Source organism: Anser anser, assembly GCF_964211835.1.
Source record: "Anser anser genome assembly, chromosome: 6".
NCBI lineage: Eukaryota > Metazoa > Chordata > Aves > Anseriformes > Anatidae > Anser > Anser anser.
The window spans coordinates 34,155,991-34,281,198 of NC_139726.1; the positions used below are offsets into that span (position 1 = coordinate 34,155,991).

At 40.3% G+C, this 125,208-nt stretch overlaps 4 protein-coding genes and 2 long non-coding RNA genes across 13 annotated transcripts in view; 4 read left to right on the plus strand and 2 right to left on the minus strand.

Annotated features, from left to right (window-relative positions):
• The first annotated feature begins 4,474 nt into the window (after positions 1–4,474).
• Positions 4,475–8,276, plus strand: LOC310901791. Its single transcript, XR_014586162.1, has 2 exons — positions 4,475–4,575; positions 6,075–8,276. It is a non-coding gene; the product is annotated as an uncharacterized lncRNA (long non-coding RNA).
• Positions 8,079–25,162, minus strand: FRZB (frizzled related protein). The gene is made up of 6 exons (XM_083842181.1): positions 24,591–25,162; positions 17,948–17,995; positions 13,256–13,321; positions 10,961–11,165; positions 10,660–10,723; positions 8,079–9,026 (listed from the first exon to the last, which is right to left on the minus strand). The coding sequence occupies exons 1-6, from the start codon at positions 25,042–25,044 to the stop codon at positions 8,916–8,918; spliced, it is 948 nt and encodes a 315-aa protein (XP_083698307.1). The 5' UTR covers positions 25,045–25,162; the 3' UTR covers positions 8,079–8,915.
• A 130-nt stretch (positions 25,163–25,292) lies between these two features.
• LOC310901792 lies at positions 25,293–34,270 on the plus strand. Its single transcript, XR_014586163.1, has 2 exons — positions 25,293–25,692; positions 28,096–34,270. It is a non-coding gene; the product is annotated as an uncharacterized lncRNA (long non-coding RNA).
• Positions 34,271–35,692: 1,422 nt separating this feature from the next.
• NCKAP1 (NCK associated protein 1) lies at positions 35,693–95,955 on the minus strand. 8 transcript variants are annotated; one of them, XM_083842163.1, is made up of 32 exons: positions 95,668–95,909; positions 85,195–85,212; positions 83,970–84,080; positions 74,102–74,194; positions 73,859–73,915; positions 72,769–72,911; positions 72,592–72,682; positions 70,564–70,701; positions 69,745–69,793; positions 69,089–69,245; positions 68,394–68,450; positions 67,791–67,887; positions 67,460–67,566; positions 65,695–65,827; positions 62,839–62,920; positions 62,319–62,377; positions 61,376–61,521; positions 59,832–59,964; positions 58,364–58,483; positions 57,929–58,068; positions 56,638–56,769; positions 55,817–56,035; positions 55,329–55,459; positions 54,825–54,922; positions 51,045–51,138; positions 50,215–50,297; positions 49,685–49,765; positions 46,147–46,240; positions 44,429–44,545; positions 40,219–40,328; positions 37,453–37,542; positions 35,693–36,848 (listed from the first exon to the last, which is right to left on the minus strand). In XM_083842163.1, the coding sequence occupies exons 1-32, from the start codon at positions 95,773–95,775 to the stop codon at positions 36,732–36,734; spliced, it is 3,405 nt and encodes a 1,134-aa protein (XP_083698289.1). In that variant the 5' UTR covers positions 95,776–95,909; the 3' UTR covers positions 35,693–36,731. The 8 variants fall into 8 exon arrangements, with proteins under 8 accessions (XP_083698289.1, XP_083698290.1, XP_083698296.1 ...); XM_083842164.1 differs by having other exon boundaries at positions 74,102–74,188; positions 95,668–95,903; XM_083842170.1 differs by lacking the exon at positions 85,195–85,212 and adding an exon at positions 94,373–94,519 and having other exon boundaries at positions 74,102–74,188; positions 95,668–95,788.
• A 16,662-nt stretch (positions 95,956–112,617) lies between these two features.
• DUSP19 (dual specificity phosphatase 19) lies at positions 112,618–119,199 on the plus strand. Its single transcript, XM_083842951.1, has 4 exons — positions 112,618–112,918; positions 112,999–113,045; positions 114,472–114,624; positions 117,953–119,199. The coding sequence occupies exons 1-4, from the start codon at positions 112,699–112,701 to the stop codon at positions 118,172–118,174; spliced, it is 642 nt and encodes a 213-aa protein (XP_083699077.1). The 5' UTR covers positions 112,618–112,698; the 3' UTR covers positions 118,175–119,199.
• Positions 119,200–119,240: 41 nt separating this feature from the next.
• Positions 119,241–125,208, plus strand: part of NUP35 (nucleoporin 35) — an 8,689-nt gene continuing 2,721 nt past the window's right edge. The window contains exons 1-7 of the mRNA XM_083842948.1: positions 119,241–119,399; positions 119,829–119,999; positions 121,833–121,960; positions 123,582–123,642; positions 124,248–124,389; positions 124,767–124,836; positions 124,924–125,052. Of these exons, the coding sequence (XP_083699074.1) occupies positions 119,381–119,399; positions 119,829–119,999; positions 121,833–121,960; positions 123,582–123,642; positions 124,248–124,389; positions 124,767–124,836; positions 124,924–125,052 (720 nt within the window). The 5' untranslated portion in view covers positions 119,241–119,380. The remainder of the gene's footprint in view (positions 119,400–119,828; positions 120,000–121,832; positions 121,961–123,581; positions 123,643–124,247; positions 124,390–124,766; positions 124,837–124,923; positions 125,053–125,208) is intronic.

Consider the following 125,208-nt stretch of genomic DNA (forward strand, 5'->3'; position numbering starts at 1 on the left):
ATTAATCCAAACCACATAATTCACAACAGCATGAAACCTACCTACATCATTTTCGTTTATAGGTAGAAATAGGTCTGTAGGTCACACAACCATCTTCCACATACCACCGAAGCATATCATGTAACAAGACTCCTGATATGAAACAGTTTTGGAATCAGTCACAGTCCAAACAAACACTCTTAGAATATGATCAGATTAAGTTGTTTAAAGTAGGGGGCATGTGGAAGTCATCACAAGCTGACATCAGATGTAAATCAGGCCTCTACTCTGAAGGGGCTGAACACAGGGTAGGTTGTAGTGTAAGCTCAGCAACTTTCCTGGACTATTTCCTGTTCTCAAATGTTTTAGCAAAATGCTTTCTAAAATGTGATAGAGATCCAGAAGGGTTTTACAAAGTGCTGTTAAATGATATCTATCATTTTACTAGATGCTGGGGTTGCTACTTTAGAAAGCAGAATGCAAGTAGGAAAAAACAAACAAACTGCAGTGTTTTCCGTCGAGCAGGAATCAGACCTCAAACATACTTCAGATTCGACAAAGTATGTCAGCATGGAAAGCCTACCCGAAGCATGCCAGGAGACCCAAGAGGACCTTCAACATTTTGCTGAATCAATTTTCCAGTGAAAGCATGCCCTTGACAAGGAGGCATGTTTAGCTTCCTACAGAAAGTCCAGGAGATCCATTACCCGTAGGTGACAATGGCATTTTTGAAGATATCTGTGGATAACGATACTAGAAGAAGCAGTTACCTTCTATAGGCATGCCTGTCTTAGGTGCCATAAGAGACATTCAGAAACACCTCAGAGGTAAAAATATAACTATAATAACTATAATAAACTAGTTTAAGTTGTTTGGGAAAATAACAGCAATGACCTCGCCTACCATGTCTGATGGATGTGACACACAAGGAGACAATTCCTTTGACGTACCTTTGCAAAATGCGCAGTGTGATGATCAGAAGAGTGAAAGCAGCACACACAAACCCTCAGCCAAGTTGAAGGGAAGGCATCACTCACTGTTGCTGTCTGCTGGACAAGAGAGGAAGCTGCTGGACTCTTCCTCCGAGCCCTTGCTGACTTCCCCAGCCTGCGGAAGGGCCCGCTCCTGCCTCCCCACCCCGTTTGCTCCCCGCTCTGCACAGCACCACAACTAGGCTGAGCAGCCCCATAAAGACTGGACTTGGTGGCCTTTGGTCAGGGCAGGGAGCATGGACTGAGAGCAGTGAAGGGGAAAGCTGGTTGTTAAACAGATTTTCCAAGAACATGCTGGCAAAGGAAGAAATACCCTGACATTTACCTTTTCCTTGCAACCTTCCAGGAACAAAACACTCTAAAAGGCAGCTGAATGCAAAGACATGTCTCCTGGCTCTTTTGGAAACTGTCCTTGGCAAATTTGTCAGCAACTGCCTGTACCATTCTGCTAGTGTGTGGAAGGTATGAATTAATTCCCCATGGTTGATCCAACCCTCTAACCCTGCACAAATGTCTGCACTGAAACCAAGAATTTCCTTGCTCCCAGGCAGGAAAGGTTAACTCCTTCCTTGCTGAAACTGCAGCTTTCAAACACACACTGAGTTTCAGAGCCATTCAGCCAGCAGGAGCACAAAGAGACTTCAAACAGTCTTCAGGGTCTGCATCCAGTTTGATTTTTGGAATGAGGGAGTTCTTCAAACAAAATACCACAGGTCTGGTATCACTCGTAAAATATTGTGCAGCAGTGGGGGAAGTGCAGGGCTTCCTCTGTAGGTTGAGGCAAGAGGGTGATTTACAGACATGCCCAAGTGGTGTTTGGGATGAGCAATGAAGCCCAGCCTTCATTTCTTGTCACTAAAAGGCCTGAAAGCACATTGCATCCCCATCAGCCTCATGCAGCTGATGCTCAGAGACTTCCCGTTATTTCTATTCATCTCATTCAAGGACCGCTGGAGAAACACTACCCCAAACAAGCAGTGTCTGAGGAAGACAAACGAGCTCTCCTGGAGCTAAACATCTGGCAGACTGCAGAGGGATGGGGATGCAGAGAACCCCTACCTCCAAGCATATGGGCAGGTACAGATTTGTGGCAAAATCCTGCGAAACCTATTTCCCATTGGCTCCATCACGCATAGCCCATGGGAGCGAACCAGCAGGACTCACAAAGCATTATTTGCAAATGTAAATCAAGCTCCAGAGGCATCTAAATACTTAAGAAGACAAAGATGTAAATCATTAGGAAGGACATCAAAAGCTAAAAAGAGTTTTAGCTGAAGGCAGTCAATCAGTGCTCTGGGAATTAACAGCCTTTACAATGGCTAAGAGAGGGTTACCAGGGGTTCGGCATGAAAATTCAAGGATTAGAGACCTTTGAGCTAACCTGTTCTCAGGATAATGATGACAGGAATGTGGGCATCAGCATTTGCTTACGCTTTGCTATGTGATTTTAAGCAGGGGCAGGCCCAAAAGTCCGACTGATCTTCAGGGCCATTTAAGGTAAAACGCACATATTGGCTTTCCCAGTTGCTCCCAGAAATATCTGGAATGCACAAGAACATTTTGGGATCCAGCTGATAATGAGTGGTTTTCACAGCAGCCACGTGCTGCTGGATTGATGGGAATTTCTCTGCAACAGGGCTGTTAGCCCAAGGAGCCTCCCTAGTGTTTCTCAGAGCTGGCCCTCCTTCCAGCTGCATACACATGCTGACATTGAGCAAGAATAAATGTGCTAAAGCCCACTGAAATTCAACTGGCAAACTCTTTAACATCTTTTTTTTCCCCCTGAAGTAGCGTGTTAAGAACAGCCCGTGCCAGACTTTTGCGCTCAGGAAGCTGGGCAATGTGCTGCTCAGGATTTAGGAGTCACCTGGGGGGCCCTGCACACCACAGTGCTGATGGGTGCCCAGAATTCCTCCAGCCTTCCTCCTGAGCTGAAATATTTAGCACTGCATATTTGCACAGCCTGAAATATTAAATAGCAGCTGGCTAGGGGCTGGGGTTTTGTTGTTGTTTGTTTGTTTGTTATGCTCTGGTTTTCAGATTCAGTCATTTCCAGGGGCAAAGCTAGGGAAGAAAGCTTCACCCACCCACACAGGCAAGGAGAAGCCAGTCCTTCCATGCAGCAGCTCCAGCACATTCATCTCTGGGCGATTTGGGAGGGGAGGAATTTGACATTAAATCGTGAGTGTCAACAACGTACCAAGAGCTCTTTGACATTTCAGTTCCATTCCCCAGATGGGTCTGGTTGTTAAATTCCCAGAAGATGGAGCACATTCCCCTGTAAGTGATACCCGCAGACCACCTTGAAACTGGATGCAGGCTGCAGGGAGGGAGCGGACGTCCCCAGAGCCCAAAAGTCAGCGGTGGGAGGCTGGCTGCAGCTGCAGGAATGGGGCTGCAGCAGACAATGAGCGGAAGAAAGGGAGATAAGCAGCCAGGAAACAGGCAGGAGAAAACTGTGAGGCAGCAGAAAAGGGAGAGCTGCAAGGGGAAGAGCAAGACCAGCAACCAGCAGTGAACAGGAGGGAAGCCCGTATCGGAAAGAAAGCCCTCAGGAAACGTTGGATGAGGTGGCTGAGCAAGGATGCTGGGGGAAAGGCTCCACGAGGAAGGAAAAAGATGCTGGCAAGGGGGAGCAGAGGGACTAGCATTCTCTCTGTGAAGTCTGCTGGCGGATGGAGACCAGAGCATGGGATGGAGGAGCCTGGTCATCCCGTGCCATGGTGACCAACATCCAGTTAGAGAGACTCAGTCTGGAGCAAAAAATGGTGGTTGACCTGTGATGGTGTGATGGTGCCCTTAGTTACACATGTTCTTTATTTTATCCATGGGATCCCAATTTTTCTCTACTCAGTGCTCCCTTTCCCTTCACCAGCAGCTCCTAAAGCTGCCAAGCAGCCACCAGTTGCACAGTGTTTCAGCAGTGGTTCTCACAGGAGTGAATAGATTTGTCTTCCCTGAGAAGTGTTCATGCCATCTCCTCTACCTCCAGGTTCCCACCTTGAGACAGGACGTTTGGGAGGCTGACATGCTGTGTTTCACTGCGTAACACCTCATGTGCCATCCTTGGTAACCACAGAGAAGCTGCCCGTTAAAAAATACTGCTGTTTTAACGTGGCTGAGGGAATTCTGCATCTCTGTCCATTTCTTCAGTACAAGCCAAACACTGAGGTTACTGCTCATTTGGAAAGCTTCAAGCACAGCCCCTCCAGGTCAGGAGCACGGTCCTCGCTTTCCGGTGGTGTGGAAGCGTGGAAAGAACCCAGCACAGCTCACTGCCAGAGCTCAGGGGAAAGGGATGGAAACCCCCAGATGGCAGCTCAGTAGGGTGGACAAATACATTTCCCTCAAGGGAACAAAGCTTTTTTTCCCCCCAAAAGACAGAAAGCAAGAACATGCCTCTGACACATGGCTCACTTGTTTATCACTAGTAAAGGACAAATGCATCTCAGGAAAATTTACATTTTGTTTTCCTCCCTCCGTTCATTCATTTTACTGCAGGCTTGCAAAGATCTGGGAAGAAAATGCTAGCCATGCCTCACATACGATACAGCAATCAGCACTGGAGCCTGCATCTCCCAGTGCTCTACCACCAGTGTCCAAAGTGAGTAATAACCTGGCTAACACCTTAAGGGGGGATTAAAAATTCCTTCCCCAGGGATCACATAATGACTCCTATTGGATGGCAAGCTGTTGTACTGCACTATAGGTGAAGCCAAGCACATTTGTGTGGTTAGTGGTGCCAGGGAGCTGGGAGGCAGCTCAGAGGTCCCAACTTTGTGTGCTCTGCAAATTGTTGGACTGCACAGGGAATAGGAATTACCAGCAGGCATGGCTTTGGTCTCATTTCCTAAGAGTGAAGGGAACCAGTGGTAGCCAGCACCTCTTGCATAGCTGGATTTAAGCACTCCCCAGCTGTAGTACCTCCCCAGCACATAGTGTTCATTTGTTCATTCATCCTACTATCCCATTGCCTTACCTGCCTAATCTGCACCGCATACCCCTCGGGGTGTTGATTTTGGCAGCTCTCTCTGCACATTGTGCTGTCTGGTAAGCTGCTGATCGCACTGGCAGCTCCCAGGCTGGGGTCCCTACAGTCAGCTGCTCCCTAGCCAGCCCCACATTTGTTCAGGGTTTTAACTTGGTGTAGACATACTTATTGCCAGCACAGATATTACACTCTACTAATACTTGTTCTCAGGTTTGATACACCAGAATCTTTAAAAAAACAAAACAAACAAAACCCACCCTGATGCTAGTTAAGTCATTTATATAGTATTACTCTTTGATGCCTTCCCCTCCCTTTGAAGACACTGATGTTTTCCCTTCCACTTGAATCCCGACCCCCCCAGCACACACCCCGAGGATCCTGATTTGGCATTTTTCTCAGAACAAAGACTCCGAGAACAAGAGGCCTTTATTCTTCCTACTTCTGGCACTCTCTCTGCAAAGCTGTTAAAATGAACAGTGCTCTCGTTTGCACTAATTTGAAAGTTGTTTTCACCATATAGACTCTGCTTACTCTTGGCTTTCCTAGGAGGAATTGCACGTCAAAACAACTGTACACGGACTGAAAGGGAGGCATGTTATTTTCATGATGTTTCTAACATGCCCAGCACCTTCTGTGCAGATTTATTAACACTACGAGTGAACCCCTGCCAAAAACTTGACATGGCTCGTGAATAGCAACTTTGGTGTTTATTCCTCCTGCCTTCTCATCTGCCGAGCTGTGATAGGAAAGGGTGCCTTCTGATAAGCAACATGTCAGGCTAATTATCCGCAGGGATTTTAGGCTGCATATTTGCTCTCTGGAATAATATAACCCAGATGTGGGAAAGGCATGGTTTCAATCAATCCTTCTATACATCCCATGACACTTGGTCACATGTGCATGCATAGGTATGTGCATCACCCAGTGAAACAACCGCATTGTACACAATTAATAAGCTGGCTATCACACTTTTTGTTGTTGTTGTTGTTATGTGCACTCCTTGTATACAACTTTAGTGCTGCCTCCAAAAAAAACTCTAAAAGAGAAAGACTTTGCGTTTTCAACTGAAACAACTAAATGCTCGCGGTCATTACAGAGCACTCTTTCCACAGCTACAGAGATTTTCATAGCAGATTGACGACGACCCTCAAGTGATTTCACTGCAGGTAAAAATGGAAAATGAAGAGATACATGCTGCCTCTCTGCTGTTACAGAGGAGCTTGGGAAAAAGAGTGAAAACAGCTTTCTCTCCAGCATCTGGATGGCCATTCAAAGGGACTCACCAGCAAAGCCCCTGTTTGGTGCAGCCCATGATGTGACTGCCGTAACAGGTATGAACAAGCCCCCCCCTTACCTCTTCGACTGCTCTCCTAGCTGAGCAGGAGTGAGAGGTGACCAGCTGTCCTCACGAGCGTGCTGCAGAGAAACCAAACTGCTAGCACCTCCACTCACCTTCACAGGATGTCACGGTGCCCCACTGTCCTCGCTGAAAATGCGCAACAGCAGAGGTTAACAGCATTAAAAACATCTGCCCCACTCTCTGGTCATCGTGTTGTCGACTGCACAAAGACTGGGCACGAGTTCAAGCCTAGCAAATAAAGAAAGCATTAAGGACTTGAAGCTGACCGCAAACCAGCTCTTCTCAATAACTGAAGTGGAGCTACTGCTTTCCTTCTCTTTGTCCCCAGAAGGCATTACTTTCCCTTTGTCCCCAGCTAGTGTGATTAAAAGATGAAGAGCGTATCTTAGTTCCAGAGACAAATGGAGCAGATGCTAGATGGGGAGGAGGACCTTTACAAACAATGTAACTGAGTTAAATGCTACCTGTTAGCAGATGCTGACTTTCTTTGAGTGAAGGACTGAGTTATTGACGAGAGAGTAGCACTAGGCAAAGCTCAGCAGAATTTGGGGACAAAACAAAAAAAATTCACACCACAGAAACTAAAATATGTGAGACATAAATCTCTAATTGAGACTTAATTAAGTAGGGTGCAATACTACAAACTTACTAGCTTTCTTCAGACAGCTCTGAGGATGGGGTTATGAGCACAGCAGCAAGCAGGACTACTCAGAAGTTTGGTTATCTTGGCGTCTTGTGCAACAAACTTTCCTTCTAATATGAACTGCCTACTATTCACTGCATTAAATAAAAAGTCCAAAGCTCAATAAGTAAGTATGATTGATAACATTGGCGAGGGGCCTCACAGCACTTGCTGCTTACTCAACCCTTGACTCTGTTTGCTGCTGCAGTGATGATGTTCGTCCTGATGTACCTGCTGTATCCCACCACAGGCAGAGAGACCTGCTTGCTGACAGCATGGCTGGAAAAAAAAACAGGAGCCAAGCAACAAAGTAGATGAAAAAGAACAACGTCCAAAATAGACCAGAGCAAAGTATCCAGATATTGTTGTTTTGTTTAAATTCAGCTTTTCTTTTGAAATCCCTTCCACAGCTTCTGATCCAGCCTGCACAGTATCTGGAGCAAACACTGAACCAGCTGGAGACTTAATGTCCCACTTCAAACCTTCACAACCCATCTCCTCCCTAAACGACCCCTTATTTTTAAAAAACAAACAACAAAACAAAAAGAAAACCCAACAGATTTCAAATTTTGCAGGACACAGGTCTATGTTTCAACTTGCCTGATATCCAGCCTGAGGGAAAACTTGCCCTGAAACCTTTGGTTATTGACTGCAATCTTAAAATAACATTATATTATAAACATTCCCAAATACTTCTGGGTTTACTTGTTATTAGCACATTTTCAACCTAACAACTGCAGCACTTCTGTGTTAACAAGAGACAGCCCAAATGCATTTAAATGTGCTAGGGTGGCCACAGAAAATACAAGCTGAGAACCCAAAAACCATTTGCATCTTGAGTAGTTCCCCTCTGTAACTGCAAGTGGAGAGGACTGTTATTTTATTTACATCACTTTAATTTCTTTTGAGCAAGAGAGAATAGAAAAACAGAAGAACAGAGTGATAATTTCAAATACGTTGTTACTATCTGCAAAGAATTTTATAAAAGTACAAAAACAAAGGGGTTTTGGTTTTTATATTTTGAACAGCAATATAAAAATATGATGTTGGTTCAAAAGTCAGATAAGGTCCATGTTGAGAACTACAAGATTTTTATTGGACGTATTTTACTGAGCATTGAACACTTGCTTATGTAGGCACAGACTGAAGAATAAAACCACAAAATCCAAATGATAAAGTGCAGACCTGTACTGAGAAGCAGGCCTGGTAAGTCAGTCTATTCCTACAACTCAGCAGAGAGAAGAAAGAAGAGGAAAAAAAAAAAAAAAGAAACTGCCATTATAAGAGAAGAAGTGTATGATAAATTAAGTCCTGGGGTGGCACAACTATGAGGTTTCCTACAAAGTCCAGAATATTCAAATTTTATTTTCTTTTCCATTATTTTTCCAGAAGTGCCATGTGACTTTAACTGTGTGTAAATTAATACATATATGGCTATTTTGTTTCAGAATAAAAAATTATGCACTTACATCAACGAATTCCCCTCCCCAGCAAGGGGTTTCTGCAAACAATGACCATGGCTGTGACGAGGACTGGCCCAAGGAAGCCAGTGTGGGTCATGATTTAAAGATGGGTTGTGCCAAATCTCCTGCTTGCACCTGTTCTTCCCCTAAGAAGATCTGGGAGATAAAATGGCAACTTCAGCACGTCCTGACCGCTCCCCACCTCATAAGGGCAGTTTTTTCGTAACAGAAAAATATCTATATATTTCCAGAGCTTGCACACATCCAAAACCAAACCAAACCAAAAAGGCAGAAAACAAGAGGAAGAATAAAAACTAATATAAGCTAAAACATTATTCTGTAGTAAACAATAGAATATAACGTGCAATAGTGCAATTTCTCCTTTGCTGCTCCAACAGTGAAGTCTTGACAGATAGTCCACTGAATTTCGGCGTAGGGCACTTCACTTCTAGCTGCGAGCTTGCCGGGGGTTGCTGGCCTTGCTGGGCTTGGGCGCCGCATCACTTTGTCCTGGCTCTCCTTTCCCCTTGCCGAGGTGGCGGAGCTTTTGATCCCAGCGCTGCGTATCAAAATGCAGACGGATTGCAAAGAGTTAGCAGAAGAAGGAGCAGTAAGTTTTTATAAATAATAAATATTACAAGTAGGACAACTACGTGCATTTGCAAACAACACTGACAAAAAAAAAGCTGTCATTGTTGCCCTCACAATACTCTACGTTGGGCCCAACTAGAGGAATGTGAAGTTGTAAGTATTATTATTTCAAACAGAGAGGAGCATCCATTTCCTGGCCTGATTTTCTTGTATATTCTTTGAATGAAAGGGCCGATGCAAAGTACATTGGCTTCAGCAGAAAAGTGTTTCACCTTTTCATCGGCTTCTGCACCTCACAAACATAACACAGTCTGAAGTTATCAAGCCATCAATGCCATAAATTCCTAATCAGTAATTTCTTGCCCTTTATACTTTAAATTATACTACTAGTTTCCTGATGCAAGCACCACTGCTGTACCAGAAATCATTTCATATAGTGACACAAAAACCTTCATAAGCCTTATCCACAGCTAATATCTATCAGGACCTACCAGAACTGGAAGTGTGGCAAGAACGAACAAGATTAAGAAATCACAGGATTAGGAAAAAAATTAAAAATGGAGTTCAGTTATTGCTTTTTTATATCCGTGGGCCTCTTCACTGCTGAGGCTCTAGAGCCACCACAAAAACGCTCTGCATATTGAAACCCGTGCTGGACAGAAAAACAACTGAATTGAACTGAAACCAATCCCTAATACAAGGCAATCCCAGCTGTGCAAAACGTGAGAAAATAAGTGAGCTCCCAAGAAAGAAACCATAAATCACCCTGCCACCCCCAGGCTGGGACTGAGCAGAGATCAGCCCACAGCAGCAACGCGGTGTTTGCTCTGCGGCACTGCATCTTGGAAAGTTCTGCCAAATCAAACAGCAACTTGGAATAAGATCCCCATATCTTTTCCCTCATGTAATCTCTGTGGATGTACCAAATCTTGTATTTGTAACGAGAACAATATTTTCCTGCCAGTCACCATTAAAACAGTTGAAGAAAGATTTCAGTGGAAGAGGAGCCTGGTTTGCACAGGCACAACCACTGTGTTAAGACAGCAGTTAAGAAACTGTTTGAAAATAAGAATCTGTGTAAAATGACACTCCTAGCAATGTCAAAATCACCAATACTCTGCTGTGCATCGAAGCATAAAGGCCATGCTTCCAGGACTTGGAAGGTATTAGAATACTTTACAATTAGAAAACATTTGAGTATATTCTCATATATCGTTTACGTTTGTTGCTTCCAACTGGATACTATGCATAAAACGCAAGACTTCCTCATCATGCACCTCCGCGATCTAAGCCAGAGAGACAAATTTACAATATTTGCTAACCCACATAATTTGTGAACTAGATTTAAAGAGTATTAAAATCTGAAAAGTATAATTCTGACTTAGTCTGGAAGACACTTGTAAAGCTTTCTCTTTTTCATTAGCCTTATGATCCCAATGAAGTACATAGCGTTGCAGAAGGCACAGTTTGCCTACAGAGTTAAAACACTCCTATTAATTAACTGGGGTCAGCATGTGCATTTTCTTTCTTAATTTCGACAAGCTTTGGTAGCTGTTTCATGGTATTTACAACATTTGACTTCTGGTGAGCCATTTTCTTACCTTGACTTTTTTACCAAGTCGATCCTTCCATTTCTCAGCTATGGAGCCTTCCACCAAGAGTAACCTGCAGAAGGAGACAATCCAACATCAGCAGGCACGCACAACCTATACAACCCAAGACTCTGCAGGCCTGCAGAGCTCTGTGACCCTTGGCAGTCCCCCTAGCAGAGAAGATGATTATTATATTAGAAGGTGATCCAAAGAGTGACACCAAGTTTCTCTTAGCGGGTGACTCTATGCAAGCTCCAGGGGCAGGGAAACAAACAACAAATAACACCTCAAGGGTAATGCTGCAAGTTACCTGGAGCGCTCCTCATCTTCGTAGCCCATAATGATGTACTCTTCGTTGGCACTGAGTGGTGGGCACAGGCAGCCGGAGTTTGTGTAAAGGTTTACAGTGTCCTTTGGGATGTTCACAAGGGAAGATTTGAGAATCTCCTTTACTTCCACTACTGCAGTGACGTCGTGACATTTAGTCTTCACCTCCTTCACTTTCGCCCGAATGACTGGGAAGAAATGACAAAAAGTATAGTTAACGGCAGTGGATAATGCAGGTCACCCCTGGGCCGTTCTCAGTGACCTCTGGGATTAGTCTTTTGTATGGTCCATTATCAGGAGCTTAGCTGGACTCAAGCAACCCCCTGCCCCCATCTCTTCACTGCTTCACCCTCCACCAAGAGGCTGCAGGTAGCTGGGTATATCTCAAAACAGTGTGGGTCTCAAATAGGAATTATGTACCAGTTGGATTTGTGTCCTATTAAATTTGGGCTTTACTTTTAGCATCCCCTCCTCTTTGCTCTTTCCACTTCATGCATTTAATTCATTCCATGTGTGCCCTTCTTCTCCCTTGTGCTACAACTACTCCCTCTTTGACTGCTTGCAGCACACATGACCGAACTTAATTTGTCACTCTTGGCCTTTCACGAAATGTGAATATGCATTAAAACTTATTGTATCGCTATCTTTACTGGATGACAGGCCCTTACCTTTTTGATTCTCTCTCCACTGACCCAGCACCAATCTGCTCTGTTCTTTATGAACTCCAAACGCTCCTGATCTTGACCTGGTGACCTGATTAATTGTTTCTTCCCTTGCCCTTTCTTTTTGCCTTAAGTTGCATAGGAGGGAAAGTTGCCTTTCAAAGACAACAGATTTTTGGGCCTCTCGCGGTGACCAGTGAACTGATGCCACATGAAATGCAAAGCAAATCCAGAGGTCACACTCTAGAGAATATCACATCTTTAACAGCTTGCAAATGAAAACCATTACAGATCTGAAAACCGTGGACTTGTACAACTCATCTCTTCGCATATATTGTCCATAAAGACAATCAGCCAGCATGTCTTGCAGCCACATTAAAAACAACTGCCAACAATCAATAACTGTTATGCATTTAACATATTTTACCTAGTGATTCGCTTTCTTAAAACCTCTTAAGAGTTCAAAACAAAATCCTACTTCAGTTTGGAGTTCTTTCCAATGCATTTTGAAACCTCTTTAATTCCACAAGTGAGAAGAGAGGGATATAATATGACTGAGAATACAAAGTAGTGAGGGGTCATCTCCACCAGCTCCCGTGCAGCCATCTGCAGCATGCTCAGTGACTCCACCACGTGCAATGGTAGATGGTATGTAAACCCACTACAGAATAGCCTGTAGCAATTCCCCAAACAAATCCACCAAAACAGTGCAAAGCAACTAGTCACCCTCAAATACAACAACGTCTGACTGAATGCAGTTACAAGCTTTTAGCTGTCAGTAGGATTTATTTTTAAAAAGAAGCTTATCTGGCAACAGTTGGATAAATGCATAATCTTAATAAATATTAAGCAATCAGTACCACTGAAATGAATTGTTTAAGTTCAGTGAACTTAAGGCAGTTCACATGAGTAACAGGAGCAAGAACAGACCCGACTGTTCAATTCCCCTAAGTGATACATATTCATCAACCTCCTCGGCTTAATTTGGTTGAAACAAGCAGCATGAATAGAAGTAGCAGAGTGGACCTGTGATAGAAGACCGGGGCAATCTAGGCAACAGAAGACATAATACCGACACCGTGCACTTTTACAGGTGTTACTGCCAGCATAACACAGTTGGAAAGACGTTAATTGATGGCTTCAATGCACGAGAAGGCAAAAGCCTGGTATGTCTGTAAGATGCCATCGTGAGTTTGTAGGCCTAAGAATTGCCAAAAACATCCCTTCCTGTGCAAGCAGAACGCATCGGAGCTGTAAATCCAAGAGGAAGTTCAAGCGCAGCAGCCCACAATGTCACTTCTGCTAAATGACTCTTCACACTAAAGAAGTGCATGAACCCCAAATGCCCATGCTGACGCTGAAATAACTACCGTTCAGTGTCAACAAAGACACTCTTGTACTACCATATTAAGCTAATCCCCTTCATCCCTCTACAAACACTCTCAGTTTTGAATTTGGAAATGTTTCAGGCCACATCTGTAACAAGTACTACTGGATTAACCATCAGTAATTGGGTCCATGGGCTATTTTTGTGAAATTCTTCCCAGCCCCATTTAATTCTCTTACTGTAGCCTTCTCCTAAAAGGCTTGGGAGCTGGCCATGCAGCTGTCCTTACCGTAGTTGTAATTGTTGCGTAGATAAGTCTTCTGGGTAGCTTTTATAGGCTTGCATTTGCAGCGCTCTACAAAACAGAAACTTTTGTTTAGAAAGAAAACAGCATTTGTTCACTGACAATCTCCCCCAAACCCCAAGGTCACACCTGACAAGTATCTCCCTGAATTTACTTAGTTATTACAGAGAAGTTAAATGTTAAAAAGCACAGGGTACTTCTGCTGGAAGATGTTCTGAAACTGACCAGCAGAGGTTTCCAGAAGAAAATTGACAAGATGAAATTAAAAAAAAAAAAAAAGAATGAAAACAAACAGCAACAACAACAAAACCCTAGCCTCCAACAAAAAAAACACAACCATTTTTTTTCATATATGTCCTATAGGCAGTGCTTCATCTAAAATACAGATCCAACTGAGAAATTAAGGGCTACATTCAGCACAGGACTTTGACACATCCCAGGGCATAACTTCCAGGTCTCGTGTCAGTAGCAGAGAGTCCCTGGTCAAGAGGGAGCAGCAAGCAGTGGTCAGGCAGGGTGCTCATTCAGGACTTGGAGGAAACCCACCTGGCACTGGCACTATATTTCATCCTAAAGGTAAAAGCCATGTAGCAGCAAGGGATAAAGGCAAGAAACCAGGATCCTTCAGCGCAGGGATGTTGCTTCCTCAGTTCCCAACTAATTTCGCTTGAAACAACCTAAGGAGGGGCAGTGCTGAATTCTCCCTTAAGAAATTATGAGGACTGAAAATTCCTTGAGTAACAAATGTCTGCGTAGGTGTAACTAAAACAAGGAGCTACTTATGAGCCCGTGTTATGGAGTGTGGGACTGAAAACTGAGAGCCAGAGGAGGGAATGGAGGCATTGACCAGCAGGGCCAGCAGCTGAAAACCTCCGATTCAGGGCAACAACCACCTCATTGAGCACAGAACTCAGCAGATGCCTGCAGCTTGCGCTTTCCAAGGAGGAAAGATCAGCAGTTTCTTGGCAACATCCCCTAGAACCTACTGTGGTTCCACCAGCACACTCGCTGTCTAAACTAGGAAGAGTAACGTGGAGAGGCTGCCATCAGCCTCCTGATAAACCTACACCGTGGGCCATCGGCCCTGGGTATAATGGGAGCTTGTGCCAGACGTGTGGGATTTGGACACGCCTAACAACAAACCTGGGCCTCTTGCTCAGGCTCACTGTATAACATCGTGATCCTGTACCTCAGGTTTAATTAAAGCAGGGAAATTACTAGCCTGTCTAGCAGGATGGATGACCTTCAAAACACAACACAAATGAGCGCTGTCAGAGCAGCACACCCAACGGTATGGCTTCCAGACAGCTAGAAACAATACTGGAGATAAAAACACTTAGTATCCGGAGAGTGCTAATGCTGAAGCCCCGGGCTCCTACCAATATTTCACTGCTGGGTATTCTAATGCAGATATCCATTTCTTTCAAGCTAGCGTGCAATTAGTTTGGTGACCTCTCACTGTCAGACCCAGCAAGAAATGTCACCCATTTCCAACCACAGGTCCCAGTATTACACATGCGTGGTCATCCAGTTTGATGTATCAGTGGAAACAAAATCTAGTTCGGGAAAGAACAGGTGAGCTGTGAGTGTGACTCCGGTGTCCTCACTCGTACTCTGTGTCCTAAATACCACCCCTGCCTCCTGGCTACATTTCACCCAGCATTTGAGTGAAAGAAGACTTGATACAGCCTATTTCTATACATCACTGTTCTAAAATAATGACACAAGGGATTTAGTTAAATCCACCATGAAGAGTTTGGGGAAGAACTTTTATTTTCTTTTTAAGATTTCTGCATTAAATACAAAGATGGTATCTTGTGGTTATGGACTTCTCAAATTATTATTTATTTTGGATTGCAAGGATTTTTGTAGTTGAAAGTACAAAAAATACAGGAAAGAGAAGAACATCTCACAAGAAGAATTGTTTCCTTGAATTTCAAATGTCCTCAGGAATCTATATATAGGATCCTACAGACTTCAGCTTTTGTATGGGAATGTGTTAAAATAATAAAAGCTGAGAAGGGAAGTGATTTTTGGCTTCCCTTCTGCCTGTGGGAGCTCATACATATTTTAGACCAAATTATGGCCCATTTTATAAGCTGCCTCAAAACAGGCCATACAAGAGGCGCTCCTATGACCCACACTCACACGGGCATGTCGGCATTCACATCCAACACGTTTTACACTCTAATTTTCTCCTGCTCAATGACACTTTGCTCTGTGGCACAAGTAGAAAAATATAGTCTAAATTACAGGACAAGAATATATAGCCTCACAATTCCCTTCGTTTTAAAGTAATACTGGATTGCCTTTTAACTTTATTTATTTACTTTAAATTTGAGGAGTGCCTTTGATTATTCTTGGTGTAGAACTTACTGGATAGACCTGCCTGTGTTCTTCATGAAGGGTACCTTCTCACTGTCCTCGTCCTTTACAAATTTTATATTTCCAAGAACTTTACAAAATGAAGCATTGTTTCTAATTACGACTTAGAAATGCAGAGACTGGCACAGGGGCACTTGCCAAGGTCAGCCAGCTGTAGAGCGAGAAGCAGCTCATCTCTCCCAACGCCTGGTACAGTGGCTTTCAAAGGGAGCACAACGTGAGTATTAGAAAACACTATTTTGATTGGTGCATATTACTTGTAAATCTGAGCCTTCCCAGAGCAGGGAACATCCACAGAGGGTGGCTGCAAAAGAATTGTGTTAAAAATGCACTATGTCTCTTGATGCTAAGGGCAGGTCCCATTTGACGTGATTCTCTCCTCCAAAGCCACCAGAAGAGCTCTGAAACTGCAAACTCATTATAAACCAAGACAGGGAGCAGAGGCTCACATCAGTTTGGGCTGAGATCTCAGCTGACTTTTCCATTAAATATTCTTTTTTAATACAAGTCAACACAGTACTAAAGTATACTCAGCATCTATACCATGGGAAACATCTCCCTGTAAATACCCAAACCAATGGATTACAGGGGAAAAGATTCTCTGTTATAGCTGCTACCTACAAACATGCCATCTTAAATACACGTGTGCACAACCTAAACATGTGCTCGAACCTGGCAAATGTTTCCCTGATAAGTTAATGGATAAAAAAGCCTGGAAAAAATGTCTCAATGACCTGAAAAGCATCTCAGGAAGCTGACAAAAATCTAGTTTACTTCCAAGAGGCAAAAAAGACAGCTGAAATGGGTATAGCACATTGAACCACAATCTGTGTTCCTACAGTAAAAGCTAGCAATGAAAACATTGTCCTTCTTCTTCATCAGCTCTGCATCTTCACCCTCTCTTTTGGATGTGCGTTTTCAAGTCTGCATCCCTAAAGACAGGCAGTTCTGAAGATATGTTTAATATTTTTGATATAAGGTGGCAGGAGATCAGTGCTGAAGTTAGCAAAACTTGGTATCTAATTGTACATTCCACAACCATATTTAGGTGCTTACATTAATAAACTGGACATCGGCATGTACTGTAGCTGGTCAGCACCTCTGGAGAGGAAAACTTCCATGGGAATGGTAATAAAATTCAAGAAAACCTATAGTCATTGGCTTGCTTGAACAACAAATGCACCTTTTCTATAATCTGCTAGCTACTGAACTGGGCTTTGCTTTGCACTGCCTGTGAATAGCGGCAGCACTCAAGGGATTTTACTTAGTTCCAGCAAAAACAAAATGAAACAACAACAACAAAAAAAGCAACAGGGGAGCTGTTGGAATAAAAACAGCCTCAGAAGGTCTCATTCTCCATCTCCTCAGGTTAACGAGAGTTTTGCCATTATCTACAGAGAGGTCAGAATTTAATTTGCGAACTTTCAAGTCAGAATGAACAACGACCCTGTTTTTACCCTCAATGACTGAGAGAGCTAGCCTACTCACCAGTGCGCCACAAAGGGAATTAAAATTAAGGAAAATAGGGCAGAAAGTGATATATTTTTCCTTTTCAACTGAATCTCAAACAGCCTGCTTGAATCTAGCCTCCTTTGGCTAAAACGAATAAATAACAAAAGGAACATTAAATCTCTAACTTCTTTCACTTTACTTCTGCAGCACATTACTATGAACATCTGCAACTTCACTGCTTCTTTCCTTACAACTTACAGCAATGGTATTTATACATGTAAAGACATTTCTTTTGGTACGTACAGTCCCAACGTCCTACTGTGTCGCTTTGTGGTTTAAACACTTGGGATTTTCATCATTGCAGTAAGCATTTCTCAGTTAAATAAAAACTCATACTGGTATGCTAGTTAAAGCCTGCCAACGACTACAGCATTATTTTCCTCCCTGCATTTTCAGTTATGCATGGAAAAACAACTGGAAGAGTTGAAGAAATAATGACATTTTTGGTAGGAGGGAGGAAAATTCATGTAATAATCATTCTCACTGTTCGAGACAGAACTCGTCATGAAACCAGCACAGCCACCTTGACTTCATGGGAATTTTGCCCTGGCAAAAGCAGAAGAAACAAGAGCTGGAGGGTTGATTTGGCCAGAAGCACACAGGTTTACCAGCCCCAAATCTCACCTTCCTGTGATGGATACAGGTACAAGTCAAAAGCACAATCTACAGGATCTCAAGACAAAGCAGGGTGTTTATGCATCACTTAGTACTGCTCTTTCTTAAGTATTAAAAGGACGTGCTTATGCAGCTCATTATACAGCTTTATAAAAATGTACTCACCGATGCCGGAGCCTCTACAGTTGCCATTATTAGAATCCATCGGGAAATCTGGCACAGATTTGTAAAATACAGAAAGAAATGTTAGTATGTTTAATAGTGGATTATTTCAACACACCCCCATTGCAATGCTTTCTCTTTCTCTCATATTTAGTATATTAAAACTTAATGAATAATCAGATTGTAATGTTCCAGAGGCCAGCTTGTTCCTGCTAGAGTTGACATCAATTCTTATCTGCACTTCATCCAAACACAGCACACAACATTACTTGCTGAAGCAGATTAAACAGCCCATTTCTAGAGGTGCACAGACTGGCAGGTTTAGGACAAGGAGGGAAATTTATGGCAGGAATTAGCAGCATCTACAAAAAGTACACATAGTGTTTGCATTTCATTAGATGATGAAGGAGAAATTACTTTTGGTTTGTTTTTTTGGTTACTGAGGAAATCAACCACAATCGTATCATTGAAGCAAATGCCAAAACAAGTATTTCAGACCTTCCCCTTCCCCTCAATTTAAAAACATGCTGATTATTTGAAGGACAGATAAAGAACAGGACGAAAAAAACCAGGCCCTGTGCCAAACTTCCAAAGAACTGCTTTTGGATGCACTTGTACATAGAATGTGCCTTGCATTAGTGAAATGCATAACTTCAAATCTATTATTAAATTGCACAGTTTAATGGACTTACACATATACTTGATCTTGAAAAACGAGTATGTTAACGCATACAACCTTGTATAAGTTAAGAAAAAAGATGCAAGAGAAACAAGACTGGGGAGAGAAGTAGCATACTTTATTAGAAGGACAAATAAAATGGGAAACAAATGAGCTTTCAGATCAAGCCCCCTTCTGTAAGCGTTCACGCCCAAAAGTTTCCGCAGGTTTTTCAGCTGTCGAAGCTGGTATCGTACCAACATCATCTTTCTTAGATGCTTACATTGTCTTGGATACAACAACCTTGCTACTGCAATACAGAACAAGTGAACACACAGCCACGTAACAGCAGCTCCTCTCTTGCAGCTGCAGCTGTAAGGACATGGTTGCAATATGGCCTCAGCTGATACTTGGCATAGGTGAAGGATTTCGACGCACAGACTAAATTTTAAGGGCAGGGGCTGTTATTTAATCATAGATTATGTAAATACATAATTAAAATACCTGTTTACGAGAGATCTAGTATTAGTTATTTGATGTTCCAATTTGGCCATATATTTCAAATAAAAAACATACCTTCATCTCAATGCATATTTATCTTTGTACTTTTCATCGCAACATGAAACTTCCCTTACATAAACGGAGATAGGTTAAAGGATAAGCAAGATGCAAGGAAATCTGAAAAACATGCAAATCACTTACCTACTTAATGATTAATTTCACAAAATTGGGACTTCAGAGGTAAGTACTCCTACTCACTATGAAATTTTTGACTTTTTGCTCCTAATGAGCAAAAGATTTAGCAAACAGTCTTGAATGATTGCATAGATGCTCCTTTACGTCCAATACCCAGTTGCTACCTCAAATCAAATGCGCTTTCTTCCAAAAAAAACATCAAACTGCTGTGGTACGTTAGCTTGTGGAACAAAAACAACATTTTAATGGTGCCAGTTTGGTCTTCAGTAACCATGTACTTCCATGGTAGCTGCAAGGCTTTTCCATGCTGCCTTCTAACAAGTCAAGTTATACACACTAATCCTTACTTATGAGTTTCATTTGGATTAATCACCAGGGCTATTCTTGAATTTTAAAAAATAAGTTCTTATCATCAGGTGGTGGTGGAAGATTCCTTCTGGCGTGGTAACAGCATGACGAGTGCTTGAGCCTCCAGCCTGGTACTTCTCTGGCTGCTCCCATGGCAGACACAAGTCTGCAAGAGCTCCCAGCAGCAGCCTCGTGTTGGGTTTCCTTGGCCAAATTCCCTGCTTGCTTTTAGGGCTGGCTGGCTTTGCAAATGCCCTAGACAACTCCTTCTGATGCTTCATGTGACACAGCAAGCTCCAATCTTGACAAGATTTCATTAATAACCATTTGACATGACAATAAATCTGTATGTTAGGGTACAACGCCTGAATTGCAACCACAGCTTATTGAATTTGAAATCGAACCTACAACTGGATCCCGTTTGGTACCACTCCAGCATCAGCTGAAGGTCCAGTTCCCTCTGGTATTACACCTAAACACAATGCAGAGCTATCCTCATTTGCACTGGCTGAGGAACTCTCCTCAGAAGTAACGCTGATGCAATGAGGGTGGTGAACACTCAAGGTGCCTAATATAAGCCTGCCACCACAAACACACACCAAACTGAACTGCTTTCCACGAAACGTTCTCTTCCACTCCTAGTTACGCAACTTAATTGTATTATTATTTTTACAAAACCAAATTCCAGCACACCACGACCTCAGCCCTCTTCCTAATTCTGCACACATTCGTTTGCCAGGCCACACGCCCTACCCCCAGGCCAGTGGCTATGGGTATATGAGGAGACAGCTGGCTGCGCGGCAGGCGAGTAGCTCAGAAGGTGTGTGCAGAGCAGCTGTTCAGGGAAACGGGTGCAATTTCTGTGCTGTGCTCAGGCTGCGGCGCGTGGGGTATTGTGCTCTGCAATTGTGGTCAGCACGCGGTGTTTGTCCGTGAACGACAGAGGAGTAAACAGGCACCTTCGTGTCACTTCATGACTCATCTCCTGACTTTGGAGGGCTTGGGACAGACGAGTACCAGCCTTAAGGCGATGCTAATCATTCTCAGGACACTTGTGTGTGTTGAGGGACGAGTGGTTTCTACTGAAGGAGAGAAGCGCAGGCTTGGGCAGGCAGCAGGAGACCTTCCCCACTACATGACACATCTTGGGAAAGGCTTCCCGTTCCCCGCTCTTCTCCATGGCCATCAACAGGTCAGGCTCTCCCCACCTGGTCCCTTCCCACCTACCAGGGAAGGGAGGAGGACAAAGGTCTGGGCCAGCCCAAGCAGCAGCCACAGCACCCCAGTCTCTGACCCCAGCTGTCGGACAGGCAGGGAGGAACCTCTCCATCAGGCTTGTCCACGTGCTGCTTGGACCTCCAGTCGTCAGAATGGCACAAAAAATGAAAAAAGCTATTTTTAAAAAATAAACAGCTGACTTCCTATTGTTCCTCTTCTCTTCAGCGTGGGCCTCTTTGCCAAGTTTTGTCTATGCAAAACAATCTTTTGAAAGAAATATCTGTCAGCGATGATTAGCAGAACTGCCAAAGAGGAAATATTCTCCAGAGCTCCGATTCAAAGGCTTCCTACTAAATCCTGGTTAAGAGTGGGGGAAAAAATCCAAACTGATTTTTTCCAATAAGCTGTTTTAATTAATCATTTTTCAGAGGAATGCTATTAAAAAACAAAACAAACAAACAAAAAAACACGAACGAAGAGAAGATAAAAGCCGCTTGCATAGTAAGTGCACAAAATAACAATTCTCGGACCACAGGTTTGGGTGAGAGCCTTGGGAAAAAGGAGCAATTTGGCAAAACTTACTTTTGACATCTCAAGTATCTTATCTAACTGCAAGAAAAGAAAAAGCACAAACAACAAAAGTAATGTGAAGATCAATCCCGGTTAAAACTGAATGCAGACCATGTGAGCTCCAAGACCACAGGGCGGCTCCGTAGGCAAACGATGATGCTGAGCCCCTCATCGCCCACTCCCACCAAAATGGAGCCGGTAGGTTCAGAGCCATCACCAGGTCAAGGAGCAGAACGTTTCCTCTCACTTCCATCCCCAGATCTGTCAGGTTTTGATTACATTTAATGGCACAGATCCTGACTCTACGCTTAGACAACAAAAGCCACCCTGGGGAATTCAGTCTCTGAAGGCAGACAAACTGAAGTCAGAGTATAGTGCCACCAGGGGCATCACCATTAACAAGGTCTTCTCCAAGGCTCAAAGCCTGCGATTATTTTATACTTTAACTAAGAAATGAGACTGCCTGCAGGTTTTGAGCAAATGGCTAAAATGAATCTCAGCTTTAAGATGACAACCTCGGAAAAACTGCTCAGCCTTGGCACGGTCTCAAATCCTCCCCTAACACTCTTGTGTGTTTTGACTGCCCTAAGTAGAGCTATGCAAAGCACAAGCAGGAGCAAATTTGATCTTGAGTTTCGAAACCACTCCTTTGGAAATGAAGTTCACAATGTGTGAAAAGCAAGCATGGGAAAGGGTTCTTTCGCTTTTGTTTGAAGTGTACTATGACAAATTCAGATAATGGGTTACTATAATTTCATCTAGGTGTACAGGCAGATGTAGAGGACTTGGACTACATGGAGAAACCATGGCTTCATTTAAGATCTAAGAACACGTCTCCATCAATTAAATAATCTTTCCTTTTCATTAATGTTTAAGAGGTTGTATTTCTGAAGGGACTCGGAATTCTAATCCCCTGTTTTATGATGATCACCCAAAATGGTTCTGACGCTTATTGTACTCATTTATGATGTTTCCCTTTTCTCCAACATCTCACTGATGGCCTGATGTGCCTTCAAGCCACTTTTATGTCTACTTTTAATCCAGGCTGCTCTTCTTCCAGGTCAAAGGGATGAAGTACGTGCAGTGACGAGCAGATGGTTTGGAGCAGCAGAGAGGCCACTTTGACTGATACAGAAACCCACAAGCACTTAAACCAGACACAGATCTCCATGTGATAGGAGCAGGAGGACTCCTGCCGTCTCCTGGGGCAGCAGCATGTGTGAGCTTCCTAGAAGTAACAAAACACTTAAGAAAATCAGATATGGTGAAATGTGACTGCCTTTACCAAGGCACCACTCACAATTGCTCAAGGTAAACATCAAGGACTGCAAAGTCACTCCTGCACCTACTGGAAAAGCTGGACATTCACCTATTTTCCTTAAGTATGGCCCACCGATATCATGACTTTAACATTTGCAGAGCCAGAAATTCAACCGATGGACCTGTTCCCCAGTACAGGCAGCACCCAGTTCCCTCTTCAAAGCAGGGACAAACATGTCAGTGGAGACAAGAACAGCGCGAGAGGCAGCAGCAGGGGAGCACACAGGCTGAAGTGTGCGTGCCTCTGAGCATCAGCAATGAACATTTTGGAGACCAGCACAAGCCCAGGGGTTCCCCCAGCCCCTCTTAACTCTGCCTGCACAGCTTTCCTCCAGCTGAGCCCTAAACAAAGCACTTCCACTACCCTTAGCAGCCTTCTCCATCACGGACATAGCAGTGGCTATTTGATCCCCAGCAGGCACGGGGAGCACAACTGATGAGGAATCTTTCATCCCTTACTGCGATATCAACCGAAAAAGAAACAAGTGAACTTCAACTGATCTTCAACTTGGCATCAGCAACATGAGAGCCAAGACCAACTGCTTCAGTGGTGAGAGGGAGTTTTAGCAAGGTGTGTCCTTGGTCAGAGGAGCCTTTCCACCTCATGTATCAAAGACCCATGGTCTGGAAAAAGAATGGAAATGGGGCTTTCTGACCCGTGTCTCTGCTCTGATCATGATAACCATCTGACCGTGCTGTCCTTCAGGCTGCCACCTTACCAAAAGGACAAGGCAAACATGTTAAAATCCTCACCAGAACTAACTCGGAGACCTTGGGAGGACAGAACAGTCAACTACTCTTACTTCGCAGGCAGCATACTCCTTTATTAAAACAAAAAATCAAGATTTCACTTCCAAACAATAAGAACACCCTCTTCCACAAGAAAAGACTGTTAAAAATGGATTTATGTTTCTGCCTGCTCTATTAGATGGGGTCTGCAAACAGCCTGAGGTCTGGGAGTGCTGAGGAGATCAAGCAAGAGCAGGTATTCTGTGTGCCAGCTGTCCAGCAGCTTGCTCTCCGTGTCTTCTAGTTGGCTGCAATCCTTTATTTGGAGAATTAAACTTGGAAGTGTTCACCTTACCTCTTCCTCGAACAGGAATCCTTCCTTCTGCTCTCTAAAGGAGCATTTTTATTCCCTCAAGAAGGATTCTTTCAGTCTGGTGCATAATGCATCAGTTCAGCATTTTGAGCCCAGAAATGAGAATGTCATCAGGTTCTCATTCACTGAAAGAGAGTTTTCATGGATCTGGCACTGGAATCCCTCAAAGAGGTCATTGTGCTGCTGAGGTCCTCAGAAATAGGTAACTCGGGGGCAATTTTAGCAAAACTTCCTCCCTCCAGGTTTGACTGCGATCGCTTTCGAATCACTGCAGCCTTGCCAAGCCTTGCTGGGTCTGGATCTGTTTTTGAGGCAGTTTTGCAGGCACGTCGGCGCTGCCGAGAAAGGTGCTCGGTATTCGAGACCTTCCCCAAAGTGTCCCCGGGGGTCTGCAGCCTTTGGAGGCGGCAGGAGGGGGTCCGCCGACACGGACCTGTGGTGCGTGGGGGGACGGAGGACAGGCAAGAGGGGCACAGCGGGCGGCAAACACCCCAAGAGCTGGGGCTGCAGGGGTAGGGGCACCACGGGATGGGGTCGGGCAAGGAGCCTGCAAGGTGCGGGGCTCCCCTCGCCAAACCCCGCTACCCCTGGCCCCGGGGGAGCCCCAACCCGGGGCCAGCCACCTGCGCCCGTCGGGGCTGAGGCCGCCTCCCTCCCTCAGCGGGCACCCTGAGGAGGAAGAGAAGGAGGAAGGCTGGGGGCCAAGGGCGGGGGGGGGCTCGGCGGGCACTCACCGGCGCCCTCGGCGGTGACGATGGCCTCGGGGGAGATGCAGACGCCGCGGTCGTAGAGGGGCAGCTCGTCGCAGGCCAGGCTCTCGGGCCAGGCGTGCCGGTAGCGGACGAGGACGGGCTCGCAGCCGGCCCGGGCGCGCTCGCAGACGGCCCGGCAGGGCTTGATGGGCTCCTGCTGGAAGTCGATGGTGCAGATGGGCGCGTACATGGCGCACAGGAAGAAGAGCAGGTCCGGGCTGCAGTTGGTGCCCAGCAGCCCCTCGAACTGCTCCATGGCCAGCACGGCGTTGGCCTGCGTGCTGTGGTGCAGGTGGTTGGGCATCTTGGTCACGTTCCAGGGCAGCGGCCGGCACAGCGGGATGCGCACCGGCTCGCAGGCCGCCGCCCGCCCCGCCGCCGCCCGCCCCAGCAGCAGCAGCGCGGCCAGGGCCAGCGCCCGCAGCCCCCGCCGCATGCCGCCGCGCCGCCCCGAGGGCTGAGGGCACCGCGGGCTCCGCGCACCGGCGGCCGACGGCTCCGGGCCACGAGCGGCTGAGGGGCCGAGCGCCGCCGCCGCTCCCCCGCTCGGCCCCGGGCCCGGCCCCGGCCGCGGGCCCGCCCCCAGGGCAGGGAGGGCGCGGGGCAGGGCCGCGAACAAAGGAGCGGGGCGGGGGCCGGCGAGGCTCCCGGCGGATCCCGGCGGCTCGCAGCGGCTCGGCCCGGCCGGGGACGGGCCCGGGAGCCCCCGGCACGGCCCGGCCCGGCCCCCCGGCGGCGGGGAGGGCGCCGAGCACCTGTCCCGGGCGGAGCGGGGCGCGGAGCTGCCGGCCGGGGGCACGCCGGCCTCGGCTGCCTGCCCGAAGGAAGTTTCAGCGCGGGGCTGCTCCGAGGCGCTCGTTCTTACAAAGCAAAGTTTCGTTCCGAGTCTCAGCACTCTCCCGGTGTGGGTTCGAGCTCCAAAGGGGCACCCCACGCTACAGGGAAAGCCGTGGCCCCAAAGCAGCCACCTCAGGACCCGCACCCGAGGCCCGCATCCCAAACACCTCGCTGCCTGCTGCCTTGTCTACCACTCTAAGATTGTTCCCTTGTAAAAGAGGTCGGCTGGAGCAGCTGCCAGTGACAGGTGAGGAATGCCAGGCACGCTGACACCACAAAGGAGGCAGGAAAGGACCTTTAGGGTGGGTGCTGCTGCTCTGCTAGTGGGATTCCCATCCTCTCCGCTCCATAAGTTTTAAGGAGGGAAAATAATCCTGCTGTGATGTGCAGTGTTAAACCCTCGGGGTGGATGGTGACAACAGTCAGATTCCTGGTCTCGCATAGCAGAGAGCCATCCCCAAAAGGGACCGGTCTAACAGCAGCAACCATGTTAGCAGTGTACCAGCCTGGTGGGGCATGGTGTTAGCACAAAGTCCTTGATAAAAGCAGGTCCAGGGTTTGCTGGGGGGCTGTGAAGGTTTCGTTAAGACCCATAAATCTAAATAATAATAATAAGGGAACAGTATCACACAAAGTCATTTCCTAGAATAAAGCAGTGCTCAGCAGGGCTGACTCCTTAGGTGAGGATTTGCCCCCAGAATAGCTCATAGGAGAAATCAAGACAAAGCTCGTTACCATATCACACAAGAACCATGCTAATCCACAGCAAGTTGCCCTCATTTCTCTTCTATAAATCCATTTAAATTTGTAAAAAAACAGAGAATCAATCAGTGGAGCTGTGGTACCAGCAGGGCAGATTTCAGCGAGCAGTGGCTCGCTAACACAGATGTGGGGGTGCCAGCCTCTTTATTCGGGTACACACACGTAATGGCATGGGGAGGGCTGCCGAGGACAGGAACGGGGAACTGCCATCTTTGCTCTTCTTGCACCAAAAGGAAGCGGAGTTAGCCCAGACGGCTGGGATTGATTTATTCCTCTGTTGGTTTTTCTTCCCCCCTTTCACAGTGTCTGTACACCCCCTCCCCAAGCTTGTTTCTCTCTCACAGGAGTCAGATAAACGGCAACTGTTTGTTTAAGAAGCCAGAGCCGGCTTCCTGAGAGAGGCTGATGTCCCCTTTGCTTGTTAGGAGTGTACATGAGCATGGCTTTGTGGCTTACAGTATCTAAGTGTGTGTATTTTAAGGTGAAAGGAATACAGAGCCGCATGCAGCACACGAATAGAAATACTACATTATAAGCAAAACAAATTCCAATTTGTGACAGAAAGAGACTCCAAACTGCCCTGACTTGCGCTGCAACGTGGCTGCTTCGTGCTGCAATGGCGACGGAGGGACTGCAGCCAGGGCACTGCCCAGAGCATGTCACAGTTGTGTCCTCCCTCCAGTGCTGTCGTCCCGCGGTGCGACACGCGGCAGCCCCGTACGCATGTCGTAGCAGCTCACCCCTGAGACCAGGGGAGGCCCCGGGGAGGCCTGGAGGCCAGGCAGAGCGGGCAGCCTCCCCTCGGCTCTGGGCAGGGCTCAGTAGCCGACATAGGTTTGTCAGGGGAATGACCCCAAACAGGTGCTGTGTACGTGTTAACCCCCTCGGCTGGTAGGACCTGTTGAGAAGTGAGCGCGTCTAAAATTAACAAATTCAGAAAAGGCAAAATTCAGAAAGGGAAAATTACAGCAAGGACCGGGAAAAAACACAAGACAGGTGCACCTTTTTTAGTCTTTTTCCCTGGTGTAACAACTTCCTGCAGAGAGAGGCAAAGTGCCCTCATTGCTGGGTATGTTTACGTTTCAGACACCACAAAACGCATCTGTAGAGCAGGGAATAGCTTGCATTAGGCTGTAAGCACTGCACCTTCCACCTTTCTGCTCACATACTCCCCAGACCCTGTATCTGCTCAGAAAACCAGCTGAGATGAGAAAATACTTATTCAGAACAGGTTTTCACTTTCCTAAGCCTTTCCATAGCGACCTCAGGATTACCTACATTTTAATTTCCTTACATATGCTGCCTTGGAAAATAAAAACACAAAAACCCACCAAAACCCCCAAACCTACAATACTTCTTTACATGGCAGTTACTAAAACCATAAAGCCATTGACTTACAGAGTCATAAAAATGGGATTTATTGTACATTTCCTGCTCCAGCTGGGGTCTTACAACTCCCTCAGGTAGACAAAACACAGGGGACTATTAACTTATTTTAATAATCTCTCAAGCTTCTATGTGGATGACTTGAAAACAGAAAGGAAGAAGAAAAGGTTCTTTCAATGCAGCCTCTTCCAGACTTGTAATTTTTCAGGCTGTTTTTATGAGACAGCTCGTTATTAACTATCCTGTGCCCTCGGGGTCTGCGTGCGTCCCAGAGACGAATTTTTCACGTTCATATTTGCTCACATTACCTGTCGTCTTGAAATCTTAGCAAAAAGCTGTTTGCCTAGCACTTTGCATCCTATTCTACTCTCTCATTTCTATTTAACTCTATTGAAGAAACACAGCCTACAAAAACACACCAATAAATATGTATAAACCAATATGTATAAATGTATATACCAATATACATGTGTGTATCTACCACTGAAGTCTCATTTTGCAGGGTGAATATGTCTGCTGCTTATGACTTTCCCAGCTTTCATGGCCATGCAGAGGCTTACACCTCCTTGCTAATGAAGTTTCCTACCTGCAGTGCTCTCTTCCCATCTGGGCGCTGGCAATTGCACGGGTTTTGCTGCAGAAAACCTGCAAGATGTGTGTGCTTGACAAAGTGTTCAGCCACGCCAGAGACTTGCAGCAGAAGACAGAAAGCTGAGCCCCACGACGCATCTTTTGGACAATCCTCCCATCTTGTTTCAAGTGCAGCAGTCTTTCAGGAGATAAACTGTGCAAATTTAGGCATGGTAGATCCCAGCTGAAAGAGAAATGCTCCTGTTTGTTGTTCAGCTGGAATTACGTCCACAACTTGCCCCATCCCAGGGTCTGGCATGCAGTAGGTGCACATTGGAGGAAAGCAGTGGCTGGGACTCCCATCTTTTCTCCTGGGGGAGCACAGCTTAAATTCAGAGCATTAAATGCTATCTTTAATCTGTAGCCTCTCAAACCTGTGACCATTACACAAAGTCAAAACTTACACCAGAGAGCGTTTCATTGCTACAAATTTTATAAAATGACTGAAATACCATGTGCGCTGTAATTCTTGTAAATAAGTCACCTACAGCCTGTGATGGCACTCAGAACCAGTGTTTTTACAGTACACAAGTGATTTTTCTGACATATCACCATGTATACAGATCTCTTGCCATTTAAGAATTCATACAAAGATAATGTTTTTGCAGTTGTGCATGTTTATGACTAAAAGTGTAAAAAACAATAAGCTAAAAGTGTCAGATAGGTACTTAAAACTAAGAAACATCAGAAGAGCTGACTTTTCAGAGGCATCAAAAACTGAAGTTAACGGAAACTTTGTCCCCAGTTCCACAAGTGTGCCCTTCAGATAACAACACTGCAAGTGCTGTGGACTACCTTGTTTGCCTAAATATTTACAGAATCCATCTACATTGCAGAAAACATGAAGAAAACAGCGCGAAGGAACTAGGCTGAACACACACCCAAAGCAGTCAGCTGGGCAGCACCCGGGCTTGCAGATTTAAGATTAACAAAGTTTTTTTGTGTTTTTAAAACTGCTGCTCAAGTATTTATGCATATGAGATAACCTCCATGGTAGCATTACGTACAGATGTTCGGTTTAGATGTGCATTTAGTTTTGTTATTCTAGTGCAACAAATGCTGTACACTGTTACAATGATTGTGCTGATAACGAAAAAATACATCCTTCCCTCCCACTGTGGCCATACTAAAGACACAACAGAACCCACTTAACCCTCTCAGAGTTATAATCACCTCCAGATGGGGGTATTTAAGGCAAAAATTGCAAATCTCTATAAGATCACATACATTATGAAGCATTTCTATTCTGCCCTCTGTAGAAACAACCTGAGCTGCCTAGCTTCAATGCCATAACCACTCCAAATTTAATTTTGTTAAACCATAAATTTGCTGCTTGAGATTTATAACCTCTCCGGTTGCACTGCCGCAGTCTGCCTCTGCTCCTGCTTACAGAGATTTATTAGCAGCGTGCAGCAGCATTAAGTACCGAATCACACCCACGCCTAAAAATAAAACCTGCAAAAACAGTCCAGTTTTACAGCACCGGCACCACATTGCCAGGTGCTGAAACGCAGACTTACCACTGATTTCAGTGGGAGCTGATTGGGTTTGACATGTTCTAGGATCAAGCTTTTCTTATAAATAGGAGCCGTGTGTATTTTACTCCTGTTTTTAGCAACTAGTAGTGGGATGACAAGGGGTCTGTAGTGGAGCCTCAGCAATTTTAGGAAAAGAAACAGTGCCTTTCCTGAAAGCTTTCCCTCACACACCTGCTAGACACACAGACAGCAAATGATCTAGAAAACAGAAAACCATGAAATCTAATCCTGTAAAAGTAACTGCATTTCAAGTCAACCACACTCGCAGACATTTTAACTCTCCCAAGCAAAGATTTCCAGGTTCCCTGATGCCGATTTGTTACGCTCTGAGCCTTGATAGCAGGCTTTCTCCACCAGCCCCCTTACAGAGGTTAGCAGTGTGCACAGCAGAGGATGCTCCGCACATGTAGCTGCCTGATGCTTACTTCTAGCTTCACAACTGACATTTATCGGCCCATTTCAGACTTACAAGAAGTCTAAAAAATTGTGCAAGTTATCAAGGCTGCTGTCACTCTGTGAGGGCATCCACGTTTTTCTGCTGTATTTCTATTAAACCAAGCACAAAGGTAGAAAATAGGTATAGACTCGTAAGAATTAGGGAAGAGCTGGTGATCTATAGGGTGGGGCTGAATGCAAATACTGGGACTTAAGTGAGGCCCATATGCAGTTGGAGTTATTTTGGGAACTCTGTGACTTTCAGATCATCATTCTTAATCCCACGACGACTTTGGTGGTGGCAGATTAAGAATCACGCCCAGGGAACTATTGAAATGTTTATCTCCTAGTTCCCAATGGTATTATTTAACCAAACATAAAACAAGTGAAACAATGGGATGACAGCGTTGGTAACTAAAATGTTTTAAAGCTGCTTTACTTCTCCACTCAGTGAACTTCCACAGCTCAAACACTGCCAAGGGAAAGAGTTAGTGGCACTCTTCCAGACAGTATTTATAGTTTTTAAACGCAGGCCATTTTGTTATCCTCACCTAGTATTACTTTCACGAGGTCCATAAAACAAACCTCCCAATGAGCTTTTTGTCAGCCTAGTTTTTCACACATTTCTAGACTGTTGCTATAAGAACGCTGCTTTTTCCCTCCCTGAAGCCACAGGCTTGTTTACTAAATTCGGAAACACAAATCCTTTTATAGCAGTATAACTCACAACCATAGATAGAAACATTTGGCTAATTTAAATGGATAGGAATAGATTTGATTAAAGTTTTGTGACTTATGAAAGCTCATGCTCAACCTGCTCACTAATTACACCTACAATGACCCAGTCCCCTGTCCGTGGGGTGGACTGTCCCCCCGCTGGAACCATTGGAATACAAATTCAGAGAAACGTATCTTCCAACACCACTGGATTTTTTTTATTGGCAGCTTTCCTTCGGGAGAAAACAGCAGTGCTTTTGTCTGCTTCGCATCTCAGCTCCAACGCTGCTGGAAGCTACCCGGCCTCTCACCGCCCTGGCCCACTTGTCTCAAAGAGCCTATGGGTGGTTTTACACTGCTCCTGCATGGTTTTCCCTGCCTTGAATTTCATTCCCCCCTGCCATCAAGGGGCTTGCTAAATGCTCAACAGCACGCAGACCTAAAAGCTGAGGTGCAGGCACCTTGATGCTACACCAGAGGCTACATCCTTACTCACTCTTCCCTGTTCCCAACACCTCCTTGCAAAATAACAAAACTGATGTGCAACTTATTTTTTGGCTGCTCGGATCTTCTGCAATCGCTGGGATTTTGAAAAGCTCCAAGGTGATGTTGGTTGGAAAAGATCCTTCTTGAAAGGCATCTGAGGCCTCGGGCAGCTGTGCCTGTGCCAAGGGTCAGCCCGGTCCCACAATCCACAGGCCAGTGTCCATCCCCGCCAGCTGAAGAGATTTAACATCAAGAGAACTGACTCCACGCACTTCTCTGGAAATGATTGCGACCAGTTTCAACTGGCTTCGGTGTTATCGTTTATTAGCCATGTCATTTTAATACTGTAAATTAGCATTACAGATAAAAGTCAAACAGATGTTCCAGGGTAATCATTACAATTTTCCTCTGAACTTTCATTAGGTAACAGTTCACTTAGCACTCAAACAAAAATCCTTATGGAAGTAGTAGTGCAATTATTTCCCTAGTTTAGCTTAAAGCAAGTGTCACAGGCTCAGACAATTCTAAGAACTGCTTCTTAGCCTCTCCAAGGGCTTTGCTATGCAAGATAATAAACTGCTGAGACAAACCCTTTCGCTTATCTGACCCCACTGTAGTGCTATCGCTAAGCATCACTCCTGCTATCTTCCCCTTTAAAGGCATAAATGGAACTAAATCCAAACAGCAGTCTTTATGGTTTCACTGTAACAGAAATGACAGAGATGTTCCTATCCAGTTTTGCTGGCTTGGGCTTTCCAAATACATGTTCACTCAAGATGCCTCACAATTTTACACTTTAAAGCATCCTTTATTTACACACGATCCTATGCTTGGACAAATTTGCTGCTTTGTCTGTGGAGTGGAGAACAGATGTCATCTCTGTTGAGGCTTTTAATGCAATTGTGGAGTCTGAGAGATACGATCTGGATTTAATGCTTAAAGTGTCAGAATGAAGACTTCAGTTTGGAAATGGACTCGGAGTTCTTGAGCAACATTGTCTCTGACTTCTCCAAGCACTCTGATAACTGCTTTCAGCTCCCCTCTTACCTCCCTTTTCTTTTTACTCCTCCTCTTTCATATATCCCAAGACACATTTACAGGGCATTCTAACTTTCATTCTTCTTTCCTCTGTGTGGTTCTGCAACGAATGGATTTGGTTTTGTTACTGTTGTGTCCTTACTATTAAAGAGATTATCATTTAGGTTTAATTTAGAAATAACTGCTTTTACTAAACATGAGTCTTCTTCTCTCTGCACTGGCTGCCCATTTGTGTTTACTTCAAATGTAGCCAAACTCAAAGCCCATACAGCAACAACCATAGAGGGAAGGGCAGGGAGGGAAAAGCAGAAAACTTGGCTGACACCATGTGCGAATGCCTTCCTCGCCTTCTGGTGGCAACGTCAAGTGACCAGCAAAAAGATAGGAAATTACGTTGTTAATGGAAAATGAACAAGACTTACTAGCACCGGGCTTTCAAGCACTCAGCTCTAATAGCTTTGCAACTCTCATCTGTACTCACAGGTGTCGGTATTACTATTTTTATTTAAATACCTTTATTATTTCTGAGAAAACACTTCTTTAAAGATAACTACAATCATCATCAAGGTAAATATCCTGAATGTCAAAGCAAGAAACTATTCCAATCCCCGTGCTGTAATGCTAAGCAAAACATATGCTTTTGATTCAGAATTTAGTACATTTTCAATTAATGAATTGTGTAAGACACACTGAGACTATATCCAGACAGCAGGTCATTTTAACCTCCTAGCACTAGAAACAGCATGACTAATAGCTAATTAGATACGGTTTTGGACACAGGCCTGGGGGGTGGTGGTGGTACATTTTGTTATGCATTAGTACAAATGTCTACAGACTTCATAACACAAAAAACAGCAAAAGCACACAAGAAGTGTTCGTTTTCTAGCAAAAAAAAATTTGTCATTTTAGTGGGAGATTTAATTATCATAAAAATGATTCAAAATGTGTACTTAAAGAAGAAAATAGGCAGAATTAGAACATTTTTGAAAATTGGTTATTTGACAATCCTGAAAACAGTGGCTCCCATTCACAAAACCAATCAAATGTGGGTAGCTGTTGTTTAAACTACCTTGCTTTGCACAGCAAGCCATGTCAGTGTTTCAGGACTAGCCAGAAGTATTCAAGTGAAAGCAGCTTCCCTGTATTTATTCAATCCTTAATTTATCAACCAATAAAACTAAAGTAAATTTCTGTAGTACCCAAAATGCACTATGGAATTAAAAGATGCTTGAATTTCTATGTTAAAACAATTTGAAGAAAAAAATAACTGATTCAACAGAATAAATTGCTACATCTATAAGCCTAGCTTTGAGTGTGGTTCAGCTCAACAGAGTGATTCACCAAAAAATATTACAGCATTAGTGCAGACATAATTGTACTTACAGGATGTGTAAGTTACTGGTAAGGCACCCAGCACTCACCCTTCAGTATGTGCATCAGTGCTGAATCCCAGGGACTGGGGAAAATTTGGCAAAAACACAGTTCATCAACAAGGGATGTTTATTGGCTTGTGGTCGAGAAGTCTTGAATCCGGAATAAATAAGCTATGAAGTCCTACAACAAGCTTATGATGACCAGCTGAAGGCTCCTGTCTTTCCTCAAATCACCACCCGATTTCAACATTTTCTGGGGAGAATGCCATTCTCCAGTGCATCAGAAGAAGTATAGCCTGAGTGTCAGTTGGACTACCGACTGCTTTTCCTCTCTAGAAAAGGAACTGCTAAAAAGGTTTACCAGTAACCATTATTTTTGGTGGTAATCTTTTACCCAGATGGACACTTCAATTGAAAAATAGTTTTCTGGGCAGCAACAGGACATTCTTCTTCCATGCTCTTTCCTGTGTGTTACACACCTACGAGTTACACACCCAATCCAAACTGGCTTCATGTGGGACCAGCTCAGCCACCATGCTTCATGCTTCAGAACTACAAGCGCTTGTGCAAATCAAGTGCCACGTGAAGTGACTCAATATACAACACCAACAGACGAGAAATACTCCTTCTCTAACTTCTCCAATAATCTCGGTTCAACAGAGTTATTACTGTTCACAGAGTGCACAGACACAGGTTGCCTCGAGGAAACCAAAATGAAACCAGAAGTAAGAGCAATACAGTAAGAACAAAGCAAGAATAACCCCTGCCCCTAAAAGACAGCCCAAACCTCTCATGGCTGAGTCCAAACCTTGGGTTTGGTTCTGAGCTTGCTCTGAGTCCTCTTAAGGAAGGATAGTTCAAAAGACATCTGACATTTGCGTGCCAGACAGTATAGCACAATCATAGAAGGGCTCCTAGAGAAACTACCAAGTCCAAAAAGTTCGGGACAATCTCACTGGACTGCTTTGGAAGTAGCTTCCTGCAGAGATACTGTACTTGTTATCTATTCGTTACACATTAGCTATTTTCTAGGATTAGTTCAGTAACACCTTAGGATAGTGGAAAGCTAATAAGGATCGGAGGTAAATGACCAAAATACAATTCCTTTGAACTTTAAAAGATAAAAGACAAAAAAGGTTATTTCTTAAACCACAAGTAACATGAGTTTTTCATTGGTCAGTCTTGAAAATAGGCATCGTTTTTTCCACAAAAGGCTACTTACAATCAAAATCTTAATAAGACATCTGAACGTATTAGATTTTAAATATAGAACAAAACTCTCAGGTCTCACATTTGACCTAACCTCTTTATGAACAAACCTATTTGTCATGTTACTAAACTATTAATTTTAAAAACAGCTCTATAGTTCTAAGACAAAAAGCATAATTAGGAAAAATATGGATGTACTGTCTTGCTTCCTTAGGACAATTTTATTCCAGTACTTTTTTCCTCCGGACAGAGGAAGCTATTGTAACTGAGCTTACAACAGCTCTTTCATAATAGAAAAAGTTACCAGCATGCACGTAAGTTGCATTGAGAACAGGGGCTCTATACAATGCCCAGAGCCCGTGCCACTGAGAGCCACGCAGCTCTCTCCCGCTGTGGCTTAGACAGCACAGCCAGCCGGTCAGCTTTTGAGCTACACGAGCCAATGCTAGCCCACATGCCAATTTGCACAATCGATTAAAAATAGGCCTTTTGTGTATCTGTCTCGGTGATGTTACAGTTTTAGCAACACTGTTTTATGGTTATTTCAGGTTTTATACTTCAACAATTCACTTGTTTCTACGGGTATAACTGGCGTCGCTACGTACTGCATAAATGCTTTTCTTGTTTTGTTACGTACACGTAAGATTCAAAGGATAATGGCACTAAACTGACACTTTTTACACTGGTTTTTAATTCCTTCTTCCACTTTTTACAAGATTCAGTATCACAGAAGCCAAAAGGTGAAGGATTAAAAGAAATCTTCACATAAAAGCTCCAAGGATTGATATTTAATGAACTGTGAGATGTAAATCAATGCACAACAGCACAGTTTAAGCTTAAAATACTAGGATAACATTTATATTAAAAATAATTCACCTACAGATAATACAGTCTAGTGTTTATTGTATGTTATGGAAGGTACACTTGAATTTCAAAAATTTAAAACATATAAAAAGTGGTTAAGGGCTAACATTTTATCAACATGTGATAAAGGTGTAAGAATGTTTATTATACAGCAGGGTACAATGGTAGTGTTAATGCCAACAGGGCACCACAGAAGTTAGTTTAAAAAAAATTTCCACTATGCTTTATACAAACAACATCACTTGCTGTTGTTTAAGGGTATCAGGAGAGGACTGCTGTCCCAAGGATAAGCAGTCCTATAACATTTTATGTTAGATAGTGTCATAGTACATAGATTGGTGAATGTTTCAAAATAAAACTAGAAATGCTGTAATTACTTCACAGAAATGCACATCCAATATTTGTTTTCAATAAGAACAATAGGTACAAGATTATAACTCTCCCTATATGAAATAATTTACACACAGATGAAAGCTACACTATCTAAAATAATCACTAAATACATTTTTCTTCTGGGAAATAAACAAGCAATTTTTGTTTTGCATGATCAATATCAAAAACATATAGCAGAAGTAGTATTTCTTTAACATAACTGATGCTCTAAAATAAAAAAGGAAGAAATGAGAAAAAAAAAGATTTTTCCATGAATGTGCAACCTAAAATCAACCAAGCTTATATTGTAGTACAACCATATTAAGAAACCACTGATCAGAAATACAACTTTATGGAAAAAGTTTATAATCCACAAAACTGTTCATCAGGCCATAAAGTAAAATAGCTCCACAGTTTACAGATAAAACTGAGGCCACAGAGATGCGTGCTATGTCTTATCTCCAGAAAGTAGATACTTAGGCAGAGGATGTGACACTTTGTTTGTAGACAGCATGGTATGCATTTCTCAGCAAGACATAAGGGAAACAAGACTCCAAGAGATCCATTGTCAGGAATGGAGACTCCTGCACAATCTGAAAAACACCAGAAACACAAGATTTTGCAGAACACCTTCTACTGGTTGCTGCTGATAATCTCTTCAATATAAGTATCTCTGGTCTGTACCACACCAGCGACATTTTTCATAGCAAAAAGAAATAATACAAAGTTTGGGGACAGACGCGAGAGAAAAAGACTACTATAAATTCACTGCTCCTCAAAGCTAGTCATATGTATACATAAAACCATGCATCATTCCTTCAATTTTCACAATATACAGAATATTAAAAGGAAAACCTCCCAGCAAAGAGGCTTTTACCCTCAATGATCTGAACAGCACTTCTTTAATGCAAAGTTTTATTTTAATATTGTATATACTAAATCAACAATGCAAATCATCTGAACAATGTGATACAATGCTCTAGGCAACAAAGACAATGGTAAAAATGTGTCGGTGCTGGGGGAACAAAAAAGATTAATTCCTGACATTAGAATGCCAACAAGAATGACATCAAGTGTTACTTCTACTAGTTGATGAACTACAACAACAAACGTGACTGTTGAAGCTCCTTGTTGAACAATGTGATGTGGAGACTATTTTTTCAGTTAATAACACAAATAAAATGGACAAACGCTTACCATGTCTAACAGTAGGTAAACAGACTCTCTGTTCCTCGTAGTAGTTTTGTCTGTCTCCTGGCCAATCTTCAGTAGACTAGACGATGCAAGCTACATAAATTGAGTATTTCAAAGCAATAAGAAAAAAAAAACAAAACAACAACATTGATCAGCTTCAGCTACTTTACTATACACACGTACACACACACACACACACCCCCATCTGAATACATTGATAACCTATCCGATAGCACTGCACCTTACTAGCAACTACAAAGGAAAATAAACCTGAGGGCACTAACCATCACCGGGTTTCACTCTCATGGAGACATTTCTGTTTACTTCTGGACTGTTTAATAAGCAGTTTGTGCTATTTTAATATAAGAAAAGCCAATTCGTTTATTGTGAAGAACTTGTAGTTGTATTCAAAATAGCTAAGCTGACTGTAGTCAAGTTTACTGAAGTCAGTAACAGATGCCTCATGGAACAAGATCTCACTTGTTAAAAAAAAAAATCACTTTCCCAATATGCTTATAAACTTACTATATTAGAAAAGGTAGAGTTTTCACTGTTTGAAGTTATACCATTTTGTAGCAGAATGAAAAGCTGTTTCACTTTCAAAGCTGTATGTTTAATTGAAGAAATGTCACCCTGACTGTAAATGAATCATGTTTTTATAGACCATGAGCAACCTCACTTTACTAGTTTTTATAAAGATATCCTAGAAACCAGATATTCTAGAAACTTATACATAGAGTCAGCTATAAACAAGCTCAGGATTACAGAATACTGTAAAATACATAATCTGCAGATGATTTTGTAAACCATGTTTTCATGCCTTACAGAAACATGAAGGGAAAAAAAACACACCTCTTTTCAACTTTCAGATGTACAATCTTTTATGCACTCATACCAAGCAACAGCAATATGCCTAAACCGCATTTATCAGAAATGGATTTAAATTTAAAATATTAACTTGAACATCTAACTCAGCATTCCTCTGGAACAAATATTCACCAAAATCTGTAGCATAAAGTGAATATGCTTGCTTCAAAAGAATCTTAGCACATACTCATCAGTACTAGATAACCTAGGAAGTTTTTTTCCCCATTTAACTAACTTTGACAGGAAAGCAGATCATCTCCAGCAGCACATTTTCTTCTAGAGAGATGTTTTCCTTTCAGAATAACAGTAAGTGGTACATAAAAGGTGTCATAAAAGATAGATTAACAAAATATCTGAACCATCAAGTCATGGTCTGTGCAGCAAAAGCAGTGGTCTGAAACCAGTTCATGAACACTGAAAAACCTCATACCAGAAGTGTTTTTATCACATGAAACTATACTGGTTTCCTTCACTTGTCAAATGTACGCAACTTGACACGACCATCTCTCTTTCATCTTTTACAGCCAGCAGTTGCATTAGACAAGGTCAATGGCTAAAGGTTTTTTCAGTTTAACAAAATGCAATGAGCTTCCAGGAGGGAAAGATCTTTTGAAGGAAAAAAAATGAAAACTGCTTCTGTGGTCTTCTTGTTACAGGAAACTACCATTACCCAAACCTCGTAACTCTGTAAGGCACCAAAAATAAGAGGTGGGGGAATGTTTTGTCTCAGTTCGAGGACAAGCACCCTAAAGCAAGAATCAGTGGCTTTTTAGAAAAATTGAAGTGAAGCTGCCATTTCAGCCATTTCAAGTAGTGGGTAATAAACTTTACAAATTCTATTTCTAGTTAAGAAGCACACCAAAATGAATTTAAAACACATCTCCAGCACCTACGGGCTTCTGGCTCTTTTCTAAGCAGCACTAAAGATTTCAGAAACTTTGATCTTCAACCTACACTAAAGTGTAACAAATTCCTCTCCCCAAATATCCTTGTAACGTGCAGCTACCAGACAGCTACCATGTAAGGAGGGCTGACAAGTCAAAAGGTACAATGCAAAAAGCCACTCTGGAGTTACCTTCCATGAGAAGGTAAAATAAACTAAAAAGAATCCAATACTTCATGGGAAAAGCCTGCTAGACAGAATCGTGACTTTATCTGCATTGCTCATTTCTTTTGCCAGTCCCCAGACTACTCAATGCAAAAGATGGTATGTGCTAAAATGCTAATAAACAAAGGGTTATATTGAAAAAAAATTATGACACTAGTAGTCATTTGCCACTGTTACTTTCTAACATTGAACACAACTGACTACTGCTACAGGACTATCACTAGATTTAATTTATGTATACACTGCTATTAACTAAGTGTTTTGTGTTTTTTTTTTTTGTGCACCAAAACCAACCTTTTACGAAATTAGTTGCATTACATCCCAAATTACAATTTCAACTTCTACGTGAGTTTGGAAGTGCTTCCTGAAGTCAACAGGTATTTTTCTTAAAATATGAATTTAAACCTATCGCTAGACTTGAAAAAAAGTAACTTACATCTGATTTCCTGCTAATCAAAATCAAGACTGCATAATACAACAATCTCAATTTCTCTGCAATCTGTAACTACGCAAAAACAGGTAACATTGCAGTATGAAACAGTATTGCTACTGCAATAATCGTTGTTTATCAATATCCATCCATGCTAGTCTAAATCTTTATAGTATGTACTTGTGATTAAGATCACTCATGGCTGATTACTGCAGTCAAGACAACACTTGGAATCACAAACACATCGACACTTTAATGACAGATCTATGAAAGATGAACTATGTATCAAATGGATTGGGGGGCAGTGGGGAGCCAGAGTTCCTCTTTTTAGAGAAGCTATCTTTAGAAATTAAATTATACATACAGCCAAAAATTCTTTTAGACGGTCTTCAATGCTTCCCTTGTGGATGGTAAATAAAGCTGCAGCAATCTGGTTGATAGCTTTTGCCAAGCAATGAATGTTGTTGCAATGCCCTAAACAAAAACATATACAAATTACGTCAGCATTGTGTTCGAAAATGACAGTGTTTTGGAAAATATTACCAAAGAGTAAACAGACTTGTCACAATGAAAGATCAACTGCTAGCGCCTTACACAACAGCAGCCAAGCACTCGTTCACTGAACTTGGAATCAGGAGAGCAACCAGAAGTACGGATCTCCCCTCCAAATGCTGTAATGGTCACAACAACCTGACAAAGATCCTCGTGGCTTTTAGAAGGAAGGAAAAACATATACTGGGAATTTATTTGGTTATTACAGAATTTGAGAGTATTACCACTTGACGAGGCTAAAAATCCTGTACAAACAGGATTTTCTCGAGGTAATTGGCTGTCTGTCTCCCCTTTGTGTAAATGAACAAGTCTCCAGGCTTGGATGGTATTCACACAAGAGAACTACAGGAACAAAACTGGTGAACAGAACAAGGAGCAATGGCTTTGAACTGAGAGAGGGTAGATTTAGATCAGAAATTATTTACTCAGGGGGTGGTGAGGCACTGGCACAAGCTGTCCAGAGAAGCTGTGGATGCCCCATCCCTGGAGGTGTTCAGGGCCAGGCTGGATGGGGCTTTGGGCAGCCTGGTCTGGTGGGAATTGTCCTTGGTCATGGCAGGGGGCTGGAATTAGTGATTCTATGAATTCTGTGATTCTATGAATTACTGACTGCTGTATATAACACCTTGCCAAAATTCACCTAAGCTTCAGAGGACTGGAAGGTGATTAGATGACACCAGTTTTCAAAGGGAGCTACAGCTGAAAAGCAAGAAGAACTGCTCATCAGTAAGCCTGCTACCTCTTCTAGGCAACTTAGTCAAGTCTGCCACTTTAAAACAACATTCATACATACCTAAACAAATACCTTGGGAAAGTGCTAGAGCCTGAAAAGGAAGAGGTCTTTGAAGGAGTTAAAAAGCATGGATGCATGCAAATAATGCTGACAGGTTATTCTTACCAACCCACTTTTTGACCATTGCTGAGGACTGAGCTCATTTTTTTATTCAGTCATTTACCGTAACTCCAAGATCATGCTCAAATAGTGAGGTCAGCTAGACCCTCTGTGGTTCTCCCCCCGCATATTACTGTACTCATTTACAAGGGGTTTAACTTGGTGTTTTATTACCCATTTTACTCAGTGTCAGGTTATCTATCTGCAGCTCCTCACTCCTCTAACATCCTCAAGAACTTCACAGACACAAAAACTCTCACCTCACCCTTCACCACCGTTTCCAGGTGGACTATGAATAGGCTGACCTGTAGGTCCCAGCAAAGATCGCCGTGGTTCTCCCCCAGCAGGCCCTCTTACTCATCTGGGCAAGAGCCAATACTCCTACTCTGTCTCCTATTTTTTAATTAAATAGGCTGTGTAAATATGCTAATCAAGAAATGAATAGTCACTTTGGATCAGTCAAGAACACATGCTCAGTTTAATTCTGCTGATTTAAATTTACATTACTTTCTCAAGTGACTTGACTTCTGTGATGAAGAGACTGTACAAAAACTATCAGGAAGGAGAATTCAACCAACAAACTGTGGTCTTGCAGTCTGTGGCAGGTTTCAGGTATTCGGAAAATGCTGTCTCTTGTAGACCAGTATTCTTGTCTAGCCTCTAGACAGCGAACGAGCATTCTAGTCTGGTATTTGACTAAATTCGGATTTCTTAGTGGGAACAAAAACAACGGTCTGTTAGAGCCTGAGCCTTTATCTGGAGCTAGTGGAAGAAACAGCCTTGATCTTGAAGAAGGCAGAGAGAACACAGACATTGCTAAAGCTATCCAAGAACTGCCTGTAATTGGGAGGCATGTCTTGCCAGAGCAGAAAGCTGAAACTCCTTCAAATCTGTGGCTTCTTGATGGTAAAAAAATTCAGGATTTGGCCAGAGAATTTACTTCATAAAAAGCAGCATTTATTAAGTTCCCATTTGGCAAATAGTATCTATATTTAAAGTGTTTAAAGCCAGATGTTCTACAATACGGGGCAGAACAAAAAAATATTATTATGCAAGGAAGGCAGGACTGACAAGGTCTATTCTGTTTGTTCAGTTATTTTTGTAGAGTGAACATATTTATATAGTTCTTTTGCCAGACTATTTTTCTCTTAATAAAAAAGAGTCTACTCAGTAAAGAATTACATAATACAGGGGCCACATCTCATAAAATCAGTGCCAACTCCTAATACAGGCTTATTTGAGTTCTAGATGTAATTTCTCTCCAGTCACAGTTTTATGAGATTTTATTAACTTAAGAAACCACTTATGAAACAGGCTTTGCCTGACTTCGCAGTAAGAGTTACCAAATATAAATTAAATTATAGAAACTGGAATATTTAAGCTACATCATATAAAACAGATAAGAGATAACCTTATCTACTGTTTCAGCCTGCCAGCAACCTACAGACTAAGATGGTCCTTAGTAGAGAGGGAAATTCAAACAAAACAAAACCACACAAGCTCCAGCCTTCTGGGGAAAGCACATGGGCAGTAACATCTAGCGGGCTTGACCTGGGTTCCTAGAAATAGATTTTTAGAGGGCTGGGTGTTTCTCACAGACTTCTCTTACAAATAAATATTAAGAAAATATAATCATAATAAAAATTTTAATACTGTCCCTCTGGCAAATAGTATAAGCTTTGAGACTAGTAGGTAAGATGCTCTTGAAAGAAAAACTGGTATCAAAACGTGCTTCCAGCTGATTTCTTTTACAAAACTACAAACAAGAAATATTTAAGAGATGTGGTCTTAAGCATGCATAAGTGAGTTCATTTGGATGAAGTTAAGAAAACCACCCTAGCTGTGCTTTAACAAGCAAGTTTCTCCCTGTCCCTACCGACCATTTCATAGTCCTTCTTGCCTGCATTTTGAGTTTTTCCTTCAGCCATCATGACTTTGAAAACACACAGAGCGATAGAAATACTGAGTGCAGATAACATGAAACAACTCTGCAGGACACAAACTGTTCTCCCTGTTCATCAGAACAAGCTGTTAACTTCAAAATTCTTGACCTTTCAAATTACTATTCAGGTTCTACTCACAGCATCAGAAATTTATTCAACTTCTTCATAATGGGCAAAAGGCTATGCTGTTTAAAATGAAACTAGAGTTAACAAAACCCTGATCTGCAAATTGAAAAAAACGTTTCCCTATCAAGAAAGATAATTTACACATATAATTACAAAATCTTTAACCCCATTTAAAACACCAACCTTGGGTGGGGAGCGGTCTCAAGAAAAAAGCGATTTGGATACCACAAAGTGATAGAAGGCTTTCAGAATATTTGTATTTTATATTTTCAGAAGTCACTTTAGACACTGCGTGAGTTACACTTTGTCCTGATTTACAGTAAAGCAACTTAATAAATAGGAAAAAAAACCTCCCACTGTATCCGGTAAATGGGTGCAGAACAAATGTGGTCTTTTATGCAAGCCATGCTACACACCACATCAGAAATAGTCTGATCAGCTAAAAGGTGACTTTTGTATGTACTGGAACAGATTTGTCAGTCATTCTTTTTCAACTGAGATTTGTCTGAAAGAGCCTTTTTTTGGTGGATAACATGCAAAGAATTTCCTTGAGGCAAAGCTTTCTCTCTCTTTCCCTTCAAGTTGAACTATTCTGTAGGATACAATTCTGTCCATAGCTCATACCTCCCAGATCCCGTCTTCAAAATGTTATACTTAGTAATATGAACAGCACATTAAATATATAGAAGATACCTCATATGAGTTTCACAAAGCCAATAAAACTATTGCTAAAATATCTGTACTGTTGCACTAATTAACAGAGAATATATACTCTACCATTTCCACATATTAGTCCAAGATTGCCCCCTACAGTATCTGAACTGCTCTCAAAATCTCAAGTAAGAGACTCACTTCTTACAGAAAGTTATCTCAAACAAGAGTTAAGTAAATGCTTTTCAAAGTACCTTTCAAAAGACCTTTTCTGGATTGGGGATAGTTGAGCTTTAAATTTTCTTCACTGCAAAATTTAAGTAAATATTTACAGCAAAAGTACTCAAGAAACTCCCACGACTACTACGAAGAAAACATTCATAGCAAACAGTTAGCTAACTCTACATTACCTTCAATGGCAGGGCTATACTGAGACATCACGTTGCTAGCCAAAGTCGGCAAGGACACTGCCACGAAGACCATGAGAAGGCAAGCGATTTTGTATTCTTCTTCTGGACTAATGTTTTCTGAAAACAGAAATAATAAAAGCTCTTTAATTCAAAAATCATCTACAAATGTGTATTTTCAGCTGTAGGTTGTTTAAAGTGTTTGACCAAACTGAAATTTAAAACCAAACCAACAAAATCAATGGCAGTATTGTGAAGGAAGGAATACTATCTCAGTTGTGCCAGAAGACACAGGGTGGAGCTTCAAAATGTCCAGCTTGTTATCTACAGGGATGAAGACTGCTGCCAGTCTATTACTGCTAACTATTTAGTTTGAAGATTTTAATATGTTGAGTAGTTTTCATGTAGTAGTTTTCATGCTGGTGTAAATCCGGTTATCACTCTGAGGAGAGCTCCTCCAGCACTCTTCCGTTGGTAAATGAGCAGAAGGCGGTAAAGTGCACTCATCACAACTCACACTAAAAGGATGTCCTTTCAAAAACATCATTGCCACCACACCTCAGTGTTAAGTTTACTTTAAAAAAGTCAGTGGTTGGTGAAATGCAGAACCTAAATCTCTACAAACTCATTTACTAGAAGTAGAACACAAACAACAAAGAAGGTAAGAATCAAAATACAAGATCCTAACCAATCATGAAAACACAGAAATTCCCTGGCCTGTTCACACAGCTTAAATATTTCAGGGCAGAACAATGAAAACAATCTATTTAAAATGCCATTTCTGAAACTAGCTGCCTTCCAAAGATACACCTATGTATTTTACACATACGGTGAATATAAACAAATACACATTTATATTTTAAGGTATGTGAATATATTGTGCTTGACACATTTAAGTTTTAATGCTAAATTACCCCTTGTGAGTTATTTGTATTTTCTCCTCGCAAATAGCGACTAAAGCAAAAAAAAAATCAGGTTAACATTTAAAATAGTCACAATCTGATTAGAACATTAACTATCCATTACACATGGGAACAAAAGCAATAAAGTGGTCAGTAAGGAAGACAGGGAACAAAGCTGAAGACTGCCAGAAAGCACTTAAGGATCTTAATTCATGCCTTCAAAACTGCCAGTGTAAACAAAACTGAAAAGCTTCAACGGTGGTGCTTTAAAGCGAGAGGAAGCACTATACATGTGAGGACATCAGTATGCTTGTTTTACATGTTTCCCCCCTGTAAGCTGCATGTTAGCACTTGTATAATAAAGCAGTAATAATGTTGTGAAATTCACAAATTCAGCTGGCATTTACCTTCTAGTGCCTACTTAACATGACACAGACTTGTTACAGGCCTATAAAAGGGAACTGATCACATCTGTAGCTGTTCACAATCAAGTCCTACTTTCATTGTCCTCAAATTATTGAAGTTCTTAACCATTAGGCATTAAACTCCTTCAGCATCTATCCATTACCCTTCTCTAGGTCAAGAAGGTAATTTGTATGTGGTTGAAAAGATTCTCAGATAACATCTGCGTATTCTAGGCAGTAGGCACAAAATATTCATGCTATGTCGTTTATGAAGTTCATCAAAGGAATACAAAGGACCCAAACATACAAGTCTCCTAGCTCTCTAAACACTTCCATCCCTCGGGCCGCTTTTTTTTTTTTTTACTTCTCCCGTGATTTTTTCCCCACTTAGATCTCTTAAATTGTAATTTCTTACCTGATTTTTGGGAAGACAGTGCTACAACCAAGGCAGGATCAATCTCACAAGGCAATCCAGCAGCTGATGACAGTTCGTATACATTCATTGCCACCTGAGGACCAGAAGAAAGATAATTACAAGGAAGACAACACTTTTGTGTAAACATGGTGAAGCAGTTATGCTGACATGCTTAAAATGTTTATATTAGTTTGAAGCATTAAGGGAATTTCAGCTTAGCTAAAACCAGGTAAACAGCCTCTGCATTTTTTTTATTTTTATTTTTTTGCCTCTAACCTAGACTGAACAACTTGGTCAGTACTTTGTGTGCTAGATTATCATTTCTTTTTGTCAGGCCAAACAAAGCTTGTATACTTTCCTACATCACCTCCAAAGCAAACATCCTGACTTCCAATTAGCTGTTTTCTGCCCTTCTTTACTGCTCAAAAAACTAACAGATTTTCTCTACCAGATCTATCAACTAACATCTATAAACACAGCATTTTTAGACAGAAGCCAAAACTCATGATTTGATAAAATATTAGAGTAAGGCAGAAAAGAAATCTTACAACATTCAAATTTGATACAGATTCGGTGTCCAGAGATTCCAAGTGCCAGGATCACTTACAGTCTAATTCTTAACAGTTGGAGGAACTAAAAACACCTTGAAATGTAGTCCATTTTCAAGCATGCCCAAGGCTGTACTTTATATTGTCACTTGCAACTCTATTTCTTTCCTTCCCTAATTTAGGCTTTGAATTAAGTACCTGAACCTGTAGCTCAGATCGAATCTCTCCAAAAGCAGGTCTCTACCAAATACAAAGGACCGTGAGAAATGCTGATGAAGTGCCTTACTGACATTAACAGTTGAGAAGTTTTACACCTCTCCCATAAATTCTCACATAGAGTTGGTTAGCTGCAGGCAGGGGATATTGTGCAGACTGTATTTACTCATTTTGCCCAGCCTGGACACCTGAGGGCTAGTTCTGATATGAAAATACACTGCTTTGTTCACATGGTGCTCTGCTGCCAGCAGGACATAAGATAACTTGAGTACAGAGCTGCATTAAAACAGTTACCAACATCTGAATGGCAGCTAGCTCACAACAAAACCGTTAAGGAATACAAAGTGGATCAAGAATAGGCCTGTCTCTAAAAGCCTATATAGACATCCCAACAGCTTAACATTGAGAATAACCAAATAAAGGGAGAACAAATCCTCATTTTACCAGCCATCCCAAATCATAAATTGGAGGGATGCCAAAAGAAAAATAACATTTCATATCAAGTATGTATTTCATTAGCAGATTTAGAGCTATTTATGCTTTATAGTAAATTCATCATATAGGATATTATTGTGTTACTATACCCTAAAATATGTGATTGTTCTAATCCACTGTACAATGACTTGTGAGATCTGTACACAACTAGACCAGGGAGAAAGTTCAAACAAGGAACTGCTGATTTTCTACAGGGCTTAATTGTTAGCAGGCTCGTAGCTCTGGCTGCACCAACAAGCTGTTTTCAAGACAAAGCTCTGGCAGAGTTACGGGATAGCACATGCCAGAGTTCCCAGTATTCCCAGTAGGCACTATGGATAAGACTACACAGGTTTGGCTCCTTCTCCATGCACAGTCCTCCGACATTAGCCTTGCAAGCCTGTACTCTCAAACAAGACTACATGGCATCATGCCACACCACAAGATGTGATATCTAAGCTGATACCATACAAACACCATACTGGTGGACTGAACTATAGCCCTTGTATTATTTTAGACACTTTGAACTGGAAAAAATGCACACAAAATAGGTGTATCTAAGAATCATAGGGAAAACAGACAGGGCCCAGAAAAGGCCAGCAGCCAACTATCATATAAAGCAGGGGTGACCAGGTGGTGCTATGTGGCGTATGAGCCAGAGAACAGTCCTCAACACGGTTTCATTTAGCAGTAGACAACCTTTGTTGTTGTCATCTAATTGTTCCAATGACTGCAAGTCCCTCTAGAGACTTCCAGAACAGAAGCAGCAAGTACTATACGTATGCTTCACTGTATATGCTAACACAAATGAGTTCAGTGATGTCTTTAGAGATCCATTTAGATGTTCAACATGATCTAGAATCACCAACTTTAAAACGTCAATAGTAAAAAGATTATCTTCAAGTATTTATTACTGTTGCAGCCTTTATCCTATACTATTTTTCAGTACTTCTTTGGTATCAGAATTCATAAGATGCCTTTTGAAAAGATCAGGCACAAGCAAGCAGTGAACTTTCCTTCTCATCTCTTCCACATTCTTGATTCCCCAAGTTCAATAAACATGATACTGTTGCAAAGAAAATAATTGATAACTGAAGTAGGTGAGAATTTTTCTCTGAAAAAGGCTTTTCTTGAGAACTGCAAAGGCAACTTGCATCATTTTAATATAATTACCATGAGCCAGCATCCTGGAAGTTCATTTTCCATAGTATTTCCACAGAATTTCTGTTGTGCTATGAATTTCAGTCTTCTGTGGGACATCAAACATTTATGTCCAGCTTGCCAGCATTAGAAGTTTCAGAAAGCATGTGAAATTTTAATAAGTTATATTCTTCACACAACCTCTGACATTTTCAGAATGCATAACTGTGCCTTGTCAAACGATGATGTTCACTGCAGTGGGCTACGAACTGTTTTTGTCATCAATACAAATATGCACACCTACGTTTTTTGTTTTGTTTAGAGGAGAAGAATTTATTTATTTAATAAATTCCAATAAACAACAGAACTTTTGCACAAAGAATAAACAGCAAAACATAACCTTCAAGTTCAGGCATAACACATTCCAGCCTTTAAAAACCATACTTGACTCAAGAGGAGTTTTCTAAAAATTGCTTCTGTCAAAATGAAACTCTCTGTCAAGAGTTGTGCAAGGTATGGCTGCTACACACTTTCTGCATCACCACGATACCTTTAAGAAGGCTTGCAGCCCTTCACGGGCTCCAAGTGGGAATGAGAAGGTGAAAACCAAGCTAAGCTGCAGCTACTGTGTATCCAAAACGAGCAGCCATATAATATACTAAGAAGGATTTTGGAATGGAAGCATACTACCATTAAGAAACAAGGCATGTAATCTATGTTGCTAGCTTTTTTCAAACATGTCAGAGACTAGGTTCAGAAGAATTTTCAATTCAATGTGAAAATCCATGCCCAGACCTCCAAACACGCACAGAGTCCTTGGAACGTTTAGTTTTACCAGTTGCACTGCTCATACTGTGAAGAAGCACAGCATTCTTCTTATTGCTTAGTCATGTTTTAACAATTGATAAATTTTGTTCTTAACTCTTTCCATGAAAGTTCTCAAATGTGATCACAGGCAAATAGAGACTCGTGCTCATCTCATCAGTTTTTTTCCCAGAACATCAGTAGACTGCAGAAGCACAACTACGTAGCTCTTCGGAAAAAACGATGTTCTTTGTTTCAACATTTATCATTTAAGTAAGGGGCACGAAAGTCTTGCCCCTTAGGTATTTTCAGTCACCTCCAAAAATGACTCCATCACCCATTGGACCCAACATTACCTTCATGTCAGTCTCTCTTGGAATGTGATCTTTGAAGTCCTCGATGGAACTTACAAGGAAAGGAATGTGGTAGGACAAGACCTACAAGAGACAAATGCAGAAAATGAGAAAACAATACTTTCAGTGTTAATGATCAATTAGACGCCACCATTATTTTACTGCATTCATTTTTTGATGAGCTATTTTATGCATATTATTTTATGGATTTAAGACATAAGTCCAATAAACCCCAAAATCAAGCTGTTGGTGAACAAGCAGAAAGCAAGCTTTTAAAGCTTACTAAACACTGAAAACATTGAGAGACATGCTTGAACTAAAACCTGAATGGTTTAATGTAGTACTTCTCTGAGCAGTACTCAAAAAGTAGACCTTTTTTCTCCCACAACTTGCAATTCAATGTTCAGTTATGACAGAGTATTTTACCCACGTGCCAACCTTTTAAGTAGCATCATTTCTGAACACTGAAGTTTCAAATACCTTATTATTAAATTTAATGAAAATTATTTGGAATATATTCAGTTATTTCTTACATCTCTAAGTGCTTCCTGTGCCAGCGACCGGAAAGACAAGATTACACCAATAATTGTCATTCTCTTCAAAACACTGTCAACAGCTGCAGAGAAACAAGAACAAAAGTTTTCAAGAACCTCTTGATGATTACAAGCTAAATTCTTAAAAAAAGAAAAAGGAAAAAAAACACTTAAAATACTGAAAGACACATGGTACTGAGAAGCACAGGCATTCCTTAATGCAGCCAAAAAAAACATGTGCTTAAGCAGGTTTTTACATCTGATCTGATGATGGGATTTCCAGTAGAAGACATTTCCTGTTAACCACTTCATGGAATGACCCCATTAGATACAGTTGACAGTATTTGACGCTAACACTAGTTCTGCGTTTTCTTGAGGCCAAAATGTTCCACTACAATAATAATTTGTTAAAAAAAATACTACTTATTAGTTATTTTGCAAAAATTCTTTCAATAAATGCAATAATTAATTCACTGTGGAGGAATCAGAAGTACGTGCGTCAAAAAGACCAATGCTTCCTATTTTATAACTATGTGTTCATCTAGATAATTGTTGTTATGGCTATACATTATCAGCCTTGGAGGAAAAAACAATGCTAAAAGCTCAACAGTACTGTACTGCCTGCACTGAAATCTCATTTTTGTCTGTACATGAGAAGACTGGAAAAGTTTGAAAAGGTGCATCAGTTTATGAGTTCACATATAGTAACTAGCGTACATTCTGCTGCTTCTGTAAGCTTTATACAGCAACATTAATTCTTCTTAAGTTCTTTACAAAGGTAAGGATAAAAACAACTCTGTACCAATAGTAGCACCCTGCTAATTACCCACATGATAATCTTTTAAAGAGTGCTGCCATCTGGTCTGGCTTGTCAAAGCTGGTCCTCATTTGTGTTAGAACTTCAACATTCTCCACCACAAGTTTCTAAAGAGAAGCAAGGATTCAGGTCAGCTATAGATTCAGACACGTTAGCAGGATAAATGCATGATTTCAGTTTGGCAGAGAATAAACTGAGCTTATGGAATACAGACATACCCAGTGCATTCTAAATGGCACTACAGCATCAAAATTACCCTCAGGACCCGCTCTACACAAAAGCAAGCTCTGAATCAAAAAGCAGAAGATCAGATAACCCTTTAAACATTTTTATATTCAGAAAAATGTACTTAAAACAAAGGAATGAAACTCAGTAAAACTAAGCAGTAACTCCTCATGTTATTTAGATTTTTATAAGAAAAATAAGCTTGTGTTAACAAAAAGGCAGATTCCAAAAGCAATTCCTTCTCGTGGGTTGCTCCTTCCACTGGATATAAATTTAAGACTGGCCTGACGTCAGGACTACAAATTTAATGATGGAAAAATTGAAAAATGGAATAAAGAATGCAAGAGTCAGATCGTTAAATATTGGTGCAGTTTACTTGGAATTTTCTTCCATTACAAAATAAAAGCATAAATAAAATTTGTCACAACTCCCACATATGCATATTATAGGATATAGGTAGAAGTAATATCTTCCCTGTAATCATTCTCCAAATATGTATCAGATTCATATTTAAATTACTAAAATTGCATAATCAGATCTATAAAATGTTACATCCAAAAAGCATTTCTTGCTAGCTGAGAAACTTATGCTTTGCCAAGTAGCATTTTTAAACTCTCTTCAGGCAAGAAATAGGTACTTTATTCTTAAAAATAATGTTTTTGCAGTTTGATTACCAACTACTCCATTTCAGAAATGGAAAATATGATTCTCTCTCTTTTTATAGAGGAAAACCAGCAGCTAAAGAAGTTTAGAAAACTAATGTGGTGTGTGCTTCTGAAGATTAAGTGAGGAAAACTTTTCCCTACTGTTGAAGAGAACATAATTCAGTGCTTTGTGTACTAAACAGTAGGAAAAAAAATTAAGGATAGAAACAGAAAACAAGATATTCTGGACCGGGGGCAATCTTTCAAAGGGATTATTACTAGTTTTATTTTTTAGGTGGATGCATCCCAGCTCAATTACTTAGCAGCAGAACCAAAAAGGGCAATGGGGAGTGACCAGGAAAGCTAACATTCATCAGACATGCAGGTCATTATAGGCCTGGAGCTTAATTTAAGATACACCACGTATAACCTAAAAGAAGAAACGCACAGGAACTTACTGCTAGGGATCCAAGAATAATTGACCTTTGACAGTTCTGCTACCTGCTTTAATAGCTTTATCTTATTCAACCCATGCTGAAAACAGGGCAAAACATAGCAACTGGCAAGCAGTGAAATTAAATATTAGAGTAAATATTCCTGTGACCACAGGAAGAGAATAAACAAGATGACTTAAACCATAATGCTGCTATGAAATAAACTGTGGTCTCTGTTTACTCACACCCAGTCAAGTAGCCCATGCAAACCAGATCTGTCCAACAGCTTAGACCTCTCAGATTCCAGTACATTGTGTCATAGTTGTGCTATTTCCATAACCTCTAGTCTATCCATAATTCACCCAAGTCTTCCCACTTTCACTCTTATTTTAAACGAGAAGCAAAGAAAGAAAGAAGCTACAAAAGATGCAGCAAAACAACTGCTTCCAAGAATTTGCACGTGTGTGCACATAGAAAAAAATGAATTTATGAATTTCTGTGCTGAAAGCCAAAACCAACAAACAGATCGATCACTGGTTTGCACTGAAATCAAGATGGGCAATTTTAAACCAACTGATGTATCAGAACTTGGCAGATGTGTGACATTTGAATTTCAATCCTTTAACGCTCCAGAATGCGAGATTGAAGGCAATAGCCCACACACTGTTATTGAGTCAAGCTTTCAGCTTCACAAAAATAACCAGCATACTGGTTTAAGATTTAAAAGGGACAGGCTGGATTACAGTTCAAACAGTTAGTTAAATGAGGCAATATCCAACACCCCTCTCCCTCGTCTTAACCTCCAGATATAAAACCAACACCTGGTCCCCACTGCGGGAAGCAAAGCAAGCATTTTGAACCCTCTTAATGAATTCCCCATTCTATCCTCTTGGTGTTTCCTTTCCCCCAAACACAGATGTTTCTCCGTGCTCTCTGCAAAGCCAACTGCATCTGAGCCAAAGAGATGAACATTTTATTGCTTTATTGTCCTCCTCCAAATATGTGGTCATGTGCACGTGGATCTACCTTGTGTTCTGCTTATCCTTAGCAGCATCAGAAAACAAACGTCAGAGAATTTAAAGTTGTCTTTTTAAAAAGCATATACGGAGCTACAATAACAAGCATGTTGATTTTAAGGAAGACAACCTAAGAGTAAGCGGAGAAAGCAGCTCCCAGAGAACGTCTGTCCATTGGCTTTGTGTTTTACTTGAAACGTGACAGATGTCACTGTGCATAGCCAGGACCTATTTAATTTAACCTTCAAAATTACAGCATTCTTAACTAGCAACCCTCATCCTAAAACTCAGCAACTGGAAGGGGCACAAAGAACCAACTGCCCTGTCCAGCTCTGTGTTGGTCACTTGGGTCAGGGTTGCTTTTGTGGCGCCTGGTGAAAAAGCACCCTCTCTCCTTAAGGTGTGCTAACAAAAGGCTTCAAATCTTTTAGGGCATCGTATGTCCTAACACCTCAGCAGCACTAGCATTCACAATGTTTACAGAGAATGAGATCTTGGAAAATATAACATGGGATGTATTAAAAATACACAAGGCCAGGTTGGATGGGGCTTTGAGCAACTTGGTCTAGAGGGAGGTGTCCCTGCCCATGGCAGGAGGGTTGGGACTAGATGATCTTTGAAGTCCCTTCCAACCCAAACCATTCTATGGTTCTATGACACACGCTTCTAAAGGCTTGGTGTGCTAATAATAGTAATAAATAGTTGAAGAAACAGTGAAAGTTCCTTATATCCATAAGTACTGAATGTGCCTCTTTAAAAAAACAACACACATGAATGGATACGAAAAATATTTTTTGCAATTATTGGTTAAATAAATTAAAGATGAGATGTAGTAACTTGGAAATGACTCTAGAAAAGTAAGTCATGAAAAACAAATATATGCCTATTAGTGGCATTTTTATACCATGACTATCATGGGAAAGTAGTATATGCTGTTGAGTTTATTAAAGCATGTTTCCGGAAAGAGTTAATTACACTGGCACCACATGCTTCCCTGTCAATACACACTGACATACATGATAAAGAAAATAAGTCCTTGAAGATGCCTGCAGGTTTGTTTAAGACACACGCGAGTTTTTCACACTGAGTTTTGGAAGTCAACAGAGATAGTGAAGCTCTCTGCAAGCATCTGGAGGTCTTGAAAAGCATTTCTCTTCCCACTTATGAGAAGAAGAGACTTGTCTCCTAACTCAGGGCATCTAGCAAACATAAAGAGAGACTGCATAAAGTCCTGACCATTCAGCTACTGAAGAGTGTGGTATACACATGTACTACATGGACAAGGGTACTACAAAGTAATGGTAAAATTCACAGCTTTATCAGTTTGTGTGATGCAGTCACTTCATATGGATGGCATGCAGAAACATAGCTATTAAATATCCTAAAGGAAGCTGAAACAGAAAATTCCCCTTCTTCCCACCCAGTCTTGGTTACCTTAAACTCCCCCTCTTCCCACCCAAATTTCCTTGGTTACCTTAAGCTCAGCAACCTGAGATGAAATGTGCCACATCAGACTTTCACTTAGGAACTTCATGCCATATGGTCCCAGAAGTTCTGAAAGGGCTCTCATTTCTGAGAAATAAAACAAACTGTTCTACTTCAAACGTTTCTTATTCAGTTATATGATGTTCGTCATCTACATAGCAATAGCATTTTAATTACAAAATTATTTTACATCTAAAAAAAATTTTAGATACTAGAACTTGTAACAAAACTGGAGCAACAGTCACCAACACATCATACTCCCATTGCTGTAGCTCAAACGCCCAGCTCTTTAACTTTTTTAAAAAGAAAATAGGAAAAACAAGCTCTCTCGAGGCACAAAGGCAATAGGAATAAAAAGAAACTGAAATAGTACTGAAAATTAACAAGTGCTGTCTATGATGTAATACAATACCTTAAGAGTTGCTCTAGTTCCAATTACTCAAGCAGATAACTATCTCTGAAACATTCAACAGAAACATCGCACAAAGTTTACCTGATATGTCGGAGTATTCTTCAGCATTAAATGTTAATTCATTTTCTGTAGGCAAATTCACAAAAGCCTTCATGGCTGGAAAATAGGCTATGTGACCATTGCTGACTTGTCTTAGCAAAGTTTCCAAATACCTTATCAGAAAGGGAACAAGTTTTAGATGAAGACATTCACAGATACCTCTATACAAATGAAATGCCCTTGTGTGATAAAGCGACAGCAAAGCCTGTAGACTTCAGTTTTACTTTCATAGTTCAAGTGAATACCTGTATCTTATGCTACATCTCCCCTGAGAAAGACTGAATTTCACAACAGGCCAACTTCAAAGTGCTTTTATAGAAGGTACTGGGAGAAGTAAACTTGAGAAGTCTGGAACTTAAGAAAATTCCAAACACCTAAACCACATACAACTCCAGTTCTCCAATTCCAGCTTTTTATTTAAGTAAAAGTAATATAAAGAGCTTGTAACAAGTATTCATATAATTACTTACCAATTTGTGTACAGACTGGTAATGGTTGGCTCACCATGACTATCTAAATGCTGGGTTTGCTGAAGCAGAACATTGTTAAATACTCGTGTGATGTCAATCTGTACATAGTTTTCTATTGACTGGAGGACTGTCATATAGGCTCTTACGCTGGTTAACAGCTCTGAAGGCTTTGCGATCTCTTGTGTTGCTTGATTATACATAGTCATTCCAACAATTGACCTTTTAAAAACAAAAAATAGGAGTTACAAGCGTTTCTCAGTGAAATTGAAGAAGGATGCAGCTATTAAAATCATCAGTGATTATCATTTTCATATTCATGATTACAATATTACTCAAAGCTTTTAGAATTCTTCCTTAATCTGCAAGTATGAAGCTCTAAATCATGGCTACACTACATCAGCAGTTTTAAAAGAAGATTTTTTGGAAAAAAAAAAATCTAGATGAAAATCTTGGTTGCTGTCACAGTTTTAGTTTCAAACGAGTAGACTCAAATACCTGAAACAAAGCCAGAAATGGTGCAAAAGAGTCTCTATAAATGCCTAAAAAAAAAAGTATCACCAGTGCCTACAGAACACACAGGACTAGGAGTGCAGGATCAGGCTGTTAAGTAGGTGATACTAATTTCCATATATTTTAAAGAACTAACAACTATTTATGTCTGCACATATAAACTTAACTGTAACGTCAGTAAGAATTCGACCTAAGAGTTTTGCCATCTACCTTTAAAAATGAATCTTATATAGTAAGCACACAATACTCCTAATGTCAAACCAAGGATTTATCTTGTTTATGAGTACAACTGTCTTTACAATATTTCTTACTTGGTAAAGCGGATTTCCAGGTGAGATGTTAAATATTCTCTTGGGGTAAATGTGTGTTCCCAAACCACCATGTTTGGTACATAATTGATTGAGAAACAGAGCTCAGAAAGTGCAGTGTGCAGTTTGTCCAGGCTTTATGAACAGTTAAAAAATAACAACAAAGAAATTAATTTAACATTAGAATATATTATCGTGGAAAGCATACACTGAATGGAAGATGCCTCAAGACCACCCACAGCTCTAACTTTCCTTTCATCAGCTTTATCTGCTTTCATCAGACATACAACTCTAGCTTATCACATCGAAAATCAGCATTTTGGGTAAGAACAGAAACCTACAACTGTATATTGATCTGCGTTATGCACAGTGATGTAATGTATGTTTTTATATAGTTATACACATACACAAACAATTTCCCTCTAAATGTCTGTTAAGGTGGTTCCTTCTTAACTGAACTTAGTAATAGAAGTAATGCTTGCTACCAACCAGTACTAAATACAGGGAAAACGAATCTTAAGCTATAAGTTATTTTTCCTCAACTTCTCTAGTCAATTATAGTTTTCTGATGTTTGACTGTTGCAACTGTAACTAAAAGACTTCCTTTTCAGCACTGTGCATTTAGCAGCTCCCAGCCACAATACCGAACATTTATTGTCTCCTTTTCACAGCTTCCTTCCTCCTCTTACTTCTGTTGCTCTACCAGCTCGTCCTGTTATCCTTCCCAAGAATCATCTACCTCGCTGTTTTTCCTCTCCTATTACCTCTTACACCTCAAACTGGACTTACTCATCTTTCCCTTTCTTTTTCAGGTTGGTCTTATTTTGTTTTGTTTCTAGTTTGCTCTGATGCAGGCACAAAAGCCTCAATTCTGCTCCAGCAGATGAAGGCAGCAAACTGCATTTCAGCAGCAACAACTTCCGGCCCAGCCCATACATTATCCTGATCCCAATGTTAAGCAAAGCAGAATTAAGATGCCATCCACACCTTCAACTCCCACTTCCTCAACTGATATGACTATGCAGGAAACCTAACTACAGCACAGGGACCCTTTCTGTTCAAAAAAAGGAAAGAGTCAAGGTGATTAATAAATGAGATGTACATTCCTATTGCTCTAAATACATTATTTCGGGCTCTGTTCAAGCTATAGAAGGACCACATGCTCACAAACTAGAAACTTGCCATATTTACAGTCAACCTTACTGGAATAGTATAAGCAAGAAGTATTTAACATGTAAAAAACACAAGTTTTGACTTGGGATTCATGGTGAAAGGTACAGAAGAGGCAGCTTACTTTGTCACAACCAATCTGTTTTTTCTCATGCTTTCTACTCCTGGTTTCTCCCTTTCAGGTTCTCCTTTCTTTCCGGTCTGTTTTTTTGACTTTTTGTTCACTGCTTGACTGATAGTTTTGGCACAATGCTTTGGCAGCAACTAGTAGAAGGAAAGAAATCCCCCCCCAAATTAAAATACAACTTCTTTGCAGCCATGAGATACAAAATAAGCTTATATGTAGGTGGAGACTTCATCACACAAGTAACACCTCCTTCGACTACTAACTATACCATTTAATATAAAAAGTCTTCCTCGAGCCACTTTCCACTTCATGAACAGAAAACTTTCCGAAGTCAGGGGGAGAAGGAGGAAGGGGAAACACAGCCATAATTCCGAAGGTCAAACTACCTAGAAAAACTCAAAGAAGAATTAAAAGAGACAGAACAACACTCACCTGATCACTCAGCGTACATTGTTCTGTGCAAATATCTGTGATAAGATTCCGAGCTTGCTTAGCCATTTCATCCAGGAACATGTTACATAAGGAAAGACTACGATCTCCAATATGATGTCGCTGTTAAAAATAGAAATAAGCAAGTCTGTTTTTCAGTTTCCTTAGTCCTATGCTATTCATAAAATGCATACACTGTTCTGCAGGTAACAGTTCGCTAAATCACAGAACTGGGGTAACAAAAAATATTAATTAGTCCTTAGTAACTTCAATGCCTTTCATTCACCGTGGGTTTTTGTTGGTGTTGTTGTGGGCAACCTGAACTGTGAAATCTTCAGTCACTGACACAGCATATTAAAAAAACAAACAAACAAACACCTTTGTTGCAACAAAAATCCTCTAAAAGGAGGCAAAAAATCTAAAAGGAGGTTTTGATCTTCAATTTTGTACTAAATCTAAAGTGTCCAACACTCAAGGTTTCTGTGAATCTCCTCTTAGATTAAGTACTGGTACAAATTAACGAAGAGAAAGAGTATGCAACTCAAATTACAGCGAAAGCAGTGTCATTCATACCCCTGAAGGTCAATAATGAAGCCCCGCTTCATACGTTTCTGGATTCAGTTCCTTTGTTACTGGATCTGCACAAGTACAGCATTCTGTCTTAATGAAATCCTTCTTTCACCACTTATGTGTACTTCGTAACAGCTACGCTACCACACATTGTACACAGTGCAGTGAATATTATTTTTCCAAAATTATAGTAGCTACGAGTTAGAATTCTTATACTGAATTCAAAGTTCTGTTGGCTGTGGCAAAATATGCTTGCTACAGCTGAATTCTCAGTAACTAGCACACAGTGGACTTTGGCTACAAGATTCCTTACTGTTACTAGAATGGTTCTGAAAGACATCTCTTGTCCTGAAGGTACGTTTTCCTGGAAACTTTTTAGTGGTTCTCTAATATAAATAAAGTTTGCAGCTGTTTAAAGCAAAGTGTACGAGGAAAATAATGATATAGACGTATATGGAAATGAAGCTTGGCAGAAGAAGATTTAATTTTTAACTACGAAAAACCCACACTGTGCATACTCCAGTATATCTTTTTCATCCAATTATTTCAGATTAGCACTCAAGAATGAAAAGACACTTTCACAAGCACTACAGAACATTGGCCAAGTCAACCCCTGGAGTAATTCCAAAGTCAATGGACATACAGGCAATGTACTAAAAGATCTATTTCATTACAACATCACAATATAAATAATTTTCCAAAGTAACAAAAATGCCACAATTTGTTTGTGGCAGCATTTTGAGATCTATGGACGAAGCATCATATAGTAAGGTGCCCACTTGTTTTACTTCCCTGAATCTTATACTGCTATAACAAACACCTTCTTGCAGCATTCAGCACTAGTTCTCTTTACTTTAGATGAGAGCTGAAAATATCTAAAGATGATGTATTTAAAAATTACCTCTTCTGGGCATAGTTCATGGGTGCAGCTCATAAAATGAGTACAAAGCAGTGGGAATGCAATTGAGTATCTTGATTGAGAGGGAAGCTCCAAACACTGCTGAAACATCTTCTCAAAAGCACGACTATAAAAACTGACCAAAAATAGACAATTTAATGTAACACATGCATAACTTTACTGCAAATGAAGTCTAGTTCATACAAATCAAATATGCTAAATTAATGCCAGGTCTGTAATTATAACTTATCTGATACCAAAAAACACATCATGCTTTCAAATAAGTTTTCCACATGCAATACTAATGCATTCTGTTTACATCTCTTAATTAGATCATCTTTGTTCTGATGTTTGACACACAGACGCTGCAAAAAATTTACAGCTTTAGCAGGTATTATTACAGAATCTGCAGTTGACCCCAGATCAGTTAAATGACTGCTTGAAGAATCTGTCAGACCTTCAGAAACACCTTTATTAAATCCTGATGGAACACTTACACAACTCTTGTTCCATGGTTGCTTCAAATAATCTTCAGAAAAAAAAAATTCTTAAAACACAAGCAAAAGAAATAAATTACATTGAAGTCTCCTTTCAACATAAACTTGACCACCATATAAAGACTGGCCTTTCACCTTAAAATCTAGCCCCTATAAATCATTGTGTATGCTTCTCCACCGGAAACTAAAAAATAAGAACCTAAAATAGGACTGAGGAAGTTTCTCAAAGAACAGTACTCTCACACAGGGACTTCCGATGATTTATTTCAATGACTGCTTATTTATCTGCTGATACTGCAAACACTTAATTATTTCAGCTTAAACAGCCGCAGAAAGATTCCTATCAACCTGCTTCCTGATCCTGTTTTCACAGACCTTTTCCAAGAGTTAAACGTTTTTGCTTTACTTTTTCCAAAGCAACTAATGCTAACAAACTAAACAAAAAATAAAGCCTACTACGAAAAATCACTATATGGAAGTGGCAATGCAAAGCTAGGTCTTCCTGTTTGGAAACAGGGGAAGAAAGAAGGGAATCAACTGTTTTTCTTTGCTGCTGCAGGAACTCCACGGATCTTTTACAACTACACTAAAGTAGTAGCAAAAAATTTCATTTCTTGCTTAAACAATGTAATTGTCTACGGCTTTAACTTCAGCTGGGGACATGAGCTGCAGACACATAAAAGAACTTCAACTGCTGGAAGAGAACTCCTATTTTAACTGTTGCTTTGAGGGATTTATACTTTGTTGTGAAGCTCTGAAGAATCAATACTTAACAATGGGAGAAGAAAATTAAAATTCTTTACATCAGAAAAAATTATACACGTGTTGATAGGTAGACTTTGCAAAAAGACTAGTATAAAAGAAAGTAAATAAATAAATAAAAATAAAACCCAAACCGTAAAACAGCAACTCTTTCGAAGGAAAATTGCTGTTAACCAGATTCTAATTGATTCTCTGCTGGATCATTTTCCTACAATTCGGTATTTAAAAGCTACACGTGCAAGGACAAACAATAAATTAAAAGCTTCTACTGTCAGGTTAGTAACTTACCAAAATATAGAAAGATCTGATGTTTCAACCAACATCTCCACCAAAGAATCTACCATTTTTGTGTGGAAAATGATTGTGTTCATCATTTTTCCTAGTTCTCTGTGGTCTGCAAGACTAAGTGAGGCTTTAGAAACACTGGTGTAGGCCTGGAAAAACAGAAGAAAAAATCTGTATCTACTGTTGCTTTTTTTTTTTGCAAATTCCATCACTATTGCCAAACATAAAGGATAAGTACTGCTTATGCTGTGCATAGAACAATTGTTTTTAAAGACTCTGCAAAGACTTATTTTATCTTTCTACTGTAACCTAAGAAAAGCAAACTGCCTTTCAATGAAGTCACCAAATGTCTTAAGTACAACAGCAATGCAGAAAAAAACTGCAGAACAAACGCACTGACAAAACACGTATGCAAGCTAGTGGAATCAAGTTCGCTGAAGCCACTCCCTGCTCCTTTTAATAATCAGGTTTGGGTATGCAAGAAGACGACTGCATATTTTAAAAATATAAAAATAACATGTCTAATATTGGGACAATTAGTTTACAGTCTAAACAGTACTCCCCCTTATCAAGTTAACTGAAGGCACTATTACTGCAACACACCAAACTGATCTCACTGAACATTATCTTCCCTTGGCTGGGAAGGCTGAATCATACTCTGTACAGTGCCAATAAACTGCTCATCCTCAACACATTCCACTTCCAAACTGTTATAAATCCCTCAAAGACTTATTTGCAAAAAGTATGCAATGCAAAGGCAAAAACAAAGTTACATCAAATTATTTGCTTAAGTATTTGTTTGATTTTAAATGCCAAGAAGTTACCCTTATACAGCCTGTGATCCACTTGCAGTGTGAGAGTAATCTAGAAGAGCAGTAAGTTATTACTAGCTTTAAACCAAAATGTGCATTAACTTAAATGTCAAGCAGATATTCAGACATCTTACCTGCAATCTAAACCAATCTAATCTCATTCCTCTGAAGTCAAATACCTCTCCATCTTCAACTGTAGCATGGAAAAAATACAGAACATAAAGCCTTTAGGGAAACAACTACAATTCAGAAATACTAAATCAGATCTTCTAAAGAAATCAAAAACAAAAACAAAAACCACCAAAGTACTTGAAAACTTAAAGCGTTTGCTTTTATCGAAGAATTTCAAACCAGCACAACCATGCTAATAGGAATTTAAATAGTTAGACAAAATATGTATAATATACTTTCTAAATTAAAAGGTAGGATTATTTCAAAATAGCATCCTTCAAAAACCTTATCTGTACAGACCTGCCCAGGAAAAGGGACACAGAACAAGAAGCAGATATCATAACAGAAGAGAAACAGGGGAATAAATACAGTTTATGCAAGTTATCTGCTACCACTGATTGCACAAAACAAAAAGCAATGAAGCTTTCAAGGAGAATCTTTCATTCAGTTACCATTTTCCCAAGTTCATTTGAACAGACTTACCTTGTTTCACGCTTAGTGAAGTCATAGTGTTTACAAAAGAGGACATGATGATTGATTCATCCTCTGGGCACACTGAAAGATTCTAAAATAAATGTTGTTACTATTTCAAACTTCATTTGTGAAAAAGTGTCAAATCCCACAACCAATTTATCAGCTGCAGTCTGAAAAATATTTTATATAGTTTACGCAAAGGAACTTTATCAATGGATTATCGCAAATAGTACTATTTCACAACTTCTATTTTTTTAATTCATTGGTTGACGAAAAACACCTAAAAAAAGGCTGCTTCTAAACCAACATAGACTCAAAAGAGAAAAATCTGTCAGTAAACATGCCCACACATTTTCAGGCTGCAGTCATTTACAGAACGGACACACAACATGTTTTTGTTATACAGCAGACACCAAACATTTGCCTGACCTCTCCAGGCATCTGATCTGTCTGCACAGAAAATTTAGCCACGGCAAAATATAACAGAGCCGACATGAGCATCACTTTGCTTCCCGCAGAACCATCTAACAGATTTCTACTAACACTGAATTGAATGATTTCTAACACCTGAAAAATAGCCCCTCAAAAGTCCTACAATAAGCAATAGTTCATGAAGAAGCAGTTTCAGCAACTAAGATCACATTTCTGTCGAATAGAAGATTCATGTAATTACAGATATGACTGACATTTTTAACCTAAAGGTTGAAAAAAATCCTAACTATCCCTCGTTTCTGTCTACTCTTGTATTTTATACTTTTTATGAGTTAACTACATCTAAAATGCAAGCCACTCTTTCTTTTTTCCCCTCATTTCAGTTTGACCCTAAGGATTATCCTACAAATAACACAATATTTGTGCCATTTGTATAACTTTTAGAATTCTTTCACTAAATCTAGAAAACTGTTTCAGGAATCGATGTCTAATCTCAAAAAATATTTCATTTTGTTATCAACAGAACTGTTAACGTGTAAGTATATAGTTACGAGCAAAAAAAACAAATAGAGTTGTTTTGGCATTAAAAGTAAAATGAAGGATTCATTTATATTTAATAGTTTAAACAACTGTGATATAAATGGGTATTTAAACTGTTTCAATAGTTTGTTATATAACAAACATGAACAGCAGAGTGAAAATAATAAATGAACAGCACAGTATATAAGTTCCACCTTCTGGTCATCGATGTATTACTGTTTGACGCATATAAGTGATTTCTGAAAACAACATAAAAGCTTAAAATTCAATGTAAGTTTGTCCAGTTTGAGGAGCTCAAGTTTTCACAAAATTTGGGCTCCACCTAGTGGTCACTAGGGAATCAAATCAAAACAGTGCACAAGTCCTGTCATTTCCTTGTCAGCGTAGACAAGAAAAATAATTTCTGCACTGCTCCTTCAGCGGCAGTATCTGTTTATCTGGATTACATCAAATCAGTCCTGAAAATTCAGTTCATGACCTCAAATAATTTATACTGCCTTTACTTTAGGAACATCTTCTGCTTAGCAATAGGTGCTACTCAGTACAGAGTAATAAAGACACTTGCAGCTCTGGATGCAAACCTACATGGAACAAGAGAGGATGGTCTTCCATTAAAAACCCACCACTCTCTTCTCTGTAAGAGCACCTCCCTACTCTTATAGAGCCACACTCCATGATGTTTTCAACAACCTGGGATGTCAAATCTGATGACTTTAATACTGTTCTCTTTCACTTCTGTTTAACTTCTCTTTTTGCACAAGTTCATTATTTCCACATTCAACCTTACCTACTATAAAAGATAATGTCCCCGTCACTCTCTAGAGCAGGAGGTTTTTTCTGACATGACACCCCGTCGAAGTTTATCAAGTTTGCCTTTAACTTCAGTGAGAGTGGTATTTCATGTCTGAACTCTTCTCGCAAATGTGTGTGTTTCTCATGCCCATATACAAGCGTAAGTTAACTGCAAGTATAATTCACTTCCAGAGAATTTAAATTGAAATAGTCACTGAAGACACATACAACTTGACATCCTATTTAGGCTTAAGAATTTCAAACTACCTCCATTGTCTCTTTTTTTTTTTCCTGGCAGCACACAAGAATGCAGATTCTCAACCATTAGCTTGGATAACCAATTCTGACATTTGGTTTCTAAATGGTGCTGGCATGATACAGTACTGATCCCAAGTACTTAAACTGCTTCTTAAACACAGTGATGCTGAACAAGGGAAATCATCCATTCGCAGAATATGTTAAAACAGGATACCACGAGATTCTAGTTTCTCTCTTCGCCATCATTTGTTAAACAACACAGGCCATGTTTTCTCCATCATGTCAGAAAGCAACATCTTGAAACAGCATTAAGGGTATTATTCAGGCAGCACTGCTGCTTTCAAAAAAATTCAGAGAAGAAACATCCTACATAAAAGAATCACACTAATCAAGATCAGCTCGGTGCTCCTACAAGCACAATTACTTTTTCTTTTTTACTCTCAAAAGCATGGCAATGCAAAACTGTAACACACTTAAAGAATAAAGCAAACAATCGCAGGAATTCCTGGAAATGTTAAAAGGAACCTCAGACCCCCAAGAGAAGCCTTTCATAAAATTCTTGCCAATCTCTATAGCCTGATGTTAAAATAAATTATAGTTTCCTCCTTGAGGAGAAAGGTAGTTTAATTGTCTCTGAAGAGAACATTGCTTAATAACATTTAAGTATTCATATGGCAACCAAAAGCACAACTCTATATCCCAGAATTAAACAGCAAGCTCGGTTAATTTTGCCTTATTCCATAGGGTTCACTAAAATACACAAAACCAGAATACATTTCATGCATTTTGGACAAAAAGCCCTTCTTAAAGCCTGCAGAACTCCAAACCATTGTCTTGCCGTACCTGAACAAGCTCATTTAAGACCACTGCATCAAAGCCAGAGAGATACTGCACGTAGTATCTCTGCATCACTGGTCCATATTTCCGCACGTGTGCTCGGAGCTCCTCCATGTAGAATATTAGCTCAGCTATGTGCCTAGCCAAAAAGACAAGGAAAAGCTTACAAATAGGAAACATGTAAAATATGGAAAATTATTTCCATCAGTAGAATACTTCCCATGGAAATTCCCTCCTGTACCTTGCTTCTATTATTAATACATAACTCTTGTATTAAAATATTTGCTCACATTATAAAGTAAGTTTACATAAGAAACTTTCATCTGTAAAGTAAAATACATTCAACAGGAGATAAGTTAACAGGACCCCCTCATGGTAATACTCAAAGGTTTGTACAACCCATGTATTTTCTGAAGAAGCCCTTTTGTAATGCTCAATTTGAATAAGTGTATTTTCTCATGAAGCAGTTAACAGAATTGTAATAATTGCTTTTCTGAGCTCATGTCAGTAGGCCTTTATTCTTAAAAAGACTTTTCAAGATGGTAAAATTTTGCCCTCTGTTGAAAGCGCTGTACAGAGGACTTCATACCACCTGCTGGGCAGACATGAAATAAACTAAAAATAGTTAACACAGAGCAATTTTCTATGAGTAACTATCAATATTCTAACACCTGCAACACAAACTGAAAGCTTAAAATGCAGTTATTAGACCGACAGCTTCTTGGATTAAATCCCATACTGCCTGAGCAACAATCAGATGGCTTGACAAACTTCTCCAACATGCATTTTCTTTTGGCAGAAAAACTTCACTCACATTTCACCTATTTAAACAAGACCAAGAAGAATACAGCCTTCAGAAGACCAAGAAGGCATAGTGCTAGCATTTTATGATGATTTTTAAATCCAGGATTATGACTCATGACATGAAAAGGAAACACCTTAACAGTGAGTTTTTTGATCCCCAGGTTGTAAATAAAACTGAGCAACTGTAATGGATGCTGACCACCCACACTTCGATCCAAGAGCATCACCAGGGAAGCTGTATAACAATAAAGATGGCTTTTACAGTAGAAGATGTACACAAAAAAATTTCTGTAACATTTCAGAAAGACAACGTATTTATCTGTGGTAACTCCATCCCTAGCACCTAGTCCAGTGAAGGAAACTCAACGTTTTTCTGTTCCAGCTCTAGAAATAGCCTTGTGATTGACTGTCACTTGTTGTCACATGAATACTCTTTAAGATTTCTTTCCCCAGATTGAACTGATGTGCTCTATTATTTTGAGAACAACTCAAGAACAACCAGTACTCTTCTGCCTACCCACATTCCTAAGGTTTCTTAATCCCATTTCTCATTTCTGACCTGTTTATGAGGATGCTAATGCTGTATTACATGAATAAATCTTACCTGATTTTAAAGACAGTTCTGCTATGATAAAGGAGACATTTACAAACCAATCTTTTTGACAGTTTCCTTCCCAACTCATCATTCATTTGTTCAATGCAAATAAAACTTTCATGAAATCGTTTTTATTTTAGAAATAAACTCTCTGCAGAAAATCAATTTTCACCAATGGGCTCCAGTTTCTAACACAATAAATACCCTAGCTTTCTGTTTTTGATGGAAACATTAAGATTGTAAAGATTTTCTGAATAGTCCCAATTCTTTTTATCTAGTCATCATTTCCTGCTATTTCTTGCCTTCAAATGCATTTCCTCCATGAAGTTCACATGAATATTTAAGGTATCACACTGAAAATTGTTAACGTACTTATCTATGAAATCATCTGCACTCTTCTTCGGCATATTGTCTGCATGACGAAGAAGCCAAATAATTTCATCACGAGCAAAGGATAATGCCATAAATACAAAAAGTGCCTGAAAAAAAAAATCATAAGATATATATAACAGTTGGACACCTTGTGCACACTAAGTAACAACTAGTCTCTACAACTAAACAATCTTAAAACCTAAGCAGGTTTTATCTTAGAGTAGGGGTTTTGGGTGGGTTTTGCCCTCCCTCAGACAAACTGAATGGCACGGTATCACTGATGAACAAACTGTACCATTACCTAAAGATGAAACTCAAGGACTGTAATTACCTTGGGGCCCAGCAGGCCTGGCTGATCAGACAGGACAGTAGCCAGTTCTTTGAGTGCAGAACGTAAAAACTTGCGCCTCTCTCTGTGCATTGAACCACTACATCAAAAGAATAAACCAAAACATCATCCAATGTGCTAATCACAGTCATTTAATTTTTTCCCAGACATTTAAGGCCAAGTGTAGGTAGCTCACATCATACTAACTTCAAAAGTTCAGTATTTCAAAGGACATGGTTCATACGAAATTGGCATCTCCACCATCCATGCTGTATATTCCTGAAGTAAGGTTAAATTTAAAAACTGAGTCCTCTGCCTCTGGTCTGTGCTTTGCATTTGACTTCACTAAAACTTTCCTATTTAATTAACATTCACATTAAGTAACTAGACAAGAAAAAAATGGAAAATGCATTAATGCTTTCTCTCTGACAACTTAACAAATAATCTAAGACTTGGGAAGTTAAATCAATAATGGTATACCATTAGGCAAATCCAGAACAATCAGTGTATGGCCTCACATTTGAAAACGCATAATTAGGTCGAGATTCAACAAGTCCTGTTTAGTCATTCTTTATAACTTCGAGAAGAAAAACACTAAAAACTTACGCATGTGAAACAGCAGCTTCTTTACACTCTCTGATGTCATTAATACGTTTGTTGTAGCTGCAAGTAAACAAATAACCCAATGTGGTTAAAAGTATCAGTAGCACAATTCAGCAAGAGTTGGGACTTGGGAGGGGCTGCAATTCCATAGCTAGCAGGATACAGCAAAAAGCTCACCCTCAGAACAACTCAGGCAAGACTTCTTTCCCTGATCAGATAAATTCTAAAACCAGATACCCAAGCCAAAACCTCTCTCTACTGAAGTGCTCCTGGTTTTCTCTGGTAGAGACATCTCAACTTCATTTTTGCCTGAGTTTTCTTATGATGTATTGCAGGAATCGTGACAAATGCTTGCAACTTTTCAAGCAAACCCTGCATTCACAACATCATTTCTCTTCCCTAGATTAAGGTTTGTGGGCAAGATCATTAATTTTAAACATTTGCCATTTTAGAGACTGATTCACCAACATTTTTCAGAACTAAGATAAAAAAAAAAAGCATGATGGTTATGAATCAGGCTCCTGGAAGATATGCATTAAAGAAACAGTAAAGCCACTAAGCAAAAATGTTTTGGTATTGATTATCTGCAAGTGGATCTTACATGAAGTACAATTAACATTTTCAGGACAGTTCTTAAAGAAATGATACATTTTTAACAGATGATCTGAAAGGAGAAAAAAAAGACAAAGAAAACTTACCCTCGTATGTTTACAAACAGGTCTTCTGCAGCTTTGTGAATATGAAATACTTCATCTCTAAACAGAGCCAAGCAAGAGCTGCTTTGCAGTGCAAGTTTCCAAAGGTTCAAAGCTGTAGCATCACTATTCAGGACTCCATGGCACAAAATAAATCCAACTTCAGAAGTTCACAATCACCGTGTGTCACAAACAAGATGCAGAGACAGTAAGAGAACAGTGAGATTATTATGCATTTTCTCTTAAATTGTTTAATTAGCTTACTGAAACTCTGTATGGATAACATAATTATCCATCCGTATATGTATACAAATGAAAATACCCCACACTATGCTGCAGTAGAGGAATTCTTAGATTGTTGCACTATTCTTGTAATGAATTACTTGATACTTATACAACTCAACTATTTTCATCAGAATTACTAAAGCCACCATTTTTTAGTTTAAGTCACGAATAAGTTTATGACAAACTCCATTCCAGAATAAGCTGAATTCTAGCTTCACTGTAGGAAAAGTATGATACATATACCCAAGGTTTAATCAAGTTCTCCAGAATCTGTTTTGAATCCAACAGCTTTTGTATGGAACAGGAAAACAAGTTGCCTTTCAAAAAAATTTTTTTTAATACAACCATGAGCTGTTTCAGAAGATTTTACTCACAAATAATCCATTTTTCCATTGCATCCAGAGAGAGGTATTCACATGGCATCTGCAGGAAAAAACAGTAATTTGTAGCAAACTAATTATATCCAAAACAATACATTTCATGAGAAGTACTTTTTAGAAAAAGAGACAAAGTCTTAAATGCTGATGAATCACAGAAGACTGCTTCTGATTACTAACAAGTCATTGTTTCATCCCTTTAGAAACTAAGAACTTGAACATGAGATTCCATACCCTCCTATACCATGAACAAAAGTTGGACTTGATAATCCTTGTGGGTCCCTTCCAACTCGGATATTCTATGATTCTATGAAATGTTTTGTTTCAACCAACATTGTATTTAAGAATATTCAAGAACAAAAGGCTGCTGATGTATTTCGATCACAACCTGACAGTTGTTAATGCTTGATTATCTCCCCTCCCCCCCAAAAGATAACCGTTCATATCCCAAATGAGACAGCAAATGTAAATAGTTAATTTTTAAAGGATGTATCAGTTCTGATTTTCAGTCTTTTGCCCCAAAACATCCAGAGTACACAGGATTCCTTCACTCTACACTGCAGGAGTAATACCGCTTCCCTTCATCAGATTATCAGATACTAGAAATGAAGGCATGGGCTAATATACCAGAAGCTTTAATTAATGCAAAAAAATCTTTCCCCTGTATAAAAGGATGCAGCTCTACCAACAAACCTATTAATTTCCCTTTTTCAAAAGCCATGTAAAGGTTAGCAAATATAAAACGAAACATCCCTACGTTGTTTCACAGAAAATATTGCTTAACTTTATCATATAAACCAAATTAAAAGGCCATACTGTGTCAGACTGTGCAGGATTAAGCATTGTACTAGGTGCACTGATGAGGCTCAGTAGTTGTGCATTTCTCCACTGGTCCGCTGAGAGATTTCTTCGAGGATAGACCATCTGGAGTGAAATCAGAGCATCTGAAAGGGACTGAAAAGACGACAGACAAAGGAGGTTGGTTAGAAGCTATGGTAATGCATTAGCACAAGAGTCTTAATTCACGAAACGATCAGAAATTGAAACTGATGCAAATCGCTACACGCTAACACTATAGTTCAAAAATTGGCATATTCCAAGCACAAAAGAAGCTAAATACTATTTGTTCATTACTTATTCAAGCATCTTAATTGGGTTATTCCCTTCTCTGGCACTTCATTTATTATGTCCTTCCCACCTTGCAAGCAAACTGCAATGGTTTTGAGCAGATACTACAGGAGAATCTTCATAACAGATTGAGCAGATCCAAGTAAGTGTGGTCCCATGCTTTTTCCCTATCTTCTGTATCAATCCTGACGCTTGCATGAGCCTATGGGGAGCCAGGTCGAAGCAATAAACCAGCAGATTAAGATCACTCAGGGAAAAGAAAAGTTCTCTGCTGGAGCTAATATAAAGCGGTAAATGGCATGGCTACTGCAAAACTGGGGGATGATAGAAGGACAACTTATGTGCACTCTTCTGTGACAACCTAACTAAGGATGTACTTCTGCAGCATGCTGCCTGAAGGGATCCCTGACCCCAATTTATACCTCTAGCAGAGAATCAGCAGAAGAGCAGAAATTGGCCTGGAAAATGGCTTCACAAAACATTTCAAGGTAAAGGATTGGTCCATTATGAAAGGCAAATGCATAAACAAAGATGATACCAAAAAGTGGAGCATCTTTGCTACAATGCACACGAGAAAAGATTACCTGGAAATCAGATCTTTAGCAACTTAAGTCTTAACAAGACAGGAATCATGCACAGGAAAGTGTAAAAAAAAAAAAAAAGTAAGATTACTGATTATTTAGACAAAAGTATTTAAAACCAGTTCAGAGCACTTAGAGAAGCAGCTGAAAAATTCTCTGAACTTCTACTATCTTCAAAAGTTTAAGGAAATGCATTAAATCTCAAGAGGACTACAACCAGTACCCAGATTTCAAAACATGAAGACAAAACAACTTTAAGACTTTAGGCAGTTACTTAGGATTTAACTTAAACTCCTGCCAAAAATTCCAAAATAAGGTGTTAGGCAAACCATCTGCAAGCACCTAGAGAACAACACCTGCCATTACAGGTTGGTCAGTACTGATCACATCAAACAAATCTAGTTTCCTTTGACAGGGCAGCACGCCTAGTCAACATGTGGGAAGTGATAAACAAGATATACATTGACTTTGGCAAGGCTTCCATCACTTTTCCAAAGGTATTCTCATATGAAAACACAGTTTAGATAAATCACCAGAGAACTGGTACACAACCAGTTGTGTAAGAATACTGGTTTAAAAACATTTGTACAAAAGAGGCTAAAGGCTCATTTAACTTGGCAGGGTCAACTGAGCAGGATACACAATGCCAGCTTTTGCATACAGGAGATATTATTAAAGAGGTAGTGGTGATCAACCATTCTCCACGATGCCCAATTTAAGGGTATTCCAAAGAAAAAACCCTCAGGTTACAAAACAGAAAGAGAAACTCAACTAGGATAGTAAGCCGGAAAAGAATAGTTTCGTAGAAACGTTACAAATCTCCTTCATTTCAAGCTACAAAGCAAACCAAAACACAGAATCAGCCATAGCAGATGAACCACAACTGATTTTTAAGCAATTTTTACTCCTTACTGAATAAACTGGAACCTTACCAATGGGTCCTAGCATTCCTGTATTTCTATAGTTTTCATTTAATAGGGTATGAATCCTCAGCACCATCCATTATAATTAAGATCCCCTGTAAAATTTATACCTAATAGTATTGGACAAAAACTCCTGTGTATTTATTTATTTATTTTAATCTCTGCTTCTCTCAATTAAGGTTACCGCGTTCCTGTGAAAAGTGGTTACATACTTTACTGTGAGGTACAAATTCCTCCATCATTTTCTTTAAAGGATTTTCATAGTCCACAATCATCTGGCCAAGGCGTGGATATTCTCTGTCGCTAAAAGCAACAACAAATAATTCACGCAGGTGTAGTTATTTATTACGTGTTTTTTTAAATACGTTTCCTACACAGCAGATTTTTACCTTGCTCCATGTGTCATTTCATGAGCATAGTTATACAATCCAATGATAGCCTTCCTTTCTTCAATTCGAGACAGCAGTATCATTAGAGTCGTGTAGGTTATAATCAAATCTAGGTAGTTCTTCGTTAAATCAAAGTTTACAGTCTAAAGATTTAAAAAAAAATATCATTTTGAAACTCTTAGAAATAAGCATAAAACTTTCCTCATCTCTCCACCCATTTTCAGCCTTTTAAAAATACAATGGACTGTCTTGACCAGTACTTTTGTTCTGTTTGCACATAGACTTTGTATGATCTTAATTTATTCATCCAAATCCCCAGAACTGCTTGTATTTGTGAAAGCAAGCATGCAAATAAATCTTTTCAGGCCCAGACATCACAGCCGACAGACAGAAAAGCTTTTCTTGGGTGTTACTAAGCACTCAACAAGTGTTGAACTGTATTTTAATAAGACTGTCTGAACTGTCCTGTATTAAGACTCCAGTGTAAAAAACCAGCACACAGGCACTGACCTGCTACAATCATTCAGTAGGATACATGCCTGCTCCTCTTTTGCATTATGAAACTAAGTCAGCCAAAATTAAGAATAACTAAAACTAACAAGGTGGCATTATGAACAATAGGAAAGAAAGCTGAAACCAAAAGGAAAAGGTGTTTGAGTTATTTTATTTTAAATATAACACTCAGGTGTTTGTTCTTGCTTTAGCCAACAGAAGCGATGCCCACAAACATCCCACATATGCTAGGGGGAAACCGTTAATATTCTTGTTTTTGAGCCTCACATGACTTAAGCATGCAGATTGCGGTAAATCTCTAAGAATTAACTAGCAGAAGCAACAGTGCAAAAAATACAGTCTGTATTCTGCTGTTACTACTGTCCATAATTAGCCTGTTTAAAAGTACTCAGGAGATTTTACAATATTTATGAAAGTTAGAGATGTGAACATTATGATACTTGTATTTCTCTTGTGTTTATAACTGGAGATGTCATGTTTCTTGAGCTAAAATAAACGTCTTTTTTAACTGTCCATGCAGAACTTGGATCAGAAACATTTTTAAGTGGCTTTTGAAAATTTAAACCCAGAAACTTACAATATCAAAGAAGACTTGGCAAGCATCAATAGTGTTCAGCAGCTCACAAACATGGTCCTTGGAAAACAAAAGGGATCATTTTAAAGAGATTTAAGTAAATCACTTTGCTATGCTTAGTGACCAAGACTATGTTGATTTAAAAAAAAAACAAAAACATAACTACGAGTTCAAATGTTTCACTATGAAGTATTCATTAACAAATAAAAACCAGAAGCCTGATGTGACATACGTGCTGTACCTTACCTTAAATTCCATTACATCAACAAACGTGAAGTAGTATAATGCCAGGTTCTTCAAAATCTCTGATTTTTCTTTCTGTAGCTGAGCAAGCTGTTGCTAGAAGAGAAACAGAAACATGTTTACAGTTCTGAGATCTTGAGAAGACAGCTGAAAAATAATACCTGAGAGATGCAGATTAACCACCAGGACATATAAATAAATCTTAACATAGTTTTCTAAGCCTGAGGTTCTGTGTGTCTCTTAAATGCACACAAACTTCTCAAAACGAATCATTTAATAGCTGCTGACTATACTCTGCAGATAAAAATCAAATTAGTACACATTAGTACCAAAGTAATATTGTTTAGCTCAACTAGAGACGAAAATGGACAGTTAGGAAAACAGTGTTATCGTGTGTAAAATTAGCAAAAGCAGAACGGTACGTGAGCACAAATCAGTATGATAAAAAAATAATGACGTTACTTGAGGTGGGAAAAAAGGTGGCAGGTTACAAATTTTACTACAGAAAAACATTATGCTTTTAAAGTCTGAACTTACCAAAAAGAATATCCAGGCAAAGCCACGTTAAGCATGCAAAATAAAATGTAGATACAAACATAAAATACAGTAACGGTTCTTTGACCAGTTCCATATAACACAATAATACAATCAAACAAAAGCAACAAAATAAAGAAACAAAAAAGAAGCAAAACACTAGCATTAGACACTGGTGGATAAAATGGAAGAGGCAAATGTGAATACAAAGGCGCAAAATAGTCCACATGGATTATTATTATTTTAAATCTGACGAAGAAATCTCATTGAATTTCCTTTTTTTTTTTCATAATTTTCTTGCAGCCAGACTGCTCACTTAAATGATTACAATCCAGTTACTAATTACTCTCTTGATATGTGAATTGAAGTGAATAAAAGCAATCTTATAACACTTAATACAAAAAATTGCCCTAAGTATCTGTAACATTTTAAATTAAAGACTGGTCAAATTAAACAGGGTTGTATTCCGAGCAAGAGCAATCAATTATTTAAAAAAAATAAAATTGTTCTGTTTTCAAGATTGAATAAAATGAAATGCATTCCTTTTGTGACTTCTCCTGATACTCACATCTACTAGGAAATAGGTTATTGCCATTCAAACGGCAGTGGTACAAGATCTGTTTTCAAACAGTCCTTTGAGCTCTACTTTGACACTTGGTATGAATTTGCTACCAACTTTACACTTTAGCTGTCTTGTGCTCAGAAAATGAAGCATCCATAATCATTGTACGTAGAGGAAAGAGAACGTTGTACTTTCAGGGCTGCTTCATTAGTCCACAGTCATTACACGACCCAAGTGAATTGCCTAAAATGTTTGGGTTTAGTCTTCAGCTTAACCCAAGATGCTTAAAAAATTTATTGCAAATAATCTGCATTTAAAATACTAAGAAAAATAGGGTTTATTTCTGTGTAACTAACACAAGTGTGAACTGCATGAATCTGAGGAATCATTTCATGAATTTTCAGCACCAGACTACAGGATACTGTTCAGAAATAAGTGTACTTGAGTGCAGAGAGGAAAAAAAAGTGGCATTGCAAGTGCACATGTGGCTTAACACTTTTTTCCTAGAGCAATCCTAACTCAGCCAAAGGAAGGGGGCAATGCTAAGATGAGACCATCACGGCAGCAGGGTGCTGTATAGGGCACCTACACAGTGTGGTTAGGACAAGACTGCTTTGAGGCCGCACTGCCCGGAGCGGGGAGTTATGGCACTACAGGAGGCGGTGCTGGAAACCGTGCTTGCAAGAGCAGTAAGTTATTTTCAGAAATTATCTGAAGTTGTTCATTAAATAAAAGTATATCGGGAGGTATTAATTACACTCCCCCACAAATTAAGGCATTGCTGCTGTGTGCTGTTAACTAGTTACCTTCCTAGTTATCTTCTCAAAAATATTTAAAGAAAACTACGGCATCCTTACAGAGTGAAGCTCATTGTTCTTTGAGCTTTGAGGCTTAAGAAGGTAGGAGCAAGTTTTTCTTTGCAGTATAAAAATCCAAATAAAATAATATGTCAACTGCAATCTGTTAGGTAAGGATGGTGCAAAAAGTGCAACTCATACAACGCAGACCCAACAGTGAGATTTAAAAGTAGTTTACAGCATGTAGTGTCTTGGATGCCTATTTGCATTTTTATCGCTCAGGAATGCGGGTGTAGCTCTTTCCACACCCACTGCAACAAAACTTTCCATTACCAATTCTCTAACAGCTGTTTAGATGCATCGGGTGCTATATGATTATGTGTTTGGTTTAAGGCTGTTTTCCTCAGCTTTAATTCTCATTTATCAGCAAACGCTTTTGATTGCAATATTCAGCAAACATTTTAAAATAGGATAAGCTGAAGAAGTAACTCCTAAAACATTACTATCACCACAAGATTGTTTTAACTATACATAAATGATTTGGTGATTGGTCAGATGTAAGAGTTTTACTTATTCTTACAGAACTGGAAGTACAAAACCTACCCAAAAGGATAACAATGTTTTCTTGAAGAAGGTTAGATTTAAGACATATGAAAAGCTGTAGAAATTTTAGAACTAGAGCAGGATCAGAAAAAATTTGAAACCATTTATATGAAATCATTTCTGCTGACAAAATACCACCTCTCCAGTCATATTGGAATATTACTTAGAAATTGGAATTTTGAATACCAGAGACTGAAGCTGACAGTTTGTGAAGCACGTTATCTGCAGGAGAGGAACTGACCTTTACCAAGTTGTCTTGTGTTTTTCCTTCTTCATATTAACCCCCCTAAGTCTTTATGTAATTGATTGTGTTCACAGAGAAAGTATATTTAAAGAAGCAATAAACAAATCAGGAATTGCAACATCACTTAAAGCTTGTATGAATGCTCAGAGACAATAGTAACAACACAGATGTTGGCATATTAATGACATCAATAAATACAAATTTAATATGAATACACAGGAAAAATATAAGACAACTGGAAAGGTTGTTCAGAGAGCTGTGTGTGGAAAAACAGAATAACTGTCCTTCTGTAACTATTTTATCATATTTATTTGACTGGTAACAGCAGCATGTGAACAAACGTCTTATTCCATGATCCAGGAGTAGATAGTAGGGAAGGAAATTTTCTGCTTCTTACATCATTGACATTTTTCCTGCATTAAACACTATTTGTTTTCTATAAACCAACACCACAGATGCTACAATCCCCTCAGAGAACACACCACCACCTTCATCTTCCCAGCTGACATGTATGTCCCAAAAAGCACTATTACAAATTCTGACTGTTAAAATTTGTGGGATACAGGGAAAGAAATGTCTGCCAGTATTCTTGCTGTCATTTATTTTATTCAATATGCCTGCCATGTGTAGGGTTTTAGACTCAAGACTTCAAAGATTCAATTCCTTGGAACAAAACTCTGCATCGACAAAAGCCATAGCAGAACGATGAAGAGAAAGAAGGATCTAACTAAATGAAGAAAAAGTTTTAAATTATGTAAATTAACTGTAGAATGATGGACGTGTCCTTGATTTTATGATCTCCAATTAAAAGCAGGCTCTAAAGTGGCAGACTGCAGATAAAAAAGATGTAACAGAATATTTAACATGTTTACTAACTAATGCATTTGTACCATATGATCTACTTTTTGTTTGTTCTCATGCTTCTAGCACTAAAGCAGCTCTTCTGGAAAGGAAATAACCACCCATGACCCTCCACAACTGTTACTGTCCCTAGGTTGACCACCTTATCAATAATGACAGTCAATGTACCTTGGGGGCAGTGAGGCTCCTCTTCAGAAACCAACCAACCAGTCAATCTTAAGGGACAGTTTCCCCATTCCCTCAATTTTACATTAATTCCTGCATTAATTCCTACAGTAAGCTCAATATGTATTACTGTATCACCCAAAGCATGGTCGCAGGTCTTGATGTCACTGTGGCAACTGTCTGTGGAATAAAGTGCTCTGCCATGATGTTGTACAGATAAATGTTTGGGACAGAAGTCTAGCTACTTGCATACTTATATTTATAGCATAAAATCATGAAGGAACTCTTCACTCAAAATGCATGATAACTAATTTTGAAATGCCATTTCAGTAACACTGAATAACTAATACAGTGTTTAGGTACTAATGAGTTTGTGGTGCCTTTTTTTGTTGCTTTCTTTTTAATGGCCAAGCTGTTAAGTTCTCAATCATCAAATCAAAATAAGATTTTGATGTGAATGGATGAAGCAAACAGTTTAAGTGTTACACACATTTGTTCTTTTGCAAGTACTGCATATGCTATTAAGCAACAAGAGCCACATTACAAGTTCGGCTTACCTTGGCAAGTGACTCATAAGGACTGATTTCACTTACAGCAGCATAATCCAATGATTTATTACAAATAGTGATAAAATGAAATTGTGTTTGGACGCTGCTCCATCTCAAATTCATGCACAATCAAGGGTTAAACCACGAACAAACATCAGTGCTAAGAGGGCTTACAGTTTTCACGAAAAATAAATTACTTTAAAATGTTCACCAAAGAGAACTGTCATAAATAGAAGTTAACATTTCACATTACTTGTTGGGATTGCTAATGAAAAATAATCAAAATGTTCACTTTCAAAAGACTTAGTTTGAAAATTAGTACCTAGTATTTTCCGATTATGTTAAAGCCTAAGCCACTTTAACTTGTGAAGTCGTGAGAATTGAAGACATCAGACATAATACTGCATAGAAGACTACAAACAGAAGGCAGGAGTGTATCAGAGTACGGCATTAGCAGAGAAATTCATATTTGAATGATTCTTAGGAAATACATAGATAAAATGTTAATTGTTGCAGAGAGTATACGGTTTCTTCTGAAATAGTATCATCACAACCACCAGTAGAAAACACTATGGCTAGTGCAAAGCTGAAGAGAAAGCAGTTGTTACTCGGATTACTTTACTCACACAGGGCATCTCCTGTAAGCTAAATGACAGCGCTGGGGAGCTCAGGGAAGCCCATCTCATTGTGGTGCCTCCAGCGCTGCAGGCTCCTCAAGCAGCACAGGAGCTGAACAAGCAGCCATGCAAGGAGAGCACAGCATCCTCTTACCCAGAAAGGGTTTCCGTCTTCCTGGCCAGGAAGCCAGGTAACTTTGTGGTGGCATACAGGGACTTGTTTTTTTTATTGCTTAGACAATAAGGTTTTTTAAAAAAAAAATTAAGTCTCCCAGGCAAGAAATCCAGCACTTCAGAAAGCTGGAGAAACAGATTTAGTCTTGAGTTTACTGACTAGGGGGATTTAAGTTGCCTGACTTTTAAAAAAACAGCTGCCGTAGGTGTTAATACCTTACCATTTCCTGGAAAGTGATTAGTTTTTCATGAAGAAGTATTACTAATACATGAGGCAGCAAAGCTAAGACCTAGAAATTCCCTTGCATGAAAAACTACTCCAGGATTATCTTCATTAGCACTGTGCAAATGACAATACTAAGATCTTCATTAAAAACAAGCAACCAACCAACACCTGCTTATTGGCACTGTACTCGCAGGGCCTGAAAGAAGTAATTTTAAAATCAAAGTTAAAAAAATGTTTTTTATTTGTATTGTGTTTTGAAAAGGAAAAAATATTGGAAGAACCTACCACAAATTAATATCAAGGTTGATTATAAAGCCCATATTTAAACAATTATACAAGAAAACATTTAATAAAGGCATGCATTAATGTCATCTAGTAAGCTTCAGCCAAGGAGGGCCAGCCACCCCGTGCCTGCAGCACCTCTCCCACAGGCTGTGCAACCAACTTGCTGTGCAACCAGGTCACTCCAAAGTGAAAGTGGGAAAGGGACAGCCAGCAGCCCAGGCATACCTGTTGGGATCTAAAAGGAAGAAGCCAAAACACCAAGGGACAATAAATAAAAATCAGAGTGAACTAATTCACGTAGACAGACCCTAACCCACGCAGGCCAGAAGCGGGCTCACCACTTGCACTGTGTTCTCATCTGATCTTATTTCCAGTCCCCACTGGCACAAAGCAGCAGATACAGTTGGATTGGTCAGCTGGGAGGTATTCCCCTATCTCAAGAATTTGAGTGGGCAGTCAGCACAAAACCCATCTGAAGAGATAAGCACAGTACTGGGAATGTAGCTACTAGCAAATCTAGATTAACAGGAGCTGGAAAACATGGACATTCCCCCCCATTAAGCACTCCTTGGGAGGAAAGTCTCGCTGCTCTGCTGGCTGTTAAGCAATGACTAAGGCTCAACATCACCAGAAGACATTTCAAAATATAGGAAGGTTTTCTACAGGAAAACTGCTCAGGAGCAATGTGAGTAGAACAACATATGTTCGGGAAAAAATGCAAAAATCCTCACTACTTCCCATATGTGCTGTTTTGGAAATCAGAAAGGAGGCTAGCTTTATTACATAAAACAGAGCTTTACCTATGCAGACAGTAGATTTTCACTTCCTACCCACAATCTACAGAAAATCTATGTCTTTTCTCCCTCCACCTCCACTACCTGATTGTGAAGTGCTTTATTCCTGCTTTGCAATGTAATTAAATGTTAGCACTGGCTAAGAAAAGAGTCATTTTTACGTCCTCCTACACTTTTGGGAAGACCGGGATGTTCTCCTTGGATTTGTCTACAGTGAGCACTTAGCCCATACACCTTGTAAGAGGATACATCCCTAAAACACTTAAGAAAAATCAGACCGCTTCCATGTCCCTTACTGAGGAACTTCTCTTCTGAAGCCAATCAAAGAAATTCAGTACAAATAAATTCCCCTGTGCCAGTTGTAACACAACCAGCTCACTGATCTGACCCAGAATGGTGGAGCTGCAAAGCTTTGGGAGGGCTTCTCCAGTCTAGAAGACTTCTCTGAAACAAACATTAAGTCAATTTAAAGTAAGTATCAATACCAGGATTTCCCAAAGACAGAAAGCAGATATTTTTTGTTATATAGTTTCCTTTTCAAATACCACTCTGAAGTGCTCCAGCTTCTCTTTGTCAATCCTTCAGATCACTATTTACACAATAGCATGTTTCATACTCTGTAAAGCAATGCTGCCTTGCTGGCCAACAGCTGTAACAGTTAATTTAAGAGCTCAGTCTTCAACCTACATGTTTACAAGGTTATATGGCTCAAGACAGTGATTGGAGATTAAAGGCCAAGTGTAAGATCACTGGGACTGCCCTCTGACAGAAGGAGAGAGAGAGAGTTATGAACTGATGAGCTCCACAGTTATCTATAATCAATCTTTTGGAAGACAGACTACTCCACTTAATTTTCCAGCCTGGTCAGCAAGGATTCACTGGATGCTTCATTTTTATTTTAACTGCTCAAACACTCACTCTTGTTGCAATATTGAAGCTACTGCAGCGATTGTCAGGCATGAATCTAGTCTGACTCAGCAAGCCAAACGCTGAAGGTGGATCACAACCAGAAGCCATGGATTTTACCAATAAAAATGTAAAAGCTATCCATGGTAAATGTAACAGAACCGCTGGTTACAGAGGAATAAAATGCACACATTTGAAGATCAGGCATCCATTTAATTACAGTGCAGACTGCTCATACTCCTTAATAAAACATGTTCTTCACCTCTGACACACACAGTACTATACATGATGGAATGTGAGAAAAAACAATCTAACAGCTAAGAATAGGTTAAAAAAAAAATCCAAAAAGCAAGTACTTATGATTCTCCATCTGAATGCAAGCTTGTTTGTTTGGCAACATTACCTACTAATGTATCAGTAGGCATTACAAACTGTGCAGATGCACAATGCTAAGCAATAGCAACTGCTGCAATTGTACGTACAAAATCCAAAAATCATCCTTGAAAGGCTGTCCTGGAGTTTTCATCGCAAGGACACAGCTTGTGATTTCTCAACTATTTCCCCTCTACTTATCCTCAATAATATGAACTGATGTTTCCCTGTGCCAATAAACTTTTTGCCCTTTTCAATCCCTAAGCGTGTTTCCCTGCTGAAGGAACTTACTGGTCTGCCTTTCTAATTTGTAGTAAGCTGGTTTTTGGCCAGTGGGAGAAAGGAGACAAAGAGCAAGGAGGGAAGCTCAGCCTCTTCCTGACTCGGAGCTAGATGCTTACGCCTTTTTGAACCTAAGCTTTATGAACGAAAGTTCATCTCACTTCAAACTTGTGAACCTTCCCTGCAACATGACATGGCTTTTGCCTCAGTAGGTACCTCTTATGGGTAAAGGTTTCTTTTGGAAGATACAATGCTCCACAGAAAAATGCGTAAATAACTTAAGAAAAGCAAACTGCTGTCTGCTGAGTCCACAGGGAGGGAAAGCCCCCAGTTGCCTATTGCTGCAAGACAAAATCCAAGGTTTAAACTGTGCTCAAAGATACAGTACAGGCTTTTGATAACTTTGCTTAATAACATTGCTTTTGTTAAACACAGGCCTGGCTGCCTCATGGTAAATAAATGCAAGGCAACAAGGAAACATTATGAGTGTGTCTTATTTTAAAAAATGGAATTGTCAAAATACCTCAAATTAGCTTTCATCAACTTCCATAAACTTCACCGTAACAAATCCTTCAATATCATTATTTAAGCTCTAAATTCATAGTCAACAATTGGGGGACTCTTAGAGCATACACATTATTGCACTGAACAAGTTCTTATGTACATAATAACCTTTTGTTTTTAACAAGTCTGCCACAGAAGTTTAGAGAACACAGAAGCACTTACAGAACATGGTTTGAAGTATTTACTGTTCACGTAAATTTGATAAAGAATTGCCTGCATTTGTTAGCAACACAATCATATTCAATATAAAGACAAGCAATATTAAATGGTACAAAACATGTGTAAGTTCTAAATGAGAAAGCACATTGTCACTGAAATAGTTCCACCATAAGGGAGAGTTTTTCTGATTTTGTGTGTTGGCATTACTGGAGACATTGCATGGGAGTTCTAGAAGGTATTATAAAAGAAACTAATTATTCCCATTGCTACTACCACTACCACTCTGCAGAAACCAGAATACTTAAAGCAAGCCTAAACGTCTCAGGCATACATGCAAGTAACTGCATGCAGGGAACATGCAAACCCCATCACCTACCTCCACTTTCCACCTTTTGAAAGAAATATAAGCAGTTAAAAAATCCTTCCCTTTACTTTCAAATTGAAACAGAGAAACTAATGTTCATCACCTGCCAAAAGACACCTGTAAACCTGTAATCTAATTACCTTATTAACCTCCCAAAGACTACAAAGTCATATTCAGCAATACTGGATCACTCAGAAGGGTGAAGTATGATTTTCTATTGCAACTGAACTCACCACATCTGAAAAGGAAATAATTATATTTCCTCGGGATCCGTGTTTTTGTACTTTGCAAGGTTTCTCCTACATACTAACACATTCTTTATTCCCATGGAGACTGCCCCCACAGGCAAGAACACCTGTGTGGTACATTTTCCCATTTTTCAGTCAGTTGGTTTTTACTGATCTGCTGGTGAGGTCTCATCACAAAATGTTATGCAGCTTCCAATTTCCACAATCAAAATGTCACCAACAATTTCTGGTATCAAAGTATGGCAGGACATAAATTTAGATCTTTGTGTAGGATTATTTCCCATTGATAATTCTTTGAAATTGAACAAAAAGTAAAAAGAAAACCCTAATCAAAAAGAAGACAGAATTACAGTATAATAATCTAACTTTGCAGTTAATTCATTCTATAGTATCTTGTCAGACATCCAAATCAACAACTGTTGGGCATTTGAATCAACAACTGTATTCCAAGTATGACTGTCAGTGTCAGATGTTTTCTAAGAACACACAAAACCTCTAAGATCCAAGCAACATATATTGAACAGTACCAAAAAGAATAGTATTTGTATAGCCATTTAGTTACTTACATTGTTGTTGCGTGTTTCTACTGCTGGAAACTTCCTGACTATGAATTTGACAGCAGATTCCAGGTTTTTGTCAATAAGATAGGATGGTTTGGCTTTGGGGTCACCACATGCCTATAAAAAAATACAATACAAAATGAAATAAAAAAACACAATCATCCACCTAAAGTAAAGTGATAGTTGCAAATCTGAAGACAAACTAGAAAGATTTTGTTTTGTTTTGCTTTAAGTGAGCAGGTGATAATGAGAGGCAAAGTGCAGGGACTGTCACAGCTGAAATATGCAATGGGAAACAGTACAGAGATGCTCTTCTACTGAAAAAGATGCATGGAAGTATCAAAGCAGTTAGTGCAGAACAGCAGTGAGGGAAAAAAAACTCAATCCTAAAAGAAAGAAAAATACGTTTTCTTTTTACTGCTATTCCTGGTTTGAGGTAGTGTTGTATTCATTCATCTGGAGTTAATAAACTGTTAGAAAATTCAATCATTTCATCATCTGTGGAGGACTATCCTTTGTGAAACAAAACTAAAAAGCCCCACCACCAATCTGCGTTTAATTTTTCTTTAAATTGTTAACTGCAAGAGAGCTTTCCATCCCACAATAAAACCACCAGTACTTGCCTAAAATGCCCTATTTCCTTAAATTAGGAACTAATGTTTTGCTCATTCTCTTTATTCCTACAGAAGCATAAGCTGTGCTTTAAAAGCAGCACTCAAGAAATTTCATTAAATTTCGATTTGAACAGAAGTCACAACTAAATGTCAAGTCTTTTAAAGAGCCTACGCGGACATATCAGAAGAACAGGTTCAGTGAACAAGCAACTGATGAAGAACCTACTTTTGCCAGCTGCAGTGCATGCTGTCAGACACACTACTTATTCTCAACTACCCTAACAAGCCATGCTATATGCTTTAGTTGGGAGAAACATATTTAAAAGCAGCTTTATTAACCTAACAAAATTGGTGCTCAAATTGTATTTTCTTTCAAACATGTGTTCAGCTTTATAGTCCTCAGAGGGATTTGCAAAGAAGTTCAGTGTCTCATGCAAAACTAAATTACATGCTATGCGTTTCTACGCAACATAGTGAACTCAAATGGCAGCTCATTTAAACTTTCCACATCGATTTCTATGGCTGAGTTGCAGACCGTAGAGACAGAAGTCATGGAGTATGAGACCGATTCTGAAAGCGGGCAAGCGGGCAAAGGGAAGGTGAAAAGCTTTGCAAACCTTCCAAACTTGTCCTTGCTGGGAAAGCATTGTAATAAAAAGAGAGAAAAATTACATATAAACAAATGACTCTTAAATTCTAAAATATGTTACAGTTAAGTGAACTAATACACTATTACCTACATCCGAGAGAACATTAAGACCGTCTGTTACTATAGACTGCACATGTTCTACTGGATAGTGATTATTTTGGTACTCACAAACACATTTACACGTACTTTTTAGTTACTATTGTAAAAAGCTCTGAGTATATGCTGAAACATGTAACTGCTAATAGTACTTCCAAACTTAAGTTCAGGTAGGGAGAGAAAAAAGGAGTTAAACATCACATGCATCTACAGGGGGAAAAAGGAGAGAAACTCAGTGAAGTTTTACATACCTGAAAAAGAAACGGTAGCCAAGAAAAAAAAACAAAACAAAAAGAGTCATTATTGTAAGTTTCTAAAACTTCTGCCTGCAGTACATGACCATTAAAATATATGCTAATGTACTACTCTAATACCCAAAGTCTTACATTTGCTAGTTTTTTTCCCAAAACGAATACTAAATTTTGTTAAAAGTTACATCCATAACACTCCAAGAGGAATTTATAACAAATTCAGCAATGTTCACATCATTGACTAGATATGAAATAGTTGCTCTCATGTTCTTGCAAGAGCAAACAATGTGTGCCACGAGACTTTTCTATACACACTTTAAAGTCTTGACACAATTTCTAAAGTAAAGATTATACTATAAATAGGTTTGAAAAATTAAACAACTCGCTCTTCAATGAAGTCTTAATTAATTAGATGTCATGGATTTCTCAAAAGCTGTGTCAGATGAATGCAATTTACCAGCTTTGCCACACACTATGTAACTTTCTCTACCAAAAGAAGTATTACAAACTACGAAAACAGCTTAGCAGACAACATATACCTGTGTTCCAATTTGAATGTGCTTGCTCTCATACAGGAGATGAAAAATCTTCATCTTGCCATTGCTGACTTCCTAAACTTTTCAGTCTGAATTCCAACATTACTTCTACATACACTATTCCTTAATTCTTCCTAGCAACAGATGTGCTTTCCTCCTATAAATCAAAGGTTTACTATTCTAGAAATGACGTTCTATCCAGGCCCTTGCATTCAGATTATTCACACGGAAACAAATATCTGAAAATACTAACACCAACATCCTCACAAGGTTTCGGGAACTCGGTTCTTTGCAGTGACAAATATTATCCACAGCCTAAGTGGCGAACCCCTAAATACATACGAATATGTGAGAGACAGCTTTGTTCCTTTCCATCGTGTGTTTGCTGTCGTCGCACTTAGAGCAACCGTAATTCTTCCTCCAGTACTCTACTACACAAGATTAATCCACAGAGTAGAAAGAAGACTTCTGCAAGATGAGAGGTTGGAAGTATTGTTCGCCCAAGCTGCACCTGCAGGAAGCTGGGCGAGCCTACCCACGCGGACTGTTCCAGCAGCTCAGCCCACTTCTAACAACTCTATTTACTTATTTGATTACCAGCTTTCTTTCATCCATACATTTTCCATCCGTGCTGTTACCTGTATTCAACATGGCTTGTAAAGTCTGTATAAGCCAAACCTTTCCTAAACTGCATACTGACCTACAAGGCTCATGCTCAGGACACTTCACTCTAGAAAGCATACAGGCATGAAAAGACAAACCCCCGTCCTAGAGGACGTACTTTTCTGCGCAAGTGTGGAAATGTGGTAAGGCACCTAACCACAGTTTTGCACTGTAGAAAGAACAAAGACATTGAGGGCAATGGTCGTGGGTAGAATGCAGATAAGAAGGGTGGGTTTTGCTTTTATTAATACAAATCCCTTGTCAATATTGCAATAGGCAGGCACGCTGTGGTATGACATACAAAAATCACTTTGCCACATACAGATCTCCAGCAGTTCAACAGGAATACTGCACCGACACTCAACGTTCATTCTCAGCCTCAGAAATCACTTCTTCCCCCAAGTGGGCTGCAATAACCTTTTTTTTTTTTTTTTTCTTTTTTAAAAGCAACAGAATGGCTACATGTCTGAGCATTAAAAAGAAATCCAGGAGTTGAAATGGTCTTGGTGGTGCAACATTCATGGCATACAGCTCTCAGAAGCTATGGGATTCCAGCCCCTTCAGGCCCGAAATACTACACGCTCAGAATCTCCCCGCAGCCATCTCCAAATTCTTTTGTACATTATTCAACAGCTGACAAGCAGTTATGATAAAAAAGACGACGCAAAGCTACCATTAAGACTGATCTACATAATTATTTTTTTAAAAAAAGGACTCAGACACTGGATTTCTATCAAATTAGGCATTATTTCTTTCCACAGCACTTCAGAACGGTACCCTATTATGACCAGCTCTGAACCAAGTAAGTATCTTTTCTTGATCCGACTCGGTGCATCCAACACTAACAACACGATTTCTACGGCTAAAGGGGATTCATTACCCAGACTACTTCTTTGCCATCATATGCACAGGTCATCGTTCCAGACAAGGTGGACCAAATTCCATCAAGCGTTCAGAACTGTTCCACTATGCCATGCCATATGAACTAAAGCAACATTTTCCTCTCTCAGGAAAACAAGGTATTATTATTATCAAACAAAATTGAGGTTATTCTTCACTTGAGGCTATTAGAGTTCTTCTATACAATTGTCACTTTGAAAATGAAGAATACTACAAAGCTTCACTTTCTAGGTGGCACTCTCTAAGAGGCACCCTACGATGAAGCACCCAGCAACAAAAATGTGCTTAAGTTCTACATTTAAGGTAAGCAGTCCCTAAAGAACGGCCCAGAATCTAGTACAGCTGCCCAGGGACCACAGTATACCTACTTTAAGAGGCATACCAAAGAGATCTTTTGCCCCAATACAGTTAGAGTTACCACTGCAAAAATCAAAGCCTAACATTTCACTTCCTTGTTGAGGACAGCGGGTGTTGGACAATGATGATAAAAGATCCAGCAACATAATTCCTACAGAAAGCGAGCTGATATCACGCAAATTAAGTTTACGTTCAGGCAATCGTCCAAAGCCAGTGGCATGGCACAGCGTACGGGTGCAAAACTGCATTGCAAAAAAATGAGCTTTGTTCTTGCCTTTTTTGCATAGACCTGCGACGTGCTCACATGAGAGCATAGGGAAACACACCTGAGTTACACCATGAATAAAAAAGCCTAAGCTCCTGTCATATGGAAATCACTTTTATACCTTTCTTTTTAGTGCTAAAGCCAACCTATTCCAAATAATTAGCAGGGTTGTTGCCCCCCCCCAAAAAAAAGAGAAACGGGGCCAGCAGAGAGTTATCATTTGAATTGGTATTTCCTATTTTTCATCCTCCAAACTGTCAGCATCAGAAGACAATCATAAAACAAGTCATATTTTGCAGCAGTTGAACATGGTTTTATTACTTTAAGAGAACTAGATTTTACTGTAACTGCGGACTTGATGTAAAATACTCCTGAGCACAGTTCTTTCCACTGGTAGCAACAGACACCAAAGTAATCTTGGTTAGCAAATCACCCCACCTTCAATTTTCATTTATGAGTGAATCTGCATTAAATTTGCAGTGTTTCTTAACCAGCAAATAGATGGAATTTCTGTGACAGCAAGAAAAAAAAAACAACCTTCCATCCCCGAGCTAGTAACTTTCATTAGAAAATAGAAATACACTAAGATTTCTAGCATTAAGAAAGGAAAAACTCCTGTGTGAACCATTTACAGCTTACTACAGCACATTCCCTTGACACACAGGAAAGGCATGTGCAGTAAAACCATTCTCCCCTTGTACTAGCTGCTGACATTAAAGACTTCACCCTAAAGTTTATCTGTAAGCTTGAATGCCTGGTTTGTGGCCATGCATCCTACAAAATTATACTAACACATGGCAAAGAAGTATTCAGAGACAGGTTCATCAAAAACTTTGTTTCTGCAAGCTAGCAGGTATTATTTATTCTCCACTTATGTCATGCATTTAAAACAAATGAGATTACCACCCGACAATCTCTAATTTTGAAAAAGCAAAACTATTGAGCACAGAGAGGTGAATAATCGATGAAGAGCTGCTTTGAATGCTGAATACATTAGGAAACAGTTCACACTACGTTTGCTTTAACATTGCTCATGAATCCTACCACAGACACTTTGTTGTATTTTAGCTTTTCTGGAAGCCTGAATTTAATAATACACAGGCTTGCCCCAGATAAGGCCTTGTGAATGAAGCCTTGTCCCTCTTAACAGCTATGAAAGAAGATGCGAAAATTAACTGGTCACACAGAGACAAATTATTATAGTTCAATATTTTGATGGCTAAAATTTAACTGTCCTACTCTAGTATCACTTGGGTAATCTTGTACCAAGTAAATTCACTTACTGGCATTTGCAATTACATAAACGGTGCTCGTACAAAATGTGAACCTATTCCGTACATTTCGTATGTGTTGTTCCCATGATCCAACTAGGATCTGGAATACAGGGGAAAGGCTACAGTTACCTCATTTCAGGACATATATATAGGCCTTGAACTTATCCAAACTATGGCTCAAAATTATTATAAATGTAATGGCTATTTCATTTTCACACACAAAGGTTGAGTTTGAAGGATACTGCACTTTCACCCCACAGTATATACTTCATTTTGAATCCCGGTATCTCTGTACTCAGAGATCCAACCCATTAAATGTAAGCTCATGTGAAGCCAGAAAAAACAAGGCTAGGACAGACACCAAAAAATTGCTTACCCTACTTTCCTGTTCCAAAGCAGGATCAGCTATATCTCTGTTGCTCCTGGGAGATATCTGCTACATCTTTACTTACAGGTCTCCAACGGACTATATTCAAAAACATCCTCAGACAGCCTTTTCCATTATTTAACTAACTTGATCATCAGGAAGTTCTAAAATATAACCTGCACTTTTCTTGCTACAATTTAATCCAGAGAACTTCACGTTCTCTGTGCCCATACTGACTTGGACAAGTTATTTCCCTTCTCCTTACAGAAGTGTTAAGTACTTAAAAACCTGCATTAATCATAATTTACTTTTCAAAAAAATCCCCTGCTTTTTTTTTTTTTTTTTAAAGGGATCTGCATCTCTGGTCATCCTCGCTTTTCTTCTTTGCACTTTCTGCATTTTGTCCACATCCCTCTTGAAGAGCATGTTGAATCACATACTTTAGAGCATGTTGAATCACATACTTTTCAGATGAGTCTTCACGCACGCCACATACCTACTCATACATTTCTGAAATCTCCCCTTATTTTTTTGCAATTCAGCCTACTTGGCTGAAGTTTACCCTACCTTCTCCCAACTACTTTCTGCAGGCTTACTGCCTCATTACTCTTCATCTTCCATTTTACATTTCAGTAAGCACAAAATAAGTTAGATTCACACTTGCTCAGCCGCCTCCAAAATTCGTTAGAGCATACCTATGATTTGGTAGGCTCAAACTGAATTCTAATTACATTTTTCATTATTTCTGCAGCTCCTGCCAGTTTCCTACCTGCAAAGTTAATAAGCAGGCCGGATTCATCACCTAGGTTGTTAACGCGGAGACTGGCTGGAGCAGAGCTAGGGGACAGCCCAGTGAGACCTGTTGGACTGCAGTCTGACGACAGGATCTCCATAACCGCTCCCTAATATGGTTGTCCGTCTGCTTTCATTATTACGATTTCACCCAGGCTCTATTTCCTCAGATTGTTCTTACGAACAATCAGATGAGGTAATGTCAGCAGCCTTGCTAAGGTCAATGTGTAAAATATCTACCCAGTTGTCCTTACTGGAGCAACCTGTCACCTCACCGATGAAAGAAATACACTTGGTTTGGCACTATCTGTACATGACAAACTCATATCTTCTGTTTGTAGCACCTGTTTAAATAAGCAGTTAGGTCTATTAATCAAATACATGGCAGGTGAGATGCAAACAAAAAAAATGAAGAGGAGTTTCACCACCACAAAAATTTCCTTAAACGTAATTTATCAAGTAAGACTCTAAAAAGAAAAACAAGACAATGGGCACGTCCAGTCCATTTGGACTCTAGAGCAGGAATTGTTACGAACTTTCAGCTGCATCTCCTCTGCAGACAATCTTAAAAGTCTCCTGCAACTAAAACTGGATTTGCTTTTGTGTCAGCACACAGTAGGGCAAATGAACAGCAGCTGGGGGGGAGGGTGGGCAGGTAATGTTCATATTCCTAAACAAAGAAAGAATGCAAGGTGATTTGGGGCATCTATAAGTGATGCAAGAGGATAAGCCCATCTGGATTTCTTTCTGTATATTTGAGAAGATTCAATAAGATATTTTTGAATTGTATTAAGAAGTATCATTGCTTCCTTACAAAATCCTAGAATGGCTCAGGTTGGAAGGGACCTTAAAGCCCATCTGGTTCCAACTCCCTGGCATGGGCAGGATGCCACTAACTAGATCAGGTTGCTCAGGGCCTCATCTAACTTGGCCTTGAACACCTCCAGGGATGGGGCATCCACAGCTTCAGTGAGCGGCCTGTGCCAGGGTCTCACCATGCTCCAAGTGAAGAATTTCCTCCTAACCTCTAATCTAAATCTCCCCTCTTTTACTTTAAAACCATTCCCCCTTGTCCTGTCATTATCTGAACGAGCAAAAAGTTGTTCTCCATCTTCTTTATAACCCCCCTTAAGTACTGAAAAGCTGCAATGAGGTCTCCATGGAGCCTTCTCTTCTCAGGCTGAGAGAGCTGGGGCTGTTCAGCCTGTTCTTCATAGGAGAGACTGAATTTTAGATCTGAAAAAAAATGTGACATGATACCACCAGTTTGTTTTTGCTTCCTGACCAAAGCAATTAGCTTTTTTGCTTCACCAGGACTGATCATGTTTGAGGTTTTCTCCTCTATTATCAGCTGGGCAGGACCATTCCTCTACGATTACAAACGCAAACGGACCAACATATACTGCCATCTCAACCTTTAAGGAACCGCTAGTATCTATCGCACTAAGAACACTGCCCCACCCTAAGTCACTTCCTGAAGCCTGGAAGACAATCTGTTCCTTCTAATACCAACCTTTCAGTTCAGAACAAGATTATCAGTGAGCTTCTCCTCTCAGCTCGAAGCTCTGCACTCCCGCATAGAGCCCTGTGTCAAAAAAGTGATCCAGTCCTACACCCTTCCGGACTTAAGAGCTCTGCAGACTGGAAATTTCTCCATGCTCTGCCCGTCACTTAAGAGGCTTTTCTACTAAGTTTTGGTTTAGAACGGTAAAGATAAGGGCAATTAAAACCCTTGCAAATATTTTTCTCTTCTTTACCTGTTATTTAGGTTTGGTTTTGCGGTTTGTATTTAAGAGTCTGTTGTAGAGTCTCATTTTTCAGATACTATGTGATCGTAGGAGTTGTGAATCTTGTACTAATGACTTTTTAAGAAAAAAAATGCACAAAAGTTAAAACCTGTATCATAAATAACAGAACAACACTGCTAGCAAAGCAATTAACACTAAGTAACAGGCTCATCATTTTTGATTAACATATACTGTAAATAATTCAAAAACGGTAACTTTTATCCTGAACAGTTCAGAGTACCATGACATTCTGCTCTGACATTCACCAAAATCATACTCTCTTGATTTGATCTAAGTCTATGGTTCAGGTGTTTTAACATGAAATCTCTTATTGCAAATACTTTCTGTTATCCACATAGTTTATAAACAAGCAAACCCTGACTCATAGAAAATAAGATTATTTCTCTGCAACCACTCTTGAACAACACGCTCACTTCACAGTACTGGCAGCATTACACAAAGCATACCAACATGGTCTGTCTGCTCTGTAACAACAAAATTCAAGTTTCACCCAAAGCAGGATGGCACAAAAAACAACTGCGTGTGATTTATAGACATTTAGTTGAATGCTCAACAACAAGAGTGATAATACAATTGTTAGCCTGTATAAATGAGGATAAATGCTTAAAAAGCAGAAGGAAGAAAACAGGAGAGAAACTGCAATAATATCATTTTCAAATTCAGGACCAATACTAGTCCCAGTACAAAAGGCAGCTGAAAGCAACAGGCAAAGGGTTATCCTTTAAAAAAAAAATAAAAAAAAATCCACCTCCATACAGATCAAACAGGAATTTAGTCTCATCATCCACTATTACTTCAGTAACTCTACATCTCATATTTCCATGCCACTCTCAAAGAGGCAGAAAATCATGCCTTCAGATACTCTATCTTAAAAGCAAACTAAACTGTTTCAGAAGACGACAACAGCACAGGAGGTCAGCAAACAGGAAATGATGAGCAATCAACAGTTATAAGCAAAACGAGATCAAAATTGAATTCTTTATAGGAAAAGGAAGTATAAATATCAAGTTTCTAACTGCTTTTAACAATTTCTGTAATTCCCCACGAAGAAAAATTTTCCAGCAGTCAAGAAAATTCACAACCCTTTAAAATCTCTGCTCCCTAGACAGCATCTACAGCAATCTGTAAGGCTTCACCTCTCACTTCCTCTTACTAAAAAGAGTCCTAACCATTTCCTTTAACCGCAATACCACATATTGTGTAGTTCTCTACTAACTTGAGTTTTGATATTGTCTTCTGTGGAGGAAGCTATGAAAACCTTAAGCAGCAGTTTTGAAATCAACTGCTTTCAAAAAGGGTAAAAGTGGGGAAAAAAGAGGAAAAGAAGAAAGTGTTGCAGGAAGCCAGCTATGCTGAAGCTGATCTCCCAAGAGATAAAACAATTACCAATCTCAAGACTTCTAGGTCTCGCCATTAGAGCCAGCCAGCCACCACTGTCATGCAGTGTTTACTGCAGCTCAAGAAAATAACTACTTGGATCTCAAACCACCATTTGAATACGCAGTGCTGTACGTGGGGCAGCTCCAGATTTGCCCAGCTGTACGTCCCGCAACAGAGCTGCTTGGACATGCCTCCCATCTGTGTATTCAAGACCTAAGCAGTTTTGGACTCGGTTCATGGCATTTGCAGGAAAAACTGCTGTCACCTCCACTGCTGACGCTCCCACACTGAGAGCCCATCCACTCGCATCACTTCACCGACACCGGCAGAGCTTCCATATGGACAAACCTGTGCAGGGCTCCGTCAGCCAAACACGGCAGCGGAAACCTGCCTCCAGGCACTGGACCACGCACCGTAAGCACCCCCAAACCAGTAATCAAACAGAGCCCACACTTACAGTTTTCAAAACACAGCTATATGTCACAAGGTCTGGCTTCTCCTGCCTCTTTTCCTGCCTTCTTCCCATAAAGCACGGCCACGCCGGCCGAGGGCCTCGCTCAGGCAAAATTCCACTGGGCTGGGCTTTTTTTCAGCTGACATTTCTCTTGAAGCACAACAAATACACACATCAGTGACTTCAACATTTTGATGTTTCTCCTCATAAATAGGGAACCATTACCATTAATAAGTTGCTGCAGTTTTCTAACATGAAAAACTGCAAGCTAAAAGGAACCTCATTTCTATTTCTGGAAGATACCAGATAGCAATATTTTAGTCGGAATAGCTGATTTATGCTGGTGAAGATCTGCATAAACACTTAAGTGCCCCAAACTAAAGGAATTGCTTTGGATTTGCACTGACTTTGGAATACCACAACCCTTCTTTTTTTCTTGGAGACACCAGCTTGAGTCAGATCAGCCTGGTGCTTGGGACAACCAAGCGGCCCTCCTGGAGCAGAGGTCTCCCCTGGGAGTGGGGCAGCCCGGCAGAGCACAGCCCTCAGCCCCAACCCGCTGGGAAGCGGGGTGCTTAGCTCTCAGTTGGTAAGCAGGAGCTGCAACCCCCTGGGCTGTCCCTGACGGCTGATGGTGCCCAGCTCGGGGCCTCTTCACCTGCCTCACCCTGCAGCAGCGTTAACGGCACGCGCATTTTGACTCGCTCAGCCTACGAGGGCTCGCTCCTTGCTCGACCGCAGCGGCTGAAGTTTTCTTTGCCGCAGGATGAACAGCCTCGGAAGCGAGCACCGCGTCCGAGGCCGGCCTGCACAACCAGGGCTGAAAATCCCCCGGAGGAGCCGCATTACGCAAACGCGGGCGTTCACACGGGGCGCTGCCACCGGGGTACCGAGGCGGGCAGGCCGGGCCGGGCTGGGGCCGGCGGCCCAGCGGGGCCAGCCCCCTCCCGCGGCCTCCCCGGCCGACACCGAAGCCGGGAGTCCCCGGGGAGCCCCGGGAGCCCTCCCGCAGCCCCCTACCCGCCGCAGCCGACGCGACGGGGCCCGGGGCCGGGCCTAGGCCCCGCGGCGGCGGCTGGGGGGCTCCGGGCCCTGCGCTCCGGGTCTGCCCAACGCCGGGTCACCGGGCCCGGGCCTCCCCGCCCTGCCCTGCCCTGCCCGAGGCTAGGCCGCGCCACCGCCCGGGGCTGCCTCCTCCTCCTTCCTCCTCCTCGTCCTCCTCCTTCCTCCTCCTCGTCCGTCCTTTTCACCGTCCTCTTCCTCCCGCCCCTCCCCCGCCCCGGCGGGGCCCCCCGCACCTTCTTGATGTTGTAGAGCCGGGTGAGCATGCCGACGCCCCGGTCGTTGAGGATGGTGAGCTTCTCCGCCAGCTTCTGCTGGCTCGGCTGCAGCACCGAGCGCGACATCCTGCCGCGCTGCCCGCCCGCAACGCCGACACCGCTCGCAGCCCCGCCGTGGCGCGGCCGCCGGCCCGGCGCTGCTGCTGCTGCTGCCGCCGCCGCCTCCTCCTCCTCTTCCTCCTCCTCCTCCCCGCCGGCCTCGCTCGCTGCCTCCGCGAGGCGCCGGCCTCCGTCACGCGGTGCCGCTCTCGGCCGCCCCCTGCGGCCCGGCGGCGGAGGCGCTGAGAGGGCCCGGGGAGAGGCGCCCCCTGCCCGCTCGCCTCTACCGACCTGCGGTCGTTTCTACCCCTTCCACCCACTTGAGCTCGCTTTTCGTTGGTGTTGATTTCAGAGCCGTGAGTTACAATTCCAAGTCGCACTTCAGGGCAATGCAGAACGTTCTTCAGAGTTCATAATGAAAAGTGCTTTTCCCTTAACCACCTGAAATCAAGAACTGAGGCATAGGAGGGCGTTGTGTGCCGTGCGCTGTCCCTATTACACCTACGCTCTGTGGGGTACCACACAAGTGCACCTGTGACACACCTGCAGGCAGGGACAAAGTGCATAGAATCACAGCATCATTTAGGTTGGAAAAGACCTCCAAGGTCATCTGGTCCAACCCTCACTCTACTACCGACGTCACCCACTAGACCATGTCCCCAGGCACCACGTCCAACCTTTCCCTGAACGCCCCCAGGGACGGTGACTCCACCACCTCCCTGGGCAACCCGTCCCAATGCCTGACTGCTCTTTCTGAGAAGAAATGTCTCCTAAATTCCAGCCTAAACCTCCCCAGGCACAACTTGAGGCCACTCCCTCTAGTCCTATCACTAAGTTATCTGTGAGAAGAGGCCGACCCCCAGCTCCCCACAACTTCCTTTAGGAAGTTTATCAATAAGGTCTCCCCTGAGCCTCCTCTTCTCCAGACCAAACACCCCCAGTTCCCTCAGCTGCTCATCACAGGACTTGTCTTCCAGGCCCTTCACCAGCTTTGTAGCCCTGTTCTGGACACGCTCCAGGGCCTCGATGTCCCTCTTGTAGTGAGGGGCCCAAAACTGAACACAGCATGGCCAACCCCCAGACCGAGCCAGCCCGCATATTGGCGGCTCTCGGAAATGGAGGAGGCTTGGGCCCTTTCTCTGAGCCATGGCTCTAGATTGCCACGCAGCAAATTCAGAGAGATGCCATTTCACCAATTAGATGAGTCACATCGCGACTATTTTTACTCTCAAAGCCATGAGAATTAAAAGCATATATTTGAAGTACGAGTGAGGTTCCCATGCTGTGAATGTCAGCGAGAGGCCTCCATGGGACCTGCCCCTTACTGCCAGCCCTGCTGATTACCGGCTCTGAGACTGTGCTCTGCTTAGCAGCCAGCACAGCCAGCTGGCATGAAGGGCTCCCTAACCTAGTTTATGGGAGAGAAGCTTAAGAATTAACCTTCTAATCTAATTTTTTAAAATAATTGCACCACCATCTGTGCTTTATATATATATATTAATACTTACGTTTAATTTTCAGTTTGTATTTTTACATTATAAATCAGAATCAGATTACCTCAGTCTTTCAGTAGTTTTAAACAAATAGATTTTAGAAAGCATAGAAATGAATGTGAGAAGCCTAAATGTAATTAAATTGTTGCTGACCTTCTTTTTAGCAGTTACAAGATAATTTATGATTCAGAATGAAACCAGGAAGCAAGAACTTAGAGTTCCAATCTTAAGCCTGCTATTGACTCATTTTTTGGCCTTTATCAGATAATTTTCTGTCCCAGCTTTGTGTCCAAGAGTTGGGAATACCTAGCAACAATGCTGTACTGATTAATTGGGTTAGACCTGACCTTTCAGTACTGGAGCCTATTGAAAACATCAGAAGCATTCAAATCAGTCTTTAAATTAATAAAGCATAAAATGCTATGTAATGTCAAAGTGTTTAATGAAATGTCTATAGTAATAATCCTTCCTTTGCAGGATTGTTCCTTCTATTCTGAATTCATTAAAAATAAATATTACTATTTCTAGTTACAATAAAGATGTTTCCCATGTAGTTGCACTGCAAAGTAAGAAATACTATCACTGAGTGCATTTTTTTTCCTCATCTACAGCTAAAACAAGTAGCAGCCAATTTTTAATTCTGTATTCAATTATTTCTGAGCCATATTCAGTCTTCTGGTAGTTTCAAAAAATAACAGTCACAGAATATGTCATTTATATATAGCCTAGCAAGTAGAATGACAGTAACATCGTGACAGTTCATTGTGAGTTTTTGGGTGTCATATTAAATCATCTGTGCTCTAATATCCCAATCTTTCTCTCCCTGAAATGAGTATGTAAGCTATGGATTACGATGGAGACCAGGTCACTTGGTTTTAATAAGGTTTGTGCTTATAGAGCTTGCTGGAGAGCTTTCAAGCTCCCTGTAACTACTAACATAGTTTTCAACATGAAAGCAATCACAATTGCTCTCCATGCTGCAAAGATAACAGCAAGCTGAGGCAGAAAAGGAAATAATGACTGACTCTTTCTCCTTTGTACTAATGGCAGAGCATCCTGGTTTTAAACTCCCACGCTATTCATGAGGCTATTTACAAAATCCTATTATAGAGAGCACCCCTGGTTGCTATAATTTTTAATGCAAATGACGCTGAGTTAGCTGCATTACTTGAAAACATACTGTATAACAGAATAGGGAAGGGATCAACATCCGTAAGCAAGAATCTGTCATACTTACACGGAATTTTTACTATCTTGCAGCTGTACATATCTACTACTAAATAGAATATTATCTGAATTATCACTGTAACATGTTTAGTTGGACTTTTAATGATTTTCTATTGATATTTAAGCAGATACTTTAAAACAAAAAAGTATCTCTTTGTTAAGTGAAGCCTGACCAAGTAGACCAGATGTTTTCAAGTACAGACTGTCCCTTACAAACCTCGGTAAAACAAGGTTTTTTCAGCAAAGGTATCAGCAAGGTGCTGAGACCTGATTAGAAGCAGTAGGTGTGTCTAAACTCTGCTCAGAGGAAGATGTGAAAGGCGAGTTCAGAACTCAGTGACAGAAGATGTTACTGCCCACGCAGACACAAGATGCTGCTGATCACATAACTGGCAGCATCTTGCTAATCAGTGTCAGGACTGGTGTCAAGTTTGGAACTACAAAGCATGCATTTTTTCCTTTTGCTTCAAAACACTCCACTCCTTATTAGAGGGAGAAAATGTGCACATCTCTTAGGGACCATAGGATGTAACTGAAAAGTTACATTTCATAGAAACTGCATCAGAAAGAAAAACAGCTCAGAAACCTTCGATATATGTGAATGGAGAAATCACAGCTACAGAAAGCAGATGTTACCGAGATCAAACTTAGTTAACATGATTGTATACACTTAAGCAGTCAACAGAAATTTGTCATTGCTTTTGATGGCTGTACATATTGTCATACTACTTTTGCTGGAACTTAATGTAGAAACTGCTGGCCTATGTATAGGTTTTCAGTAGGAAGATCTATTGCTTATTGGATTATAATAACATGTCTCCATCGTACAATCTGGGTTCACCAGTCTAGCAACAAGCATAACAATAAAGTGGAAATACAAGCTTTGTCAGTAACAGCATAGCTCTTACAGGTGTGGCAAAATTAAATGAAGGGAAGGGGGAAAAAAAAGGCTTTACGCAATTATTTTTAAAACACAACTATTTGTTTGACATTTGATTAATGATTAACATTCAAATGGCTTTCTACATTACAAAATTACAAATTTAGGTAAGTTTCAAACAACATTTTAGATTTGTTTTGGGCTCAGCTCTGGTCCTTTTAAAGCCAACTTTCAGTTCAGTCCAGTGTTTAACAGTGCAATTCACTATGGGACTTTCAGACAGTAATGAAAATTTTGTCTGAGAACTTTAGACAGAGAATCGCCACAAGCCAAGTAGCTCCACATGCACCAAATCCAGCTGGTGTTTTGCAAAGTATGTAAATTGTATGCATACTTTTCTAGCACTGCAACTTTAAAATATGCAATGGGCAATTCATTACTGCAGAGCAGACAGGATTGTCACCTAGGTCCTTTCTACTCTTCCAACTTATATTTCTCTATATATTTCCTTACCTGTCTGCACTTTATTCCTGGTTAAACTTCTGACTTGGGGACTGTTAATGACTCCACAAACACTGTGAAATGGCGGCCATAAGGAGCTGATGGCAAGTGATCTAGCACGGTCCACTGCAAGGCTACTGCCAATTTGGCCAACAGAACTCGAGAAGCAATTCTTACGCAGACTCATTTTGTTCAGTACCTCCTTTTCAAACAGAAATCAGAACAAAGCCAAACTGTTATTTGAACTGGCTGACTAGAATTTTTAAATGATCACCAGTGTAATCCCAATTATTTAGTTTATGTCACAGTATTTATTGGTTAGTAATAGCAAATATTTATTGCACAGTTAATCTTGCACCAAAAGGCAGACAGGCTGAAAATTTTACCATACAAAGTCTATACCATTTGTTAGATCACCTGTAAAAATAATAAATAGCATGGAACAAATGCTATCGAACAGGCTTTTGTCCAGAGGGGCAACAGGTTCAAAAGACCTATCATCCTCACTAAATCAAGCTGACACAGATTTGTTATATTTCAATCTGCAGTTTCCTTGATGAATCTCAACCTTTTTCATTATTTAAACTGTCAGGAAGCTACCATGTCTGCAATTTTCCATGTCCTTTTTTTTCTTCTCTTGAGAAGTATTTGGACATTATTTTAATTTATTCTGTCATTAACATCTGAGCGTTGTCTGCTCCTTGCTCAGTTTTGTGCACATCTCAGTAAGTCCTAGTAGCTGAGCTGGTATATGACACACAGCAGTTGCTCAGGGTATACTAGGTTTTTGAATTCTAAAGAAAATACCTTAAACATTGGATATGGAGGACACGAAAGGTGTGCAAAACTGGTTTGAAACAGGTGAAGAATACTGTAACAGCTGTTATCTAATGAAGAAACCTGCTGGTTTGAGAATGCATGAGCCCTTCTGCTCATACTGGAAGGACAAGTATAATGAGCCTACTCCAGAACATCTAGTCCTACACTATGCCAATGAGCCTTAATCAGTAGAGAAGCAGGTTGTTATCAACGTCTGAGAGAGAGCGTTCTCAGCGTGTCCCAGGTCCTTGATATACCAGTCATAATTGGCAAATCAATGTCAGCCTGGTGCCTACAGAAGTCTGTGACAGCAGAAAGAAAGTTGTTATCTGTGAGCTACCAGTATGGCTAAACAGAAGGAACTTAGAAAGTTTTGGTGGGCTCGGATTTGTCTTGTTTCAGAATGAAGCACTGGCCACTTTAGAACAAAGGTAGGATCAAAGTGCTAGCTTAGATCTAATTGTATGGTTTCAGAGCTAGGGTTACAGTTGGCTCTTGCAGAACCCATTGAACAAATGGATTACAGATTTTTCTCTCTGGCTATCAAATAAAGCCCAGGAAGCCCGTCAGAATGAGTCACCCAACTAAATTAAAGCCCTAATCTGACATGGGCGTAGACCTTAAATTAGGTTTCTAGGCAGAGGTTACATCACCAGGTTTAAATACACCCTGGTAAGTATTGAAATCAGAAAGGGCACTGGATTAGGAGTCTACCTAGAGCAGAAAGCAGATTTATTTGCAGTTTCCTTATAGGCTGAGAAGTAAAGATGAACCATCAGCAATCTCTGAGGTGTCCATGCAGCTACCAATTAGAGACAATGCCTAATGGGCCTGCAAATCTTTACCATAAAGATGAGTTAGCCTACATTAACCGGTCACTGGCTAGAATAAGTCACAAGTGATCAGTTTGCAAGGAACGATCTCCATCCCCTTTGAAACTGGGATGTGGTCAGAAAGTAATGGGTTGCTGCTGGAATACAGCTGCCAGCTAGTCAAACAGGACCCATCAAGGTGGTCCTGCACACAAAAACTGTGGGGCTCCTGCTGTCCCCACAGTCTTTTTCCAGTATCTTGCTCTACCTACAGAGCCTTCTCTGGCAGGCACGTAGAAGTTCATGTGCTCTGACCTACTTTCTTCAGACTGTGTCCTAGACAAATGGAGTAGCACCAGGGACTAATGTGTGGCTGCAGCTATAAGTGTACAAAAATAACCTCTTATGGGTTTCTTTGTCTCACCCCTTCCCCCAAGAGAATGCTGGGGAATAGCACATATACCTTTAAATACAATAGCTTTTATGGTCTATCCAAAGATTGAGAAAAAAAAACCTGATGCATTAAACTTACCCTACGTTTAGGGGTAGGAAATTTTAGTCAGGGAACAGCCAAAGAAGGAAGGGCTATCCCTTGCTGTTTCTAGGAATCACGTTTACCGACCAGTGGGGACCTTGAATACCAACTATAGTAAAAATCAAGCTAAAAAGTTTTAGGTTTACATATAACAGAGCAATCCAACAGTAGATTTTTATAGTAAAAAAAAAAATGCGTGGAGAGAAGAAAGCTAGCAGGGGATGACACCAGCATCACCCAAATTGTCACACCCATGAGCTAGCATCAAACTGGGGAAAAAAAAATTGAAAAACTACTACAGTTATCCTCTACATCTCCATCTGTAATGTTTTCTTGATTTGACAAAAATATGAATCACTCGAGGGTATAGAAAACATAACACTTGTTTCACACAACGCAGAAATATACAACTCAAAACAGAAGTGGAAGCAATACTGTGATAGATATGACAAAAGTATATCTCTAGTATGCAGTGTGAATCCATATGTGTGGAGAAGGGCAGCTCGACAGGATAAGGCTATGAACACTAAGGAGTGCTCACGCTTCAAATAATTTTAGCTCAGATCTAAAGTTCAGTGATTATTAAGATTGCTACGATAAAAATGATGTGATCATCACTTCAAATTCAGATCATTTGAAACACAGATGGGATGAACTGGCATCTTAATATTTGCTGTTCAAACAGCATAGTTTGTTGAATTCCTTGAAATAAGATGCAGAAGGTGCTGCTTATGGGGAAACCAGGTACGATAACTTTACTACAGGGAACATAAGTACTTCAAAAGTATTTATTTCCTAATGCTTTGATTCTCTAGGGAAACACCGCATGATTGCTTTCACTGAAGTAGAGGACTAGATATCAAAGAATCTGGTTGTGTAGGTTACTGAAACAACTAATTTGTGTATTTTTATTTTTTTATTATTTTCAGTTTATGTAATAAGAGTGATAAAGCAGAATGTTAAACAATACAAACAATTTTAAGGAAGTATAAAAGGTGATAAAATCATTAAGATCTATACAGATTATTTCTAGTGGATCTACTTAGATTAGTTCTACTGCATTTAGAATATTTCACATACATTTCTCCTTTGGTGATAAAATTTTCAGGATTTGTCAGGTTTTGTTTGATTTTTTGTTATATTTTTAAACATATGTTCCCCTGAATACCTTTAAACATGTCTGAAAAAAAGTTTGGCTTACAGGTATAACTCACCTCTATGTATCTTCCAGTTTTGTTCTTTTTTTTGCTTTTTTTTTTCAATATTTCATGACATTGATAACAAAGCTGTTAATGGTCTAGCATGTACTACTCACAAACAAGTATCATTTCTAATCCATAAAAATCCTGTCCTTTTATAGGTAGTGCTAACATCTCAAATAGCTTCTTGTTGAGGTTCAACTTTTTGAATTATGTTTCAGTAATAAGGGATGCCATTAGCACACCAGCATCAGAGATTTCATCTGCTTGAATTAATGAAGCTCATTGTTTAGGGTTGGACAGAAAACAGCTATTCAATCTTTGGAAAAATTGCGAAGTTTCAAAATTAAGGCAAAGCCAAGAACTCCAAATGCTACTCACAAAAAAAAGTCAGTGACTGGTACTTAAAATATTAAACAGCCTTTTTGGTAGGATGCTTGTCCTGCCAACCAAATCTGAATGGATTTCTTTCACATTCAAGAACAATGTTATTCAGTAATTCTTTTGGTGATTTTGAAAATGTGGTTAAAAGATGTGGGGGAAACAGGAAGAAAGGGAAAAGCTCATCATGACTTGCTCTGACAAGACAGTCCCAAAGGTAAGAACTATTCCTAATTAAGATGTTATCAAAGTAGTAAATTAATTTAAATGTATCCCCATTGAATTCCAAATTTGTAATTTTCTACCATAAGTCTAAGTCTAAATGATTGACATGTTTTTTTTCTGAAGTAAATCAGAAAATCATCTAGAATTTCAAAAAAATATTGAATATATGACTTTTTTTTTTTTTTCAATGAGCAAACAGAATGGAAGCCTTTGGTTACTTTCAGTCATGATTAAATAAGATAAAGTTAGGAGTAACTTTTGAACTGAAGCAGAATGATTCTGTACTTTTTCTTTTCTGAAAAGAAAAAGAGAAGGAAGTTAAAAAAAATAAAATAAAATAAAAAGGAACCTTTCAACCTGTCTGCTTATTAAAGAATAAAAGGGAAATATTAAATACACTGTACGAGACCTCTTAGGTCAATCTGGGTCATTCTTTGACAGTGCAGTATAGCAAAAATGATTTTTTTTTTTTCAGATTGTGTGTGCATGTGTGTATTCCAGGATCTAGCCTCTTTTTCTAGAAGTGTCTTTCCTTTATGTTATCACTTCTCTTAGCTTCTTTGAAGCCATGGTTTTCAAATAGTTTCAGCTATCACCAAAATATTGATAGATACATCTATCTCAGTCCCCATAATGAAAATAAATCCCAGCAGCATCACTTTCTTTGCTGACACAAGTAATACCACCACGTTACAAACTTAGTTACGATGTTTTTTTATCCAATAAACATTACTGACTAGAAGGGCTTTACTCCGTCATCTGTGATTTCTATTCCCTTACAGTTCACAGATATAATCTCTGGGGTCAGGGGGGTTATGTAATTAAAATATTACATGAATTTATGAAAATTTTAAGCTTTTTAATGTTTATCATATTCATTTTTATTATTCACTTGACAAGGAAGAAGATTGGAACATGTGAACTTCCTCAGATCCAAAGTAAGTCCATCCATCCTCAGTATCCTGTATCTTACCTGTGGCTAAAGAACGGAGCCCTGAGGAAGTACAAGAACAAAGTGCATTATCTGTGCTTCTGCAGAATATACTCGCAGATTCCCAGCAATTTGTGGCTCTGGGATGTTGTGAGCCAGAGACACCATCTTGCATGTAATAGCTGTTGATCTGCTCTTATCTGAATGCGTCCATCACTTTCTGAACCCATGCAAACTTTTGCAATTCTGTTGTAAAGGCTCACTGAGCTTAATCTGTGTGCAGGAATTTGAAGGAATAATGTAGGCCCACTCCTGCCTCAACATATTTGTATTTTGAGAGGGAAAGACAAATCAGATTTCTCCTTGTTAGTGGGACCGAAGTTATTAGGAAGCTCTGCTCTGGCTAGATCAAGCTATAGATGTAGAATGAGATAGGGCACAGATAGCTTTGTTTTCCTTCCCTGCCTGCAGGGAACTTCTTCCCACACATGAACATACAAGCACAATGCAATATTAGCAGTATGTAGACAAGAAAAGGGTATGCTGAGAAAACATGTTCTCTGATTTTATTTTTTTTTAGCAGGAAGTGAGATGCTATGCTCATGCATGTTCCATCTCACCTTAACCCCCACTTATAGAAGACATACCTTCACGGTGAACAGTAAGAACAGGTCCTACTTCCATGTCTGACTAAGCTAATCTACAAAATAATTCTCTTACTGCATTTGGGTTTTGATCCTGGCATCAAATACAGCTAGAAGCTATAATGATTTCCCTCTTGAGCTCTGAAGCTAGAAAAACTTGTAATGCGTCCTTGTGCAAATCTGAATATTTTATTATGCCTGTGGAACTACACGTAAGCAAAACCTACACATAAGATGCTACGACAGTTGTGAAATTAACTTTGATTTGATCTTTTTTAACTTCATCTTTCCAGGCTGTAGGCTTGGCCTTTGCTGCAAGAGAAAATTTTGAGAACTTTTATTCTTAAATAACTCTTGTGTCTTTGAATGACCACTGAAATAAAACTGTACAGAAACAAGGTTAGGAGAAAGATTAATTGCTTTTATGCAGAAGCAGGCTGCTAGAACCTGAGGTGCAGCATAGATGTTGCTCTTTTGAGTGTTCTGGTAGAACAACAAATTGCGAATGGTCTAATGATCAGCTATTGAAAAATTATATATATATATATAAAATTTCATTTTTTTGACTGGAGAAGGAAAGCTATGATACGGTTTTCAAAGGACTTGAAAACATTGCAGAAGTTCACCAATGTTAACATTATTTCTCCTGAAAAGCTCATTTTTTCTCTTCTTTTCGTGAAAGTCCTGAACCCTACATGTTCTTTTCAGGCCTTTCTGCAAAGTTATCTTTTCTAAAGTCACTGTTTCTTAAGTGAAGGCATTCTTAAAATACAGTAACACAAACAGTGGAGAACAACTGCACAGTCTGTGCTAACCGTATAGTTAGCCATCACTCATTTGCAGAGCAGGGAGTATGGGTGGAAAGCATTTTGTATGTGGACATTTCTGTTAAAATAAGTCATGTTTTTGTAGTCTCCCCTTTCCCTGCTAACTGACAGACTGCCCCTTCCCCTGATTAACTATGTGTCATTACTATGAGCTCACACAGCCCGTGTATCTTTATATATTTCTTTGTATATCTTAGCTCATAAATGACTGCACTGAAGCAAGATGGAGGGCTTCTGCAAAAGAGAAACTTGAGTGCAAATGGGAGTGGAATTCAGATTCTACTTATTTTATACAGAAATTAGTTGTGCCAGAGCTTCCTCACACCAACACGTCCCCAGGGATATGGCTTAAACTTTTCAGCTCTGGAGTCTACCCTGTTCCTCAGTGCTCATTATTCAGCACAATTTCTGACACATTATAAAAATACACATCTTCAGATCAGTGAATCAGCCTGCTCATTTGCATGGATTGCTCACAAAGTGTGGTGAGAGCAGAGAGGAATGCCTCGATAAGTGTTTGTAGGGCCATGCCTGGTTATGGGCACGGCTTTGCTTCTGGGGGAATTTCCCTGCAGCAATATGAGAAGATATCCAACTGGGAACACCATTGGTTCAGGCTAGCTTTATAGGAACCAGCAAACAATACTGCCTGAATAAATAATATAAACTGCCTACCTCTAGTCCATAGACATAAGGTGGTGTTTGGAGCAGGTCAACAGATCTGCCAAGATTATTAGGAACTAAGGCCTCTGGTTGTCTGCAGTTTTCTGCAGCATGAACTGGGCTTTCATTTGTGCATTTTTGGAGTCAGATCACCAATTTGGCATCCTGGGCTACAAACAGCTCAAAGACTTGAGGAGTCGGCTGTCTTTCCGAGATTGACCAATATCCATCCTCTGTTTTCACCTAAAAAAAAAAAAAAAAGATATGTAAGTAAAGCTGGTCAAGAATGACATAGCCTACTCCAGAAGCATAGCTTTAACAGAAATTTTGATTTGTATGTTAAGGGGTATAAGAAAAGGGGATATACTTATTGTGTGCTTCAGATACATACTACCCCCTACAGTGGGAAACCCTCTGTAGCAGTAAGTGAGCACTACGGATACGCAGAACCAAAGCACAAAGAAGTTTCAAGAAGGCTCCCACTACTTCTGGTCTCACCCCATTCCCAAGCACAGGCAACTGGACATTGCTTGGCCAATGGCATCTAGTGCTTCTAATGCATTACAAACAGGCAGCCAGATATCTGGAAACAAACACCTTACACCAAAGCTTAACTCACTGACAAGCAGGTCACAGTATGTGCAACTGCAGCAGTGGGTAACATGCAGGAATGCCCTGGTAACTTGTGCTAAATTTCTGTACAGAGCCTTCAGCACAGTTTGGCTACCCATAACTTTCCCTCTTTAGATCAACTACTATGGCAATATTTAAATGCCATATACTTACCAACCCACCCCTGCCCTTACCCCTTCTTCCTATGTTCCTAGGGGAAAAAACAAACAAACAAAACCAACCAACTAACCAATCCAACCCAACCCAACCCAAAGCAAAACAAAACAAACCACCACCCACCCCGCCCACTATCCCAGAATCACAGAATCATAGAATGGTTCGGGTTGGAAGGGACCTTAAAGATCACCCAGTTCCAGCCCCCCTGCCATGATCAGGGACACCATCCACTAGATCAGGTTGCCCAGGGCCTCGTCCAACCTGGTCTTGAACACCTCCAGGGATGGGGCATTCAAAGTTTCTCTTGGGCAGCCTGTGCCAGGGCCTTACCACCCTCTGAGTGAAGAATTTCTTCCTAATATCTAATCTAAATCTACCCTTTTTTAGTTTAAAACCATTCCCCCTTGTCCTGTCATTACCTGCCTTAGAGAAATGGGGACAGGTAATTCTTAAATGACATCACTGACGCTTTGCTGGTACCCCAGTTTTCTTCCAGAAAATTCTTTTCATGCCTGCTTTGCCTCATGCCTTTTTCATGGATGTAGATTCACCTCTAGTCATGACAAGTCTTAAGAAAGGAAACAAATGGATGAGAACAAATAAGCAGTTGTCTCTCAGTTAAAACCTCTCTACATGAGGGATATGGTATGGGATGCAGACTTGTACCAAAACAAACAACTCAAAAGGGAAATGGGATTTTTGTCCTCTTTTTTTTCTAGAAGGAATAAAAGCATTTCCTCCGTCATGCTCTAGACATCCTCCCATGTGTCATCTTGTCCTTCTGCTTCGGGTGTGAACAATCCTGACCTTGTTACTCCAAACTGCTACTTCAGTGATATGAAGGGCAGCAAGAGTAGGCATCATGACCTGACAATTTTGCAAAGCTGAAACTGAGACTCTGCACCAGATTAGGGCCCCTGCACTGTGTGAGGCACACCATTCCGGAGTGTATGAAGCAGGGAGGTCATTGCTAGAAGTGCTGGTGTGTGCAGTGGCACAAATGGTGGGGAAATACCTACTATGCCAGGGGGCTATTCCTGCTCGGGTTAGTATGGACATGAGCTGCCTGTCCTAAGAGGTCATTGTACCACTGAGTGCTTTGTCAAGTGTCCAACACATACAGAGCAATTTAAGCTATTCTGTGCGCTTGTTTCATATATCCTTTTAAAATATGGTCATCCCCAAGCAGCACAATGCACTTCAGAACAGGCTTACAGAACTTCATGCAATAGCATTATCATTTCCCCCTCTCTACTTCAATTATATCTTGATGCATTCTACGGTCACGCTTGCCTTTCTCATCACCACAGTACAGTCATGATTCACAGTCACCCTGTGACCAACTGGTACACACAGTTATTTTCAACTTCTCATTTATTTTCTGCTATTAAAGTTCCAGAGTGCAACAGAAGTTTGTATTATTAGTTAGATATGAGCTAACTAACTAATTAACTAACTATATATGTGTATATATATATATATTTATTTTTGTGTGTGTGTGGGGGGTCATTTCTCTTACAACAGTCCTCAAAGTCATCTGGTTACCTCAGTTTGAAATAACTAGCATACTAGTTATGGTTTAATTCTCTGCTTCACTTAAGTTATTGATATAAGCAATCTATGTTCAAATTTTGGTGCATTTTGCAATCAAGTTCAACTCTCTACCGTACACATTCTTTAGAGTACAAGACTGGTTTCTCAAAGTCAGCTATCTGGAATCTCTGATTATCATTTCAGATAGAAGCTGGCTCTTTTGCATGGATGAGTAAGAGCAGTATCTAGGCCAAAATGAATAGTGGAAGGAAATGAATACAACAGAGAGATGATACATATTGTCATATGGTCTTTCTGAATGTGTAAAAGCTGTTTTCTGTAACAGTTGATAACTACTAGAACAGGTTCTGTTGAATTTCTTGACAGAAAACAGAAGAACCGTGAACTTAAAGACAACTTCAAACTCTACTTCATATGCATTGGTAGGTAGCTTATTCAAAAACTGAAGATTCAGCAATACCATAAATGCATTCAGCCAGTTAAGTAGAGACAGTATCCAACTCCTGACATATCTTTAGAGAATTCTTCTATCTTCAGAAAAGCATGCAAGAAAAGAATGGACTGAGATCCCAATTTTAAACTCTAATCTCACAATCATCTTTTTTTTTTCATCTTGCAATGTAGAGCATGAACAACTTGACAGCAGCATGTAAATGCCTGCATGACAACAAATTGTTTGTCAATATTCAGGCTCGATCTAATGCTTACAATATTGACACATTAATAATTAATATACGAGTTCCTTATTAAGTATCTGCTGAATATTTGCTTTTAAAGAGATAAAAATAGTGCAGATTTTATGTCCAGTAGTGACGCCTGGTGGCTAAGATAGTTATAGCAATGACAACCATTCCTGGCAGAAGATCACAGAATCATAGAATCATTAAGGTCGGAAAAGACCTCCAAGATCATCTGGTCCAATCCTCACTCTACTACTAATGTCACCCACTAAACCATGTCCCTAAGCACCACATCCAAACCTTTCCTTGAACACCCTCAGGGACAGTGATGCCACCACCTCCCTGGGCAACCCGTTCCAAGGCCTGAGAGATCTTTCTGAGAAGAAACGTCTCCTAATTTCCAACCTAAACCTCCCCTGGTGCAACTTGAGGCCATTCCCTCCAGTCCTATCACTACTTATCTGCGAGAAGAGGCCGACCCCCAGCTCCCCGCAACTTCCTTTAGGAAGTTTATCAATAAGGTCTCCCCTGAGCCTCCTCTTCTCCAGACCAAACACCCCCAGTTCCCTCAGCCGCTCATTACAGGACTTGTCTTCCAGGCCCTTCACCAGCTTCATAGCCCTTCTCTGGACACACTCCAGGGCCTCGACGTCCTTCTTGTACTGAGGGGCTCAAAACTGAACACAGTACTCAAGGTGTGGTCTCACCAGAGCAGAGTACAGGGGGGATGATCACCTCTCTTGCCCTGCTGGTTACACTATTCCTGATACAAACCAGGATGCCATTGGCCTTCTTGGCCACCTGGGCACACTGCTGGCTCATGTTCAGACGAGCATTGACCCAGATTCTTTTCCTGTGCACAGCTTTCCAGCCACTCCGCCTCAAGTCTGTAGTGTTGCATGGGGTTGTTGTGACCAATGTGCAGGACCCGGCACTTAGCCACATTGAACCTCATCCCCTTGGCATCTGCCCATCGAGCCAACCTGTCCAGGTCCCTCTGCAGAGCCTTCCTACCCTCTGGCAGATAGACACTTCCACCCAGCTTTGTGTCATGTGCAAATTTACTGAGGGTGCACTCAATTTCCTCATCCAAATTATCAATAAATCTGTTAAAGAGGATAGGCCGTACAACAACCCCTGGGGAACAACGGTTGTGAATGAGAGTGAGATACTTTGGAATGAGATACTTTGGAATCAGCTCCTCTTCTGTGCCCACATGTATTGCAGACTCTTCCTCAGAGATCAAGGAACAATATACAAATGTATTATTAAGTTTTAATCATAAACATCTTGCAGTTCTGTCACAGTTTTGTCTTGCAGACTCCTACCCAATGTGCCCCATAGTTGTATGGTGCAGAAGTCAATTATAAGGCACATCCTAGAGCCCTGCTACTGCAGTGGCAGGCTCCTGAGTTTGGACTGCAAGGAGATTTTGCTGAGGCCTTGCCAAAATTCCTGACATAAGAGGCTCTCTGCATTCTTGTGGGATACCCTACAGTTGTTGGCCTTTCACCATTTCTCAAGGGCAGCTGTAGCAAGCAATGCAACCTAAGTATAGCCAGGAACTACTGTGTAATTTCTGGCCTAACCCACAGCCCCCCATTGCTTACAGCTGATCTATTTCATCAAAATTATTCAGTAGACCTTAATAAAAAATGAATGATCTTCTATCTCACTGTTTGAACGTAACTGCTATAAGTCACAGACCACGTTCAGAGAGACTACAGAATACAGAGCTATTGTGCAGAACATTATAAAACCTGCTGCTTGTATTTTGAATGTAAATTTAGTTGTAGAAAATGATTGCTGAAAGCTATGTTTAGTCCTGGAGCCTTCTGTTTGGCACCTTTGTTACCTTGGTCTCTTCTCTGCCTTCCTGTCCCCATCCTAACTCTTTTCCTTAGTTTTATCTCTCTGTTTTCACTGTTGCTTTTCCCGACACCATAGCATTCTGCCTTTCTCAGATGAACTTAATTTTACGTCTAATTCCTGTGATAAGATTGCCTCTCTAGTCCCTACAAATAACTTATGCTGTTGCAGCTCCTAACACTACTTTATACTTCTTGAGTTGACCAGGTATTTGTAGACCTCCCTATGTGGAACTAAATTGCCTGTACTTGGTTCTGTACTAGGGAACTATCAGAAGGATCTTTCCAGTCATATCCTGTCAGCACAAGGATATTTATGGATATTTTAACATCAGAGGGGATGTACTGTAATTTATGCAACTTTATCCTATTAACTGATATGGAGGATTTAAAAAAAAAACAAACTGACGTGAATTTTGGGCACAATCTAAGTTAATGGCAATACCATGTAACTTTATGAATAAAAATGTCACACATAACACTATATTTACTGTTGTTTATAACTGTATTTAGCGTTATATGTCATGTATATACTATATGTACTGTCTAACACTAACATAGAGTACAGAAACACATGGGCATTAAGTGGCTTAGGAACAAACAGAAGGGAAGAAAGCTTTCTGTTGCCTTCTTCATTTGGCTCTTCACATAAGAGGCTGATTTTGATTACTCTTTGGTTACTAGCCCATGATTTCATTCCCGTATTTCCCATTTAACCGTTCACGGTACGTTTTTCTTGCTTCCCATGCAGCGAGGCAAGGTTTAGCCGGGGGAGGCGCACACATTCCCTCAGCGCGGCCGGGCGGGGCCGGGCGGGCGGCAATGGCGGCAACGGGGGCGGTGCAACTGTGCGCCCAGGCACCGCCCCGGGGCCGAGCCGGGCCGGGTCGGGCCGAGCGGCGGGCAGCCGGGTGCCGGCGCCATGCAGTCCCTCGCCCAGGAGATCCGGAGCTTCTCCAGGGCCAACCTGCGGCAGCAGCGCACGCGGGTGACGACGCTGACGGGCAGGCGGCTGGTCGAGACGTGGCGGGGCGCCTGCCTGCAGGTGTCCGAGGAGGAGGAGGCGCTGCCGGGCGGCGGCTTCGTGCGGGACCTGAGCTGCGACCTGCAGGTCGGCGCCGTGCGGCCGTGGCTGCTGCTGGGTGAGTGCGGGGCGAGGGGCGGCCGCGGAGGGGGCGTGAGGTGAGCGGCGGCGGTGGCAACGGGCTCGCTCTCTTCGCAGGGTCGCAGGACGCCGCTCACGATCTGGACACCCTCACCAAGCACAAGGTAACGTCGCGCCAAGGCGGGCCGGGGATGGTTATTTTCGAGTTGGAAATGCTGAGGTGTCCTCGAGTAACTTCGAGTTACTAGTCCTTGTAAAAGGCAGTCGCTCGCAGCTGCTCCATGCCTCAGGGCTTCGCAAGAAGCCAGAGTGTTCCGCTACACAACTTGTACTCTGGTGACAAGCGAATTCCTCATTGCCCTGTGTGTGTTCATGGTTTGGATGCTGAGCAGAACCAGATCCACGGCCTTACAGCGGCTGCTGGAACAAGAAAAACAAAGCAATAGCTCCAAGCTTGTCCTCAAGTCCGGTCTTTTCAGAGTAACGGGGTGATATGGCCTATGGACAGTTCAGCAGGGCAGGGAATGCACCAGTCTGGCATCTATTGCCATCTAAACATCAGTTTAGAGTAAATTAAAATAATCCACAAGCTGGCCTTACCCTGAACAGAGCACAGATGGCAGGAGGCCAGACTCGGTGTCTTCTGCCAAGTGCAGGTATAGTTTACTTGGAGATCCTTGTGCTCCGGCAAGCAGTGTGGGTAACTCAGCACAAACATTAGGCTGATGGGTTTGGGCAGGCTTTAAATCTGGGGAATCATTGGGTGATCTGTGCTCTCCCATTGCTTTCTGTTTTATCATCCACCTGTGGACTGACATCTCTCTTTTCTGCTGAAAATCCTTCCTTCAGTCTCTGTATTTGGGTGAGCACAGATCTTTTCATGTCCTCTCATTTGTCTTGAGAGGGAAAGGAAAACTCTTCAAGCACATGGTTTGTAGCAGGAGGTTTAAAGCTCACTGACCAGATTGACAGCAGGTCTTCCTTGCTGTGGTACTAAATGTTGAGGTGTTAAGAGTCATCTGTGACTATTGAGGTATTTATGGTCACTTGAAATTTCTTGGCATTTCCCCGCAAAATGTTGACTGTCACATTCAGTGTACCTAAAAACTTTTTTTACAAATTGATATTTATTCTTTTCCCGTTGGACAGTGTGTCTGTACTGTAAAACAGAACTTCTGTTCCATCCTGAGTTGTTTAAACTGCAGTGCTGAATCACATGATTCCTACTTGTAAACTGAAATGGATCTTGAATACCCACACAGACATTAAATAAATGAAAACTAAGACTTGAAATAGCTTCAGTAGGTATGAAGACTTGAAATACCCCTGTTGCCTGGATGGCAATTGACAGTTTGTTTCAATTAAAGTGAAATTTAGCACAATATACATATATATTTATGTGTGTGTGTGTGTTGTGCTATATTTTAACTCATAGTAAAACTTGTAGAAAAGCACGTCATATGTATGTAAAACTGACCAATGTGATTAGACATATGCAGATTGTAACTTACACAAAGAATTATTTACCATTGTTACTGCTCATTTTGCTTGCTGTCTTTAGAAAATGCCTTTTTTTTTTTTTTAACTTAGGTTACGCATATTCTAAATGTGGCATATGGAGTCCAAAATGCCTTCGTTAATGACTTTATATACAAGACCATTTCTATTCTGGACATCCCAGAAACTGATATCACCTCCTATTTCCCAGAATGTTTTGAGTTTATTGAGAAGGCCAAGATCCAGGTACAGTATGTCAATAACTAATGCTATTAGTTATTTATTTCCTTATTTGAAATCTAAAGCGGCTTCTTCTGTCAAAAACCATGCATCCACATACAGTTATGTACCAAGACTGTCAGAGAATGCATTAGTAGGCTTGGAGCCAACCAGCGATTTTAACTGCTGAAAAAAAAAGACATAGCATAGGAAATAACATGATGGGACTGCATTTGGGGTTGCTTGGCAGCCCTGCATATAGCCGAGACTATCCCCGACTCTTACTTGTTATATTTGGGTTTACTGTATAATTTGTAACAACCATTGTTTGTTTTAAACACAATGATGTGACAACCAGATGTTACTGTACCTTATTTTACGATATCTACCATATTCATTACTTACATAGCTTGAGATAAAAGAAGATAATCTTGCCCCAGCTTGCTTTGTGTCACACAATGTTCTTTCCTCTCATATATCATTCATAAGCTATGTGATACACATTGTCAATGACCAATTCAAAGTTTCTTGTTACGGTTTCCACTTCATTTCTAAACGAGACTTGCCATTCATAACTGCATGGTGTTGTTTTCTGCTTCTGCTATTTATGTTCCAGTTACTATTTTGTAAACTAGGCGGTTTTCCTGATTTTTTTACAGAAATATCAGTAGTTTTGTAATGAAAAAGTTACTCGAAAGATCAGGTAGTTGATGGAATAGATGTTCTGCAAGGTCAGTTCATGAAGCATATGACAGTAGTGTGGGGGCAAATCTCCAGATGTTTTTGAATCACTTTATTTGCTTTGTCAAGCTGGTGTTAAAAGTCCTTTTGATAAAGCGTAGCATGAAGTGCTATTTTGTGTAAGTAATTACAAAGAGGTACTCCTGTTTCATCTCCTGAGGTGGCAGAGGAAGAGACCCTTCTCTGGTGAGAAAACATGCTATATAAGAAATTATTACTAAAATATTGTTAATAATAAAGTAGTGTGAGAGCATTTAAATTAGAGAATGTAAATAAAGCATGCACTGTTCAGTAAGTTGCTGACAGCTGGTACTTGTAACAGGATCGAGTTTTCTAAAACTGTTAACTGCTTGAGTCTGTAGACATCACGGTACAAATTCTGATACTGATCAGAGCTCACCTCTTCCTCTAGGCTGCAAATTGGCAGGCAGATTTTCCATGACATGGTGACCTGTGTCAAATCATATTGCTCATATATAATTCAAAATTAGTCAAGAATTATGTGCCAAATTCAACTTCATATAAATAAGCAACAGGGTTTAGCAAGGAAAAATGAATGTGCTCAGTATTATATTTGATTTAATGTGATTGCCCATGTTTTCAAGTCTACTCTGTGGATATCATTATATAATTTTTGGCAATGTATAACAAAGTAGGCATAAATAGAAACTTTAAAGCAATGTGAACGTGGAAAATAAAGCATGAACTCTACAAAGAAAAAAAATGGATAACTTTCAATGCTTATTTTTTATCTTCAGTGCCACTGCAAGATATTCATCTCAATTATGGTAGGTTTGCCTGGAAAAAAAAAAATCAGTAAAATAATATTTTTCTGAGTAAAATCACTAAAAACTGATTAAATCAGTAAAAACTACTCCGGATCTACAGTGGTTAAACTGGAGTAATTGCTTCATTAGCTGTAGCATAACAGTAATTTTAATGGTTTATTTTTGTAAAGGAGACAGTGGATTACAGGTTGCCAGTGACAATTCCTACATGAGGGGAAGTACATGCAGAAGTCTGCCTTCTACTGTGCTACAGTCTGTGTGATTAGGAAACACACCCCTATGAATGTGAGCAAGTGAATGAAGGTTACAGTTTCCAGCAGGTGATGTGAAGGGGATGTGATTTCCATTGCGAAAAAAGAGTGGGTTTGTGATTCATTTTGCTGGGATGCACAAGCTTAGATTCAGTTCCTAGCTCCACCATAATCTATCTTACTGTGTTAACTTGAGCAAGTCATTCCTCTCCTCTCAGCTTAGCATTTCATCAACAAGGATAATAAAACTCATACTTGGTCTTATTTTTTAAACTGGAAGATTTTTGGAGCAGGAACCATTTTCTGCTCTGTGTGTACATTAATACACCAGGTAACTGGAACTCCCAGCTCTGTGACATAAATCATAAAGTTCTTGCAGCCCTGTTGGCTACAACATCTTTTTTTCCTTTGGGCAACATGTCCATTGAATAATTTGTGCATGTTAAGGACAGACAGAGCAGGCTGCTTATATCTAGAATATATTTGTGTAGCCTCAAATATCTGAGCAGGTTGTATCGTGTTTTAATATTTTTATTCAGAATATGGAGATGCTCATGATTTTGTTGTTGTTGCTGTTGAAAAGTGGTGTTTGGCAAACAGTTCAGGCCAAGCCTTTGCCAGGCCATAGTCTGGCACACAACCATGACAAGGTCACAGAGCCTGGGTACTGGAAATGTGTATGAAGCCACACTAGATTATCTAGATGTCTTTGTGTTCAGTATTTTGTAATGGAACTTGCAGCATCTTTTTAGAGTCATTCAGGTGTCTCAAAGATTGTGTGAGAAATTTTTAAGTAGGCTAATAATACTAATTCTGTATATAATACAGGCTAAGCCTGATTTTAACCACCAGGAGAAACATTTTTGAATTGACAAGAAGCTCAGTAGTGTTGGATTTTGCACCTTAGTCCCCAGGCAAGGGACCATAGTTGAGCCAGCTGTACCAACCACTACAATTGTATCAGCAGTGCGATGGTGAGGTGGAGATCTGTTGCAAATCACACGATATCTTTTCTGATTTTTCTATTCCTATGCATGATCCTGCTTACCCAGAATCTTCACTGAAGAAGTCCAGAGTATGCAAGAAGCGTGTGACTGAAACTACAGGATGTTCTAGTATCTGCCTCTGTGCCTAGCTGTTTGCTGCCTTTCTGTATTTTTAACCTGGTAACAAGATAGAGTTAAGTTCCTTTCCATATTGCAAATAAAATAAATTGTAAAGTTAGCACCCAAGTAGATCAAGGATCTTAGTATCCCAGATATCTGTGATTTGGTTTTTACGTGAGGGGGCAGTTGGAAGGTGTTGGGCAAAGGGACACAGGAATGTTTTTTAGTTCTGAAACATTAGTTAGATCTGAAGTATTTGGTAATTATAAAGTGGCCTTGATTACAGAAATATTCAATTTGGGCTCATATATCTGTTTTTTGAGTTGTCTGTATATATATTTGCTTTGAGCTCAGCAAGGAACTTTTAATAAATTTGAATAGATTGTAAATAAAGTTCCTCTGCTATAATGTTTCTTGTTGTTATCTACTTAATGAATATCCCAACTAATGTTTCATTTATTTTTTGAAGGATGGTGTGGTGCTGGTCCACTGTAATGCAGGAGTCTCTCGTGCAGCAGCAATAGTCATCGGTTTTCTGATGAATTCAGAAAGACTGAGTTTTGCTAGAGCCTATTCCTTGGTGAAAAGTGCAAGGCCTGCTGTTTGTCCAAATCCTGGCTTCATGGAACAGCTTCACAAGTACGAAGAACAGAATATAAAGGCAAATGGAAGCATAGATGATCACGACTGATCAAAGGGTGAAGTGAAACAATCTGTTCTGACTATACAGTACCAGATGCTGGTTGTACTTCAATCTCTCGTTTTGCAGTCCCCTTTCACAGGTGCATTTTAAACTCTTTATGTTTTTTTTTCCCCTGTGTTCACCCTTCTGTCCCCGTTTTTCAGCATCTAGTCTAAAGGCCATATGGTACTACACTGATTTGAGAGATGATTTAGCCCAAGAGCAAGCTTTTCCTAGAGCAAGGATAAAAGATAATTTTTCTTTGCAATAGTAGAATAAAGAGATTTTTTTTTTTAATTTTTTATTGAACCATCAGAGAATGTAGGCAGTAGAGAAAGGAAATAATATCTTAACTGAGATAATAAAGTTGCCCTATTTTCTTTAATGCTAAACCAAATCTTTATCCATCCTAGCTGGTTGTAAAATCTAGATAATAAGATGTTCATATAATAAAGTACCTTGCTATTGGATCTTAAATTGATAGTGCAACTAAAAAGGATTTTATTACTTTCTGTGGGCTAGCCAACCATTAAATATTTTTAGAAATTAAAACAGATGGTCTTTTGATGGAAGTAAAAAGGTGTAGGATGCTTTAATGCTTCATTTCTTTCTACTATTTCCTATCAAGCAGTGACTTGTGACGTTTGTGAAGTGGTGGGAACCAAGCTATCAGTTTTTTTTTTTTTTTTTGGTAATTCAGTGGAGATATGAAGAACATTTATATCTCCCTGCTACTGCCTTGTCTTTGCATTCAGTCCTCCACTGCTGTCCCCTCACTCTATTGCACGTCACATATAAAGTACAGACACCATAGGATAGATGGCACTGGTTTATTTTTCTTCTTACCATCCTGACAGATCTCAGGCTGGAAAAAGCGCCTTAAGTTTATGTGTGGAAAAAAAAAAAAAACACAAAACCACACCACAGAATCTGTTAAAAAAAAAAAGATGTTATTAATAGCTGTATTTTTGTGGCCTTCACGCCAGTTCTAAATGGTTGGATATGTTGATATACAATAAAATAATAGAAGAAAAGCACTGCGTGTGGCTGTTCTGTGTTAACGAGCTGAAGGCGAAGGGACGCCCGCCCCGTCCCTCAGTCGGGAGGCGGACCCGGCACAAGATGGCGGCCGGGCGGCTCGGAAGTGACGGCGGGAGGAAGGGCCGGCCCGTTTGAAAGCGCTGCCGCCGCCGGCCCTTTCCCGCCGCCTCCGCCATGGAGCCGCCGACCGCAGGTGAGCTGCGGGGCTGCCTCCGACCCTCTTTGCTCCTTTCCCTTCTCTCCCCGTCCTCTGGGAGGCTGCGGGGGGCCGCATGCCTGGCCGCGGCGGCTGGGCTGAGGGGAAGCGGCGAGGTGGGCGCGGTGGGCCCGGGCCAGGCGGAGTGGGAGGCCGGGCTCGTCAGGATTTCACTTCGTGTAACAAACACCCCTAAAACAACGTGCCACCACAGCGATGTTTGTTAGGAACAGAGTCTCAGCGCGGCGGTTCGTGCTGTTCTTAAAAATAAAAGACTGAGATAAGTTATGTTTCAAGTAGGCGAAGTTGCAGCGCCTTACTCGCTGTATGTTCTTCTATTTTAAATAGAACCGCTGGTTAAGCAATGCAATGGTCTAGACCATTTGGCTTCCTCAATGTTTTTGACTCTCGTTTGCGTTACAACAGGAGCTGAGCCGATGACTCTGGGCTCCCCCACGTCTCCCAAGCCAGGAGCCAGCGCTCAGTTCCTCCCCGGGTTCCTGATGGGAGACCTACCTGCTCCGGTGACTCCGCAGCCCCGCTCCTTGAGCGGCCCTTCTGTTGGCGTAATGGAAATGAGATCTCCTCTGCTTGCAGGTCAGGGCTCATAAAATGCTGAACATTTATCCCGAAAGAAAAAAAAAAATCGGTTCATCTTACTGCTCAGCATGACTGTTGCAGGCTTTATAATTTGCTTAATGCTGAGTTCATGTATGTTCAATAAAGTTTGTCAAAGTTCTTTAAAGTAGACTTAAGATTAAAAAATGCTTTAAACATAGAAGCTTTGGTACCAGAAACAGTTGCTTTTACAGGGAAGGTAACATGAGCCTTGCCTAACATAAACTCAGTTTATATATCTCTTTACAGGTTGATTGTATGTAGAGCTATCAATGTTTTCTTTGCTTGAAGCAGAAAGATGCGCTTGCTAACTTGTACAAGTGGCTTGTGGAAGTAGCTGATTTCTTTACAATGAATTCTAGAAAGCCTTTTTTTAGTTTTCAGACTTAAAAAAACTGGAAAGAGAAAAATTAAGAAATAATTAGGATGTAGTGATTTAATTTTACACTATTAGTGTCTGCTGTAATTGGGTTGGAGTAGTGATATTTCCCAGAAGTAGATGCAGAAGAATTTTTTTTTACCTGTGCTTCAGGGATGATGTCATTACATGTCAGTTTCATAAGGAATGAAGTAATAGTTGTAACGCTGTCTTCTGTATCATGGGTGGTGTTGGCTTTTGTAATGAATTATTGGGCCTAATATAAATATGAGGTGGTCTTAGTGTGCTGGTTCTTTTGAAAGAAATCTAAGGTGAAAGTACTCCGAGACGATCTTTTTCTTTCAGTTTCATAGTAGGATTGGTTGTCTGTTGTTTTCCTACTTTTGGTTTGTTTCTTCTCCTTGAATACAAGCCTCTTAGGAAACTTGGGCATATGATTATTTTGTGTGTATTTGGCCTAATAATTTTTTAAAAGGGATTATTACAGCCACAGAGTTTCAGTTATAGAAAAGGAGGAATGAATAAGACACTAACCAAAATGAGTGGTTAAGTACATGGTTTGAACTTAGGCCTTGAGGGTGGAGTGCTTTATTAATGCAGTATAGCAGTTCTTGCGTGTGTTACACTATTGAGAGAGTACTGAAGCTCAGAGTTAAGGATTGAAAAGTACTTCTGAAAAGCATAAGTGACATATTTTTTTTTCTGTAAGTAAAAACTGTTAGTTCAAACTGCTTTTTCTGGGGTAAACCTACACAAAGTATTCAAAGGTACATACAAAAATATTTCAGTCAGTGTAATTCTCTGGTATGCTGGAAGCCCTAGGATAAATATAAGAAAAAAGAGAGATTAGTTTACTTAACTTCATCCTGTCCAAATGCAAGGTAGTTCCTGCTTTCAAGAGCTTACGCTTTTCTTTCTAATGAAGTTTCATATTAAATATAGAGTTTGGACAGCGGGATTGTGGTGGCATGTGCAATATTTGTGAACTTCTTCGTATGATTCTTTAGCATGTAGTATGCCCCCTTAAGTCTTAAACCATGCTTTTTCATCTCTGCTACAAGACATCATTCTTTGAAACAATGAAGCTCTATTACTAATCTGCCTCAGAATAGAAAAATGTAGCTATGCTCAGAACTGCTCATAAAGAGCAAGTGCGTACAAGTAGTGAATGTGTCGCGTTTAATCAAGTGTGGTTGGTATCCAGAGATCTAAAAGTTTTAAATGATATTTCTGTAAAGAGACAGTTTCTGGTAAATAGGTGGTATTCTCGCACAGAACATTCAAACATGAACAGTTTGGTCAGCTTGTATTAACTCCTAGTGAAAGAATCAAGTCTGTCATGACTAAATTTCTGTTGAACTTCCCAGAACAATTAGCCCTAGACTAAAATTACAAGTTTTCTTACGTTTTTCATTTTATTCTTTTAATTGCAGGTGGCTCTCCCCCACAGCCAGTAGTCCCTACGCACAAAGATAAAAGCGGTGCTCCACCAGTTAGAAGCATATATGATGAATTATCTAGTCCTGGGCTTGGATCTACACCGCTAACCTCAAGAAGACCAGTAAGTGTTTTAAGTACTGCCTTTTTCTTAGCAGAAGATGTGAGATAGCTCCATGACTGCATCTATCAGAGTACAGAGGAACAGGCACACAAAATAACTGAATTAAGTAACAGCATGATCTGAAGACTCAGCAGACACTTTTCTAAATTCTCAGTTATATAAACCGTTGTAGTAAAGTGAAGTAATAAGCTATCTCCTGTCGTTAAGGTTTTTCGATAGACTGCAGAGAAAGAAAAATAGGAATCATTCTTCTGTTGTGCTTTGTATGTGACAAATGCAAACTTGTTACAGCTTTTCACCTTCCTGTCAATTTATTAAGCTGCTGATTGCCAGAAAGGTCCAAATATGTGTTCTTTTTCTTTTAGTAGGCAACAGAGGTAATGCTACCAAGGTAGAAGGAAACTTATGCTGAGTAAAATATCTGATCAAAATTTGGGTGAGGGGGTGGGGTTAACTTCAAAAGAACATGAGTAAAATTTCTAGAAGGTTATGCTAATAATAAGCTCCGCTGCTTACCTCAACTGAGCAGTCAAGCGTTAGTGGGTTAGCGTCAGTGAACATGCATCTGGTGATGCAGGGAGAAGGCCTTTCACTGGTTGAGTAGACCTTTCATTGAATTTTGCCTTCTGAAAGTTTTCCAAAGAGGGAGAGAATCCTTTACTGTGTTAAAGGACTATTTAACTTCAAAAAAATAATGAGAATGCACGTGGCTGGGCTGACAGGTGCTGCAGTTCATTTGAACTTCTTTCTAAGATATGCCATGATTGAGGATAAAAATATGCTAAAATTGTTTCAAAAATTGAAATTCTGTGTTTCTGTAAAAAAAAAAAAAAAAAAAACAAAAACAAAAACACAAAAAGCAACCCCTCAAACTATTAGCAATTAAAACTTGACACTAAATAGTTTAGAGGGAAAGTAGTGATGACTACAATTGTTCTTAGCTGTTTAGAAGGTGAAAATCAGATGCTGGTAATTTATGATACTGGCATCCTTTCCATGAGGATGTACTTAGTGTGAATTGCTGGCTGATAGCAGTGGTGAAATGCCTATTTTGAGAAAGATGAAGTATAAGATTTCTGAATATTGATACCAGAAGTTACTAAGCTTCACCAAGTACATGTGATTGGTGTTAAGCGAAGGGTTTGTTGACCAAATTTTCCAATGCTTAAAGCTTGACCTAAATTTAAGTAAGCCTTTTTTCTCGTCTAACAGCAGTGCTTTTTTGTTAGATAAAATACTCTAGATGCTTTCAATCCTGTTGCTTGTGTTGCTTGCCTTATGTGAAGTAGCTTGGTCTGCATTCCGATACGCTCTAATACTTAACTCTTGATAAGAGGCTTAAATTTAACTGCATATTTTAAGGCTTACTAATCAGTTGGAAACTCCAGAATGTAATAGTTGAGGCCTACTGGGTGCTGGAATGTAAAAGGTGTCAAATAGCTTCTTTAGGAACTTTGTGTTAAATATAAATGTAAATGTCTGCTATTACTCTTAAGTTACTCCTGACTTAAGGCAGGCTTAATATTCCCGCCTGACACTTAAGTTGCCTGAAAAAGATCTCCTCTAGTCTGAAAAGCGTACCAGTAAGAATGATTTGTTACTTTCTGTGTTTTTAATGCAGGCCAGCTTTTCCCTAACACAGAGCCCGCTGGTTGGAAATATGCCATCAACCCCTGGAACAGGTAGATATTCTACCAAAATAGGCAATCTACTTTCTTAATTCATTCCTTAGTAGGCAAAAATCATCAATGTCCAAACTACACCAACTCCTTGCTAATTTGCAAAGGACCTGCATCTGTTCTTTTAACTAGCTTTTCAGATTGTATGTGGATGTGGATAGGAAATTCTTTTCCACTCAGACTGGTTGAGTTTCAGTCAGCTTTACTTACTCCTTATATAGAATCTTTCTGAAGTGAGCACAGAGGTGTTTATACTTGAGTTAAACTGCAGAGATTGACTGGTCTTCCATCTTCATAGTTTCTGTATGAACCTGTGGCTTCTTGCGAAGCTTAACTCTGGGTGCATTGTTCCTATTTGATACCTGTATTCATCTGCTGCTGTTTAGGGGTTAAGGAGGAAGCTAGGTAACTAGTCACAAAACTTAGTAGTATCTTGTCAGTTATGAAGTTTGGATTGACTTACTGTCTGTCTGCAAATAAACCTCTACCAAACCTCTTTCATGTACAAGTGAAACACTTGATACTGAATTTATTCTTTTAGTAGAGGCTTTTAAGCTAAGTTGTCTTGCAAAAATAATTTGTTAAACAGTACCGTTTCAATTTAACAGCTTCAAGTATGTTCAGTCCTGCAAGTATTGGACAGCCTAGAAAGACTACTCTATCTCCTGCTCAGCTAGATCCTTTTTATACTCAGGGTGATTCCCTAACTTCAGAAGATCAACTTGATGACACATGGGTAACTGTATTTGGGTAAGTTAATATCTCAAATATTAGGAGAATCACAGGCAGAGTCTTGGCAATGTATGGGAACAAGTAGCACTTGGACATTGTTACTGTCTGGCAATCCTGGGTTATGCAGGAAGTACAGCTGTGGTTAAAGCCAGCGGTTGCACATATCTGTTACCTTAAACTGCATTATCATTATTTTAAGTTGAAAAGGCACCATTCTACAATTTTGTGTGGCAAAGTAAAATTGCCTAGAAGATAGCATTACACAAGTTACTGCTTCTAAAACAGTTTTAACGTATTGGTCTGTTCTGGATTTCTAAAAGCCCTTCACAGAGTTGCATTTTAGCACCAAAAATCCTAAACAACTCAATTTTTGGAGAATTCTTCCTGTCTTTCAGATTTCCTCAAGCGTCTGCTTCATATATTCTTCTACAGTTTGCTCAGTATGGAAACATATTAAAGCACGTGGTATGTCTTTCGAAACTTATTTCTGAAAACACTGTCTCGTTTAAAAAGGCTAAATCTCACAATTTTTTTTCATTTAATCGCATGTAGATGTCCAACACAGGAAATTGGATGCATATTCGATATCAGTCTAAGCTTCAAGCCCGAAAAGCCTTAAGCAAAGATGGAAGAATTTTTGGTGAATCTATCATGATCGGTGTCAAACCTTGTATAGATAAAGTAAGTTAACAACTGCTCTCATTTAAATGTAAGGTACTCTGCTTTTGAGATTCCTCTTTATTTCTTCCACTCCCTTTATTTTATTTTTTTTTTGTTTGAGTAACAAAGCATTATGTAGTTGTTACATATAGTCTATTATACCTTACCTGAATTTTC

Bases quoted from the DNA above. Each gene is read 5' to 3' on its own strand.
- FRZB (XM_083842181.1), bottom strand. From the start codon at position 25,044: ATGCGGCGGGGGCTGCGGGCGCTGGCCCTGGCCGCGCTGCTGCTGCTG. The intron at 17,996-24,590 runs GTGAGTGCCCGC...AATCTGTGCCAG, and splicing joins CGTCACCGCCGAGGGCGCCG to ATTTCCCGATGGATTCTAAT. The intron at 10,724-10,960 runs GTAACTTGCAGC...CTCCTTCTGCAG, and splicing joins GAAGATGAGGAGCGCTCCAG to GTTACTCTTGGTGGAAGGCT.
- NCKAP1 (XM_083842163.1), bottom strand. From the start codon at position 95,775: ATGTCGCGCTCGGTGCTGCAGCCGAGCCAGCAGAAGCTGGCGGAGAAG. The intron at 62,378-62,838 runs GTAAGTCTGTTC...TCCATGCTACAG, and splicing joins TTCACTAAGCGTGAAACAAG to TTGAAGATGGAGAGGTATTT. The intron at 49,766-50,214 runs GTAAGAAATAAC...TGTCTCTTGTAG, and splicing joins CACAGGAAGCACTTAGAGAT to GTCTTGTCCTACCACATTCC.
- DUSP19 (XM_083842951.1), top strand. From the start codon at position 112,699: ATGCAGTCCCTCGCCCAGGAGATCCGGAGCTTCTCCAGGGCCAACCTG. The intron at 112,919-112,998 runs GTGAGTGCGGGG...CTCTCTTCGCAG, and splicing joins GCGGCCGTGGCTGCTGCTGG to GGTCGCAGGACGCCGCTCAC. The intron at 114,625-117,952 runs GTACAGTATGTC...TATTTTTTGAAG, and splicing joins TTGAGAAGGCCAAGATCCAG to GATGGTGTGGTGCTGGTCCA.